Below are 144,179 nucleotides of genomic sequence, written 5' to 3' on the forward strand. Positions count from 1 at the left end.
TTGTAATGCCCGTCGGGTGTGTTGAAGGCCGTCTTCCACTCATCGCCCTCTCTGATCCGCACCAGGTTGTATGCACCCCGCAAATCCAGTTTAGAAAAGATCTTGGCATTAGTGACCTGAGTGAACAAATCGTCTATGAAGGGTAATGGATAGCGATTTTTAACTGTAATTTTATTCAGCGCCCGGTAATCAATGCATGGACGAAGGCCTCCGTCTTTTTTCTTAACAAAAAAGAAACCTGCTCCGGCAGGCGACCGGGAAGAGCGAATGAACCCTTTGGCTAAGTTTTCACGGATGTATTCCTGGATGCCCACTTTTTCTGGCCCAGACAAATTGTATAGGTGGCCTCTAGGGGGCATACAACCTGATTGGAGATCAATCGGACAGTCGAACGGGCGATGGGGCGGAAGCTTATCAGCAGCTTTGGGACAGAATACGTCTCAGAACTCAACTTAAGACTCTGGGACACCCTCCACCTGAATCCTGGTCTGGCCTAGTTTCACCCTCCCTAAACAATGCTGAACACAATGGGGGGACCAGCTCGTTAACTGACCAGTGGCCCAGTCTATCTGTGGCGAATGGATGTGTAGCCACGGCATACCAAGGATGATAGTGGAGGTTGTCATGTGTAAAACAAAAAACTGCAGCCTCACTTTATGTAATACCCCTATGGTGACTTCTACCTCAGGAGTCTGGGACAGTGGATGATTGTGCTGCAGAGGGGAGTCATCTACTGCCGTAACCTGCAGAGGTGGTTTAACCAGGGTGAGCGGAACACCTAATTTCTTAGCAAACTCGTAATCCATAAAATTTGCTGCTGAGCCCGAATCAACGAAAGCCTCAGAGACTTCAGATTTACCCTCCCATGTGACTATACAAGGGAGAAGTAATCGTTTATCTTCTAGGGGTGAAAGTCGTGTGCCTAGGGTGTTACCCCCTACAACTCCTAGGCGGTAGCGTTTCCCAACTTATTAGGACAATTGCGTACTCTATGACCCCCCTCTGCACAGTAAAGACACAGCTGCTCAGATATCCTACGTCTTCGCTCCACTTGGGATAGTTTTGACCGACCAATTTGCATAGGTTCAGGTGGAGGCGAGATGGAAGGTGGTGGAGTGACTGGAGGCGCAGCGTAGGACACCAATCTGACCTGACTACTACCCCGGGTCTGCTTCTGATAGCGTAGTCTGCGGTCAACTCGAATGGCTGATGAAATGGCCTCATCGACAGTTTTAGGTTTAGGGACTTAACATGAGATTTGATACCTCATCTGACAATCCTGATAAGAAGCAGTCTAGGAGGGCATAAGTGTCCCACCTGGCTGAGACTGACCACCTCCTAAACTCTGCTGCGTAATCCTCGACCGGACCCTTGCCTTGACGCAAAAGCTTGAGCTTCCACTCAGAAGTCGCAGCAAGGTCTGGGTCGTCGTAAATTACAGCCATAGCTTTAAAGAATTCCTCCACTGAGGTCAAGGCTAAATCTCCGGGAGCCAAACTGTACGCCCAGGTCTGAGAGTCGCCTGATAACAAGGTCTTAATAAATGTGACCCTTTGAGCCACAGTTCCCGAAGATTGGGGTCTCAACTCAAAGTAGGATAACACTCTACTCCTAAAATTTCGGAAGTCTGATCTGTGACCAGAAAATTTCTCAGGTACCGGCATACGTATGCCGGAACTAGGAGGGGATCGCACGTCCTCCACGGCCATCTGGAGGGTTTGCAAAGAGCCAGACAAGGCATCAATCATCGTCTTGTGGCTACCCAGCACTTGGTTGATGTGATCCACCGAAGTGGCAAGTGCGCCCAGACGGTCAGGATGTGCGTCCATAGTATTTTATGGTCTGCCGTTCTGTAACGATCGGTGTAACACAGAGAGGGTCTGATTACCGGTGAACTGCAGTATCACCGACAATGCAGAATATACCCGATTATAGATGATCTGCAGTATCACGATAATTAGTTATATACACTAACCTCTGGACACCTGAGTAACGAGTGAGTGTAATGCAACAGAAATACTTAGAGACCACACAGGGGAATGTTCCTTCCGTAGGCCTAGACTCTCCCGAGGGAGGAGCTCGGCTGAGAGTAGGAAGGACAGAGTGTGAGTGACACCAGAGAGTGTGTCACTAACAGGTCTGGGAACTGCCTCTAATAGCAAGGCCAGTGCTCGAGGTCGGGCAAGCCAGGTCGTTAACACACAGACAGATGAGGTACAGATTCAGGAGACAAATACGGAATCCAATGGACAGGCAGAGTTTGGAAACGGAATATCAGAAGTAGCAAGGTACAGAATCAGGAGGCAAATACAGAGTCCAGGAACGAGCAGAGTTTGGCAACAGGATATCAGAAGTAGCAAGGTACAGAATCAGAGTTCAGAGGAATAGTCAGGCAGGCAGAAGGTCATAACAAATAATACAGTTCAATATTCCTGACGCTAAGGTGTGAGATCCTTGGCCGTCAACACCTTTGGAAACTATGCTAGTACACAGATACAGACAAGGTCTGAGTGCTACCACGTAGTGATCGCAACGGCAGACAACCAGTGAATGACCAGCACCCAGTATATATACTTTAGTGCTCTCCAGCACCTCCCTTAATTGCTGGACCAATGAAAGATGCTGCAAATGTCAGCTAACCGGCCTGGTCAGCTGACCTTCCTCTGACTGCCATAAAAGCCCTGCCTCTCTGCGCGCGCACGCGTCCTCCTAAACCAGTGTGGACTATCAGTCCCAGCCACACCAGTCAGGTGTTGTAATGTAGTTGCTGTATGGGATGCGGAATCCGCCGCCACGCTGTCCGAGCGTGCGGCGTTTCCTCCGCGTCCCACCTTACTGAGCGAGGCAGGCCTATGCGTACAAACCGCCGCATCAGACGCGGCGGTTTCTCCGCGTTCCTCCATGCCAGACACGGAAACAGCCGCCTCATCTTGCGTCCATGCAGCGGCTTTTCCGCGTTTCCTCACACTGAGCTAGTAATCCTTGGAATGAAAAAATAAAAAGTGAACGCCTGCAAACTCCAAGTAGGCTTAGTACTATATGCACCCATGTTAATCTCATCATGTTACATGTCACTTCTGATATGCTTTAAATGTCATATACATTCTAAGAGTTTATGAGAAAACATCAGTCTTTCCATATTTTTATATCTGGAATATAACAAAAAAAACAGAACATAATTCTTGTATCTTGTAGACTGATCTTTTAGAAGGGAGGTAATTTTTGGAAAGCCTATGACAAACTTTCTGAGTCCTGAGGGAGGTAGGTTATGAGTTCTTGACTGTAACCCACTAAGATAATCTGGGGAATATATGGACTGCTTATACTTGCTGTCCCACACTCCATCCATCAGAGCTGACAGCCAGTTGGTCTATTGCAGGGTTTATACCTCCATAAAATACACTCCTACACGTCAGGAAAGAGCTGCAATAAGAATGATATAACCGGGTGCTGTATATATAATACAAAATACCATTGAACAAATAAAATACACAGAAAAATAAACACACGCCAGCAATTGAATATGTCAAAACGTAATATATTTTTTCAGAAAAACAGAACCAAATAACAAACACAATTATACAAGCATCGCAGAGTATGACTGGGGCAGAAATACATTCACAGCTAGTCCTGGTGTCGCTAAACAAAGAATGCCTAGCAAAGGTTATCAGCAATAGCATACAGATTGTATATATCACAGCAACACACATCACACAATCTTAGGTTAAAAAAATCGAATAACTTGGTCACCCATCTCGAAACCTTTGGAGCCAGAGCCGTTTGTGATGCTACACTTTGGAACTCCATGCCACACCCAATCAGGACATCTCCATCCCTGGAAGTGTTTAACCACTTTCCCTCCCCCGGGACCAGTATCTACGTCCCTGCTTTACCCCCCCTTCCCTTCCCCCGGCACGAGGAACTATGTCCCTTACTGCTGCACGCTCTCACTTGCCCCAACCCCCCTCCCCCACGTGCGATCCTGCTTGTTACCACCGCCGATCGCTAGGCGGGAGATCAATGAATGGGACACAGTTCCCATTCATTGATTTAAGTCCCCGGGTGAGTGACCGCGGCCATCAAAGGGGCGGCGCTGTCATTCACAAAAAATGATACTTACACGTCGACGTATCACTTCCTGTTTATGTAGTAATACTATGCATAGGGAAGTTATGTGCGAGGACATCTTGTGGCCAAATAGTAAAATTACATCTACAAATTTTTTATTTTTTTTTCTAATGAAAAGATATTTCATTACATTTAACATTAACCCCTTACTTCCCACACTGCCCAATAGTTACCCCCAAAAAATGTTTGTAAAAAATTAAAAAACAGCAAAAACCAATATCAGCAACACCGCTTAAGTGAAAAGTAGCTCTTTTATTTAAATATGCAATAAAATCACATATCAAGAATAAAAATATACAGTTAAAAAAATATATATAACTTTAAGGACTGAACTTTTTTAATATGTATGTCAAGAAGGTATATTACTGTACCTTTTTAAATTATGGGCTTGTAATTAGTGTTGGACGCAAAACTGAAAAATGCACCTTTATTTCCAAATAAAATATTGGTCGCCATACATAGTACTAGGGAAAAATTGTAAACGTTGCAATAACTGGGATAAATGGGTAAATAAATTGTGTGGGTTTTAATTACGGTAGCATGTATTATATTAAAACTATAATGGGCGAAAACTTAGAAATAATATATTTTTTTCATTTTTTTCCTTATTATTCCTGTTAAATTGCAGTTAGAATAAAATAACTCTTACCAAAAAGTACCCTCCCCCAAACCTAATTGGTGACAACCCCCCCCCCCCCCCCAAGATATAGATTGTTTTGTTGTGATAAGTAGTCATAAAGTTATAGGCAAATGAAGGGAAGGAGCGCTGACAGGTGAAAATTGCTCTGTTTTTTAAGGGGAAAACCCCTTGGAGGTGAAGTGGTTAAAGAGGAACTGTAACCAAGGATGGAACTTAATCCCAATTAGGAGCTGATACCCCATTTCCCACAAGAACTTGTAACCTTTTCTCGAATACCTAATCAGGGACGTCTGTATGGCTGATATTGTGGTGAAACCCCTCCCACAGTTTGATGTCATGATGACCATCTACAAATTGTATTGTATCATGCAACATATCCAATGCATTTTGTCATAGATTCATCAAGAGCCCCTGATGAGTCTATGATGAAATCCGTTGAGCAGAGCCTAGGTGGGACGGGACCAGTGTGATGTGCGGGGGGGGGGGGGGGGGGGGAACATCCTCTGATTTTATTAAGCACCTTTTTACTCTTTTACCCTCCCTGGTGGTACAATTATTTCCTGATTTTAGGGTCTAAAAGTGGCACAATATTTTCCTGTGCTTTTAGATCCTAGAAGCAGGATAAAAAATCATACCGCAGAGAGATGTGCAGCAGCCCCTGCATAGACTTACCTAACTGGAATACAGCACTGCAATTCTCCCTTTTGTCTTCCGAGTGACGCTCTACTCCTATAGTGAGGTTGCCATTAGCAGTCATGTGACAAACAGCGATCTCACCCGAGGGATTGGGAACCCCTGGGGACTGGAAGAAGATAAACTGTAAGCATTAAGATCCAAAGGAGGTGAGTTATAAACGCCACTATACTCACGCTGCATTCCTATACCTTCCGGCAGCTACCCCAAGCCAGGCTCGGGATTATCGCTCCCAGTATCTATTTTCCACCCCAAGCTGACTCTGGGGTCACAGCCAAGGAGGTTAAGTTTGTGAACAGCACTCTGCTTTTCTGTCAAATAAAAGGTTTTCACACTATTTGAGGCTAGCTAAAACTGGATACATTTGCTGCTGATAAAAAGTATGTTGGAGCCTAGCAGACGTTAAGCTGGAATTATCTGGAGAGGGGAGAGCTGTGGAGCTGATGTGTAGGTCTGTAGCGTGGTCGTGCAGTGGCATGCTGATTCAGGAAGTGCATAGCCAGGACGAGAGGGTAGTACGGAAGTGCTAGCGTGCATACAGCTGTTTGAAAGAGTGGACAGCAGCGTCTAAGGGTGACCAGAGGCACCTGTGTTTGATGGTGGCGGATGCTGCATGTGTGTAGTGCAGCTCTGGCATTGCCTGATATTTGTGTGTTGCGCAGTGATCTATGTGCAGGGGCGTAACAATAGACCCTGCAAGGGATGCAGCTGCAGGGGGGCCCAGAAGCCACAGAGGGCCCCGTCCTGAGAGACAGACAACTTATACTGGTTGAACTCGATGGACGTATGTCTTTTTTTAACCAAAATAACTATGTAATTATGTAAGGGCATAAAGAAAAAACGTTCTGTTCTCTACACAATTGTTCTAATTACTACATCTGCTCAGCCACTTATAAGGAATCATACAAAGTTTTGCAGACAAAGATTCATAGACAGTTCCTATTCATTGTGAAGCAGACTCTTCTGTACAGCGCCCAGCCCCCAAGATCTCTACCTCTCCCAAGTGCTGTGTACTGTAGTGATGCTGAAGAAGGCTGCAGAGCCAGTTCTGCTCCATCAGAGATGGACAGAGTGAGTGCAATCAGCTGAGGGTGGGAGCACACTCTTCTGTGGGTTTTCTGCACACCATGGCCCATATGCAATTCCACTTTTCTCCTGCGTTTTCTCCTAGGAGATAATTTTTCATCTTCTATTTAAAATAACTTTCCAGAACTTTTCAACTGAAAAAGTACTCAGAAGTAAGTACAAAGTACTATCAAAATTATTTTAAATATTTTCTTGCTTGCTGGTGGCTTAACAGGCATTTTATTGACACATTTAAAAATATCACCTAGGTGAAAACTCTGGTGAAATGCATATGGCCCCATGGCCTCAATTCACTAAGCTTTATCAAACATTTTATCAAACGTTTGATAATGGTAAAATCTAATTTTGAATTCACTAAGGTGTTATATATTTATTGAATGTTTTACCGATAAAACATTCAATAAATCTATAACACCTTAGTAAATTCAAAATTAGACTTTACCCATGAGGTAAATTATCAAACGTTATCAAACGGGCCTTTTCCTACGCAGCCACTACTCTATGGAACTCACTTCCACAATCAGTACGAGAGGCTCCCTCTCTGGACAGCTTTAAAAAAAAGGCTAAAAACTCACCTCTTTTCCCTAGGCTTTGAGACTGCATAATGCAGGGTCACAGCGCTTTGAGTCCCCAGGGAGAAAAGCGCTATATAAATATTATTGTTATTGTTATAAAATGTTTGATAAAGCTTAGTGAATTGAGGCCATGGGCCATATGCAATTCACTTTTTCACCTGGGTTTTCTCCTAGGAGATAATTTTTCATCTTCTATTTAAAATAATTTTTCAGCACTTTGCAATTGAAAAAGTACCAAAAAGTAGGTGAAAAGGTACTATTAAAATTATTTTGAGTATTGTGTTGCTTGCTGATGGTTTAAAAGTCATTTTATTGACACGTCTGAAAATATCACCTAGGAGAAAACTCAGGTGAAAAAAGGAATTGCATATGGGCCCATGGCGCATATGCAATTCACTTTTCCTCCTTCATTTTCTCCAAGTTGATATTTTTAAACTTGGCAATAAAATGCCTTGTAAACCACCAGAAAGCAACACAATACTCAAAATAATTCTGATAGTACCTTTCCAACTACTTTTTGGTACTTTTTTAGTTGAAAAGTGCTGGGAAGTTATTTTAAATTGCAAATGAAAAATTATCTCCTAGGAGAAAACTCAGGTGAAAACGTGAATTGCATATGGCCCTATGTGTGTTTGTATGTGTGAAAACTTGCACGTTTTATCAAAGAAGCTAATGCAATTGATAGAGAAAATGTGTGCAGTGCTTCACTGTCTGTTTTTATCTGCATGGGTGGGAGGTTTTTGGCAGGAGGGGCTCCATCCAAAGTTTCGCAGGGGGGCCCAGTGATTTCTAGTTATGCCCCTGTATGTCTGAATATGTCTGCCTTGAGGGTATTCACAGTGAACACGGAGCAGAAGGTAGCCGTGAGGAGAGTCCACGTGGTGATAGTATGCAGCTGGTGTCTGAGAGTAGGGGCAGCCACCATAAAGGGTAAATGTGCTAGCTGGTTTTGGAGAACATCTTGGGATACATGTGGGAGGTGAAATTGACCTGATAACAATCACTGGTGGTTATGCTGGGGAGTGGACCCCCTCTGCCACTGTTATAACAGCCTGAGTTTCTGGCGTCTATGCTTGTGGCCATATTTTAAAGGCACTTGTATTGACCTGAAGAAGTGGGCTGAGACCTGTGAAACGCGCTGTCCTTTTAATCATGCTGAATAAATAATTTAATCTTTTTACACGAACCCTGTGGTTTGGGTTCTTCCATCTGGAGTGGTAAAGACACCTCCCTCCACCGTATTTTTTTTTTTTGTCTCATTACATTGCCTATTTTGGGGCGCCTTCATCCCCCCCGTACTATACATTACATCTCCTTTGGAGGTGTTCACCTTCCGGGTGTGGTGTTATCTACAACCAAGAAAGACCTACCAGGAGTGTGACCGTCCAGTTCCAGTAGGGCCTGGAATACCAAGGGGGGATGGTTATTTCCCCGTTGGCAATGTACTGTGGTTGCAGGGACTGCAACCCACCTTTGTGAGTATAAATACTCATGTTCTACAATCTAACATCTAATACCCCAGTCCCCACAATACTGCACTATGTGGCTCCTGGTCTCTCCTTGTCATACAGATGACCATGGTATCCCCACAGTGACCACCTTTTCTATTATAACAGCCTGCACTCTGATGTGTGTTTTGCTTGATTTTGAGGAAAACCAGTTTCAAAGAAGACATATATGGTCTAAAGAGGATGTTTTCTATGCATGTTTTGGTATAATGTAACACTATTGGATGTGCAGCAAGCCAGTATTACTGTTTGAGGGATAGTTAGGAGTTAGGACCTATAACAAACAATTTTAGCTAAAGCTTGTTGAATTGTCCCCAAACATTAGCATGTCATCAGCAGTATTCAAATATTCTCCCATTTGGGTATTCCTGAAAATCTAGTAACTTACGGGATTCTCTTGTTCATGCATGGAACTCACCTCCCTCTACTTGCAAAGTGACTCAGATAATTGGCTCTCGGGTTTACCTGCATTTGTTCACTAGAGAATCAGAAGATATGGCTGAATGTCCAGCCAACTGATTCTTAAAGAGAACCAGAGCTAATGGAAGGAAAAGCTGTTATACATACCTGGGGCTTCCTCCAGTCCCATACGCGCTGATCGATCCCACGCCGCCATCCACCGCTGCCCACATCTAGGAGAACCGGGACCCCGCTCTCCCTCCAGTCGGAGCCAGTCTAAGCGTAGCAGAGGTGCGCTCTTTGCGTATCTCTGCAGCAGTGTATGGAGAGATACGTAGAATGAAATATATATAAATGAATCCGCACTCCTTAATGATTGTGGCATGCAAACCTCAGGATTAATAAAGCCATATAGTATTAAGAAAGAAATCCTGAAAGAAGAGGGGCTGCACCACCACTAACAGTATAACAAATCTTTATTGAACAATCTGTACAAAATTATAAAATCACTTAAAAAGAGCTGAACATCAGCAACTCACCACAATACAATTTTATGTGGAAAATGCATCAATCATGACCTGGGTTCAGTATTGAGCCCAGTGTACAATCCTAGACCCGGGTCTGATAAAGTGAAAGTGCTGTGCTATCATCAAAATAGGTTTTGAGGTATAGAAAACCAAGGTGCATGAGTAAAAGTGCAAGTACATTGAAATTATGCTCAAGGAACACATCCCCTGATAATCATGATGGACAGTACATATAAGGATCAAAGTAATGTAAGTGCAATTAGGGATCTATACATACGTGTACCAGGACCAGGTGTGTAGGCAGCTGCAAGTCGGGGCGGAGGGAGGCACACAAGACGCTCCACGCGTGGTGTGGTTCTACGGACCACTTCCTCAGGAGCGGTGCATTGTGGGTAAGCAGTTGCTTAAAAGCTGAGAGCCTCACTTCCTGTCTGGGGGCGTAGCGTCCTTGCTCCAGCGGCAGATTCATTTCCTCTATTGGAGCCCAGTATCCAATCAAAGCTCTCCATCCATGGAATTGTTTGCCCAATGGGCACATCCTATTCACGGAGGCCCCTTAGCTTTTAAGCAACTGCTTACCCACAATGCACAGCTCCTGAGGAAGTGGTCCTTAGAACCACACCACGCGTACAGATTGTTCAATAAAGATTTGTTATACTGTTAGTGGTGGTGCAGCCCCTCTTCTTTCAGGATTTATTTCTTAAAGAGGAGCTGTTAGGTATAAGGTCTCAGAGAAAATAAACACATATATCAGTAGCTAAAGATTGGCTGTACTTACATTACATATGCATTTCACTGTCCACGTTTGTACTTCACAGAATTTTTATATAGTATATGCAGAGATTGATGCTCCTGACAGCTCATGGCAGGTTCCATGTTTTTCTGTCAAATGTGTTGTCATGTCCTGCCTGCTTCCTGATCACAGAAAAGCTCGTACTGAATAACACAGTGTGCAGTGAATATTAATGAGCCATGTGGCTAGGAACAATAGCTGACTCCTGCAGTGTACTCTGCCCGGAGATTTATCAGTGCTACGCGCTGGACTGATTACAAGCTGCTGTAACGTCTCATTAGCAGCCGAGGGGAGGGCCCCAGAATGCTTTGCAGTATAGTATGCGGCTTGCGTCCTCTTAGGTCTAACAGCTTTTCTGATAAGCACACATCAAAGGTAAGAGAGATTTTTATCTTCACTAATGCCTTTTTGGCTTCCTTCTAAACTGTTTAACACAGGAGAATAGAGGTTTAAATTAGCTTCTGCAGCCTGACTTACTCTTTAATACTATATGAGAGATAAGTAGAGGGCGCACTTTTCCTGCGTAGCGCGGCTCCGATGACGTCACTGATGGGAGCCGGTCCTCCTAGATGCGGGCAGCGGAGGAAGGCGGCGTGGGATCAATCAGCACGGAGGGGGCTGGAGGAAGCCCCAGGTATGTATAACAGCTTTTCCTTCCATTAGCTCTGGTTCCCTTTAAAGGGAAACTTAAAAAAAAAAACTCCAATCAAGAATTGAATTTTTATCACAATCAGCTGATACCCCCTTTTACATGAGAAATCTATTCCTTTTCACAAACAGTCCACCGGGGGCGCTGTATGGCTGATATTGTGATGAAACCCCTCCCACAAGAAATGTACATACAGGATCTTCTCAAAAAACTAGCATACTGTGATAAAGTTCATTATTTTCTGTAATGTAGTGATAAACATTAGACTTTCATATATTTTAGATTCAAATACACATAACTGAAGTAGTTCAAGCCTTTTATTGTTTTAATATTGATGATTTTGGCATACAGCTCATGAAAACCCAAAATTCCTATCTCAAAAAATTAGCATATTTCATCCGACCAATAAAAGAAAAGTGTTTTTAAAACAAAAAAAAGTCAACTTTCAAATAATTATGTTCAGTTATGCACTCAATACTTGGTCGGGAATCCTTTTTCAGAAATGACTGCTTCAATGCGGCGTGGCATGGAGGCAATCAGCCTGTGGCACTGCTCAGGTGTTATGGAGGCCCAGGATGCTTCGATAGCAGCCTTAAGCTGGCCACTAACGGTCCAATTTCTAGCGAAAAATCGTTCGAGCAATCAGAAATTGTGATCGGACGAAAAATCGTTCACTACACCATCAACTAACCAATCATTGCTTCCGATCTATCACGACCACCAAGAAAATCCAAATTTTCGTTCGACGAAAATTCATTCGGGCGACATTTTTTTCACTCGTTCATAATCGATTGTGTCCACCAATGGAGATTATTTACAACCAATCCGATCAGAATTTCTGATCACTCGAACGATTTTTTGCTAGAAATTGGACCGTTAGTGGCCAGCTTTAAGCTCATCCAGAGTGTTGCGTCTCCCAACTCTCTCTTCACAATATCCCACAGATTCTCTATGGGGTTCAGGTCAGGAGAGTTGGCAGGCCAATCAAGCACAGTAATACCATGATCAGTAAACCATTTACCAGTGGTTTTAGCACTGTGAGCAGGTGCCAGGTCATGCTGAAAAATGAAATCTTCATCTCCATAAAGCTTTTCAACTGACCAATGCTTAAAAACAAGAGAATCAAGCCCAATATGGTGCAGTATTGTCAGGTAAAATGAAGAGTTCAATACAATTTTATGTGTATATAGCTACAAACACGGGTTACCCATAGGCAACCACTGTAAATGCAGGTGGGGAGCATTAGGACCTGACCCCACTCAGGTTAACAAGTCACTCTCTGTAGATAGTAGATGAGGATGCACCCCTCCACCCAAGGTGGGCTAGAAAATCAGCAAAACTCGGTATACAGAGGCGCCAGAGTAGAGTAAAATGTTTTTAAAACCGCTTAAAAGCAGAGGGGGATGTTAGGGTGGACTTACCTCCCTCTTACAAAAAAAGGAAAACTCACTTAAGTCTCGATAAAACAGAATTGACAAATAATTTAATCAACTCCACAAATGCTATGAGATTCACGGGCGTGACCCCGCCTCCTCAGGCAAAAATGGGAGCACAACTCAGTGGGTCAAGCAATAGGTTTGAGCTCCTCTGTCTTTACTCTGGTGCTTCTGTATACCGAGTTTTGCTGATCTCAGCTGACCAAGATAAAAACAAAACATTTTTTTTTTCATGAATACCTTTGATATTAAAATAAACAGAAGACGACTTGTGCCTGGTCCAGCTAAAGGCATGGTAATTATATAGCGAACGCAGAATTTCTATAAACACGTGCAAACATCCATAACTTCCTGTGCAATTGCATTCAGGAGAATACACCACGTCCAGACAGCAGTGGCGCAGACCGCCTGCTAGGGATACGCTGATGCTCAGGCGATAGACCACACCCCTCTATACGGCCCGCCCACTCCCCTACACAGCGCCACTACCTGCGACCAAAGCGCCTTTCCCCGCTCTGTGCTGTTTGTTTATAGGACGGCCTCCTCAGGACCCGCCCATTTATGGAATACACCATTCCAGCGAGGGGGAACCTTCCCTCTCAGAAACCCACTATTGCCCGTCTTTTTACAAGTAAAACTTTCTAGACGTCAGCACCGTACGAAGCAGCGACGAACTTTAGGCAGACTAGGGCAATAATACATCACGTTACGTGGAAGGGAGCTCGGAGCAGTCAGCTGTCAGCGCTCCGGCTCCCCCTGTCCCCTGGTGGTACGCTCCGTGGCGCGCTCTCTGCATGTCGGGGGGACGGTGTGGCGCCGGGCCTGACCTCTCATTGATTCCCGCGCAGAAGTGGCCTGTGTGGGGATGTGCTGGTGAGCGGTGACCCGGGGACAGGCAGCCGCCGCCGCCATGGCGGACACCGAGATGGAAGTTCCGGAAGACATGTTCAAGGACGTGAAGTTTTACCCGGTGGGGGATCTGGACCCTCAGGTGAGGCAGGAGGGACACCCGGAGCCCCAAACTACACGGGGTGCAGCAGTGCTCTGGCCGGGTGACCAGTTGCGGCCCTCCAGCCTGCCCATCAGAGGACGCCTGGGCCTGTGGTGGCTGCCCATGCTGGGGCATGTAGTTCTCCCGCGGCTGAAGGGCGAGAGCGTGTCCTGAGTGCTGGGCTGCTTTGAGTACATTGCTGGAAGATAATATGTCTCTGCTAAATACTGAGCCGATGAGAACAGCAAACACGGATGAGGCAGAGTGACACTTCCTGCCAAATAGTGATCCTCTCATGGGCGCCTTACTTCTGGATGAGCTGTGTACAAATGGTCTCTAGTATGACTCACTCCATCTCTTCTGATACTTACCCCTCCATCCACATCTTCATCTTGCTTCTGATCACCTGAGCTCACAGGACAGGTGAAAGCAGAAGAAAAATAAAAAAATCTACTTACCTTGGGCTTCCTCCAGCCCCTGGCAGCTGATCTGTCCCTCACCACAGCTCCAGTGTCCCGGGGTCCCCTCCGTTGCAGATGCCAACCTTGCCTGGTTTGCATCCTCTGCGTTAGCACATGCGCGCCCATGTGGTCTAAGGCGTTCTGCGCAGGCACAGTATGCTCCAAGCCACACAAGCTAAGTGCTCGTGCAGGCACAGAAAATGCCAACTTGGCAAGGTTGGCATCTGCAGTGGAGGGGATCCCGGAGCTGCAGCGAGGGACACATAGGCTTCCAGGGGCTGTAAGAAGCAACAGGTAAGTAGATTTTTTTTTTTTTTTACTGCCGCACCTGTTCTTTTAAAGAGACACGGAAGTGAACTTATTTTGCACGTTACCTTATAAGTCGCTTCAGTGCTCACATAACAAGTAATCCACCATGTCCCTGCCGCTAAACGAGGGCTGCAGAGCCCCCAAATCCCTCTGCAAATATCCACCACCAATTTGGTCTTGGATTTTGCTGCGCTGAGAGGCAGAGCTTCCAGCTGTAGCTCTGCCCCTCCTGACGTCAATCGCCGCGCGGCGGTGTGCCGCAATGGACATCAGGAGGGGCAGAACTGAAGCTGAAAGCTCTGCCCCTTCCAGGAAATGCCGGCTGGATTGCCCCCTGGGGGTTTGAGGGCTCTGCAGCCCTCGTTTAGCGGTGGGGACACGGCGGATTACTTGTTATGAGAGCACTGAAGCGACTTATAAGGTAACATGTGCTAAATAAGTTCGCTTCAGTGTCTATTTAAGGATACCTTAGCACAAATATACATTTAAAATGGTTGTGAGGGTCAGGGCGGACTGCACAGGTGCTGCCCGGCAATGCGCGGCTGGGAACGCTCTGTGCCTGCACGCTATGTCATAACTACGTAGTGCGCAGAGCACTCCTGGCCACGGGCTTGCTATCAAGGATTCGTGTCGCCAGCAGCACCTGTGCAGTCCACCTCCGACCAGGAGGTAAGTTTGGGGTACTGTCCTTTCTGGCCAGAGAGAAGTTTGGGGGGCTGTTACAGCAGGGCTGTGGAGTCGGGACAAAAATCTTCCGACTCCTCAGTTTATGAAACCACGACTCTGGGTACCCAAAATGGCTCTGACTCCTCGACTACGACTCCTTAGCCTAATACTTAAAAAGGCTATGGATTTTGTACAAAAATCATCAGACTCAGACTCCTCAGTTTATGAAATCAACGATTCTGACTCCGGGTGCCCAAAATTGCCCCGACTCCACAGCCCTGTGTTACAGAGTAGTGGAGGGGGACAGGGGGAGTGGCAGGCAAAAAAAAGCTGTTATTTCCAACAACGCAGACTCAGACAGAAAACTGTCAGGACCATACCCTGACATTACACTATGGGAGGTGTTTCACTACAATATCAACCAACCCCCCCCCCCCCCCCCCCCTTGGTTAACGTTCAATCCTTGGTTAAAGTTCTTCTTAAAAGTGAACCTTAACTGATGTTTTAAAAATACTTCAAAGGACCACTATCGCAAAAATGTAGGCAGGGCAGTTGAAATCTCACAGAACTGACAGGTTTTGGCCCAGTCCATTTCCTCATGGTGGATTCTCAGGCTTTTCTTTGTTTTCAACAGCATTTTCTGAACTGCAGTTGCAAAGTCTAACGGACAAAACAGTGTGCAAGTGAGTAGGGAGGCTGGCTGGGGTCTTACTATTTTGGGAGGTGAACTGCTGTTTAACTGCGTAATTTTTTTGCGATTATGATCCTTTTGAAGGTTTTTTCTTTTCTTAAACACCAGTTAAGGTTCCCTTTAGGAACACACTTGACAGTTTTCGTACGCGTTTTCTGCACAGAAAAACTGAGAACTCATGTTAATCAATGTGCTAGTACACACTTACTGTGTTGTTCGTGCGCAGGAAAAAAAACTGACATTCTGCATTATGACTCTGCACATTTTGGCAGTTTTCTCTATCAATTACATTAGCTACTGTGAAAAAACGCGCGCGTTTTCCTGCATGGAAACACACTTGGTGTGCAGAAAAAGTATGCAGAAAAACGCGCGCGGAAAACTTAGTCAAGTGTGTTCCCTGCCTTAAAGAAGAACTTTTAAAGAGAAACTCCGACCAAGAATTGAACTTTATCCCAATCAGTAGCTGATAACCCCTTTTACATGAGAAATCTATTCCTTTTCACATACAGACCATCAGGGGGCGCTGTATGGCTGATATTGTGGTGAAACCCCTCCCACAAGAAACAAGAAAAGTACATACTCTTGGCAGTTTCCTGTGTGTGAACCGTGCTGCATTGTGGGAAATAGCTGTTTACAGCTGTTTCCAACTGCCAATAAAAGCATGCAGCAGCTACATCACCTGCCCACAGTAAAAATGTCACCATGTAATAAATATCAAAATGTAAATCAGGGATTTAAAAGCTTTTACAATGGGCAAACACTGACGAAATCATTTATACATAATTATTGTAAAAATGAAGCACTTTTTTATTACATTATTTTCACTGGAGTTCCTCTTTAACCAAGGATTGAACTTAAAGAGGACCAGAGATGATTAAAAAAAGCTTTTATACATAGCTGGGGCTTCCTCCAGCCCCATACGCACGGATCGCTCCCACGCCGCCGTCCTCTGCTTCCTGGATCTGCCGGTACCGGGGCCCGTCATTGCCGCAAGTCGGCCGGCGGACGATTCTCCGCATCACACAGCACTCCCTCTATACAAGTATGCATGAGGCTGCCTACTGCGCAGCCGCATGCGTACGTGTATGGAGGGAGCCCCTGTGATGCGGACAATTGGCCACGTCCGCCAGAAGTGACGGGCCCGGAACTGGCAGTTCCAGGAAGCCGAGGATGGCGGTGTGGGAGCGATCCAGGCTTATGGGGCTGGAGGAAGCCCCAGGTATGTATAAAAGCCCTTTTCTATTTTTACATTGTATTCCTCTCTGGTTCCCTTTAATTCCAATCAGTAGCTGATGCTCCTTTTGCCACGAGAAATCTTTACTCTTTTTTTTTTTTTTTTACCTGGGGCTTCAACCAGCCCATTGTGCAGCGCTGCGTAATATGTTGGCGCTATATAAATACAATTAATAATAATAGCTGTGCTTAGTCCACAAAAAAATGAAATAAACCAATCAAAATTAGTTTCTTGAGCTGCTTGAATAAAGCAGTCCCCGTATTTTTAAGTCAGCTATACAGTGGTTTTCAAAAGTGTTCGGCCCCCTTGACGGTTTCCACATTTTGTCATATTACTGCCACAAAAATGAATCCATTTTATTGGAATTCCACGCCTTAATGGCTCCAGAGGCCCAAGCTATGTGGGAACTAACCAGCACTGCCCTGCATTTCCCCAGCATCACTTGCAATGTCACAGCCCCTTGGTAATTGTTACAATGTAGGAGAAATCTGTGTACAACAGTTAACGGCAAAGGTAGGGGACAAGTGGCACAAGCATCATGACCTCTCCTACTAGGGACTGTGGAATAATGAGCACCAACAGTGACACAGCATCCCCCTTCTAAAAGTTAACTTGACTTAATAGCTGGAGCTTTGTGAGTCAGGCGAGTATAATGGGGACTGTGCATGCGCAGGGCTCTTGTGGCTTCGGGACTGCATGCTGATGCAGGGGGGCAGCGGAGCAGGGAATCACGGTGAGGGAGCAGGAGGTTTTTAGGGGGGCAGGAAGAAGCCCCAGGTAAGTAACTGGCCAATTTGTGTTTCACTTACCGGTAAGCGGCCCTTTAAGAATAGGTTCACACTTGTTTTAAAAACGTATCCGTGGCTCGGTTTTTTTTTTTTTTTGTCCGGATCAAAAACGGAGCCATGGTTACCAATGTTCAAAATAGCCTCCATCTTCACTCAATTTAAAAAAGGATGCGTGTGCATTCAGGGGGATATGTGCTGAAAACCTGAATGGATGATCCGGATTTGCAGGTTTTTCACGGACCCCGGATACACGGAGGGGTAGTGAAAATCAATGCAAAAACGGATCCTCCTCTACACAGGCAGCTTTGGATACAGAAATGGCCCACCTCAGCCCTGTCTGTGGGTGGGGAGGGGGCTGCCATGCTGGAGGGGGTAGCAGGCAGGAAGCGGCATCTTGTGGATTATGCCCCCTATGTACCTCATGCCTTCATGCCTGCTACCCCCTCCAGCATGGCGCCCCCCACTCACGGCCAGGGCTGGGGATAGGTTTCCACGGACTGGAAACCTATGCTGCAAAAAGGACTAAAAACAGAAAAACGGAGAGACATTTTTATTTATTTATTTTTTTTACAAAAACTGATCCGATCTGCAACTGGACAAGTGTGGACCTACTCTAAGCCTCTCTTACACACGCTTAACTAAAGTCTTTTTAAATGTCTTACAAATTACATATTTCGCCATGTTGTACGACAATCAGGTGAAATTAACAAAATGATGACGAGCGACCTATATTGGGCATTAGGCCCGATCTGTTAGGCGGATCAACTTGCACAACTGTTGGGCAGATATCATGCGATAGGCCACTTGTGTGCAATGTCGTTCAAACAAACAAAATGCGGCGTGCTGTGCATACTGTTGTTTCCACTTGCGCCATCAGTATTTAAATGAGTTGGCTGTTTGCAATATCGGAGTGCAGAAAAGACTTGTCGAAACACATTCGGTTTGATCAGAAGAAAATTCTTTTACCAGTTGATTGGAATTGACTGAAAAATGACCAGTTTCTTGATTGTTAAACAGGTTGGATGTGGTGGTAAACAATGAACATGCTTCAACATAATGCCCGGTACACGCCATGCAATTCCCATCAATAGTTAATTTTCGTCAGGTCCAATCTGATTTCCGATCGTTTTTTTGTGAGCGATTTTGTATAGAGGTGATTTGGAAAATCGATCGGAAATCAGATCACATCTGTTGGAAATTTTTTATATGACCTGTCTATCTGACAGGAAATTGCATGGTGTGTACCCGGTATTACATGCCCTGTGCTTCTGGAAATGAGATTTAAAAATAACCAAAGTAAACAGACAGAACTTGCTGTAAACAAAAGATCAGGCAGGAGAGCTGATACCTATGTGTAGAGGCCCATACCTACCTTTCAACTTTCCCGACGACCAGTGATTTTTGTTTGAACGTCAAGCGGTCCTTTCCACGACCTTGTGTCGTGGGTACAGGTGCACAATCACGCAAGCATTGTTTAATTGGTGATAATGGCCATCACGGGGGGAATCGGATCTTTAGGATCCCCGACGTCTCCAGTACAAAGTACCATGATCGCGTCAGTGTGCCGTTGCGCATACCCGCTGGTGGGAAGATGGGTCAGGGAGCGCTTGTCGTCATGGGACATCGCTGTGATCCATCTTCCTTCGTCACGAGGTGAGGGTTCAGCTTTAGGTTGGCTTGTATTCCGTCCGATGAAAAAGATCAGTCATCGGACATGTTGGCTACAGATACCCTCTTATGCACAGGCCCAACACATACAGGGTTCTTTGTTGTGCTTAGAAGTTGCAGCTGGTTTGAGGTGACAGAAGTTGCATGTTTTTCATCTTGGGATATCAGTGATTCTGCTTCCTGTCATACTGTACTTTTATCACAGGTTGGCAGGAAATGTTTTGTCATAACAGCTGGTGACCCCAATTTGGTTTATCAAGCTGTAGGGGAGGATGAGCATAAGTATTGTTTCCCCAAGCATGTTCCTTATGCTAGGTACACAACATACAATTTTGTGTTAGATAGATGGTTCAACTAAGGAGTCGGAGTCGGGGGATTTTTGTACCAAATCCACACCCCTGGAAAGTATTAGACTGAGTCGAGGAGTCTGAGCCATTTTGGGTACCAGGAGTCGGTGGTTTCACAAACTGAGAAGTCTGGTGTTTTTTTTTTTTTTCACTGACTCTACAGCCCTGCATTTTTCTGGTTGATTTCTCATAGAAGTAAATGGAAGAAAAGATAAGAGAATTGATATGGAAATCAACTGAAAAATCGAATCAAATTGATCGGACGGAAAATCGACCGGAAAAAAGCATCGTGTGTACCTAGTATTAGTTCTATCAGTAACCCAGAGTTACAGATTGCCCAGCCTGCTCATGGTGAACCAGAACTCCTAGGAGTGTAAAAGGGTCTAAAAAGGACCAAAAAGCCCACTTACTAAAAACGCTAAGCAAAACAGAAATTTGCCTTCTTAAAACCGAAGGTATTGGGATTATTCAGGATTGAATGAGCATATGAGGTCCATGAGCTTGCTAGGCAATCTGTTACTCTTGTTTCAAGTCTTATTAGTGCCACATTAATCCATGCCATGTAATAATACAAGGGCTGTTGAGTTGGTACTCCGACTCAGTTTATGAAACCTCCGACTCCAGGTACCCCAAATATCTCCAACTCCTTAGTCTAATACATACCAAGGCTGTGGATTTGGTACAAAAATCATCCAACTCCGACTCCTCCGTTTATGAAACCCCCAACTCCAGGTAACCAAAATGACTCTGACTCCTCGACTCCAACTCTGACTCCGACCCCACAGCACTGTAATAATGAGGAACAACCAGTCCGAAGCAGTCAGTACACATATTGGATTATTGTGGCTCTGTGACGTTAACAAGCTGACACATAATTGGATTCCAGGGGTTCTGGAGGTGTGTTTAGCTTTTAGGGACAACAAAGGGACATGTTGCATATTCAGCAGTGATGCATCATGGGAGACATATGCTCACTCCAACCTGAATAATTCCAAATACCTTCTGTTTAAAGTAGGCAAAATTCTGTTTTGCATAGCAATTTTAGTGAGAGCTTTTTGGTCCTTTTTAGCACCTTACACTCTCCTATGAGTTCTGGTTCACCAAGAGCATGCTGGACAATCTGTACAGTTGTGCTCAGTTTACATACCCTGGCAGAATCAATGATTTCTTAACCATTTTTCATAGAATATGAATAACACAACTTTTCTTTCACTCATGGTTAGTGGTTGGCTGAAGCCATTTATTGTCAAACTGTGTTTACTGTTTTTAAATAATACAGTTAGGGCCCTTTTCCACTAGAGCGATTGCTGAATCGCAAATTCTTAAATCGCTAGTGATTTTTAAATCGCTAGGGTTGTTACTTTATCATAGAAATTGCGACGTATTTTCCACTACAGTGATTGGATTTGGAAATCGCAATCGCTTTCTGGAGCAATTTTTTTACAATGATAATGCAATGAAAATCGCAATCGCATAACAGAATTAATGAAAAATTGCAATCGCTGGTGTTTGTGATTTGTGATTGCGATTGCTAGTGGAAAAGGGCCCTAACCCCTGTTAGTCAGAACACAGTTAACCAGAAGTCTCCAGCAACCAGAAACAAAATCATAGCCTTGTCATAAATCTATTTTTACACTTCTTTATATAGTAATAGGCCTCTGATACATCAGTTTAAAGAGGAACTCCAGTGAAAATAATGTAATTTAAAAAATAGTGCTTGTTTTACAATAATTATGTATAAATGATTTAGTCACTGTTTGCTCATTGTAAAATCTTTCCTCTCCCTTAAAGGATACCACAACTGACATGTGGCATAATGAGATAGACATGTGTATGTACAGTGCCTAGCACACAAATAACTATGCTGTGTTCCTTTTTTTCTTTCTCTGCCTGAAAGAGGTAAATATCAGGTATGTAAGTGGCTGACTCAGTCCTGACTCAGACAGGAAGTGACTACAGTGTGACGCTCACTGATAAGAATTTCCCCCTTTTTTATCTCTTTCTTGCTCTCAGAAGCCATTTTCTTCTAGGAAAGTGTTTTATAGTTGGAACTTCTTATCAGTGAAGGTCACACTGTAGTCACTTCCTGTCTGAGTCAGGACTGAGTCAGCCACTTACATACCTGATATTTACCTCTTTCAGGCAGAGAAAGAAAAAAAGGAACACAGCATAGTTATTTGTGTGCTAGGCACTGTACATACCCATGTCTATCTCATTATGCCACATGTCAGTTGTGGTATCCTTTAACCACCTTAGCGGTATGGACGAGCTCAGCTCGTCCATTACCGCCAGAGGGTGCCGCTCAGGCCCTGCTGGGCCGATTTTGATCAAATAAAGTGCAGCACACGCAGCCGGCACTTTGCCAGCCGCGTGTGCCGCCTGATCGCCGCCGCTCTGTGGCGATCCGCCGCGAGCAGCGGCGAAAGAGGGTCCCCCCAGCCGCCTGAGCCCTGCGCAGCCGGAACAAATAGTTCCGGCCAGCGCTAAGGGCTGGATCGGAGGCGGCTGACGTCCATGACGTCACTCCGCTCGTCGCCATGGCGACGAAGTAAGCAAAACACGGAAGGCCGCTCATTGCGGCCTTCCGTGTTACTTTTGGCCGCCGGAGGCGATCAGAAGAACGCCTCCGGAGCGCCCTCTAGTGGGCTTTCATGCAGTCAACTTTCAGTTGGCTGCATGAAATAGTTTTTTTTAATTTAAAAAAAACCCTCCCGCAGCCGCCCTGGCGATCTTAATAGAACGCCAGGGTGGTTAATTAGTCAGACATTTATCACATGGTGACATTTTTTTACTGCTGACAGGTGATGCCACTGGAAGGAGATGCTGTTTGCTCTTTTGGCAGTTGGAAACAGCTGTTATTTCCCACAATGCAACAAGGCTCGCACAGCGTGATATCAGGACCTCAGAGCTGTAAGGCGATGACATCACACTGTGGGACGGGTTTCACCACAAAATCAGCCATACAGAGCCCCCTGATGATCCGTTTGAGGAAAGGAATAGATTTCTCATGGGAAAGGCGGGTATCCACTACTGATTGGGATAAAGTTAAATTGTTAGTTACGTTTTTTCTTTGTTTTTTGTCTTAATGATTTTAATTACTGTATTTCAACATTAACCTCCCCGGCGTTCTATTGAGATCGCCAGGGAGGCTGCGGGAGGGTTTTTTTTTAATAAAAAAAAATCTATTTCATGCAGCCAACTGAAAGTTGGCTGCATGAAAGCCCACTAGAGGGCGCTCAGGAGGCGTTCTTCTGATCGCCTCCGGCAAGCATAAGTAACAAGGAAGGCTGCAATGAGCAGCCTTCCTTGTTTGGCTTTCCTCGTCGCCATGGCGACGAGCGGAGTGACGTCATGGACGTCAGCCGCCTCCGATCCAGCCCTTAGCGCTGGCCGGAACTGATTTGGTCCGGCTGCGCAGGGCTCGGGCGGCTGGGGGGACCCTCTTTCGCCGCTGCTCGCGGCGGATCGCCGCAGAGCGGCGGCGATCAGGCAGCACACGCGGCTGGCAAAGTGCCGGCTGCGTGTGCTGCTTTTTATTTGAGGAAAATCGGCCCAGCAGGGCCTGAGCGGCAGCCTCCGGCGGTGATGGACGAGCTGAGCTCGTCCATACCGCTCAGGAGGTTAATACAGAGTTTATAAGTATACAGTGTGGGATATAGTACAGTGTCTTAGCTAGGCCTATCTTTAACATTGACTCTCAAACAATCAGAAAATACACTTATCTGTCATAAGCCAATCCCTGTTGGTGCCGGATATGGGGGTTTTTACTGTAAAAGCCAAATGACCCTGATCAAAAATGTACTCACCCCAGTTCTTAATACCTTTTATTGCCCCCTTTAACATCAATGACAGCTTGAAGTCTGTTGTGGATGAGGCTTTTTATCTTTTCAGATGGTAAAGCTGCCAATTCTTCCTGGCTAACGCCTGGTACGCATGATGAGATTTTCTGGCAGATCATATATTTCCAATTTGTCCAGTGTGATTTCTGATCGATTTCCGACCAATTTTCCTTTCACTTTTATGGAAAATCGACCATAAAATCATATCGGACATGTTGGAAATGCAATATTATCTCTTTATAGTAAACTCCAAGGGACCAGGAAATGTGGTCTCCTGTATTAGAAATTGTCCTAGAAATGACCCAGCATGCCCTGGTACATTCTCTGCTGCCAAGGATCAACTCTGTCTTCTCATTGGAGGTACAGTACAAGCGCTTGTACATTTGGACTACAAGGTTAAGTATACCTTAGGGCTGCATAGCTAGGCTAAAGAAGTTGCTAGTACAGTATCCAGGACTCCTTTAAAAATAGTAGCCATCACTAACTAGAGGCAGCCACTCTCTTCCTGAGTGGCTCCAATACCTCAGTGGGCCTGTGTCCTGCAAAACTTTCTGTTTATACTTGATCCAATCATGAAGTTTTTCTTCAAAATGCAGCTAATCATGATTAGATTATACTGTAATTGATCTGACAGTAAATCTGCCAGAAAATCTCATTGTGTGTACCTATTCTAAAAGCCTCCAGTTCCTGTATATTTTTGGGCTCTTTTGCATGAACTGCAAGTTGCTGTCTTCATGCAATGGTTCAATGATAGCGAAGTCGGGCTGAGATTGACGCTCCAGAACTTTAACTTTATTTTGCTGGATGTGTTTTAGATCGTTGTCATGTTGGAATGTCGAAGTACATACCATGCTCAGCTTCCTGGCTGAGTGCAAATTTTCCTCCATTATTTTTTCATAAATTCAATCATCGATTCTGACCATATGTGCCTTAGTAGCTAACACATCCCCAGAACATCAGCAATACACCACCATGTTTCACATTAGGAATGGTGTACCTTTCATCATAGGCCTTGCTGAAAAAGTTTAATTTTAGTCTCCTCAATCCAAATGACTGTGACAGAAGGTTTGAAGCTCGTCTCTGTGATGTTTGACATATTATTAGTGGGTTACTTTGTGGCATTTTGTGTAGATATGGCATTCTTCTGGAAACTCGACCATGCAGCCCATCTTGCTTCAAGTGCTTCATTTTTGTGCATTTTAGTGGATATATTAACCACGTCAGCCCGCAGGTGTTTTCACCTCTAGGACAGAAGCAATTTTCCCCTGTCAGCACTCCTCCCATTCATTCGCCAATAATTTTATCGCCTAAATGATTATCTTGTTTTCGCCACCAATTAGGCTTTCTTTAGGTGGTACATTTTGCTAAGAATCATTTTATTCTAAATGCATTTTAACAGTAATAATAAAAAACAATGGGAAAAATTCATTATTTCTGTTTTCGGCCATTATAGTTTTAAAATAAAGCGTTTTACTGTGGATAGAATCCACACATTTTATTTGCCCATTTGTCTCCGTTATTCCTATAGTACTATGTATGGCGCCATTATTTTATTTGGAAATAAAGGTGCATTTTTCAGTTTTATGTCCATCCCCAATTACAAGCCCAGCCCATATAGGCACAATGTAATAGTAATATACCTTCACAACATACATATTCAAAAGTTCAGTCCCCAAGGTAACTAGGTATTTAAAAAAAAAAAACCTTCTTGGGTTTTTTTTTTCAACCTTTTTTTTTTTTTTTTTTTTTACTGGGGGGGGGGGTCAATCAGGTTTTTATTCAATGTGTACACTTTTTTTTCCCCCCTATTGTTACTTGAATCTTACAGTTTGGCCACTAGGTGGTGCTAAGCGCACTCCTGGAAGATACCAGGTTAATTTTTTTGATTTCTTTTTATTTATTTATTCTTTACATTTTATGACGTGTATTCATGAATCAAGATGCCTCCCGAATGGAGGCATCTTGATTCATTCACAGGGGATCATTTGCCTCGGGGGGACACTTGTTCCCCTTCCGCAATCGATCCCCTGTAATAGCGGCGGGGAACGAGCTGCCTTCACATGGCTATTAGCACGCAACCACTGCTGGACGGATATATCTGTCCAGATTGCCTTTGAGTGGCGATTTTTGGATGAATATATCCTTAAGTGGTTAAACTCTGTCCTCGGGTCTCAGCAAACGTCTATATAAATATACAATGTATGACCAATTCTGGTACAGTAATCCCTTTATAGTAAACTCCAAGAGACCAGAAAAAGTAGTTTACTATATCAGAAGGTAACTATATCAGAATTGATCATGCATTGTATATTTATCTTGACGCATTTGCTGGGACCTGAGAGACTGAGCTTACTGTATCCAGAGGTTTACTATAACAAGATGCTTCTGTATAGTAAACTTCTTATATAGTAAGCTACTTTTACCGGTCCCTTGGAGTTTAGTATTAAGGGATTGTACTGTAGTTGCCAGAGGGAAGTGGAAGTAGTTTGGAAATCATCATTTAGTATTTATATAGCGCCGACATCTTCTGCAGCAATGTGCAGAGTATATAGGCGTGTTACTAACTGTCCCTCAGAGGGGCTCATAATCTAATCCCCCACCATAGTCAGATGTCCATCTTAAGGTGTGTACACACGTCGGATTTGCGCAAACGAGCCGTCGTTTGGACGTCCAAACGACCGGTCGTTTTGACGTCAAATTGGACGTGTGTAGTCTGCCGTTCAGCTGATAAGAGCGGGCTTGAGCGATCCGCCAAGCGGATCGCTGAAGTCCACTCTTATCAGCTGAACGACAGACTACACACGCCCGATTTGGCGTCCGAATGACCGGTCGTTTGGACGTCCAAACGATGTGGTGTTTGCGCAAATCCGATGTGTGTACACACCTTTAGTCTAGTGCCAATTTTAGGGGGAGCCAAGTTGCTTATTTGTATTTTTTTGGAATGTGTGAGAAAACCAGAGGGCCTGGAGAAAACCCACCCAGACATGGGGAGAAGATATAAACTCCATGCAGCTGTCTGGGATTCCAACCAGAGACCCAGTACTGCAAGGTGTTAGTGCTATCCATTGTGCCACCATGCTGCCCACTAAGGCTCCTTTTACACTTGATCTGCTGCGTTTGGCATGCGTACGCGTTGGTACGCGGTTCCCCCCCCCCCCCCCCCCCCCAAATGTAATAGAAAACATATCCCAACACGTTGCCATCCGCAAAAAAGAGTACAGTACTCCAGTCCAACATGCATATTCACTATCTGTCGGCAAGAGCTGTATCTGTCCATGTTTAGGGCTCTTTCACATCAGAGCTTGCGTTGAACGCTCAAAGCATACGTTTTGTTGTATGCGTTTTGATATGCGTTGCACTGCAGTGAGTGTGCGTTTTTAATCCGTTTTCAATGCGTTACAGCACATAGGAAAACGCAGGTAATTTTTTTTTTCTTTTAGTTTTCAACTTTCTACATTGTTCCTCTGTTGCATTCTGGGACTGATTGCCTGCGTTAACGGATTAAAAACGCGCATAGTGTGCGTTTAACATTGACATTGTAACGCATAAAGCTAGCGTCGGCCAAAAAACTATGCCTGGGTGCAGTGTAACGCAACGTACAAAAAGGCTGCGTTATATGTGAAAGCTAAAATGAAAGTCTATGGACTTTCATTTCACCTTGGGTAACGCAAACTTTACCCGTTGCGTTGAAACGCAGAAAATCTGCCCTAATGTGAAAGAGCCCTAAGCCTCCCTCATTTCTGCTGTGATTTGTCCAGCTCTGTAATAAGAGCATCATTAGTGCTAACCCAGTTGTGAGGAGCTACAGAGCATGCTGGGAGATGACTGTATCCCATCATTAGGCTGTTCTTTTTCTTCCATGAGCATTAGAGGAAGCTCTCTCTATTCTCTGTGCACAGCTTGCTCCATTTATGGCAGCAGAGGTCAGCAGGAGAAGGCTCAGGGACTGCTATTGTTATGATGGACACACTTCCTTTTTTTGCTACCATTTCTGTGGGCAAGTTTTGCCACCTGCTAGTGGTAGAAAGTTGTCAGAAGATTGCCTGACCGCTATTAATGTTTACACAGCCAAAGACAAATCTGTTAGGAGGAACTGCAGTGAAAATAACGTAATTTAAAAAGTGCTTAATTTTTACAATAATTATTTATAAATGATTTAGTCAATGTTTGCCTATAGTAAAGTCTTTCCTGTCCCCGATTTACATTCTGAAATGTATCACATGGCGATAACTTTACTTCTGGAAGGTGATGTTTGTGGAAAGAGATGATGCATTTTTGGCAGTTGGAAACAGCTGTTATTTCCCACAATGCAACAAGGCTCCCCACAGTGTGATGTCAGTACTTTGGGACTGACATCACACTGTGGGAGGGGTGTCAACACAATACCAGCCATACAGAGCCCCCTAATGATCCGTTTGAGAAAAGGAGAATATTTCTCATGGGAAAGTGGGTATCAGCTACTGATTGGGATGAAGGTCAATCCTTGGTTTACGGTTTCTCTTTAACTTAAAGAAAACCTGTAACATCAAAAAGTTCCCCGGGGGGTACTCGCCTCGGGAGGGGGAAGCCTCAGGGTCACAATGAGGCTTCCCATGCCGCCCTTCGGGGGTCTCGCTGCAGCCCTCCAAACAGCGGCGATGTAAATATTTACCTTCCCGGCTCCTGCGCAGGCGCTGTGGCGGCTCCCAGTTCCGAAATAAGCGGAAGTACTCGATCCCCGTCGGGTCTGCTCTACTGCGCAGTAGAGCAGACCAGACTGAGATCGGGTATTTCCGTCTACTTCGGAGCCGAAAGCAGCCACAGCGCCCCCCGCTGGAGCCTGGAAAGGTAAATATTGAACAAGCTGACGGATTTGTCGGGCCGCTGTTCGGAGGGCTGCAGCAAGACCCCCGTGGAACAGAGGACGGCGTGGGAACCCTCATCGGGACCCTGAGGCTTCCCCCTCCCGAGGTGAGTACCCCCCCAGGGGAACTTTTTGATTTAGTGTCTCTTTAAATTAAAAACTTATTTTTCTTCTAGAACTGTTGACTCTCAGTATGCTTTTGTATTTTGATGTCAAATATTAAAGCCTATCTGAACCTACTTATCACAAAGTTACTCCACTCTTGGCTTTTGATATATTACAGTAGAATCCTTTCATAATAAACTCAAGGGACTTGGCCAAGTAGTTTATTATATCAGCATTTGTCATACAGGTTTACAGGATCAGTTTGCTATAACGAGGTTCTGCTGTATTTAGCATATTATACAGGATCTTCTCAAAAAATTAGCATATTGTGATAAAGTTCATTATTTTCTGTAATGTACTGATAAACATTAGACTTTCATATATTTTAAATTCATTACACACAACTGAAGTAGTTCAAGCCTTTATTGTTTTAATATTGATGATTTTGGCATACAGCTCATGAGAACCCAAAATTCCTATCTCAAAAAATTAGCATATTTCATCCGACCAATAAAAGAAAAGTGTTTTTAAAACAAAAAAAAGTCAACCTTCAAATAATTATGTTCATTTATGCACTCAATACTTGGTCGGGAATCAGTTTGCAGAAATGACTGCTTCAATGCGGCGTGGCATAAAGGCATCAGCCTGTGGCACTGCTCAGGTGTTATGGAGGCCCAGGATGCTTCGATAGCGGCCTTAAGCTCATCCAGAGGGTTGGGTCTTGCGTCTCTCAACTTTCTCTTCACAATATCCCACAGATTCTCTATGGGGTTCAGGTCAGGAGAGTTGGCAGGCCAATTGAGCACAGTAATACCATGGTCAGTAAACCATTTACCAATGGTTTTGGCACTGTGAGCAGGTGCCAGGTCGTGCTGAAAAATGAAATCTTCATCTCCATAAAGCTTTTCAGCAGATGGAAGCATGAAGTGCTTCAAAATCTCCTGATAGCTAGCTGCATTGACTCTGCCCTTGATAAAACACAGTGGACCAACACCAGCAGCTGACATGGCACCCCAGACCATCACTGACTGTGAGTACTTGACACTGGACTTCAGGCATTTTGGCATTTCCCTCTCCCCAGTCTTCCTCCAGACTCTGGCACCTTGACTTCCGAATGACATGTAAAAGTTTGCTTTCATCCGAAAAAAGTACTTTGGACCACTGAGCAACAGTCCAGTGCTGCTTCTCTGTAGCCCAGGTCAGGCGCTTCTGCCGCTGTTTCTGGTTCAAAAGTGGGTTCATGCTTCCATCTGCTGAAAAGCTTTATGGAGATGAAGATTTCATTTTTCAGCATGACCTGGCACCTGCTCACAGTGCCAAAACCACTGATAAATGGTTTACTGACCATGGTATTTCTGTGCTCAATTGGCCTGCCAACTCTCCTGACCTGAACCCCATAGAGAATATGTGGGATATTGTGAAGAGAAAGTTGAGACGCAAGACCCAACCCTCTGGATGAGCTTAAAGAGAACCAGAGATGAAGCAACCTCATGTATTTTACCTTATAAATCAGTGGGAACATGACAGTAAACACCTAATCTGCTCTTTGTTACATTGTTCTCTGTTTAATTTGCCTGTTATCACCTCTAAGATAAGAATCCCGACTAAGCAGTCGGTCTGGCTTTGCTACAGAATAATTATAGCTGAGACTGTGTTCTTTGCTGTCTTCAAGTCCAAGCCTGCCCCCTGCTGGCTTTGCTCAGGAATCATTATAGCTGAGTCATTATAGCAAAGCCAGACTCAATGCTCAGTCCGGGATTCTTATCTCAGCTAGATAACAGACACTTTTAGCAGTGAGGATGGAACAGAGAGCATGGTAAATGTTTTCTCTAATGTTCCCACTGATTTCTATGGTAAAATACACAAGGGTGCTTCGTCTCTGGTTCACTTTAAGGCCGCTATCGAAGCATCCTGGGCCTCCATAGCACCTGAGCAGTGCCACAGGCTGATTGCCTCCATGCCACGCCGCATTGAAGCTGTCATTTCTGCAAAAGGATTCCCGACCAAGTATTGAGTGCATAACTGAACATAATTATTTGAAGGTTGACTTTTTTGTTTTAAAAACACTTTTTTCTTTTATTGGTCCGATGAAAAATGCTAATTTTTTGAGATAGGAATTTTGGGTTTTTATGAGCTGTATGCCAAAATCATCAATATTAAAAAAATAAAAGGCTTGAACTACTTCAGTTGTGTGTATTTGAATCTAAAATATATGAAAGTCTAATGTTTATCAGTACATTACAGAAAATGATGAACTTTATCACAATATGCTAATTTTTTGAGAAGATCCTGTAGTTATCCGTTTGGTCTGCGCGCTTTCCCTTGTTTATAATTGGATTGATGCTGTTTGAGAATTTGCCTTCAGCATAGGGTTATAACAATCCTTTAGAGCTGTTTCACACTGAAAATCACTAGAAAATCACTGTTGCGGTTTTTGTGGGATTTTGCTGTAATATTTCGCGATCGCTCACAAAGCACTGCATGCAGCTCTCTTGTGATGGCAAACATTGCAACATGAATGCTCCCATAGGGAGACGCTGCACTAGTGATTTGCTGATTGGCAGACACAGCGCAAATGCCGTAGAATCGCACGCGGTGTAAAATGGCCCTTTGTAACAAATTCAGTGTAGCCTTAGCCAATGTGCATGTGGCCCGTCGCAACATATGTCAGTATTGGTGTCTCCTGGCAATGCACAGTATCTTGTCATTCATTAGTAATGTGGGGATCGCATGTATGTTGTCTGTTAGCACACAGCTCTGCTTGCTTTTATTAAAGGAGACCTATAGTGAGGGGAATAAGGAGGCTGCCATATTTATTTCCTTTAAAACAAAACCAGTTACCTGGCAGTCCTGCAGATCTGTTTGGCTGCAGTAGTGTTTGAATCACACCAGGAACAAGCATGCAGCTAATCTTGCCAGATCTGACGGTGAGAAACACCTGATCTGCTCCATGCTTGTTCAGGGTCTATGGCTAAATGTATTAGAGGCAGAGGATCAACAGGATAGCCGGGCGACTGGTATTGCTTAAAAGGAAATAAATATGGCAGCCTCCATATCCCTCTCGCTACAGTTGTCCTTTAAGATCATACCTGACGCGATTATGTGAATGAACTCAATACAATACATATAGGGGTTGAGTCACTATAAAAATAGCATGCCTTATCAGAGTAGCATAGTGAGCGCTACGAACTTATGCGTGCTAATTGGCAATGACGAGAGCTACACTAGTCCTGCCCTGAGCCCTTGCGGGTCCAATCACTTTAAAGGACATTAACCCAACACTTTCGCCCAATAGGCGATGTCACTTGACAGGCAGCCTATTGGGCCACTCAAAGTGCACGAATAATGTCCTTTAAAGTGATTGGACCGCAAGGGCTCAGGGCAGGACGAGTGTAGCTCTCGTCATTGCCAATTAGCAGGCATACGTTCGTAGCGCTCACTATGCTACTCTGATAAGGCATGTTAACTCTGATAAGGCACGCCATTTGTCTTAGTGAATCAAGCACATAGTATGAACGCACCCAAAATGCTGCATCCCTTCTAGGAGTGACCTGGTGTTAACAGGCACGCTGCAAGGTTTGAAGATGGAGGCATAGGGATGGTCGTCATTATGCAAATCTGAGTTGATGCAGGATTATGTAAATTCTGTATGTAAATGTAAGCGGCTTTAAAGCATTCAATCAAATTCGACATTGGTCCATTTTTAAGCTGGACATATTTACATACAGAATTTTCATAATCCTGTATCAATACTAAACTATTCATCTCACTGACCATCCCTACTGCAACATTCCACCAGGGCTCATTTGCAGGCTGTCCATTGTTGGCTAACACACAGTCCCATAGAGCAGTGATGTGAGCAGGAAGTTTCCTTTAGCTGCCTCTTCCTGGTGGAACATGATGAATAAATGTAATTGCCACGTGCCATCTGGACTCCCTTGCTATCAGTGCTGTGATAAAAAATGTACTTGAATAGAGCTGTTTCATCAATTTTAAAAGAAACAAAACTAGCTATTCCCAACTATGGGCCTCAGGTGTTTTATTGCTGTAACGTTAGGAAGGAGTCATGTGAGTTTCAGAGGTGGAGCAGGAAGGATTGGGAATAACAATTGTGTAGATGGGCTAACTCTGTCGTACTCTACAGGTGGTGCAGATGCTGAAAGCAGGAAAAGCAAAAGAGGTGTCCTATAATGCTCTGGCTACTCACATCATTGCAGAAGATGGTGATAATCCTGAGGTCGGAGAAGCCAGGGAAGTGTTTGATCTCCCTATTGTGAAGGTGAGTTAATGGATGGTCACTATAATTCAAAAGTTACTGCTGCGCTCACCACACCTGAAAGTCATACTTTATATAGAACTCCACATAGAGTGATACCGTTCAAACTGTCAATATTCTCCAGCACACCACCTTAGTGCCTTTTGTGAGTTGTGAAATAAGTGCTGCTTTCCTATAGGCCCACGTCCCCTCTCCTTATATGCTCACCAGATATGAGCCACCTCAGCTTCCAGGTGGATCTTAAACATTAGTCATATACAGCTCCCTTAGAATCTTGATCCAGTAAATCATGAATGCAGGATCTGTGTGTCGCAGCTGCACGTGGAGCCCCTGTTCAGCCTAAGCGAGTATCACATGCTGGCAGCTGGCTTCACGTCTCTACGCAGACCAGAGACGCTGCAATGTGCAGGGCAGAACGGCCGGTGCACAGAGCACCAGGGCTGACAGGAACAAGTGCGAGCAAGTTGTCCAGCTCCCCCAGCCCCACTTTGCCGGAACTGAACTTCTGTTAGCTGTAATTTTAACACTATACAAAAATAAACTCATTTTTAAGTTTTGTTTGTTTTAATAAATTCTTGACTGTCTAGATTTAGATGATGGCCTCAATTCACTAAGATCATGCCGGAGATAAAAAGGCAAGGCCTCAATTCACTAAGCTTATCTCCTGTCTTTTGTAACGTTTCTAGAGTTATCACCATGGTGATGAGGCATGTAGTATTCAGTAAACATTTTACCTCAGGCAAACTTAGAGAATCTGTATTGTTAAAATCGCTCAAAAGTAAACATACCAGTGCGTTAGGGGACATCTCCTATTACCCTCTGTCACAATTTCGCCGCTCCTCGCCGCATTAAAAGTGGTTAAAAACAGTTTTAAAAAATTTGTTTGTAAACAAACAAAATGGCCACCAAAACAGGAAGTGGGTTGATGTACAGTATGTCCACACATAGAAAATACATCCATACACAAGCAGGCTGTATACAGCATTCTTTTTGAATCTCAAGAGATCATTTGTGTGTTTCTTTTCCCCATGCACTGAAGTTTCAGGCTGCTCTTTTCTTCCTGCAAACAGCTTTGCCCTTGTTTGTAATTCCTCAGTATGTGAAAGCCCAGCCAGCTCAGAGGACGATTTATCCAGCTTGTAAAAGAGAAGAGAGAAGCTGCTCTAATCTAAATAACACACAGGCAGTGTGCAGAGAGGGGCCTGGAAGGGTGAGTTCATAGCAGAACCACAACACTGAAGAACTTGGCAGCCTTCCAGACACAGGCCGACAAGTCTGACAAGGGAAAGATACATTGATTTATTACAGAGACAGTGATAGTATAAAGTGCTGCAGTAAGCCAGAACACATTAGAATAGCTTTTGGAACTTGTAGGATGATAAAAAACAGGATGCAATTTTTGTTACGGAGTCTCTTTAAGGTGCATACACATGTCGGATTTGCGCAAACGACCCGTCGTTTGGAATTCAAATCGGGCTTGTGTACAGGCTGTCGTTCAGCTGATAAGACCGGGCTTGAGCGGTCCAAGTTTTGTATAGTGTTTAAATTACTGTGAATGACCATACATTATAGCACAGCTGACAGAAGTTCGGTTCCGGCAAAGTGGGGGAGCTGGGAGCTGGACAACTTGCTCGCACTTGTTCCTCGCTCGCACTTGTTCGGACGTCAAATCGGGCGTGTGTACAGTCTGTCGTTCAGCCAACCGGATCACTCAAGCCCGGTCTTATCAGCTAAATGATGTACTGTACACACGCCCGATTTAACGTCCGAACGACCGGTCGTTTGGACGTCCAAACGACGGCGTGACAGTACGGCGCAGTACTGTCACGCCGGCCGGCTTGGTGATGACTGACGTCATCTTTCCGGAAGAGGGAGCCCGACACTCGGTCCCAGTGTCGCCGGGAGCCATTTCTGGCCAGGCCCTGGGAGAGGAGCCAGAGGGATGCTGGGTTACCCTCCTGACCTATGATTGGGTGGAGAAAGCCCCAGGTAAGTTCAGATTGTATTTATTTACTGCTCGGAGTCCCTTTAAAGACAGAAGAGTTAACTTTAGGTTTGCCTGAGGTAAAATGTTTCCTGAATACTACATGCCTCGTCACCATGGTGATAACTCTAGAAAGGTTATAAAAGACGGGAGATAAGCTTAGTGAATTGAGGCCAATTGTCACAAAAGGGTGTTACTGAAAGTCATACAGGCTGCAGTATTGTGTGTTTATTTAATTTAAAGACGTATTCCCTCCCAAGAACGGTCAGCTGACCAAACTAATCTTTTAAGGTGGAAGTAGAGTGCTACTAGAAGGAAAAATAACTAAGTATAATGGATTAAAGCGGACCTGAACTCCGAATGTCCTCTCTGCTCTGAAAGATACGCAACAGCATTATATCCTTTAAACAAAAAACATTTTTGTTAAGCTGATACAAATCCTAAAATAAATCTGCACTGTTTCTACTTCCTGAATCATGGAAGCAGACCTATTGTTGACAGCCTGTGCTTTCCAATGACTTTATCTGACGTGGCAGTCATGTGACACAGGGGAGGGATCAAATTACAACTTGTGATTAGTCACAGATGAGGGAGAATGAAACAGGCTAAACTCTCTAAATACATACAGGGTGCATTTCTCTCTGTTTTCCTTCTAGTCCTGTGCAAGACTTCAGGTCCACTTTAAAGGGAACTGAACACATTCTCTTTCAATGGAATCTCTCCTGGCATAGAAGCTGCCATGTTCCCCCCCCCCCCCCTTCCCCTTCTCACATTCCTTATTTACAGAAGTCAGAGATGCTATCTTGACACATTGACACAAACTAGGTCTTTGAAGAAACAGTCCTAATTACTAACCCCCTTTGTTGTCTAATAGCATTGTTTACCTCTTGGTAATTAGCCCAATAAAACAATTAGGAACCTGAAAGCTCTGCGGCCTGAAACAAGGTAATTAATCTACTTTGAATGTAAAATACAAGGTAAAATGAAAGTTTATTTTAATAATGAAACAGATTGTCGGCATGCATTTTTCATGTGCTATAGAAATGTCCTGAATGATAAAAAAGGTGCTCGGTTCACTTTAAGGTGGTCTATGTTTAGACCAAAAGTTGGATTGTGGGCTTATCAGCATTTGATATAACTTTTTTAGTGTCTTTAGGAAATGACTGTTTCAGGTTTTATGGTGTGGCCAAACTTTCGGAAGTTCCACTTTAAAAAAAAAAATAAAAACATTTTTACTACACAAACATGAATGCTACTGCAGTCTGCTAATTCCTAAACCTTTCAGCAACACTTACATTCTTATCTGACCAAGCTGAGGGTTACAACAGACTTATCAACCAGTAGTCATTTTTTTTAAGCGTGAAATCAAGGTTTGCTGGAACTCTTTTTTTGTTCTCTCACTCCGAAGAGCCTAAATCTTTCCTCAAGGCTGTTCCAGACACTCTACTGAGAAGTCTGTAAAACCACCCAACTGTGCAGCCTCTCCTTGATGTATTTTACTTCAGTTGTCAGTTAAACAGCATTGTGCTGCCTTCAAGTACAATTCTTGTACTTGGGAGGGGGGGGGGGGGGGGGGAGTTTTTGTCTGTAACCACTTTCCATTGTACTTTTACAGGAGTACATTGTGTTTTATGATCAGGTTTTACTTAGGTGTAAAACATTATGATGGCCAGCCTGGTACTTGAAAACTATCTAATGGAAAGCCTTGTGTTCTTTTTATGAGGAATTGAACAGTTGGAGATACACAGAAACACCAAGGGCATGTTAAAAAAAAAAATATATATATATATATATATATATATATATATATATATATATATATATATATATATATATATATATATATATATATATATATATATATATATATATATATATATATATATATATATATATATATTGACTTTAATGCGGCGGTGTTAAATTCTGAAGGTTATTCAGTCTTGTTCTCACAGAGAAAGGTAGAATCAGACCTCTGCAAGCAATGTATAAAAACGCAAAATAGCTTTTCTCAAAATTAAATTTCAACTCTTGCTGAACCATCTACCGTCTGTTGTTTTTTTTACATTCTGTCATTACGGTGCTCGCCAATGTTTGACCTGATATTCTGATATCGGCTGTTAGTTGAAAGTGAGGAATTTAAAGTGGACCCGAACTCTTGCACAGGACACAAGGAAAACCATAACCGAAATGCACCGTGTATGCAGTGTTCTCCCCAGGCTCTTTTAGCCGGGTGCTCCACCCGGCTAGTTTTGGTGAGCACCCGGCTGTCAATGGCTCACCTCCTCCTATGCTGTAAGCAGAGTTGTGCAGAGCAGCGCTGGCCCTGCATTCTCTCATCTCACCCCACCCGGCTACATTTTCATGCCACCCGGCTGGAGGAGAACACTGGTATGTATTTAACCACTTCGCCCTATCTGGACGGATATATCCGTCCAGATGGGCACTGCTGCTGCAGCCGTGTGGTGCGCGCGATCGGGCGTGCTCCCGCTGCCCCCCCCCGATCAGTGAATGGGAATATAATTCCCATTCACCGATCTAAGTCTCCGGCAGAAATGCCGACGCTTTCTCATCAGAGAGCGCGGTATTTCTGCCCCCAGGAAACATCACCTTCTTCTTATAGTTCCTAGATGCGAGATCGTTTGCATCTAGGAATTTTTTGAATGTGGCCATCTTGTGGCCAAACAGTAAACTGCACCCACATACCTAAATTAAATAAAAAAATACATTATATTACATCTAAAATTAGCTATTTACCTCCCAAACTAAAATTACCCAAATACATTTTTGTATTTAAAAAAAAAAAAAAAAATTACAATTAAAAAAAAAAAACCACATAAATAGTTACCTAAGGGTCTGAACTTTTTAAATATACATGTCAAGAGAGTATCTTATTCATTTTTTTAAAATTATAAGCTTATAAATAGTGATGGACGCAAATTGAAAAAATGCACCTTTATTTCTAAATAAAATATCGGCGCCATAAATTGTGATAGGGACGTAATTTTAACGGTGTAATAAGCGGGACAAATGGGCACATAAAATGCATGGGTTTTAATTACTGTAGCATGTATTAATTTTAAACTATAATGGCCAAAAACTGAGGAATAATGATTTTTTTCCATTTCTATCTTAATCTTCCTGTTAAAATGCATTTACAGTAAAGTGGCTCTTAGCAAAATGTACTACCCAAAGAAAGCCTAATTAGTGGCGGAAAAAACAAGCTATAAATCAATTAATTGTGATAAGTAACAATAGTTATTGGTGAATGAATGGGAGGTGAACATTGCTCGGATGCTTAATATTTTCGACGCTGTAGGCTGAAGTGGTTAAAGAGTTTAGCCTGTGTAATTCCCCCTCATTTGTGTCTAATCGCTAGTTGTAATTTGATTTCCCCCCTGTGTCACATGACTGCCTATGGCAGATAAACAGTAAGGAGTTAAAGGCAAGACTCCCTAACACTGCAGGGTGGCCTCTTGAGCGCCCCCCAGAGGCCGCAGCTCTTGAGCGCTTTGAGTCCGACAGGAGAAAAGCGCTATACAAATATTCAGATTTTTAGATAAGCCCATTTGAAAGTACAGGCTGTAAACTATATGTCTGCTTCCATGAATCAGGAAGTAAAATTGTGCAGATTTATTTAGGATTTGTATCAGCTGTAACAACATTTTTTGTTTAAAGGCTATTATGCTGTTGTGTATCTGTTTAGAGGAGAGGGGAGTTCTGAGTTCAGGTCCACTTTAATACTGCATTTATTCAGCTTTGCTCTTGGAAGCAGCAAGCTGCTGTTACTGATCATGTAGGGTTTGTCACTAAACTAGGTGTTTTCCTGTAACTGGAATGATGCCGGTGCCAATCAGTCCTCTGTAAGGCTAGTTTCACATTGGGGGATTGAAGTGCGTTGTGATGTAACGTACACCTAATGCATCCAAAACGTGCGGCATGCAGAGTAACGCATGCAATAAAGCAGCTGACCGATGTGCATCTTGATTTACAAATGTGCACCAGTGTGTGCTTCTCACAATGCACTGCATGAAGTGCATTGTAACAGCTGTATGGGTTGCATCACAGGACAACTGCTATGCCGTGAACTGTGCACAAACTTTGAATTACACTGCATCAGTGTTCAAAACAGAGTCCTTTACAACGCAACACACTTGTGTGAAAGTACCCTAAAGTATGGCGGCCACCTGCAGCTAAGCAACTAACATTAGGATCTCACATATTTTCTTCCTTTTGAAATGAGGCAATTCTCGGGAGCCAATCACTTCAAAATAAGCTGCGATCAGTGAATTTGAACTATCTGTGAGGCTTTATTTGCATATTTTGTTTTAAATGAGGTGTACATTTTCACTGGGTCTTGTTCGATTTCGCCTTGAAGTGCTACGTCAGTCACCATGTACAATGGGAATGCGAAAGTTTGGGCAACCTTGTTAATTGTCATGATTTTCCTGTATAAATCGTTGGTTATGATAAAAAAAAATGTCAGTTAAATAGATTATATAGGGGTCGCACACAGTGATATTTTAGAAGTGAATGAAGTTTATTGGATTTACAGAAAGTGCACAATAATTGTTTAAATACAATTAGGCAGGTGCATAAATTTGGGCACTGATATCATTTTATTGATTCCAAAACTTTTAGAACTAATTATTGGAACTCAAATTGGCTTGGTAAGCTCAGTGACCCCTGACCTACATACTCCATTTATGAGAAAGAGTATTTAAGGCGGTCAATTGTAAGTTTACCCCTTTTTTAATTTTCTCTGAAGAGTAGTAACATAGTGGTCTCAAAACAACTCTCAAATGACCTGAAGATAAAGATTGTTCACCATCATGGTTTAGGGGAAGGATGCAGAAAGCTGTCTCAGAGATTTCAGCTGTCTGTTTCCACAGTTAGGAACATATTGAGGAAATGGAAGACCACAAGTTCAGTTCAAGTTAAGTCTCAAAGTGGCAGACCAAGAACATTTTTGGATAAACAGAAGCGACGAATGGTGAGAACAGTCAGTCAACCCACAGACAAGCACCAAAGACTTACAACATCATCTTGCTACAGATAGTCACTGTGCATCGTTTAACCATTTGGCACATTTTACACAAAAGATGCTGTATGCAAGAGTGATGCAGAGGAAGCCTTTTCTCCGCCCACTGCACAAACAGAGCCGCTTGAGTTATGCTAAAGTACATTTGGACAAGCCAGCTTCATTTTGGAATAAGGTGCTGTGGACTGATTAAACTAAAATTGAGTTATTTGGGCATAACAAGGGGTGTTATGCATGAAAGAAAAGCATCACAGCATTCCAAGAAAAACACCTGCTACCTACAGTAAAATATGGTGGTGGTTCCATCATGCTGCGGGGCTTTGTGGCCAGTGCAGCGACTGGGAATCTTGTCAAAGATGAGGGACGCATGGATTCCACTCAGTATCAGCAGATTCTGGAGACTAATGTCCAGGAATCGGTGATAAAGCTGAAGCTGCGCTGGGGCTGGATCTTTCAACAAGGCAACGACCCTAAACACTGCTCAAAATCCATTAAGGCATTCATGCAGAGGAACAAGTACACCGTTCTGGAATGGCCATCTCAGTCCCCAGACCTGGATCATCCAGAGGCTGCCCACTACTGAATTAATTATCCACTTCTCAACCCCTTCTCCACTTAGGGTCCGTTCTCACTTGAGCGGGAATCACGCGATTCCCGTTCAAGGCAAACCGATAGCAGTTTTTAAAAAACGCTAGCACATGTAACACTATGGCAGTGTTCTCACTGGCGCATTTGCGGTTAGCGTTAACCGCAAACGTGTTACATGCAGCGGTTTGTCTGCGATTAGAGATCGCAATTAGCATGCATAGCACCGCTAATCGTGATCGCTCTGAAAACGCTGCAGTGTCCAGTGTTTTTTCTGTGTTAATCGCGGAAAAATCACTCCCGCAAACCCTGGCATTTTGCGGTTTTAGATGTGAACGGACCCTTAAGGTTTGCTTTAACTCTACATGTGAGATTTTGACTTGTTGTGCGGTTACCAGCAATGAGTCCAGCTACGCTCACATGTGACCGAATTAAGTGACTTGTCTGTCCTTTGCCTGTTCCAATTCATGGGAGCAGCTGCCAGCTGGTGAATTCACCGCCTCCTGCCTCCCATGTGAAAGAGGCCTAACATTGCTGTTTTCTTTTCCTCCTAGATGTTTTTACACCTTGTCAATAAAATGCAATTTAAAGGAAACAAGAGAGAGGGGGGGGCTTACTTACCCGAGGCTTCCTCCCAGGGCTGTGGAGTCGGAGCAATTTTGGGTGCCTGGAGTCAGTCGGGAAAAAATGCACCGACTCAGACTCCGACTCCTAATGAATTTGTAACTGTAATTAAAATAGAAAATATGATAAAATGTTCTATATCTCAGATAATAGTCATTAAAAATAATGTGTATATACAGTAATAGCTGTGCTCAGTCCTCAAAAATGAAATAAACCAATCAAAATGAGTTACTTGTGCTGCTTCAATAAAGCAGTCCCCGTATTTTTAAAGTCAGATATACACATCTGATTGTGACTGTACAGTATATATGATTTGTACACAGGAATCTCTTATATATACCGTATATTCCAGCATATAAGACAACTGGGTGTATAAGACGACCCTCCAACTTTTTCAGTTAAAATACAGAGTTTGTGATATACTCACCGTATAAGACTACCCCTCTTCCAACGTACACCAAATAAAAAAAAAAATCATATACTGGTGTTGTACTGTATGTGGTACCCAGTATATAACAGGATACAGGTGATTGACTGGTTGGATTGGTGAACTCTCCCTAAGTGGATTGGTCAGCTCTTCCTGTCTCCCTGTTTACCAGAGCAGTATGGAAGAATAGATAGCGCTGTGCCCATAAAATACGCCTATTTCACCCCTCTGGCCCACCCTTGTATCCTATTTACCTCCCTCTCTGCCTCTCAGAACTCACACATATGCGCCTGCGCCGCTTTACTACAGTCCTCATCAGCAAGATCTGAGAGACGGTAACAGGATATCACCCAGCATCAATGATACCCGGCGTATAAGAAGACCCCCAACTTTTCAGAAGATTTTCAAGGGTTAAAAAGTAGTCTTATACACAGGAATATACAGTACTAAATAACGTCTATGCTGTAAGAATAAAGCCTGATGTGTAGCCGTGTCACTAATAGAGATGGTCAATAAGATGGAAATAATTCTGCATTGATGCTGGTTTATGCAAATGTATGCACTCTCTTTGTTCATGAAATCAAATAATTTGATATGATGTTAAAATTTGGTTTGGTGACTACAAATTAAAGGGTACCTGAGACGGATGAAAAGAAGAGTTATACATACCTGGGGCTTCTTCCAACCCCCTTCGGGCTAATCAGTCACTCGCTGTCCTCCTTCACCACCTGGAACTTCTGCTATGAGTCCCGGTAATTCAGCCAGTCAGAGCAGTCTGGCTACGTGCCGCTTCCACAGCCAGGAGCATTCTGCACCTGCGCAATAGTGCTGCGCAGGTGTAGTACGCCCCCGGCGGCGGAGTGTGTGCATGCGCACTACACCAGACTGGCTCAAGTACCTGGACTCATAGAAGAAGATCCAGGTGGCGAAGGAGGACAGCGAGGGACTGATTAGCCTGAAGGGGGCTGGAGGAAGCCCCAGGTATGTATAAAACTTTAATTTCATCTGTCTCAGGTTTACTTTGGTACATAGTAGTACTATACTCTTCATACGCACTCCCCACAGAGCTGCAGGGAATCCACTGAGAATGTTGTGCACATTGAACAGAGAGGTGTTGTCTGTCACCCATAAATCTTGTTCCGATTGTGCATGAAGAATGTGTAATAGAGGAAGAATCTCCTCATTCCCCTGCAGAGTACCTGCACATCACTCTTACATGTACCCACAGTTACATTGCCTAGGGCCTGATAGATGTTCTTTGTTCCGGTCTGTACCTTTTACAAGTACTCTTACCAAGGACTAGTTTTAGTCCAAAGGGAATAAATATAGTAGTCTACATATCCTTCTCACTTCAGCTGTCTTGTAAAATTCCTAAGCGTTGGCAGTTAGGAGACGAATTTCACGTTACATACTGTTAATCAACAAAATTGTAATATGCAAATTAGAGGAGTCTGAGTCGGTGGAATCCTAAACTGAGGAGTCGGAGGATTTTTGGACCGACTCCACAGCCCTGCTTCCTCCATCCCCATAAGTCCCTCGCTGTCCTCCATTCAATGGCAATCGGCCGCAGTAACTGGCCCAGGCGTGTCAGTCGGAGTCTCCTGCATATGCATGGGGGGGGGGGGGGGGGGGGTCTGCGGAGGAGACCCTGACTGAGCCAGTTACTGGGGCTGAACGGAGGGCTTATGGGGCTGGAGGAGGACCAGTGTAAGTAAAAAAAAACAAAAAAATCTTTGTTCCACTCCGTCTCTGGTGCACGTTTAACCACCAGCAACTGAAAAGTTAGTTATTTTAAACAGAAAATGATCTAGGAGAAAACTCTCAGAAGAGGTTGAATAATGCTGGGTACACACGTTGAGATTTCCCGCTCGATTCGCGGATCAATTTGATTATTTGAAACATGCTTGATTGGATTTCGATCGTTCCTGCCGTCGATTTTGCATACTTAACCACCTTAGCGGTATGGACGAGCTCAGCTCGTCCATTACCGCCAGAGGGTGCCGCTCAGGCCCTGCTGGGCCGATTTTAATGAAATAAAGTGCAGCACACGCAGCCGGCACTTTGCCAGCCGCGTGTGCTGCCTGATCGCCGCCGCCGCTGCATGAAATAGTTTTTTTTTATTTAAAAAAAAACCTCCTGCAGCCACCCTGGCGATCTTAATAGAACGCCAGGGTGGTTAACATGAAAAAAACGATCGCAATCCAATCGAGCATGTTTGAAATAATCGAATCGATCCGTTCAATCACGCGAATCGAGCGGGAAATCTCAACATGTGTACCCAGCATAAGGGCCAGTATGTGTGGTGACTGTTGTTCTCCAATTAGTGGTCACAATGTATTCCTGTTGGAAGATGTCCAGTATTGGTACATGCCGGCTTATATAAACAAGTGTTGGATTTAATGATGTGGAATAAGCCTCTCCGGTCTTTATACTGTATCCCTACCTTTTCATTTTCTTGGTTATGTCCCGTATATAGGTTAACTGCTAAGTTTTTGCATTGCCTTTAATGAAGCTTGCGCTCAGAAAATCTAATTAAACATTTTTCTTTTCTCACAGCCCTCCTGGGTCATATTATCCGTTCGATGTGGAGTTCGTCTTCCGTATCCTTTGAATTGCTTTTCTCAGTTTTTAATGGCTTTTTTTTCCCCTTCAGTTCTTAGTTTCTGCTTCATTTTTAGTCACAAATGTTGGCCATTTAGATGTCCTCTCACTCCGCTAAGCACCCCGAGATGAAGATGTAGGGCATTTTTGTTGTAAATTGAAGGGTAGAAGAGTTGCTCTTAAGCAGCCAAAAAGTTTTGTGTTTTTTTTTGCTGCTATTAGCTGTGATTGGATATTGGGCATAATTGCCAACAGTAAATGTTAATGATTCCCATGTCTGCTATTCTGTGAACGTAGTGCACATTTTATACTGTATCGTAATAATGTGGCCCTTCATAATCCTGTAAATGAAACAGATCTTGCATGTCCAGTAGTTGTGTTGTAACTGGGCCAGGATCCATAACAAACCTTAGACTAGTTGCTTTACGTTAAAGCAAACCTGAACTGAAGAATACAATTCTAAATAAACATACATGTCATACTTTAACGATGACCCCTTAACAGCTTTTAGAACAGCGTTTATAACTTTGCAGGCAGCTTGCGTCTGTGTTGTAGAGCGGACCCAATCAATCTATTTCCCACCGGAGCCCAAACGGTAAGCTGCTAGTGCTCCTGCGTGAGGCGCATCACAGGCTTGCTCTGATTCAGGAGCCCAAGCCTGCGCCAACAAGCACTTGTCAGAGTACTTCTATGGGGGCCCAGCGTAGGAACAGGGCAGGACGAGAGGAGCCTCTTTAGAATCCATAGGCTTCTTCCTCCCCAAGCTAAGTACCCAAAGTAAGGAGAGCTATTTTTCACTACAGGTTCACAAGGTTTTCAATTCTGACACTTCTCGAACGTTTGATAATTTTACCTCATGAGTAAAATCTAATTTTGAATTCAGTAAGGTGTTACAGATTTATTAAACATTTTGTCGATAAAACCTTCGATAAATCTATAACACCTTAGTGAATTCAAAATTAGATTTTACTCATGAGGTAAATTATCAAACATTCGATAGTGTTTGGTAAAGCTTAGTGAATTGAGGACATTGAGTTTATTTTTATGACTTTTACTTGGTTCATTTTCACTTTAAGCACTGCAAAGGGATTCAGAAGTTTTTGTTCATGTTCTATTTTCACCACTGGGTGTACATTTTATGTTAGAATTGAACATAGAACACACATTAATATTGCCATCTTCACAGATGATGCAAAATGATGTAGAATCATCAACACTAAGGGCCTGTTCTCACTGGGGTTATTAGCTGGCAATTCCCGCGAAGCGCTAGCGCTCTTGAGAGCGCTAGCGCAATAACAACTTAAGTGCATTGAGCTCACTGCCACGATTGCTGCCAATGACAGGCGATTTGCGATTATCAGCGATCACAAAATGCGGTGCATATTTTACTGCAATTCTGGAGCGATCACAGTAGTGTTTTAAAAAGCGCTGATCGTGATAGCTCAGGAGTGTACAGTGATTTTACCGTGCTTATCGTGGTACAATCACCTGCGCAAAACTTGAATGGGCCCTCAGGAGAATGACAACAGAATCTTGATATTATGGCTAGTATGGATGAACAATGGGATGCAAATAATTTTGAGTTGATACAGGAGTATACAAATTTTTATGCAGTTAAATATTGACTTATCGAATTGGCACTTGGGATCAGAGTGGTCTATTTTAAAGCTGCATACATTTGCATAATTCAGCATGAACTATTTGCATCCATTAACCATCCTCTGTTGGCTCTACAAGGGCAGGCAGATGGCATTCAATGTCCTCCTTCTCGAAGTGTCCAGTGTCTGTTCAGTACGGCCAAATCTGTATCTCCTCCCCCCCCCCCCTTTTTTTTTTTTGTGTGTGCAGGTATGCTTTATGCTGCCCTCTACCCCCTAATTATTACGTCTGACATGCTTTAAGATACTACCCCAAGGGTGCCAGCCTCTCTTATCATCCCCATACATTAGGTAATGCAGAGGAAGTTTCTGCAGAAGCCGCAGCACTGGGTACTCTCTATTCTTCCTTGCCCCTTCCTGACATGCGCCAGCAGCTGTCAGGAAGCTAATGCACGCTGACCAGTGTGAGTGAGCAAGAGTTGAGACTCAAGTAAAAGTTAACCCTTACAAATTCAGAACTGAGCTTCTCTACTATTGGACAAGGATGTACTATAACTGTATTTAAAGAGACACTGAAGTTTTAAAAAAAAATCATTTTATTTAGCAAATGTGTTTAACATATTAGCCCTAAGTAAACCGCCGTATTCCCGACGCTGTAAACTATTTCAATTCCCCCCCTAAACTCGCCCTCCCTCTCCCCTGCAAAAACCACAACTTTTCTTGGTCGTGGATTTTGCTGCCCTAAGCTCTTTCGTGTGAGGCAGGGCTGTGAGCTGCAGCCCTGCCTCACACACATCTGTCAGCGGCGGATCTCCGCCTCTCCCCCGCCCCTCTCAGTGAATTAAGACTGATAGGGGCAGGGGAGAGGCGGCGATCCGGGCTGACAGATGGGCTGAGAGGCATAGCTGCGGCTCATAGCTCTGCCTCTCACAGAAGCGCTGCCCGAATTTCCCCCCGGGGAGTTTGGGGGGATTTAGATAGTGTACAGCGTCGGGAATGCAGCGTTTTAGTTAGGGCTAATATGTTATAAACATATTTGTAAAATAAAAATACTTTTCTTTTGAGACTTCAGAGTCTCTTTAATGCTAACTAGGGATGATCAAAGATGTGCAGATTCTTCCGAGTTGATGTATAATTTTTATGCTAATATATGCAGCTTGAAAATGGACCAATCAATTTAACCTGGATTTAAATTGATTGGTCTGTTTTCAAACTGCATACATTTGCATAAAAATTTGCATAATTTCAGAAGCATTTGCATCTTCTCGATCATCCCTAATGCTAAGCAACAGCAGTTAAAAGAAATAACATACTGGGATGCATAAAGTGGGAAATAAAATCATGAGAGGCCTGTATATTGGTCCCTCAGTGATGGCACCACACTAGGACGCTTTAGAGCAGTTATAAAGACAATATTGGCCTCAATTCACTAAGCTTAACTCCTGTCTTTAATAACTTTTCAGAGCTGTTTTACAGTTATCACAATTATGTCACCATGGTGATAACTGTAAAACAGCTCAGAAGATTTATTAAAGACAGGAGTTAAGCTTAGTGAATTGAGGCCAATGGTCTTCTTGACTTTGACTTGTTTGAGTTTTAAGTTCAAATGGGAATTTGCATGTGGGACAGATGTGAATTTGAGATGTGTAAACCTTATGTTTAGGTTGGAGATACATACAGAGCTACGAGCTTGCACCGTTACATTCTTTGACTTAAATACTCAGTGAAAATGGGTTTTCTCCAGAATCCGGTCAGATATTTTTTGGTGTAACTGCTTGCCTTTCACAAGTAAGTATGCGCCATGCAGCTGTAATATCAATGAGTTATCTTCCTTGTTGTAAATAAGTTAAAGGAGCACTATCACGAAAAAAGTAGGCAGTTAAAATCTGACAGAACCGATAGGTTTTGGGCCAGTCCATCTCCTCATAGGAGATTCTCAGGGTTTTCCTTTTTTTCTTTTTTTTTTTTTTTCTCCAACGGCATTTTCTGAATAGCAGTTTAACTGCCAAAATAGTAAGATACCAGCCAGCCTTCCAACTCACTTGCACACTATTTTGTCAGTTTGCAGCTGCTGTTCAGGAAATGCTGTTGAAAACAAAACCCTGAGAATCCCCCATGAGGAGATGGACTGGCCTAAAACCTGTTGGTGCTGTCAGATTTTAACTGACTACTTTTTTTCATGATAATGGTCCTTTAAAGAGAACCCAAGGTGTGTTTAAAGAAGGTTATCTGCATACAGAGGCTGGATCTGCCTATACAGCCCAGCCTCTGTTGCTATCCCAAACCCCCCTAAGGTCCCCCTGCACTCTGCAATCCCTCATAAATCACAGCCGTGCTGTGAGGCTGTGTTTACATCTGTAGTGTCAGACTCAGCTGCTCCCCCGCCTCCTGCATAGCGCCGGTCCCTGCACCTGTCCCTTCCCTCCAATCAGCAGGGAGGGAAGGGATTCAGGTGGGGACTGGAGTTCTGCAGGAGGCGGGGAGAGCAGCAGACTGACACTATAGAGATAAACACAGCCAGCTCTGACAAGCTGTTTGTCAGCAGCGTGGCTATGATTTATGAGGGATTGCAGAGTGCAGGGGGGACCTTAGGGGGTTTGGGATAGCAACAGAGGCTGGGCTGTATAGGCAGATCCAGCCTCTGTATGCAGATAATATTCTTCAAACCCACCTCGGGTTCTCTTTAACCACCTTAGCGGTATGGACGAGCTCAGCTCGTCCATTACCGCCAGAGGGTGCCGCTCAGGCTCGCTGGGCCGATTCTTACCAAATAAAAAGCAGCACACGCAGCCGGCACTTTGCCAGCCGCGTGTGCTGCCTGATCGCCGCCGCTCTGCGGCGATCCGCCGCGAGCAGCGGCGAAAGAGGGTCCCCCCAGCCGCCTGAGCCCTGCGCAGCCGGAACAAATAGTTCCGGCCAGCGCTAAGGGCTGGATCGGAGGCGGCAGACGTCCATGACGTCACTCCGCTCGTCGCCATGGCGACGAAGTAAGCAAAACACGGCCGCTCATTGCGGCCTTCCGTGTTACTTTTGGCCGCCGGAGGCGATCAGAAGAACGCCTCCGGAGCGCCATCTAGTGGGCTTTCATTCAACCAACTTTCAGTTGGCTGCATGAAATAGTTTTTTTTTAATTTAAAAAAAACCCTCCCGCAGCCGCCCTGGCGATCTTAATAGAACGCCAGGGTGGTTAAAGTCAGTCTAAACCCTGGCGACCGCATTGCTGTTGCTGGGGGTTCCCTGTGATATACGTACTCTAAGCAAGTCTCGCCTGCTAAAAGAGAGCCAAAAGCTCAAAAACTGGCATTGTTTAAAATGGACAGATTACCAAGCATCGTGAACCAGAACTCTTAGGAGTGTGTGAGGGGCTAAAAAAAAGGGCCAAAAAGCCTCCTTACTAAAAATATGTAGAACAGAATATTTCCTTTTTAAAACAGAAGGTATTTGAGACAATTCAGATTGAAGTGAGCATAGGACGTTTACAGACCTCTGTATTCCTCTCGCTTCAGGATCCCTTCAAAAACAACCACATTGATCCTGTTTGTACGTAGACAACCACTTGTATATATGTGTACACACACACACACACACACTCACTCACTCACTCACTCACTCACTCACACTCTCTCTCTCTCTCTCTCTCTCTCTCTCTCTGCAGACTAACAATGCACAGTAAATGATCTATTTCATATGTACCATATTACTTGACGCACTTTTTCTCTCAAAAATGGAGAGAAAAAAAGTCTCTGCACATTATATGATTAAAAATACGGCGGGAGCCACAGGGGGAGCGCAGGACAAATGGGAGGGGGGGGGGAGCCCAGGACACATGGGACAGAGGACGACATGTGGGATATACTAGGTACACATGGGGCACAGAAGGGGGAAGAATAATTGGGCGAGAGCATGTACAAAGATTCTCCTGGACCATGGACGCACCAGGTTTAGTATATTTTTTTTTTTTTCCTATGTTTTTTGCCCTCTAAACCTAGGTGTGTCTTATATTCCAGATCGTCTTATGGTGGCTACTTATGATCCAATTTCTAGCGAAAAATTGCTCGAGCGATCAAAATCGTTCACTACACCATAGGGCTGAACGATTTTCGGTTTTAAACCGAGAATCGTGATCAGGCCCAAGTGGTGGTTTTTGCAGCCGCTGTTGCCTACTTTGCTCCTGGATCTTCCCCTCCGCTCCCGGCCCCCTCCTCCGGTAAAATTTAAATCCCAATCGGCCGCACCGCATTGCATAGCCGCAGGGTGAGCCGCGGCAAACGTTGCCTAGTAACGCTGGCCGCCAGGAAGTGATGTCACACTTCCTGGTACAGGCCCCGCATTGCTATGCGAGCACTCGTTCACGCTTCACTGCGGCTCCCCCTGTGGCTATGCAATGCGGTGCGGCTGATTGGGATTGAAATTTTACCAGAGGAGTGGACCTGGAGCGGAGGGGAAGATCCAGGAGCAAAGTAGGTTGGGGGGATCTGACTATATACAGGAGGGGGATCTGTTTCTATACATGAGGGGGATATATACCTATATACACAAAGGGAAGAGGGATTTGGATGACTAACCTGTACTACGGCACCTATACACTGGATAACCCATACTGCTGCACCTATACTTGCTAATCTCTAGTGCGGCACCTTGACTGGCTAACCTATACTGCGGCACCTATAGCTGGCTTACCTATACTGGTGCACCTATAGCTAGCTAACCTTTCCTAGGGCACCTATAGTTGGCTAAACTATCCTGGCAGCACCTATATGTTGCTACCTATACTGGGGGAACTCCTACTCACCATCAGTGTGCTGATCCATCGTTGTGTATTGAAAATCGTGAATCTAATCGAAATTGCAATTTCTCACAAAAATCGTACAATTCAATATTTTCCTAAAATCATTCAGGCCTACTACACCATCAACGAACCAATTTTTGCTTCCTATCTACCGCAACCAATAAGAAGATCCACATTTTGGTTTGACCAAAATCCAATTGGATGACAATTTTTATAATCGTTTGTAATAGATTGTGCCCACCAATGGAGATTTACAACCAATTGGATCAGACTTTCTGATTGCTAGAACACTTTTTTGCTAGAAATTGGACAGTTAGTGGCCACCTTTACACGCCTTACAGAAGGTATGAATCTCTTACCAACAGGTTTTGGACAGTTACATCTTACTGGAGAGTCACAAGATTTATTTTTTTGAAGAGCAGTCTCTGGCAAACAAAGATTCTGTCTGGCCTGCCTACTTGTGCACACGCTGGCAGTTACTGTGCCACCGCTGTTATGGAATGCTTTGAATAGAATCAAGGAAACCTTGAGAATCCCACATGAGTAGATTCTGAACCTCTTACCGATGGTTCAGCTGCTTCTTGCCTACTGTAAGTGGCAGCTACATAGGAATAAAGGGAGTTACAGTTAAAATTGTCTAGGACAAACGTACAATGTATTTTAGATTTTTACAGATTTTTTTTGCCATAGTGGTCCTTTAAAGGGAACCTTAACTGAGGGGGGGCAAGAGTTACTTACCTAGGGCTTCTACCGGCCACCTGCAGATGTCCTTAGCCCACGCTGGGACAAACCGGTCCTCCAGTCCCCTGCAGCAAACTAGTTTTGTTTCTGGCCAGTTGGTGGCCAGTGCGCCTGCGTCCTCGTTCACGCTCCCGCCGCCAACCTGTGCATGCGCAGTACGAGAAATCTAGTACTGCGCAGGACGGCAACAGGAACGTGAACAAGTTTAGAGCTGCGCAGGTGCAGTGGCCAGCCAACTGGCCAGTAACCTGAATCGAAACTGGCTCACTGCGGGGTTCCAGTGGATCGGTTTGTCCTGGTGCCAGCACAGGACATCTGTAGGGGGCCAGTAGAAGCCCCAGGTAAGTGTAAGTCTTCCTTCCCTCCCCAGTTAAGGTTCCCTTTACTGCAGAGGATAGCGCTGTGTATGTGTCCAGAGCCCAGGAGTCTCATGCCTGGTACACATGATGCAATTTTTCTTCAGATTGATGGTTGAATCGATTATTTCAAACAGGTCCAATCTGATTTCTGATAGTTTTTCAGATCGATTATGTATAGAAGTGATCAGAAAATCCTGTCGGAAATATTCGATTCGACCATCCAACCGACGCAAGAATTGCATCGTGTGTGCTAGGCATTATGGTGACAGTTGCTTCCTCCCAGCTTGTTTGCAGTCCTGTCACCCTTTCACTTGGATAGAAAACACTCATTCCATGTTTCCTATGTCCAAAACATAAAAAAAAAGCCTTGTCTTCAGCTTGTGTTTTCCGCTCTTTGGGCTTTCCTTCGTCATAGCCTATGCGAATTATCACGCTAACCTTCCTGTTTGATCTTTTTTTCACTTAGATCTCATCAGAGGACAGAAATGCTCTTTGGGCACTTATAACTTTTTACGGCGGTGACTGTCAACTGAGTCTCAATAAGAAGTGTACTCACTTAATTGTCCCTGAGCCAAAAGGGGTAAGTGCACAGTTCCTGAATTAAACTAATAACACTCTGAATCTGACCTAGAGGAGGATAAGATACTTTAAGAGTGGGTTCACACGAGCGTCTGCCCCGTGTTTACTGCCGGCGTTCAGGACTTGGAGTTAAACGCTCCCATTCAAGTGAATGGGAGCATTTGTTCCAGGCCTCTACCGGTGTTTACGCAAACGTAGTGTACGGATCCTGATTTTTTTTTTTCCTTGGCGTTCGAGGCAACCGCGGTTAGGTCCCACCTATGGGGAAGAAAGACGCAGACCGCAACCGAAAGCCGCTGAAGGCCTGAATGTGTCGCCGCCGCAGCACTGCCAAACGCAACGTCGCCGAAAGCTGGGCAGACGCCCGTGTGAACCAGCCCTAAAGCATAGTTCCCCAACCCTGTCCTCAAGGCCCACCAACAGTACAGGTTTTGCAGGAAACCACAAACATTCACAGGTGGGGTAATTAGTGTCTCAGCAGAGCTGATTAACTACCTCTGTGGATTTCCACAAAACATGCACTGTTGGTGGGCCTTGAGGGCAAGGTTGGCCGATGATTTTTTTTTTTTTTTTTTTTTTTAACAACTAATTCTTAACACTTCACTATCCCTTCTACTAGCATTCTTTCCAGTAGAAATCTTTTTTAGCTTTATTTTCTAGAAATTTCACGACAGTCGTCTTTTAAATTTTAAAGGACGACTGTCGTGAAATTTCTAGAAAATAAAACTAAAAAAAGATTTCTACTGCAAAGAATGCTAGTAGAAGGGATAGTGAAGTGTTAAGAATTAGTTAAAAAAAAATCATCACTCTGCTGTTTACACATTCACGACAGCGTGAATGTGAGAGCTCTTTACCAATTTTCCTATCTGCCTGGCTAAGATTATTAGACTACTGCCGGCTGCTAACGGCATTTCAAGCAGTAATACTGTCTCCTCCTGTGATCTTAGCCAATCGGATAGGAGCTGTCTGTCAGTAAAAAGCTCTCACATTCACGCTGCCCTGAATGTGTAAACAGCAGGGTGATTTATTTTTTAACTCATTCTTAACCCTTCACTATCCCTTCTTCTAGCATTCTTTCCAGTAGAAATTTTTTTTTGTTTATAGATTTTTCAAGATAGCGGTCCTTTAAAATATAACTTTGATCAATTAAAATAGATTGTAGCCACTGATAACCCTATAGAGAAATCATTTTCAAGGATTAGGGGCACAAATAAGTATATTCAAACCTCTAAAGCTGACAAGGCATATATGGTCAGCCCCTCAACTGCTTGCTGACAGTACTAATTGGAATTAGAAATAAGATAATTGCCCACCACCAACACCCAACATGGTTCACTCCCCCGATGGGGGGGCTTTGTCAGGGGAATTAAAGTGCCTAGTGATGAGGTGCCAGTGCTAATTGCAACAAGTAAATTACAAACAGCCTTTCTGCTCAAAATCTGCAGCGTGGTGGGTTCGTACAGGTAGGGTACTGGTGGTGTTTCACATGAGGCCGCTGTAGCCGTGTACTCCCGACGCTGGAAGCGGCGATTAGGTGCGTTAACCCTGTCGCTTAAGCCCACTCGCAATTCTGCAATGAGGGAGGAGATGAATCCGTCCGCCATCACAGTGAATGCAGGCAGGATATGGCCTGTGGACTGAAGTTTGCCCAGTGCTGGGATAGGCTCTGGTCAGTTGGTCTGTTTTGTTAGGTGAGTGCTAGTACTAACTCGATCCCAAATTGCCCATTGATCAGTTATTAATTTGATTGAAAACAGTCAGTTGGAAGAAAGAATAGTACCACTATATTTTACAATGATTCTGGAATGGAGGTCTGTGCCATGTGGTTCAAAGACAAACTGCTTACTTAAAAGTTGAATTTTTAATAAAACCGAAATCTTAGCTTTTATCTAATGTGTATTTTACTTGTATTTGTAGACCAAATATGAATATGCTTATCAAAGAGAGAACATAAAAATTGTTGCACCAGACTGGGTGTTGGATTCAATAGCTGAGAAAACCAGAAAAGATGAAACTCCTTATCATCCTCGTCTCATCATCTATGAGGATGATGAAGATGAAGAGGAGGAGGAAGAAGATGAAGAGCTAGAAAACGAAGATCAGGACTCTCTAAATAATAGTGCTGATGAGGATCGGTATTCTTCTAAATCCAGTCCGGTCTCTTCACGGGAGCAGTCTCCCACGCGCCACCAGGACCTGTCACCAAAACGCAGCCTTAAGGACAAGGTTAAGGAGGAGCTGATGTTTGATGACTCGGACGATTCCTCCCCTGAAAAGCAGGACAGAAATCTGAATTGGACTCCTGCTGAGGTTCCTCAGGTGTCTACTGCCAAGAGAAGACTCCCGCAAGGCAAAGATTCTGGACTTATTAATTTGTGTGCAAATGTACCCCCTGTTCCAGGGAATATTTTGCCTCCTGAAGCCCGAAGTAATTTGCTCACATCAGTCACTGGAGCAGCAGGTACTGAGAGACAAGATATGATGGCTTTTCGGACTTCTGCAGTGAGAACCCTTAGGAACATTACCAATAATGCGGAAATACCAATCAGTAGACCTACAAATGTAGCACATGTAAGTTTTTATGTTCATTTATATTTTTCTGTTCACTGGAGTTAAATGTTTTGATTACTTATTGACCAGCATGGCTAGTATATGTTATATAGTGAGAGGTCCTGAACTGTTAACCACCTCGAATCATCTTTTTGGGGGTTAAGGGGTTTTGCAGAAGCTGTCAGGCAAAACCTATTGCTGGCAGGGGTCTGGGCTTATGTTAAAGTAAGTTTGAAGCCCTCCCCCCCCCCCCCCCCCCCAAAAAAAAAACAGTTACTTACCAATAGGCTGGGGAAGGCTCTGGGTCCTATAGAGACTTCCTGTTCCTCTGCTCGTCCTGTCATTCCTGTGCCGACTCGCCCATTAGCAGTCTCCGATTGGTCGAGATTGCGCTTTTCCTCTGCGGGTGGGCTTCTGAAGTCTTCGGTAGTATTCAGACTCCCGAAGACAGGCTGCTCAATACTGCATAAGCTTGCTCTATCGCGCATGCGAAGTACAGAGCCACCTTTCTTCGGGAGCACTCAAGCTCCTGAAGATTTCTAAAACCTCCCGTGACTGTAGATTTGAACGAGAGGCTGAGGAGAGGAATGGGAAAGCTCTATACTGCAGTGTTCCCCCAACCCTGTCCTCAAGGCCCACCAACAGTGCATGTTTTGTGGAAATCCACAGAGGTAGTTAATCAGCTCTGCTGAGACACTAATTACCCCACCTGTGAATGTTTGTGGTTTCCTGCAAAACATGCACTGTTGGTGGGTCTTGAGGACAGGGTTGGGGAACTCTGCTCTATAGGATGTAAAGGCTCATACACACATCAGACTATAGTCTTTGGAAAATGAAAGATCACAGACCAATCTTACCACCCTTCATGTAGTATGAGAGCCATGCCTACAAAGTCTTTTCTATGGAGCTGAACTCTCCATCAGAAAAAAATCTTTGCAAGATGCTGCACACAAACATGCTGCACACACTCAAAAGATCTGTAGCTGCAAAAGATCTGTTCCTGCCAAAAATCCATTCCTTCAAATTGCAATGATAGTCTATGAGATCTGCAGATCATCATACACACACGATTTAACTGACATTCATCTGCAGATCAGATCCACCAGGATGGATTTTCAGATCTGCAGAGGATTGCTTGATCTGCAGATGAATGTCAGTTAAATCATGTGTGTATGATGATCTGCAGATCTCATAGACTATCATTGCAATTTGCAGGAATGGATTTTTGGCAGGAACAGATCTTTTGCAGATACTGATCTTTTGTGTCTGTACAGCATCTGTGTGTGCAGCATCTTGCAAAGATTTTTTTCTGATGTGGAGTTCAGCTCCATAGAATAGACTGTGTAGGCATGGCTCTCATACTAAATGAAGGGTGGTAAGATTGGTCTGTGATCTTTCATTTTCCAAAGACTATAGTCTGATGTGTGTATGCACCTTAAGTATCTGTGTTTTTGCTTTTTTGTTTTGGCTTCAGATTCACTTTAACTAATTAACCTAATTAACCACTTTAACTAATTAGGCCATGTGCGCTCCCGCAGAGGAACAGGAAGTCTCTATAGGACCCAGAGCCTTCCCCAGCCTATTGGTAAGTATCTGGTTTTTTTTTTTTGGGGGGGGGGGGCTTCAAACTCACTTTAACATAAGCCCAGACCCCTGCCAGCAATAGGTTTTGGCAGATCAACCAAGAGACGGATCTCTCTGATCGGAGAGAGATCTGTTGGCTACCCATACGCCGCAGACCGACTACCAATCAATTTCAGCATGAAATCTTTTGGTAATCAGCACTGTAACGCCGCCTCTGCTGCTGAGTCCCACCACCCAAATGTTACTGTGCTCATGCATTCACACCAGTTCCCGCTGCCACTACTTTCCAGCTGCTTTCCGTTTAAGTCCCATGTGGCTGCCTCGTGTAGCACGTGAATGGGGAAGCAGGAGTAGCTAGACATTTGCGACAGTCGGAACAGGTGAGATTTGAATGCGCGGGCACCGGAGGGGGCACACTAACATTTAGGGAGACAGCGGCCAGGGGGTTCCATCATGTTTTTAAGTTGTTGTGATATCGCACGCTGTTGCTTGGCACACCCACTCAACCATGTCGGCAAGATATTTCTTAGCATGATAGATCAATACTTTTTACTGAAACCGGTTGTATTGTCGACCAGGGATGCTTGTTAAGGCACTTATTTCCATTCACAGTATTGAAGCAGATGGCCGATGAGGCCGTAAAATTAATAGATGTGTGGCCTAGAGTACCAACTTTCAACATTGGCATAAATAACGGTGTTGTCATTTTCAACCCCCCCCCCCAAAAAAAAAAACGCATAGGAAGGAGGAGGGGATTAAATAGCAACAAGATTGTATGGCAGAGAAAGATTCTTGCTGGCAAATTAGCCAGCGATAACCAATCTTGTACTGCTCTCTGCAGTAAAAGTAAAAAATGTGTGTACACAGTGAATACTTGGGAATGCTTTCAAACGGTCTTCTGTGTATCTAAGAGTACTTATTGGGTTATTAGTTTTGGGAGTGTAACCCTATTTGAAAGAAGGGTACATTAACAAAACCAAAAGTCCCCTTCTTTATTTCCATTCCCCACTTTTTCGCAGAGCGGTCCTACAAAGGATTGTGGCACTTCCAGCTGTTTTTAAGGTATCTGGTGTGAGGCCAATTTCTTGGTTGCTGCGTTATCTAGATCAAGATATTATGTGATAGGCAAGAAAACTGATGGCGGATGTCTTTTTTTTATTCTGTGAGATAAGCCCTTTGAAAAATCTGCAGGAAAACATTTTTGCTGCTTCAGTATGAAGTTACTTTAAGATGGAACTGGTGTTGACCTGATATGGTCTTTGTGACGACAGCTGGAAAGCCCATGGCCTTTGTGATTGACCTTGTGCCACTGCTGTGACTGTGATTAGTTTTGTCACCGAGTTGTTATACATATACGGAGAGGTCACACCTAGGAAGCAAGCGGTAGCCAAATTTGTGCAGGAATGAAAAGTTAGCTGCTGTGTTTTACTTGAGTTCTGGGAAACCTTACATTTTCCATTGATTTATTTAATGAACCAAACTGTGTGCAAGCACATCATAACTATACACAACAGGAAAGCTAGATCACATATCACCTAGCCTTGTGCAACATCTCCAGTCCCCATGAATGCCGTCATCCAGAGAGCTCAATATTAAGTCCAAGAGAAGGTGGCAACAAATGACTTAGGCAGGGAACACATTGCAGGGGCATTGGTCCCTGCAATTTCCAGGTCTCCATCGCAGTTTGCAATCACACTTTTCATGTTCGTTCTGCGATTCCTTGGATGCAGTGGATTACATTGTAATTGTGAACGCGTACATCATACAGGAAGAAGCAGAAAGCTGGGCAATTTAAGAATGTATGAGTAAAAGTGAACGAGTGCTAACAACGTGCGTTTCCTGAGTGGGGCCATTGACTTCAATGGCCTACGCACATTGGGCCGTCCACAGCAAAACGTGCATGATTCCAGCAAGTGTTTTTCTGCCTTACCATATTTTTCTCTATGTAATATGCACCTGACTGTACGATGCACCTAGGTTTAGAAGGGGAAACCAAATGAAAAATTAGAGGGGGGGGGAACCAAAACCAATTAAAAATATTCTAAACCAGGTGCGTCTGGAGCATTAAAGTGTACTTGAGATGGGGCTACAATAAAAAAGGTAGGAACGCTGTCACCACCGCAGCATAACCCAAGGGAGCAGGGATCATAGATCTCCAGACATGTAGGCAAAACAAGGATGTCCAGCTACACCGAGGGTGGGTATAAAATATATCTTCAATTTTATTAGCACATCAGTAGATACACAAAAGGCTACCTGGGGCTTTCTCCATACCCCTCCCCTGGCCTTGATCGCTCAGAGGACGTCCTCTTCTGACTCCCTGTTCACCCACAGCTGGCCCTGGAAAATCCTCCAGCAGGCACAGTCCAGCCAGGTGCACTCCTGCACAGGCACTGAATGATCCCAGCAACGTAAATGCAGCGGGAGCGCGCAGCAAAGCCGAACATGGGCAGTTGGCCCCGGGCCTGAGGACTTTCCGTGGCCAATTGCGGATGAACAGGGAGTCAGAAGAGGATGGCTTTTGAGTGATCAGGAGGAAGCCCCAGGTATGTATGTTTTATTTTTTGTTGTCGTGGCTTTATTTCAGGTTTCCTTTAAGGCTACATCAGGTCTCCCCCTTCCAAAGCTCTCTGTGCCCCAGCATAATAAACAGTGAGTGGGCGGGTCTACATACCAATATTCAGCATTATATAGCTATAGTCAGTGTCTCTGATGCTGAAAAGAGGATATTTAACGTAAAAGACAGTATACTGAATAATTAACTACATTCTACTATGTCGTTAAGGTTCCTCTTTAATTGCCTGTTTGCTTTCTGCATTTTATTGGTTTGTTGATTTCAGATTTTGTACCAGTGACTTTTTTTTTTCTTTCTAGATTTTACAGACACTTTCTGCCCCTGCAAAAAATTTAGAACAAGGTAACCACCCCCAGCAGAGTCATCCGAACACTATGCTGTTCAGCCAAGTGAAGTCTTTAACACCAGATGCTCAACATTTGTTGCAGCAGCAGCAGCAATCTCATCAGACACAACAACAGCACCATCCTCTGGTGCAACTTCAGCCTCAACAGCTGATGCAGCTGCAGCAACAACAGCAGCATCAGCAGTTAACACAGCAAGGGTTCCCACAGCACCAATTTTCCCAAGTGAACCAACAACATCACTTTACTCAGCTGCAGTTCCCTCAGCAACAGCTACATCGCCCACAGCAGCAAACAATGCAGCACTTCCAGCAGCAGCACGTTCTGCAGCAGCAGATTCAGCAGTTGCAACAGCAGCAGCAGCAGCAACAACAACAACAACAACATATTCAGCAGCAGAATCTACAGCAAACCTTGCAACAACAGAATATACAGCAAATCCTTCAACGTCAGCAGACTCCACAACAACAGCAGTCGCTTCAACCAGCTATTCAGCAACAGGTGCTTCAGCAGAACATGCAACAGCCAACACTACAACAGCAACAACAGCAGAGCATACAGCAGGCTCTTCAACCGGGTGTCCAACCACAACAGAACCAGGTCTTGCAGCAGAATATTCAACAAAGCATCCAGATTCAGCAGCAGCAGCTACAGCATCTGACTCTTCAGCAGAAGCAACAGTTGCAGCAACACGCCCTTCAGCAGCAGATTCAGCCTCATGCTCTACAGCAACAACTTTCCTCGCATGCCCTACAACAGCAGCAGCAAATTCAAACTCAAGCTTTACAGCAGCAGCAGATACAGTCTCAAGCGCTGCAGCAGCAAGTGCAGCCACAGAATCTTCAGCAACAGCACCAGATGCAGGCACAGTCTTTGCAGCAACAGCAAATACAGGCACAGTCTCAGCAACAGCATCAGATACAGACACAGACATTATCGCAGCAACACCATGTACAACCGCAAACACTTCAACAGCAACATCCGTTGCAAACACAGACACTTCAACAACATCAGCTCCAAACGCATAATATCCAACTTCAACACCAAATTCAGGCACAAGGCCACCAGCAGCACCAGCTTCCATCACAAATGCTGCAGCAGCAGCAGACTCTTGCTCAGCAGCAACAGCTTCAACAACAACAAACTCTACAGCTTCAGCAACAGCAGCAAATAAAACAACAAATGCAGCAGCAGTCATTATTGCAGCAACAAATTCAGCAACAAACACTGCAGCAGCAGCAACAAATTCAGCAGGCAACCTTGCAGCAACAGCAAATGCAGCAGTCGCAAACGCCGCAAGGACAGCAGGCAACACTCCAACCTCAGCAGACTCAGACCGTTACGTTACCACAGATTCAGCAGACATCACTGCAGCAGCCTCCGCTCCAGAACCAACAGGTTCAACAACAAAAGCCTACCCTCCAGCAGATTCAGCAGCAGATCCAACAACAGCAGCTGCAACGGTTACAGCAGCGGCAGATGCAAAATCAAGCGCAGCAGCTAGGTCAGATGTCTCAGCAGGTGCAGGCTATTAATCAACAGCCTGCTCAGTCTCAGCAGCTGCATGGACATGACCCATCTCAGGAAAGTAAGTTGGCTTCATATGGCTGGGAATCCTCTCTGTTGATGAAGCAAGATTAATTGTTAATGTAACAGTGTGCTTAACCACTTCAGTACTAGCAGTCTCTGGTCCCTTAGTAGTTCACGCTGGGGATAGCAAAATGCTAGCGATTATCACTAGCATTTTGCGGCTGCAGTTTTTCACCATTTTTACTGTGTATTTTTATGGGTTTTGAGCGATCGTGATTAGCACTTCAACATTGCATTCGCTCAAAAATCGATGAAAGGTGCTGCGTGCGGTGTTTGCATTTACTGCAAATTGCCGGCAATCGTTCCAGTGAGATCACTGCCATATACATTACAGTAGTGCATTTAAAAGCACTACTGATCGCCAGTGATTAGCAGTAAACGGTCGCTAACTGCTCCGATTTGATGAGACTCAGAGATGATTTAACATAATAGATTTATACATGCCTGGGGCTGCCTCCAGCCCCATCCACATGGATCGCTCCGGTGCTGCCGTCCTCAGCCTTCTCTATCGCTGGTACCGGGTCCTGTAACTTTGGCCAGTTGACGCAGGCGCAGTGCACTCCCTTTGTACTGCGTATGCCTAAGGCAGGCGTCGGAGAGACGGAGGGAGTCGCTGCGCATGCGTAAAACTGGCCGAAGTTACAAGACTGGGTACCGGCGATAGAGAAGGCTGAAGACGGCGGCGTGGAAGCCATCCATGCAACTGGGGCTGGAGGAAGCCCCAGGTATGTATACATTTATTATATGAAGTCATCTATGACCTAGGTTCTCAACGTGTGGTACGCGTACCCCAGGGGGTACTTCTGATAGTTTCAAGGGGTACTCGGGCTTTATATACTTAACCAAGAATAACAAATTTAGAGTTGTAGAAAATGATAAATCCTATTTAAACACCAAATTAGTGTTTTAGCTATTTAAAAGCAATAGTAAAGGCTTGGAAATAGTTTAGAACCAATTATCATGTACTAGCTTTAAATATATATTTGTCAAGGGGTACTTGTGCTAATGTTTACTATGCTAAGGGGTACTTGGTGAGTACAGGGTTTTAAAAGGGGTACATACCAATAAAATGTTGAGAAACACTGATCTATGAGTCTCTTTAAGGACCAGAGACTGCTGGAACAAAAACTGGGTTCCTCAATTTCGCCCTGCACGGACCTCACCAGTCGCTAAAGCCCACTCACTCTGCCGTCGCTATGACAGCATTGGCCTCTGACACGGGAGCGTGCGGTGCGTAAATGAAAATCCACGCCCTGGCAGGGATAAAAGGTCACAAATAAGGTGTAGATTTCAATTAGTGCGGTCCGAAAGCGGTGTGCTTGTGTTACTTTTCTTACATGCTTTTAGTGCCTATATTCTATCCTTATATTGCAGTAAGCCGATGATTTGGTTTGGTTGTCGAAGTGACTATATTCTGGATGTCTTGTTTTCACTGCTGTGCTGAATAAGTCTGCATAAAGGTCTTATACCTACCGCTCATCAATTTTCTGTTTATTAGATCAGCACAAATATGTGCAACACATACGATGTAAAAAATACTACCTTCAGTTTCATGTGTTTTGAAGTGTGATACACGGTTTGACTAATGGCTTGTCCCTTTGCTTCTTTCACATTAGTTCCTGAAGACTACTTCTTGGCTGGCTGTGTGTTCGCTATAGCTGACTACCCAGAACAGATGTCTGATAAGCAGCTTCTTGCAACATGGAAGCGAGTAAGTTGCTTTTTGTTTTCAGAAGAGCTCGCAATCTTATCCCTACTATAGTCATAGACTAGTATTCCTGTCCTGGTCTGAAGGTGCCCATTAACTGCACAATCCCGGGGCCGATCGATCATGATGGTCGGTTGCGCCCATTAATGCCCCGAATTTCCACTAACTAATGTGACCAGATTGGCGGGATCGATCCAAATAACTGATCGATTGCATTAGGCTCCCTGCACACTGCAAATCCGTTTTCCGATTCCGTTTCCGATTTTCCTTGAATACATTCAACAGAAAAACGGATCAAAAAACGCAGCATGCAGTTAAGATTAAAAATCGGAATCGGATGTAAAAACAGATTAAAAAGCGGAATCGGAATCTGAAATGCATGCAGTGTGCAAGAGGCCAAAATCTGATTGAATTGGCTAGCGGGTATTTGACAGTTAATGGGCAGGTCCGATCGTTTCCTACCAATGACCGGTCGGCCACGGAATGGTATTGTTAATGTCTAACTTTAAAGAGAAACCGTGACCAAAAACTGAACTTCATCCGAATCAGTCGCTGATACCCCCTTTTACATCAGAAAGTTCTGTATAGCTGATATTGTAATGAAACCCCTCCCACAGGAAACACTGAGGACCGTGGTCCTGGCAGTTTCCTGTCTGTGAACCTTGTTGCATTGTGGGAAATAACAGCTGTTTTACTATTTACAGCTGTTTTCAACTGCCAAAAAAGCCAGCAGCATCCCCTTCCACTGACATCCCCTGCCAGCAGTAAAAATGTCACCATTTGATAAATGTCAGAATGTAAATCAGGGAGAGTAAAGATTTTACAATGGGCATACACTGACTAAATTTTTATTTTTTTTTAACATTTTCACTGGAGTTCCTCTTTAAAGGATACCACAACTGACATGTGGCATAATGAGATAGACATGGGTATGTACAGTGCCTAGCACACAAATAACTATGCTGTGTTCCTTTTTTTCTTTCTCTGCCTGAAAGAGGTAAATATCAGGTATGTAAGTGGCTGACTCAGTCCTGACTCAGACAGGAAGTGACTACAGTGTGACCTTCACTGATAAGAAATTCCAACTATAAAAAACTTTCCTAGCAGAAAATGGCTTCTGAGAGCAAGAAAGAGATAAAAAAGGGGGAATTTCTTATCAGTGAGGGTCACACTGTAGTCACTTCCTGTCTGAGTCAGGACTGAGTCAGCCACTTACATACCTGATATTTACCTATTTTAGGCAGAGAAAGAAAAAAAGGAACACAGCATAGTTATTTGTGTGCTAGGCACTGTACATACCCATGTCTATCTCATTATGCCACATGTCAGTTGTGGTATCCTTTAAAGGGAAGGTTCAGGGAGGGTGGCTAAAAAATTAAAATCAATTTCCACTTACCTGGGGCTTCCTCCAGCCCGTGGCAGGCAGGAGGTGCCCTCGCTGCCGCTCCGCAGGCTCCCGGTGGCCGACCCGACCTGGCCAGGTCGGCTGCCAGGTCGGGCTCTTCTGCGCTCCAAGGCCCGGCACTTATGCGTCCCACGCCGGCGCGCTGACGTAATCGGACGTCCGCCGGGCTGTCCTGCGCAGGCGCAGAACTACTGTGCCTGCGCAGGCGCAGAACTACTGTGCCTGCGCAGTACAGCCCGGAGGACGTCCGATGATGTCAGCGCGCCGGTGTGGGACGCAGAAGTGCCGGGCCTTGGAGCGCAGAAGAGCCCGATCTGGCAGCTGGCCAGGTCGGGGAGACCACCGGGAGCCTGCGGAGCGGCGGCGAGGGCACCTCCTGCCTGCCACGTGCTGGAGGAAGCCCCAGGTAAGTGGAAATTGATTTTTATTTTTTAACCACCCTCCCTAAACCTTTCCTTTAAGGCCATGTATAAAGTGAGGTATGGTTGTGGTGTGGGTGTGGCTCTGCTCATCTTGTGTCTTGCTTTGCCTCTCTTCTCTATTTTTTTATGAATGTGGCATATTTTTAAATCTGAATCTTAAATCATTTTGGGGGATTATCAGTAGCTTGAAGATCCATAGACTATGCTTTTAATAACCTTTGTATGTGTTCTTCCAACATGCGCACACCTCACTCTGTCCATGACACTGTGTCTGCCTGCCCTGCACACGCCCCCTCCTTGCCCTTCCCACTAATTGGTCACAGTGCCACCAGCTAGTTATAAAGTACAGTTATCTAGTTGTTAATCAGTTAAAACAATTCAACCAGGTTTCATATTTAGACACAAACTGGTAATACTGTATTTTTCATACGGCAACGCACTTGCATCACTGCTTCTAAAAATTGAGAATTAAAAACAAAAAAAAGTAGTTTTATATCCCAGAGCAAACATAAAAGAAATGATTTCCTATTGCTAACTTGGATTTGTCTGTTTTTTTACAGCGACTGAACAGAACATCTTGAAACTGAAATTTTAAGTGCTATCAAATGAGTTGATAAAATTACATATTAGCATACATAGTAGCATATTCTATGTGCCAGCTATTAAGTTTGATAGTTGATTTTGTTTCATCTGAGATCTAGATGAGCCACTAGGGGGATTTGTTTCTGTTCTAGTTCCTTCTGTATTTTAATAGTTTGTTGTTGTTTTCTCCTGAAGATCATTCAGACACACGGAGGCACAGTCGATCCTACCCTTTCTAGTCGTTGCACCCATCTTTTGTGTGAAAGCCAAGTCAGTAGCATGTATGCCCAGGTGAGTCTTAGCCTGACTATCTCCTAACATAATCCTAACATTTGTATAGCCCTGTTGGTCTCAAAGCGCTCAAGAGCTGAAGTCACTAAGGGAGCACTCAAGGGGCCACCCTTCAATGTTAGGAAGTCTTGCCCAAGGACTTCTTACTGTTGGTTGGTATGTCTTTTATCAACCCAAATAACTATGTAACTATAAATGGGTACTGACCCTAGCCAGGATTCCAACCCTGGTTTCCCATGTCAAAGGCAGAGCCACATAGAACATCTTCAGGCCTTCCTCTCCATTTTGTTCCTGCTGAAGGAAGGGAATTATGCTTGTTAAGTCTCATCTTGTAAACCTTTTAATGCCTCCCATTTAAATGCCGTAACCTTTTGTTAATTTGACTCCAGCACTAGCGTTGTTTTTATTGCCTGTGTGGAGCGATCTGATTTACTTTTATTATCCGAAGTAAAATAAAATGCATCTCTGTTAGAAGTTGTGTAATTACCACCTTCCCAACAAGCAATTCTTACATGGCTCTATACCACTTGTTTTATAAAGCGGTGTTTTATGCTTCTCTAATGAATAGGCAATGAAGGAGCGAAAACGTTGCATCACTGCTCACTGGCTGAACACGGTGCTGAAGAAGAAAAAGATGGTGCCTCCTCATCGAGCTCTCCATTTTCCTGTAGCCTTCCCACCAGGAGGGAAGCCGTGCTCTCAACACGTAAGAAGTCAATATCCTGTTGCCTCCAAAATACTTTGTTCACTCTGCAGTGTTTTATATTCTCATTGCTATTCTGCCAGGGCACTTAAAGACAACCCTAAGCCCTAAACTGTTGCGCAGCAGACAAGGAAAACGCATGCCGTATTTTTCAGACTATAAGACACACCTAGGTTTTGAGGACAAAAATCAGGAAAAAAAATATAACTAAACCTAGGTGTGTCTACGGTGCAGGGGCATTTTATGGACCTTTTACCCCCCCTCAAAACTGTCTTTAAGCTACACTAATCCCTGCTGCATCCTACCACCTGCACTACACTAATCTAGACACTAGACTATACACTACACTAACCACCTCCTGCCCTCCTAACTAAGCTACGTTACACTAACAGAACCTAACAGTTATCCTGCTGCTGTGCTCCTCTCACTTCGCTCCAGCTGTCTATGCATCCATCTTCTTCTTGGTCATCTTCTTAGGCGTCCCTCTTCTCCTCCAGTGGGGTTGGAATAGCTGGGCATAGTGGCCACCTGCCGCTGTACAGCTCCAGTTCCCTCATCCCGCGTGGTCTCCATCTCCTTCCATTGCCATCTCCTGTATAGCTGGGCACAGCGGTCTCCTGCTGCTGAACAGCTCTGAGTCCCCCGACTGCGTGGCGTCGATCTCATTCCATTGCCATCTCCTGCATTGCTGTGCACAGCCAAAGTAGGTGAAGTGAGAAGCACCTCAGCATGTAGAGGTGTGCCTCAATCCCGTCCCAGTGTCTCTTGGGACCACTGTAGTCAAGAAGATAAATGGATCGGCACCACCAAGATACGTTCAAGGCTCTTTTATTGAGCACAGCAGTAACAGACGCTGTTTCGGGCTAGCAAGCCCTTTCTCAAACTCACTGGGTGAGCAGTTTGAGAAAGGGCTTGCTAGCCCGAAACAGCGTCTGTTACTGCTGTGCTCAATAAAAGAGCCTTGAACGTATCTTGGTGGTGCCGATCCATTTATCTTCTTGCTGTGCACAGCAACCTCCTGCCGCTGTACAGCTCCGTGCCCTCTTCCACGTGTCCTCCGTCTTCTTCCGCATTGGTCCAGCGGGTATTGTTACACGTGCTGGTTGGTGCAACAATAGATATTTGTTACAGATCCCAGACTTAGCTGTAATGGGGAGCTTGCAGCACACACAATCGTAATAAACTATGCTGTTAGAATGCAAGCACTGTAGGGTGCGTGTGTGGCGTAGCTCAGATAACCATGTTGGCTGCACTTCTCCTATAGTGTTTCTTGTGTATTTGGCTCAGTGCGTTTTCTGTTTTCAAAGGTGCCTCCTGCTGTTCTATCATCCAGTAGGACATCTCAGTTGTCAGCCTTTGATACAGGATGATAATGGAGTTGAAAGTAGGGGAATCTGGCCCTGATTTTATGAACTTTTCTGAGTACTGACAGAGCTCTATTATTGTGACGACAGAGCGAAGGGCCTGCGGTGATGGATGAGAAAATAGAAATCACAAATCGGATTTGCAGTGTGCAGGGAGCCTTAGGAAGGGAATTTTCAGTCAGAAAAGTTTAGCTGATCAACAGGCGCATGCACAGCCTTATGTACCGCGCAGACGCGGCGGCCATTGCAATGTACTGCTTCCGGGTCAATGTTGCTGACCCAGGGGAGGGTTGTGGCCGGGGGCGGGCCAGTTTCTGGATGATTGTGGGGTGGGGGGGATACGCAGTCCATGTCCCAGCCGCTGTACAGACAAAAGTATGTGAATATGTTTATTAAGAAACATTGCCGGGGATATCGGTTAAGTATTTTAGCAAGCTAACTTACACCGACATATATGAGATTTAATGGTTTTAAAAATCCCCTTTCTACTTCTCATATGCTTTACAGTGAGACATTGGGATATGTGCCCTGCATGGCTTTGTGGTTACTGAGATGTAATTGCTTTATTTCGACTGCATAAATCTCTCCATCCTCCATACGTATGTGAGGATCCCCCTGTCCTATGAAATGATTGTGTCACTGCAGTAAATGAAGCAAGTTTCCAAGCGGTAGAGGAAGCTACACAGTTAACTTCCTGCTTTTTTGCTGACTTAGAACCAGTGAAACTAGCGGAAGAATGTTTGGTCTCTTTAGCACCAGGACATGTACTGGGGTTGTGGTTTCCAGAAAGCTTTATTAAAAAAAATGGAACATTCTAGAAGCTGCTTACGGAGTCGGAAAAATATAAAATGACTTGTATAGGCATGGTTTGTTTATGTAGGCTTATTTGTTGTTGTTGTGTTTTTGTTTTTGTATCAAAGTGGAGTGACCCTTTATTATTATCTTGGAAAACACAGCTTTAACAAGGTGTTCGTTTTACCATATCGACCATCCTTCTATAAATATGAATCTGCTTTGTGTCACTACATGAGCTTTATGATAGATGTTCTGTTTCTCTTCTCAGATCGTTTCAGTGACTGGGTTTGTTGATAGCGATAGGGATGACCTGAAGCTAATGGCCTACTTGGCAGGCTCCAAGTACACTGGGTATCTGTGCCGCAGCAACACCGTCCTCATCTGTAAGGAGTAAGTGACAGCTTTTCATCTATTCCCCCTCCTTATCTGGGAATTTCATATCCACATTTTTTTAGAGCCGGCTTTTAAATCACCCTGCTTGTGAGTACACTGGCAGGTTTATGGTTATGGCCTGTGCTTGCTATAATGTGTGCAGTGGCCTAGTGCTGACAAATGTTACACCATCCAAATGACACAAGCAAATTGCAGGTGATTTGAAAGGTCACATTAATTAATTCAGAGCAGATTTTGTAACCACCTTGCATCCAGACCATGTTTTCCCCTTATGGACCAGAGCAGTTTTGGCGCTTTAGCTGTGTCCCTATTTAATCAGCAATAGCTTCATCCCTACTCAACACTTAAATGAGCTATTTAATCAGCAATAGCTTCATCCCTACTCAACACTTAAATGAGCTATATATCATTTTTTCAAGACAAACTAAGCTTTCATTGGGGGATATTTGATCCCAAGAAAAATGTTCTTTTCTATGCATTTTAATGGGGAAAAGCAGGGAGAAAAAATAAAAAGTGCTACTGTGATAAAAAACATGCCACCAGTTTTATGCCCCCAGTATAGATAAATGGCTATATATTTTCCCCAAGATTCCCCCCCCCCCTTTTAAATATACTCTCCCCCCCAAATCAATTGTAAGATGCCCCCCCTCCCCCCAATTCAGCAGCCTCCTCCATGCACAAATCATTAAAGGAAATTAGCAAGCAGCTTCTCTCACCTTGCCTCGTACTAGCGACCAGCCTGCAGCCCGATCTGCACTCAGCCCTGTAATGCCATCATCAAGCCGTGACCCGGATATTCAGCATTATGCGGCTGAGTGCAGAGCGGGGATCGGAGGCTTGGGCTGCAGGCTGATCGCTAGAACAAGGTAAGGTGAGAGAGGGTGCTTATTATTATATAGTTTTTAGGTGATCTGGCCATGGAGGGGGAGAGAGGAAGGACCACCGCTGTTGGCTACAGCGGTGATTGTTCATCTCTGGGGGGTGGTCTCTAATTGGCTTAAAGGGAACATGTTCCCTTTTGCCAATAGTACTGCAGCTGACAATAACAGGGGGTGTGCTCAGGAGCGCTCCCAATCGGGCACAGCAGGGCTGCAATGTTAAATTGTATATATCTACGTCCTCTTGGCTTTGATGAGGTCACAGAGGACGTAGAAATACTGTATTTGTGGAATAAGTGGTTAAACAAAGTGCCTAGAAGACCGTTAATGTTTTTTTAAGTATTTTGCTGGTGTAACTGGGGCCCAGCTAACCTGAGCATGGAGCACTCACTCTCAGTGGACAAAAATAAAAAAATATAAAATATATATATTTATGTATGTATGTATGTGTGTATATCTCTATCTATCTAGGGCTTTCTCCAGCCTCCTTCAGGCCAATCGGTCCTTAGCTGTCGTCCTCTGCTACCTGGATCCTTCACTAGACAGCCCAGTAATTCCGCTATTTGGGGCCAGTTAGTGCAGTCCGGACGCAAGTGTTCTGCACCTGCGCTGTAGTACTGTGCAGAGGAAATATGCTCCTGGCAATGGGGCATGCGCAGTACGCACAGATCCGCAAACTTAACGGGGCATCTAGCTATAGGCTATAGGTGGAGAAGGACAGTGAGGGACCAATTACCTGAAGGCGGCTGGCGGAAACCCCAGTTATGTGTTTTGTTTTTTTTTTGTCATCTCAGGTTTACTTTAAGGTTCTGATTAACGGTACAATGCCGCAGTTGATAGATTACCTTGATTGGAATGAATCAATCAGAAACGATCAGTTGTGCCTATTAATGGGCAAATTGCCGCTTACCGTTTATCAAATCAGTGGAATCGATCTGGAAAAAATTGATGGATTCCATTAATCTGATCAAATCTGTTAGTAGAAATTCGGCCATTCATTTATTCAAATACGAGTTGTTTATGTGGTTTGAACCAGCAGCCGGGTGACTAGTAATACAGTACTGTATCTCTGTGATCAGGTATGACCCAGGGGTACTGGTATCCTGAACACTTAGGCCCGGTTCACACTTGTATTTTGTGTGAAACCGGGCCGTACGTCCGGGTCCTGTACTGGGGCCATACGGATCCCTCAGGTTGCGGACAAAAAGTATCAGTTCGGCATCCGGAAAGTTACACTTCCGGATTGCTGATACTGTACTTTTAAACAGGTGCGGCAGCACAGACAGGCATGGGGGAGTGGGGGGCGGGCAGCGCACACAGTACAACAGCCCACAGTACATTAATAAACATACCTGGGCTGTTGTCCTGTCAGCGCTGCTGTCTCCCCCCACCCCCCCATCTGCCCATGCCTGGACCCCCCCATGTGGCAAAGGACGGGGCCGTAAGCACCCGTTCCTATTTCCAGCGTGATGAGAAACTTCCGTTTCTCATCACTTCCTATGGTGCAGGGAAAATGGTCAGGTTCCTGGTCAGGTGCGGCGACTGGAGCCTGCGTTCCGGAAAAATGCTGCATGTCGGAAAAATCCTGAAAGCAGCTCGATCCAGATCTGGACAGACGGACGGGTGTGAATGGATACATTGAATAACAATGTAACCATTCACATCCGGGTCCGTTTGTACAGTATACGGTGCGTTCCAGGTCCGGGGAAACCGGACCTGGAACGCAAGTGTGAACCGGGCCTTAAAAGAATCTGAAGTGAGAGTGATATGGAGGCCATTTTTAATTCCTTTTAAACAATCCCAGTTGCCTGGCGTTTTGCTGATCTTTCATGCATCAATTTTGCCTAAATCGCCAACCTGAAACTAGCATGAGGAAAATCCAGTCAGATGTCAGTCAGAGCACCTGATTTGCATACAGTATTTGTTCAGGGTCCTTGGTTAAAAGTATTAGAGGCACAGGATGAGCAGGGCAGCCAGGCAATTTGCATTGTTTAGCAGGAAATTAATATGGCAGCCTCCATATCCCTCTCGCTCAGGTGTTATTTAATCTTATACGATCCCCACTGAACATGCTTCAAGATTGCTGGATATGCCTTGGCAAATCGGCCCATACACTCTATCATTTGATTCCTTGCAGATTTTATTCATCTGCTGGGAATCTATTTCCCAAAATGTGTATGCGATCAATTTTTTTAATTCATTTTTGACTGAAAATTGATCAAAAGTATTGATCGGACAGGATGGAAAATGGAAAATAATCGAGGGTGGAGCAAGAGCAATGGTAGATTGGTGGCCTATACCTTTGCGCCAGGGCTGTGGAGTCGGTCCAAAGATCCACCGACTCCGACTCCTCAGTTTAGGATTCCTCCGACTCCACGACTCCGACTCCTCTAATTTGCATATTACAATTTTGTTGATTAAAAGTATGTAACATGAAATTCGTCTCTTAACTGCCAACGCTTAGGAATTTTACAAGACAACTGAAGTGAGAAGGATATGTAGACTACTATATTTATTCCCTTTAGACTAAAACTAGTCCTTGGTAAGAGTACTTGTAAAAGGTACAAACCGGAACAAAGAACATCTATCAGGCCCTAGGCAATGTAAGTGTGGGTACATGTAAGAATGATGTGCAGGTACTCTGCAGGGGAATGAGGAGATTCTTCCTCTATTACACATTCTTCATGCACAATCTGAACAAGGTTTATGGGTGACAGACAACACCTCTGTGTTTAATGTGCACAGCATTCTCAGTGGATTCCCTGCAGCTCTGTGGGGAGTGCATATGTAGAGTATAGTACTACTTTGTAACAAAGTAAACCTGAGACAGATGAAATTAAAGTTTTATACATACCTGGGGCTTCCTCCAGCCGCCTTCAGGATAATCAGTCCTCGTTGTCCTCCTCCGCCACCTGGATCTTCTGCTATGAGTCCAGGTACTTGAGCCAGTCAGGCGTAGTGCGCATGCACACACTCCGCCGCCAGGAGCATACTACACCTGTGCAGCACTATTGCGCAGGTGCAGAATGTTCCTGGCTGTGGGAGCGGCATGCGGCCGGACAGCGCTGACTGGCTGAATTACCAGGACTCATAGCAGAAGATCCGGGTGGTGGAGGACAGCGAGGGACTGATTAGCCTGAAGGGGGCTGGAGGAAGCTCCAGGTATGTATAAAACTTTACTTTTCATCTGTCTCAGTTACCCTTTAATTTGTAGTCACCAAACCAAATTTTAACAACATATCAAATTATTTGATTTCATCAGCAAAGGGAGTGCATACATTTGCATAAATCAGCATCAATGCAGAATTATTTCCATCTCGTTGACCATCTCTATTAGTGACACAGCTACACATCAGGCTTTATTCTTACAGCATAGATGTTATTTAGTATATATAAGAGATTCCTGTGTACACATCATATATACAGTCACAATCAGATATGTATATCTGACCTTAAAAAAATTCTCCTCTGTATGTCAGTGTATATAAGCTGTGTTTTTCAGTTTTGGTCAGGAACCAGTCCGACGAAGGCTTTTTATAAGTCGAAAGCTCACTGTTTATCCATCTCTAAGTTAGCCAATAAATGGTATCATCCTGATTCAAAACTTCTTGCTTAAAAATACGGGGACTGCTTTATTGAAGCAGCACAAGTAACTAATTTTGATTGGTTTATTTCATTTTTGTGGACTAAGCACAGCTATTACTGTATATATACTGTATAAATACATTATTTTTAATGACTATTATCTGAGAAATAGAACATTTTATCATATTTTCTATTTTAATTACAGTTACAAATTCATTAGGAGTTGGAGTCGGTGCATTTTTTCCCGACTCCGACTCCAGGCACCCAAAATTGCCCGACTCCGACTCCACAGCCCTGCTTTGCGCTGCATTGAACAGCGCAACGCTGCAGTCTGATCGATTTTCAATAGATTCTCTGTGTGGAATGAACTGATTCCATCCATTTTTTGAACATTGGGTGGAAAGCTGTAAGTGAATGGCCAGCTTCAGCAGTCAGATTTATATTGTTTTGTCACTGCATCTAGGGCTAGTGGCATGAAGTATGAGAAGGCTAAAGAGTGGAGGATACCGTGCGTCAATGCTTCATGGCTGTGCGATATTCTTCTGGGAAACTTCGAAGCTTTACGGCAAATTCAAAACAGCCGCTACACAGCGTTCAACATTCAAGATCCACTAACTCCTTCATCACACTTGGTGTCGAATCTTCTCGGTATGTTTATTTATTTAAGTTTATATAGCGCCGACGTATTACGCAGAGCTGTACACAGAATATATTGTCTTGTCACTATACTTTTAAAGTATTTTCACTACTGGTTGGTGTTGCATCCCAAAAAACAGTGGGCGTTGTGTGCCTCTGCTAAAGCTGATTGTATCTGTCATGGTCTTCTCAAGATTTCAAATAGAAAGTTGCCATTTTATCATGTTCTATATTTATTCTTTACTGTTTCCTGTTCAGATGCCTGGAGAATACCACTGAAAGTGTCAACCGAAGTGTTAATGGTGAGTTTGTATGTAATTTTTTTTTTAGGTAATTCACCTGCTATAAAGTAACAAAACATTTTTTTAAAGTCTTTACCCTTACAGGAAGCCAGACATGGCAGTTACTGTAGTATTTATACTGGAGGGGCTTCCTCCAGTCCCATGTGGTCTGTGGGCTTCCTCCCGGGCGCTCCGCACTTGCGTAATCACCTCCACTTATTCGGCAAGTAGAAATGGCGGAGATGACCACTGGAGAACAGAGCGGCCAGGGAGGAGGGTGAGAGAGCCCACAGACCCCATGGGGCTGGAGGAAGACCCAGGTAACTATAAATAAATACTGCACTCCCTGCCATCTCAGGTACACTTTAAACTGTCGAGTTATCGCACATACCGTATTTTTCGGACCATAAGACGCACTTTTTCTCCCCCAAAAGTAGGGGGGAAAACTCAGTGCGTCTTATGGTCCGAATAGTACTTTTAGGCTAGCACCCGGCATTGCCCCCTCCCATTAATAATGTTTGCGGTGTTCTCCTGCACTGGGAAATTGTGTGAAAGAGGTGGCGGCAGAGAGATCCCATACTGCAGGGTGGGCGGGTAGCCTCCCATACTTTCATCTACCTCTAACATTTGTTCCGCCCTCCTGGCAGCTAAGTGGCTCCCCCGCAAAGCCTCCTATGTCATCCGGCACCAAAGCGGCTCACCACCAAGTCCCCCGGCACCTCCAACACATGGGCGCCCACCCCGCTAAGTTTACTGTCACCCCCAACACATGAGCGGCCCCTCGCTAAGTCCCCCGGCACCTCCAACACATGGGCGCCCACCCCGCTAAGTTTACCGTCACCCCCAACACATGAGCGGCCCCTCGCTAAGTTTACCGTCACCCCCGGCAGCTCTCGGAGTAAACTCTTATTGGATCTGGCTGTTCTTTGGTCCTCAGTCCGCTCTTGCTTGCATTCTCTCTGGCGCTTCCAATCCCGGCTGCTCGCATCCCCGCTGGCATCCTCTCTCTGTGTGACCCATAATGTGATCATCATGTGACCTATCATGTGGTCTCGCTGAGAGAGGACGCCACCCGGGATGCGAGCAGCCGGGATTGGAAGCGCCAGACAGAATACAAGCAAGAGCGGACTAACACAGAAACGGCCGGATCAGATGAGAGTTTCCTCCGAGAGCTGACAGAGGTGACGGTAAACTTAGCGGGGGAGCTGCTTAGGTGCCGGGAGACTTAGCTGGGGGCCGGGCTGCTCAGGTGTTGGGGGTGCTGGGAGACTTAGCTGGGGGCCGGGCTGCTCAGGTGTTGGGGGGCCAGGAGACTTAGCTGGGGGCCGGGCTGCTCAGGTGTTGGGGGTGCCAGGAGACTTAGCTGGGGGCTGTGCTGCTCAGGTGTTGGGGGGCTGGTAGACTTAGCTGGGGGCCGGGCTGCTCAGGTGTTGGGGGTCCGGGAGACTTAGCTGGGGGCTGGGCTGCTCAGGTGTTGGGGGACCAGGAGACTTAGCTGGGGGCTGGGCTGCTCAGGTGTTGGGGGTGCCGGGAGACTTAGCTGGGGGCTGGGCTGCTCAGGTGTTGGGGGGCCAGGAGACTTAGCTGGGGGCTGGGCTGCTCAGGTGTTGGGGGTGTCGGGAGACTTAGGTGGGGGCTGGGCTGCTCAGGTGTTGGGGGGCCGTGAGACTTAGCTGGGGGCTGGGCTGCACAGGTGTTGGGGGTGTCGGGAGAGTTAGCTGGGGGCTGGGCTGCACAGGTGTTGGGGGTGTCGGGAGAGTTAGCGGGGTGCATCACAGGTGTCTGATTCACAAGAGACTTAGGTTGGAGCCGCTTAGCTGTCGGGGGTCACTTAGCTGGGGAGCTGCTTAGCTGCCAGGGTCATGGATGCTTAGCGGGAGAGGGGACAAGTGTCAAAGGTAGATCAAAGTATGGGAGGCCACCCACCCTGCAGTTCATGATCTTCCTGCCTCCCTCAGGTGCCCCCTTTTTCACACAGATCACACTGCCAGGGCTGCAGGAGGCTTAGTGGGCCTGGGGGGAAGTTGGGGCTTCTTAAGCTGGGCAGTGCAGCTTAGACACAGCTAGGGGGAAGCTCCACAAGATGCCCCTGCAACATAGACGCACCAGGTTTAATTTATATTTTTTCCCTGGTTTTTGTCCCCCAAACCTAGGTGCGTCTTATGGTCAGGAGCGTCTTATGGTGCGAAAAATACGGTACCTGTTACACGGATGGACCAATAGTAAGATACAGCCGGGATCTCTGTTCATTCGTGTTTCGCGTTCATATTTTTCCACTCCTTTTTAAATCGCACAGCTTTTTGCGTTTCTCTTCACAACGTACGCGTTCATAATCACAATATAAACGTGTTCATAATCAGAATATATTCCGATGCAGCCGAAAAATCGAAGTTTGAATATGTGACCACACTACAACGGGGACCTGGGAATCACCAGGGAAATAAAAATGCTTCGGCAAGTGAGTTCCCTGCCTTGGGGCCGGTTTCCACTATGTCCAGATGTGGGGCACATCTGCTGTTTCCCTGCATGTGTGTGGGGCGGGAAATGCTGCTTATCCATGTAATGGCTTGCTGTCCAGATCCCACTGCACTGCACTTCTGGATGGCATGCTGCAATTTTCTGCAACATGCACCCAAATCCTCTGGACTGCAGCTTCATGGCAGTACGGGAGCCAAGGCCGAATGGGAAACAGCCAGTCCATGTGGAAATAGACAAATTGTAAATGGTATAGCTGCACTCAACTTTCTATCCTTCCTATTAGTCCTTTGTGGAGTGCTCTGTCCTCAGATCACCTGCATCCGCTTCATCAAAATTATTCCTTCATCTAGAAGCGTTATCTTTTCACCAATTATGGTTAGTCCAGTGTTCCCCATCAGGCCCTCATCATGATGATATACACCTTAAAAACTAAACACACTGATAGTGCAGCCTGCAATTCCAACAATCGCCCTCCATGATCATTTCAATCACATTCAGTCCCAGTGTGCAGAGGGGAAAACACACACACACACACACACACACACACACACACACACACACACACACACACACACACACACACACACACACACACACACACACACACACACACACACACACACACACACACACACACACACACACACACACACACACACACACACACACACACACACACACACACACACACACACACACACACCCTCCCCACCTTTCTCCTGCTTACCAAATGCTAGTTACAACACAGGCTTCAAGCACTGCCACCACGGCTTACAACCTCGTATCTAAAATCTCAAATAGAAGTGTTCAAATGAGTAAAACCCAGTTTAATATCCACAGAAGAGGTAGTAATGCCTGTACATTAAAAAGAAATGAAAACCGCATGGTATATCACCGCATCCTTAGGTGTGTGGATTGCCATCTCTTGCTAATCCTACTTGAGCCGTGTGCTTCAACTTGTGCGACCCTGGCTCTGCCCTACCAGTTCATCATATAATGATTCTAGTGATGGTCAATTAGATGCAAATAACTTTGAGTTGAAAATGAACCAATCAAATCCTGCTGAGGTAAACTCCAATTGATTCATTTTTAAGCTGCATAAATTTGCATCAACTCAGTTATTTGCATCTACTTAACCATCACCAAATGATTCCACAGGGGCTGAAGAGCGCATCAAGGAGGTATGGGGGACAAAAGTAGGGAAACGACAGGAGAGGTTGAGGGGAGACAAAAAACGGGGACACAGGATGACACAATGGGGTCTCAAGAAGTAAACTGGGTACAAAAGAGGTACACAATAAAGGGGGGGGGGGGCACGCGCGTCTTCAAAACACCCCTGCACTATAGACGCACAAGGTTTAGTAGTTTTTGTTTTTCACTCCTGGTTCTTGTCATCTAAGCCTTGGTGCGTCTTATAGTCCAGAGCATTTTATATTCTGAAAAATTTGGTAAGCTGTCCTGCTGACTATAGAGAGAGAGAGAGAGAGAGAGAGAGTGTGTTCCGTTCTTCTGCAGCAGATACCATATGAAGGATAACATTTTTTTTTGAAAGGTATGAAATAAGAATATTGTTCCTGCTCAATGCCATATCCAGTGACCCTCCACAGAGGCCTCCCTTCACATTTTTATTAAATGTTTCTTTGTATTTGGATTATGAAAGTGAAAAGCAGTATGGAGGATTATGCAGTCTCATTTTACCCTGGCTGCTCAGATCTCCCTTTTCAAATAAAACTGTATGTTATTGCTTTACAGAGTATTAGAATTCCTCTCAAGCCCAAGCAAAACGAGCCAGTTATTCAGCCAAAGCGACCGAGGTAAGGAAATATTTAGTATTCGTAACGGGTAGGTCATTTCTGGCGTCTGCAGAGAGTAAGATGAGTTGCGGCTGCTGTTTTGATACTAGTGGTGAGCGCAGTTTTTAGCTGGACATAAAGTAAACTTGAGATGGCGGAAATATAGCTACTGCATTTCTTGAAGGCATTACATGAATAATCCAGTGGCTGCCGCAGCAAACAAGCAGCTTGGAGAGACGCGTTGCCATCCATTAAAGGACACCCGAAGTGAAAAGAAACTAATGAAATAAACGATTGTATCTATCTTCCTTCTCCTAAAAATGACTTTTTAAAGATATTCCAGTTTTCTTTTATGTTTAAATCTACTTTTTAAGTTTTAACTGTTTTATTATTTTCGCTCAATGACACATTTATTGAAGTATGCCAGAGCTAAAATCGATGACCCATTTTATCTCTTTCCTGCTCTCAGAAGCCATTTTCTGCTAGGAAAGTGTTTTATAGTTGGAATTTCTTATCAGTGAGGGTCACAATGTAGTCCCTTCCTGTCTGAGTCAGCCACTACGCTAGGAGAGCATCTAAGCCCCCTTAAACGCAGTTATATGATTTGCCATAACTACTTCCTGCGTTAATACATTCCACCTTTTAATCACTTTTATTGTAAAGAACCATCTTTTTGGCTACAGAAGCAGCCGAATCGCACACCTAAAACAAGCCTGTGGCTAATCCAGTCATACTTTAGTCAAAAACCTCTGCTCTGCATATTTGTTCAGGGTCTATGGCTAAAAGTATTAGAGGCAGATGATCAGCAGGACAGCCATGTGCATTGTGTGAGGAAATAAATATGCTTCCATATTCCTCTTGCTTCTGGTGTGCTTTAAAGAACCGCTGTCACACACAACTAACATTTTAAAGGTGTAAGCATACCTGCAAGACACAATTTGTCCTAGAGTAAAATGTGCTAAAAATTACCAAATTCCTATGCTGCAATGACTTACAGAATGTGGTAAAAATCCAACAACTTTTGGACTAATCAATCTCCTCATGAGGATTCTCTGAACTGAAGGATTAGTTTCTCAGTTCAACTGCTAGAATAGTGTGCAAATGAGGTCAACTGGCATCTTTAGATAAGGCTCATACACCTGTTGGATTTTTTCAAACATCTGGTCGTTTGGACGTCAAAATCGGGCGTGTGTACAGTCAGTCATTCAGCTGATAACGCTGGTTTTGGCGGATCTGCTTGGACGCCCAAACGACCGGTCGTTTGGAAAAATCAGACGCGTGTATGAGCCTATAGATCCTTTCTAGGGAGTGCTTTAAATCCTGTTTATTTTTTTTACTACCTAATGTAATGAAAGTGATATGTGAAAAAGTATTTTAAAGTGCATTTTACTTTGGGACAGGACATGGGGGTAGCTTGCAACTCATATTGGAAGCTTGATAGTGAGGCAGGGTTAAAATTTATAAAATTCTCATGCAAATTTCCAGTGTGCGAAAACTAGTAGCCGCACTTCTAATGAAGAGCAATGGAGAATCGTACTTCTGCTAAAATTCACAAAATTGCATTTGCAACTTTGCATGCATAAAAAAAGAAACTTGCACATCTCATGCATATGACTTTAATTAGCTGTGGTTTAAAAAAAAATCACATGCAAAAAGGTTTGCATGCAATGCAAATTTGAATGTAAAAGAGGATGTGAATGTTTTTTTAATTTTTTTTTTCAGTGGTCAGCGTGAGGCCTCTTGCACACTGCAAGCAAATCAGATTCAGATTCAGATTTTTAATCTGTTTTTACATCCGATTCCGATTCAGATTTTTAATCTTAACTGCATGCTGCGTTTTTTGATCCGTTTTTCTGTTGAATGTATTCAAGGAAAATCGGAAACGGAATCGGAATCGGAAAACGGATTTGCAGTGTGCAGGGAGCCTGAACCCTGCCTTATGCTGGGAATACACAGCTTGATTTTGAGCCATTAAGATGGCTCGATAATTTTCCGACATGTCCGATCTCCCGTCCGTAAGATTCTCCACTAGATGGTGAATGGAAAAAGATAATAAAAACGAGCGGAAGATAAGAGAATTGACTGCAGATTCGAGCGGTTAAACGATTGAGCGGGAGAATCGAGGCAAAATCGTGCTGTGGGACATTTTTGTAAACCCACGTCTTTTTTTCAGGGTTTCAGGGTTGTTCCAAAATTCATAGGTCTTTAAAGGCACCTTCTTGTACCATCTTGTACTTTGTGGGTAGAAAAATAACGAGGCTGTGATTTCTGCCTCAGAATTGGACAGAAACATTTTCTGAGCGTCACAGGACATGCTTGTATTTTTCAGAATTGAAGACCTTCCTCCTCCAACTAAAAAGCTGTCTCCGGACTTGACTCCCCATGTAATGTTTACCGGCTTTGATCCAGCACAGGTTCAGCAGTATGTTAAGGTAAAGATTATTTCTATACAGAAAGCTTTGTGCAATGAGCTGTATGTAGTCTGATAACTCAGACATTTGTCACCTCATTAAGGTAACACACCTGACCTGAAAGTTTTGTAAGTGGATGTGGTGTTGGGGGTGTCATAGTGCTGTGCTGCTTCCTGATGATGATTTCTGTAGTATGGCGCCCAGACAGTGCACTTTATGGATAGTGCCTGCAGTGGGCAGCACAGTGACAGTGGTCGGCTGCCTCGCATTGCAGCACTGGGTCCATCAAATCCCAGCCTGCATGGAGTTTGTATGTTCTCCCTGTGTCTGTGTGGGTTTCCTGTGGGAACTCCGATTTCTTCCAAAATTCCCCAAAAAACACAATTTAATTGGCTCTAAATTGGTGGTGAGTTAACCTCCTCGGCTCGGGGTAAGCCGCGCAGGAGGTTTTCTCAGGCCCTGCTGGGCTGATTTGCGTAATTTTTGTTTTGCTGGACGCAGCTAGCACTTTGCTAGCTGCGCCAGCACACCGATCGCCGCTATCCGCGCCGCCGTAGAGCCCCCCGAAGACCCCTGCGCTGCCTGGCCTATCAGCGCCAGGCAGCGCTAAGGGTTGGATCGGGACTCCCTTAGACGTCATGACGTCGGTTTCCTGGAAGCCCTCCAGGAAATCCCGTCCTTTGAACGGAATTTCCTGATCGCCTATCGCCGGAGGCGATCGGAGGGGCTGGGGGGATGCCGCTGAGCAGCGGCTATCATGTAGCGAGCCCTAGGCTCGCTACATGATTTAAAAAAAAAAAAAAAAATTGCAAAAAAAGGCAGCGCTGCCCCCTGGCAGTTTTTAATATACCGCCAGGGAGGTTAATTAATATTGTATTTAGGCATTTGTATTGGGCGAACTTCCAGTTTGTTGACCTTTTGGTCTGTGACGAAGCAAGGGCACCCGTGAAATGGCTGTCAGGCCGTCCTGTCATCACCTTTTGTGTTGTAACTGAATTGTACCTAAAAAAAAAAAAAAAAAAACCTGTGCCCAGCTTTGTACTCTTGGATAGTTTCTAAACCATTGTTCTGCCGCTGTGAGCACAGTGTATCCCCAGCATCCATTTTTGAACCTAGCCAGTCTGCATTGAGTGCTAGCCACTCCCATCTCTTTTCCAAAAGGATTTAAAAGTACCCTGTTTCACTTGTGTATGTAAACTTTCCTTTTCAGAGACTCTATATTCTTGGAGGAGAAGTGGTGGACTCTGCACAGAGATGTACCCATTTAATTGCTAGCAAAGTGACCAGAACTGTCAAGTTCCTGACTGCAATATCTGTGGCAAAACACATAGTGACCCCAGAGTGGCTGGATGAAAGCTTCAAGTGCCAAAAGTTTGTTGGTAAGCAAAAGTCGTGTTCTCCTAATGAGGGGAGGATGTGTAGTAAGCTGCCCACACAGAGATGGCAGTGCCCAGCAGGCTAAACAAAACGTGGTACATAAAGTGCTCATATGTCATCCTGCAATCACTGCTGCTCTCCGCTTACTGATACAAGTAGCAATCATAAAGCGTAGATAGATCGTAGGCAGTAGTCAGTCCCTGAGGATCTATAAATACACACACATAGAATTATAGCATTGTCCTAATTTTGGCAGCCAGATAAGGCCAATCGAGTATTGTCAAACTTGCACTTACATATACAGATAGTCCCTACTCATGTTACAATTTTACATACATACAAAGTTGTCTTCATGTACATTTATATTATACAGAGCCTGACTAGACTGACTGTGTATTACTGCCTGTAAGAAGAGCCATGCCAGTGGAAGTGCTGGTTATTGTACGCCAGCCTTTAGGAACACTGCTGTGGTAGCCACTGAACCTTCTTCCTCAGGAATGAAGAATTGCTATGGACACGCCGCTCTCACGTGAGCCAAGCATCTCTGTAGGTCCTAGCATTGAAGAGATGCATTGCAGATGTCCTCTATCCATTGTTCCTAGGTAAATGTCTCTCTGGCCTACATCACATAGGAGGCTTTGTATTCCATCAGTGACAGAAGCGCGCACAGCATAGCAGAGTCATCATGCAGCAAGTCCAGGAAGAGAGACAATATGGCTGCCTCAGGAGTGCATATTATTGCAAAACTACAATACAAGCAAGGAGTTTAACTTCCACACACAAGTAAAAGTAAAGAAACATATTCTGGTGTTTTTAAAAACTTAAAACTAATATTACCATATTTTTTGGACCACAAGATGCACCTGACCATAAGATGCACTTAGGTTTAGAGGGCAAGAACCAGGGGGAAAAAAACATACTTAACCTAGTGTGTCTTTGGTGCAGGGGTGTCTTGTGGACCTCCTTCCCCCAAAACACTTAAACATTGTGTCACTACTGTGGAGCACTCGCACATCCACCTATTCAAGAGGTGCTTTAACAAATAATACAGGGTCATTGGTGGGTAATTTAGGAACAATCCAGGGTGGTAGGTGAGATTAGGCTTAATCTCACCTGTACCCAGTGACTGCATGCCGTGAGTCATCATGTTCGTGTAAATGATTGCAGCCACAGGATATTACTTTATGTGGAACCATTTTCCAAGCCCAGCACTTTATCACCAAGTATGCCTCCCTATCCCCTGCCATGTCCTCCTCCCAGCTTGGCTAACTCTCATGGGACACTGAGTGGAGAGGAGCGCAGCGTGTGCTTCCCCCTCCCTGCATGCTGTGAGGACGCCCCAGCTAAGGCACACTACTCCAGCCCTTGACTCCCACAGTGTACCTGTCATCAGCTGTGATCAGCCTTGCGGGACTCCAAGCTCTCACAAGCTGCTACACATTTCTCCATGCACCGCTGCGAGTCTCTGGCTGCTGCTGAGTACGATCCACTTGTTTGGCTTGCAAGTGTCTATGGGGAACCGCGTGCACTGAAGCCCGAAGTGTTGAGAGCTGGTGTGCATGGCTGTCTATAGAGGGGAGTCAGCTATTGGCTCACAATCCGGGACCACCAGACACTGCACCGGCATTTCCAGATCTTATAACTTCCTGGTCTCCCATTTTTCACGCCGGGCTACAAAGCCCCCTCCTGGATTGGCTGCCAACCCTGCATTAGATGGTGATTGGCTGAGCAGGACTTCTAGGTTCTGCCTCCGGAGGTATCGCGGCCAATAGTAATGGAAAACATTGTGTGTTTTGTGCATTCGCGGGGACTGCCACGGGGCTTTGTGATGTGCGGGGGAGATGGGGGAATATTGGAACAGGCAGCATGTAGCATTAGACGCACTCGCTTTTTCTCCCCACTTAAACCAGTATGTAAAAAGTAGGGGAGTATTCGGGCAAGGCTCCCTAATGATCCTGGTTGCCTGTGGAGCACGCCTTGAGTGGCTGCAGCCCTGAAGCTATGAGTCCGCCAAGAGAAAAGCATGATATAAATGTTCTGTGTGTTTGGCACTGACCCAAAACTTTGTAATAAACTCTTTTTAGATGCCGGTGGCAAGGGAACATTAAGAAGCACATGTAGATGTCTGCTGTAAGCAAAAGTAGTTTTGCACTAAAATGCATTTACTTGTCAGTGGCGTATGGATGCCAAAACACACAACACCTATAGATGGCCGTGGTAGGCTAAGGGTTAAGTAATGACCATGCATTTAGGTTGCATCTTATGCACATGTAATGAAAGGCATAGCCAGCATCTAATGCCGATGTAATCCTTGTAACTAAGAAAAAAACAGAAATGCTTAATTTAAAGTTTCATTTTTCTCCCCTCAGATGAGCAAAGCTACATTCTTCGGGATGCTGAAGCTGAGGTTCTGTTTTGCTTTAGCCTCGAAGAGTCCCTGAAAAGAGCCCGGGTGACTCCACTTTTCAAGGTGAGCTTTCTTACTAATGGATCAAACTGTACCTAGTCCATTCTGTCTCTGACCTAATAGCAGCAAGTTGATGCTTAGCATCAGGGCTGTGGAGTCTGAACAAAAATCATCCGTCAGTTTATGAAACCTCCGAATCCAAGCACTCAAAATTGCTCGGACTCCACAGCCCTGCTTAGCACTACATGTAGATCTAAAGCTGTCACTAGATGCTTAGTAGAACGGACACTACAGTACTTTTTTTATTTTTAATAAATCAAGGCCATTTAAAGATTAATCACATGACCAAAGCTAGAATGAGCTGAATTAGTGAGAGTGGCTGCCCCTTGACTTGTAATTCTTGCACAAATAGTTGGAAGGAATGATTCTCAATAGCCAGCTGAATTGGTTTAGGAAAGACTGTTTGGAAAAATGTGTGCAGTAAAGGTATATTAACTTTTTGATGCTTATGGACATATACTTTTTTTTCTGTAGGGGAAATATTTCTACATAACTCCAGGAATCTGCCCCAGCTTGTCAACAATGAAGTCCATTGTAGAGTGCGCTGGTGGCAAAATCTTAACCAAACCACCCTCTTTCCGTAAAATTATGGAACACAAGCAAAATAAAGTAAGTGAGATTCAGGATGGAACCCTTTTTTATTTTATTCAAGAATTTTCCCTTATGTAATGTTCTTTATATGCGGCCAACTGACCATAAATTTTTTTAAAGGAACACGATCGATTAACATGATTTTTTCAATTGAGATATTATTTGGGAAGTGCTGTAAGGGTGTATACATTTGACTGCTAATCTCTTTTACTGCTATCAAATTCCTTTCACACTTCCATGACGCTGATTCTGACTGCCCAGTGAACCATGAGGAGGGGGATTCCCTCACAGTACATCTTTTAGCTCTGTGTGTGAGAGAGAGCTCTCTGCAGAAAGTAAAGGAAATGTATCTTATGTGCAACATAAATATTTGTAATAGTATGTGAAACCTGACACCAGAGGCATTATAACTATGCTTCAATATTACACTGTTCTTAGCATGTCAGACTGCAGAGAAATTCCAAATGAAGCTAAAATCTATACACAATGAATTACAGCATTTTCCTCTGATATTGAACATGAAAAGTAGGAAAATGTTTACACAGCTACTTAGACATTTGTACATTGCCCTTTAAGAACACTTGGTTTGATAGTGTTCCTTAGTCTGGTTTTGCCTGCATCTTCAAAACAAATTACAGACAAGGGGATACTTCATTCACTTTTAGAACCACTTTTGTAAAATTCATATTAAACCTGTATATAACCACTTGCAAAATATTTATAAATGTCCTTTTTGTGCACTGTTAGTGCAAATTGGGAATTAATAAAAGTACAGCTATTCCGCCAAAGTGCATGCGTGCCGTAGGAGTGCACCCACATGCACGTTTGAAAGCATTCCCTGGGTGTTTTCCACTGCAGTGAGCAGCAGACTCTTATCTCTAGTCTTCGCAAATGTATTCATTGCTGGCTGAGTGGTGAGGAAGAGTATTTTTACTCTGCCTCCCACTGCTAAATAGACACATCTCCATGGCAGCAACTGAGTCACTTCAGCAGAGGGAGGGGTCAGAGTGAAGATACGAGCACTGTGACATTCATGCCTTTGCCCGATGACCAGAGATGAGCAAGCTTTTCCTACTCTCTGCAGTGAAAATTAAATGATTTCACACACAGGGAATACTTGGGAATGCTTTCAAATGTTATATAACTATGAGTAGTTACTGAATTGTTAGTTTTGGGAGTATAAACCCACTTTGTCTCATAATATGCAGGTCAGGTCACCTGACTTCAATGTGCCTTTGCACTGCTTGTTGCATGATTTAGTAACTTCCTTTTATGTCTTATTTGTGTATTTTAAAAATAAGCAATCCAGCCTACTTTGATTTAAGACTTGTTGTGGGGGGCCTGCATGATAATCATATGAGAGAGGTCACATGTAGGCATCATCAATGAAATGCAAATAATTGACAGGTTATTCTGATTGGTCTAATTCCAAGCTGCTTATAATTTAAATAAAATATGAATGCAGGGAAAAATTTTCATATCATTAAGCATCCTAATGGTACGTACACACTTGCGACTATGGTCGTTTGAAACAGCAGCTTAACTATCTGTCTGCCGACAATCGGGTAAAGAACTTTACCTAACGATCATTAAGTGCAACGTCGAACGAACGATATCGGCACGATGAGAAAATCCAACAGGACGGATCATATTGAACGACAATCGTTATAAAACTATAGTGTGTATAGTTATCTGCCGAGCACGATTGTTACAAGGGCCAATTCGCCTGCGTTTGGTTGTGCCCAGCTTCCGTACTTCCTGTGTAGCAAGGCCCTTAAAGATTTACATTTATAAATTTAAAAACACACTTTGTTTTCAAGTTAACTATCATATATTCTTATCCATTGTAACCCCATGTTTGTTTGTTTTTTTTTTATTTAAATATGTATGCAACATTTCCCCCTGATCGTTCTTTTCTGGGAGAACGATCGTTAAAATGTGTATGATTGCTGCATCCCATCGCTGCATTCCAATCGTTCCAATATTGTTTGTCTGGTAATTATCGTTCCTTGTAAACGATCGTTATCGCGAGTGTATACATACCATTAGTCACATGACAAATAATGCAGACCTGCATTTCCAGCGCTACATACTGTAATCGCCCACGCAAAGCCACAGTGAGGTCTGGTGGAATGGTGGCTCTTTTATATTACAGTTGAAACCTGGTATTAGCTTTACCTTGATCCACTGTTGATGTCTATTTTATCATCCTGTTCCTTGTTGTATTTTTTTGTAGAGTTTGGCGGAGATTATCCTGATATCATGTGAAAACGATCTCCATCTGTGCAGAGAGTATTTTGCAGGCAGTATAGGTAATTATCCTCGTACTGCATTCCCTTCATTTTTTTCATATGAGATTTCAAGAATTGGTGATCTTTGTGCTTATGTGTATGTTTGTTCTTTTATTTTTATTTCAGATGTCCATAATGCAGAGTTTGTCCTGACTGGCGTCCTCACACAAACCTTGGATTACGAATCATATCCTTTTGTAACGGCAAAACGTGCATTTTTGGGGCAGTCCTCATCAGGTGGTCCAGATAAGGGTATGCTTAGGGCTGGATAGACCTTCCAGGTGGCAGAACATTATATAGAACGTTTCTCAACTAGCATGCAAATTGCCCCCCCCCCCCCCCCCCCGAAAGTTTTAAAGGATATGTTTGCATCAGTCTAAGGGTTAAATATTGACCGTGCATTTGGTTTGCATCTTATGCACATGTAATAAAAGGCATAGCCAGCATCTATTGCTGATGTAATACAAGTAACTGAGAAAAACACAGAAATGTTAATGAGAGAGGAAATCTCACTTGGAGGCTGGGCTGTGGAGAAGGTAACCCAGCCTCCAGAAAAGGGGGTGTGGCCTTCACCTTATATGGTGTAGCCTGGCCAGAGGGGTGAATGACTACAATTGCAGCTATCATAATGTATTCTAACACAAAGAGTTAGTGTCCCTGACCTGGTCATCTGTAAACAATAAATCACAACTTGGTTAGCATTTGTGTCGGGCATAAAGCACAGCAGATCCTGGTGCAGGAGTACATTATTCTAGAAGGCGGGACTGTCTTAAGTATACAGAGCACCCAGATAACACATAGCCACTGTGTATCATGGGGGAATCGTACTTGCTCACATAAAGCTGAATTGCAATAAATTGTAAATAAAGCTAAATAGGGCCTATGACATTACTCACACTATTTACATGGATTATACATCCATTGCATAGAAATTCCCTTTGGTGTAGTCAGTCATGTGACCCATAGATCCCTCTTTCAATCATGGAACTGGTAGCAGAGTAAGAGTTCTCAGCCAGAGAGTAGCAGTTACTGTCCATCCACGCTTCTATGCTCCGGAGGGATTAGCACTTTGTAGCCAACACTGCAGAAACACATTTTTATTTTATTATGAGATGCTGTAAAACTGGCCACAAAGAGTTCATCTCTTACAGGCCCAGGAAGGTGGTGGGAAGGGTCAAGTGATCGTGTTTGTTTGTGATGAGGGGGGAGAGTAGCTTGAAGAGCTTCCTGTCATCTCAACAGAGACTAGGACTACAGGAGTCAGCCAGCCAGGTGATTTTCAATACATTGCAAAAAGTACAGACCTGCAGTGCACAAAGTGTGTACAGTATTGTTAAGAAATACAAATGTACTATTGTATGCATTTTTATGTGGAAGGTGGACTAATTTAGGAAACAAACCTGGGACCACTAGCTGTTAAGTCACCATGTTGCCACATGTATTAAAATCCCGGCGCAGATCTATATGGAACATCTAATAGCTCAGTAATCAGTGTTCAAGTTATTAATGTGTATTTATATAGTGCTGACAGAGCAAAGCACTCTACATAGTCATGTGACTGTCCCCTCAGAGGAGCTTACAATCTAATTCTTACCTTAGTCGTATGTCCCTATCATAGTCTAAGGCTAATTAGGGGGGGGGGGGGGGGGGGATATGGATGCTGACATATTTATTTCCTTTTAAGCAATACCAATTGACTAGCTATCCTGCTGATCATGTGCCTCTAATACTTCTAGCCAGACCCTGAACAAGCATGCAGCAGATCAGGTGTTTCTGACATTGTCAGATCTGGCAAGATTAGCTGCATGTTTTAGTGGTGTGATTCAGACACCACTGCAGCCAAACAGATCAGCAGAACTTCCAAGCAACTTTTATTATTTAAAAGTAATTAAATATGGCAGCTTCCATATTCTTCCCACTTCAGTTGTTCTATAACATGTTTTTTGGCATGTTTGAGTAAACTAGATCACCCAGGGGAAACTCACACAAGTGTTGGTAGAGCATACAAACTCCAAGCAAGTGGTCTCCTGGCCCAGATTTAAACGAGGGACTCAAGCTCAGCAAGAGTGCTGTCTACTACACACACTCCTTTGCTTGTAAAATTCTGTAGTTAAAAATCCTGTATTTATACTTTTTACCACATAATCAGGTGCAGCTATGTGCAGGTAGTTCATTTTAGGCACGGTGGGGCTGCTGCTTGGATTGCATCATTCTTCTGATGGCAAGCAAGAGGGAAGGCAAAAATATAGTCTCTCGGGGCCTTTATTTTTTTTAATTTTTTTTTTTACACTAGCCAACATTTGCACAAACTTGATTTCATGCACGCATTATGAATCATGGCATGAAGCTGGGAAGTTGCGGCGCTAGTTCTAATTCACCTGACAGGGAAACGCTTGTGCCGGACAGTACAAATCTTAGAGAGGTGTTACAACGTATCGCTCTGGAACACTTTGTCTAATGTGAAAGGTCAATAGACTTTCATGTTACCTTTCTTACCGCATCCTAGGAGCGATTCGTCAAAACCAGGGGCCTCAAACTCAATTTACCTGGGGGCCGCAGGAGGCAAAGTCAGGATGAGGCTGGGCCGCATAAGGAATTTCGCAATCGCAGCACATCGCCGCCTCTGCCCGCCCCTCTCACGCTTTCTTCACAGAGAGGGGCGGGGAGAGGAGGCGATTGACGTCAGGAGGGGCAGAGCTGAAGCTGAAAGCTCTGCCCCTTCCAGGAAATGGCAGCGGATTGCCCCCCGGGCGATTTTGGGGCTCTGCAGCCCTCGTTTAGCGGCGGGGATGCGGCGGATTACTTGGGAGTACTGAAGCGAACTATAAGGAAGCTTTTGCCAGCGAGGGCCACAAAATATTGTATCGAGGGCCGCAAATGGCCCTCGGGCCGCGAGTTTGAGACCCCTGGTCAAAACGGACAGAACAGCTTGTAGTGTGAAAGAGCCCTCTGAGAATTTCACCCAGGGATAAGAAAACCTTTGTACTTAGAGTGGGACTTTAAGGACACTCAAGGTGAAAATAAACTAATGAAATAAACAATTGTATCTATCCTCCCAAAAATGACTTTTTAAGATATTTCAGTTTTATTTTATATTTAAATCTACTTTTTAAGTTTTTACTGTTTCATTGTTTTTGCTCAATTACACATTCATTGAACTAAAATCTATGAACTATTGACCCTTTTTATCTCTTTCCTGCTCTCAGGAGCCATTTTCTGCTAGGAAAGTGTTTTAGGGTAAGAGCACACTAGGCAGAATTGCATATGCGTTTTCCATAGTATATAGTGGAAAACACACATATGCGATTCTGCCTAGTGTGTTCCTACCCTTATAGTTTTAATTTTTTATCAGTAAGGGTCACACTGTAGTCTGACAGACAGGAACTGCCACTTACATACATAATGTTTAACTCTGTCAGGCAGAGAAAGATGAGAAGGAACACAGCATAGTTATTTGTGTACTAGGCATGTGTGTTTTTCTTTTTCTCTTTTTTTCTCCACAATTTCCTTAACTGTCACACATATAAGTTTACATGAAGGCTTCCGTGACTCCCAAGGCCCTCTACCCTGATTGGCTGGCAGTCTTGGTGGTCGCTGTGACTGTTGCGAGCTATGCCTGTTGGTCCTGTGTATTTTCATGTACAGATTTTTGGACAAATGTTCAGCCGTGAACGAGGAAGAAATACATTTATGTGCATCATTTCTTCGGATGTGTATTTTGTTAACATAAATGATTGTTTGTACCATAGTGTGCTTTTACAAGCTGTTTTGATGTCTAATAAATGCTTTCACTTTTTTTTGTTTGTAATGTAAAATAATGAAGGTACCTAAACTATTTTTGTCAAACAAAGAGGTTAAGTTTGTTAAATAACTGGGAAAATAAACCTTTTGTACTATTTTATATTTCTAAACCAGAGTTCATTTTTATATTGATATTTTCCAAAGTTTCGAATAAATGTACTTTGGTCGTATGTTATGTGCGTGTAAAGTGTATATTTTTTTTACCTTGAGGCAAGCCCAGGTAGTAAGAGATTGTGTTTAAATATTCTATACAGCCTGTAGTTTTGGGAAAAGAGCACAGCGATCATAGCCGAAATCTGGAAAATTAAAGGCTTTAGCCCTTAAAGTGAACCCGATGTGAGAGTGATATACAGGCTGCCATGTTTTTTTTTCCTTGATAACAATACCAGTTGCCTGACAGCCCTGCTGATTTGTTTGGCTGCAGCATGGAGCTAATCCTGTCAGATGTGACATTGTCAGAAACGCCTGATCTGCTGCATGCTTGTTCAGGGGCTATGGCTAAACGTATTAGAGGCAGAGGATTAGCAGGACAGCCAGGCAACTGGTATTGCTTTAAAGGAAATAAATATGGCAGCCTCCATATATCTCTTGCTTTAGCTTTCCTTTAAAGTAAACCTGAGGTGAATGGGGGTAACAGATTTTTACTTCGGGCTTCCTCCAGCCCGCCTGCTTCCTCAATGTACTTTCATTCCGCCGCTGTGAAGTCCGTGATCCAGCTGGGTTGCGGGCCACTGCATATGCTGTGGAGTTTACGTGGCTGACAGTTGCACAACGGAGGGGACCAGGAGAACATCAAGGGATCAGACTGACTACAGGGGGCTGGAAGAGGCTTCCGGTAAGTATAAAATAATTTTGTCCATTTCTCAGGTACCGAGGCATCCCAAAAAGGTGAATTAACTTGAAATACTTGGGTTTGTTTATACCTGATGTAATCTTTAGGATTGAAAAGTTCAAATCCCCCCCCCCCCCCAAGCCCAGCGTAAGTACTCCCTGGGGTATGCTTACCACATGTTGTGTAGTATAGAACATCCCTGCAAGGACGACAACTAATTATCTGCCTTTGCCACATAACTGATGCTTTTAAAAGCATAATTATGCACACTAATGCAGTTTGAAGATAAACCATTAAAACTGATGTAGGATTCCATTGGTCCATTTTCAAGCTACATAAATTTGCATAATTCTACAATGTATCTTTGAATCGAGTGCCATTCATCATTCTCACTGGTTACCCATAAAACAAAGATGTTTTTGTTTTGTTTGTTTTTTTGCCATTAGTCTATGAAAATTGAAATCTTTGCATAATTTATCTGCCTGGAGCCTTGTTGCAGTGGCATAGTTCCTACCACTTGCTCATCCCTGGAGTCTCCCCTCAAATTGCCTTTTGTCATGGTATTCCTATCCAACTTGGAGGAGTTTACATCTGGATTGAAAACCTCATCACCTGTCGGGTGTCAGTCGGGTGCATGAGGCCTCATTGCACAACCCCATGCTTAAAGCGGGCCTGAACCTAGAACTTCCCCTCTGCTACAGATGATACAAATCCTCCAATACCTCTGCAGTGTCTACTTCCTGCTTACATGGAAGCAGACATAAGGTTAACATCCTGTGTTTACAAATTAGCTGCTCTGCTGAGGCAGGAACGATGGTGCATGCTTACACTGCAGAGTGAAAAGGAAGGTGTGGAGACAGTGATTATTATTATTTAGTATTTATATAGCGCCGACATATTACGCAGCGCTGTACAACGTATATATATATATATATATATATATATATATATCTTGTCACTAACTGTCCCTCAAAGGAGCTCACAATCTAATCCCTACCATTACCGGTGATGAATGTGTATGTTCTGCATAAAAGGTAGAGTGAGTGGCGGGTCGCCCTCCCATCTGCAGTCCCCTATTGGACGCCCATGACCTCTGATTAGTTATGTATTTGCAGGCAGGAAGCTCTTCCTTCCCTCATGCTGCAGTACATCATTGAACTGAGGGACACGCTATGTATTTTGATCCAGTGGGTACAGCATACAGACAGGTAGTGAAAAGGTCGGCCTAACAGCCGTTTCGCAGGTCTCCCTGCTTCTTCAGAGGCACATAGATAGGGCACGTAAAAAGGCTCCCCCATATATATACATAGTGTACTATAAACCTACCTCCCCTTCTGATTCCATAGCGCTAGTGGGAGACGCCTGCCGCGGCCGTTCGGGTCCGTCCCTTCCGGGAACGCCCCTCTGATGTCATACAGCCTATTAGGCGGCAGTTTCCTCACCAATCAGCGCTACACAAAGGCCGGTATCAGCCGGCCAATAGACGCACAGCGGGGGACGGCAAGCCACAGAGGACAAAAAACTGTTGTAACCATAGTGATGACCACGCTGGGCGCATTTCCAAACAGCGTGGTGTCAGATCATTCCTCCGACTACACTAATACGGAAAAGCACAGTTATTTAAATGAAAAAACATTTCCTCTGTTTTATTACACCACAGTTACCATGAGTTCTATAATTTGCAAGAATAGCACATGATTTTACATGTATCAGGACCTATCTGGAACACCCAGTCCGGTATGTCCCATTATCCCATAAAGAACAGGTTATGTCCATAAGCTTTCGCTTAATCTCAGACTCAGCAAACTACAGTTCTCAGAGCAAGGCATAGAATTGATGCTGGTAGGTCAGCTTACCGACCAGAGTCCATTCAGATATCTTCATGCCCAATTACAGGGGAGCCTTCTGGTACCCTAAAGACAGGGACAAAAAACACAACAATAAATAATTATTATAAATATGAAAATTACAAACAATCAAGGTAAATTAAAAACATTACAGTGAGGCATTCCTAAAAGGATTTTGGCAAGACACTTTCGTTTAGGAAAAAAGTTGGGATAAACATCCCATACAGTAGCATCAGAGACACGACAAAATGCTCAATATTTTTCAAGAAAACAGTAAAGCTCATTCCTTTCATTAAGGCCCAGACGTCCGCAGGCCTTTGTTCTAGATATCCACTTAGCTTCTTCCTGTCTAAGTAGTTTTTCCCAGTCCCCCCCTCTCCTCGGTTGGTCCACCGCCTTTATACAAGTAAACCTTAAAGGGGAATTCACATTTTCATGGGCCTCTAGAACATACCGGCCTTTGTGTAGCGCTGATTGGTGAGGAAACTGCCGCCTAATAGGCTGTATGACATCAGAGGGGCGTTCCCGGAAGGGACGGACCCGAACGGCCGCAGCAGGCGTCTCCCACTAGCGCTATGGAATCAGAAGGGGAGGTAGGTTTATAGTAACTATGTATATATATGGGGGAGCCTTTTTACGTGCCCTATCTATGTGCCTCTGAAGAAGCAGGGAGACCTGCGAAACGGCTGTTAGGCCGACCTTTTCACTACCTGTCTGTATGCTGTACCCACTGGATTAAAGGAAATTGGTTAACTGCAGCCGGTGCCAGATCTGCTTTCATTCTCCTTCTTAAGTATTACCTTGGTTTATGGATGTGAGCACGGTGATATTAGTGACCAGAATCCAGTGCTGCTTCCAGTCCCTATTTTTGAGTGCCGGTCATACTGCTTTTTCTCTTTAACAAAGCTATGTATTTTGAATCTCAATGCAGCGTAACCGTACACGTCCTGCGATATTTTGTTCGGAGCACAAAGTAAACAAATTCCAGTGATGCACAGCCCAGCGAACACGCTGGAGACTTGGGCGCAGCCGGCGCCACCATAGGAACTACAGCTATAGCAGGCACAGGGAGTAAGTTCAGCGCCGTCAGAAGAGGGAGCTGAAGTTGCTTTTAAAACAATAATTCGGCTTCCAGCAATAGCGGGGATACCGGCCACCTGTATTAGCCAGCCTAATGCTAGCTGAAGCTTTTACAGGCATGGGATCAGTTAAAATTATACTGGGGGACTCTAGGCTCCAAAACCTCCTGAGCGGCGTCCATCACGTCCATTGCGTTGCAAGGCAATACTGTATTCCTATGTGGCTTTCACATTGATAGCGGTGTAAGGGAGTATCAGGTAATGCTTACGTTTACAGCGGCAGTGAGGCATAATTCCATTCCATTGTACTGCATGGTCACAATGCTACTGCGTGATGTGACTTCTCAGCTACGTTGCACTGTGGTGTCATCTAAACACAACTTGCTCAGCATGAAAGAACTCTAATACTTAAAGTAATGCTTTTGCTAATAATGTGTTTATCCTGGATTGCCTGTCAAACATGCATAGAAGCATTTAGCTTTCTTTAGTTGCTCATTTTTACTTTGTGAATGCGTTCCTCCCCCTTTTCCTCGATCTGCAAGACTAAATTTCACATCTTTTTAATCCGCACTGCTGTTACCCATGAGCTGTTATTTCTCCTCATCTAATCATTAGAGCTCTGTGTGTACTCTTATGAGATTTCTCTTAGTGAGCGTCTTTATTCCTGGAACTTATTCAGCCTCATTCTCATGAAGAGCCACTTTTGGGAACCTGTCTTTGAAATTGCCAATTCCAACTCTGAAATTGATTGTAGGTTGTGCAGTGAGAAGTGTTTTCGTATTCTGCACGATGGGGAATTTAACTATTCCTGCTCTTTAGTATTTGACATCACTTATATAGATGTTGTCGATTTTTTTAGAACTACTTAATGAGCAATGTTGACACTTGCGGACTGGAGAAAATATGCTTCTGTGTGATAGAAGCGGAAGAGGTGTCCCCAGTGCTGGTCCTAGGAACTCTGCGCTCAAGGCTAGTCTATGTCAAAGAAACCGCCAAAGGCAATGTTAGTGCTTCTGCTTGCTTACAAGGTTGTATGAATATTGCCTGTATGGCCAGTCAGAAAACAGTATGAAAATGTATCAGAGCCAAAGCTAGGGTACAAAATGATGTACTTAAAGAGAATCTGTGACTGAAAAAAAAAAGAAAAAACCCTCTGGGGGAAACTTACCTTAGGAGATCCTAATGAGGATTTCCCCATCAAGTTCAAGCGCTGGGACCCCCTGAAGTGCGGCGAGGTAAATATTTACGTACCACGATCCTGTGCAGGCGCACTAGTGGCTCTTCGTTCGGGTAAGGCAGAAATAGCTGAACCTGATCGTATCCGCTTTGCACCTGTGCAGTAGAGCGGATAAGATGTGGTTCAGCTATTTCCGCCTAGCCTGAGCGAAGAGCCACTAATGCACCTGTGCAGGATCGCGGTAGGTAAATATATCACCGCTTATTGGGGGAGTTAGTGCTGGATTCCTCCAAGCTTCAGAGGTCCCAATGAGGCTTCCCCCTCCCAAGTTAAGTATCCCCCAAGTTTTTTTTTTTTTTGTGTTACAGGTTCTCCTTAAAGGATAACTGTAGTGAGAGGTATGTGAAGGCTGCACAATATTTTCTTTAAAAGGTAATATTTATTTCCTTTTAAAGGGAACCAGAGGCCCCAGAAAAAAGATTTTATACATACCTGGGGCTTCTTCCAGCCCCATACGCATGGATCGCGCCGTCCTCCGCTTCCTGTATCCGGCGGTACCGAGTCCTGTAGTTTCGGCCAGTCGGCATCAGCACACGGCCAATAGTCCGCATCACAGGGGCTCCCGGCATACCCTTACGCGTGCGGCTGCATACTGAGCAGCCGCACGCATAAGGGTATGGAGGGAGCTCATGCGGACGCGTCCGCCGGAAGTGATGGGACCCGGTACTGGCGGATCCAGGAAGCAGAAGATGGCGGCGTGGGAGCGATGCAGGCTTATGGGGCTGGAAGAAGCCCCAGGTATGTATAAAATCTTTTTTTTCTTTTTATTAGTATGGCGTCTCTGGTTCCCTTTAAAGAGAGTCTGAAGCCATTATAAAATCTTTTTTACCTTCTATTCATCTTTAACTACCTAACGACCGCCCCACGCCAATGGGCGTGGCCACGGCAGCAGCCCCAGGACCGCCTAACGCCAATTGGCGTCAAGTCCTGGGGCTCTAATTTGCATGCGATCGCGCGCACCTCATGCTCGGGGGGGCGGGGCTCCTCCCCCTCTTCAGTCTCGCTCAGGAGACTGTTAGACGGCGAGATCGCTGTCTATTTACACAGTGCAGCGCTGCTTAACACGGCTGTCCCCCTGGGGGATAAGAGAGCGATCGGCTGGCTGGGGGAGGGAGGGAGAAAGGCTGGCTGGGGGGGGGGGGGGGGGGCAGAGCAAAAAAAAGCGAACATAAATATTTATAAAAAAAACAACTGGGGGGCGATCAGATACCACTAACAGAGAGCTCTGTTGGGGGGGGGGGGGGGGGGGGGGTAAAATCACTTGTGTTCTGTGTTGTGCGGCCCTGCAGCTGTGCCTTAAAGCTGCAGTGGCCATTTTAGCTAAAATGTGCCTGGTCTTTAGGGGGGTTTTACCACTGTGGTCCTCAAGTGGTTAAAGGAATTGTCCAAGCTAGATGAAAAAAAAAAAAGATCCATTTACCAGACAAATTTGACTGGAGTATTGCGGCTACCCATTCTGGTAAAAGCAGCAGATTTCTGATATCACTACAGGAAAGTTACCTGACTCAAATGGTAACGGAACCAACTAGGGGAAATGCGTTACTAGATTTGATCATTTCAAATAGACCAGATAATGTGTCAAATTTGCAGGTTCAAGAACATTTGGGAAATAGTGATCACAACATAACGTTTGATCTGGTGACTGATAGGCTGCAGGGCAGTGAGTCCACTAAAACTATGAATTTTAGAAAAGCAAAGTTCAATCAACTCAGGCACTAAGTTTGGTGAACTGGGATAATGTACTACAAGGGGAGAACACTGAAGGGAAATGGCAAGCATTTAAACGCAGTACCATCCTGATGACGTTGGAGGGACTATGTGACCCGCGATATGGAGCGCAAAGGAAGCCGACCCAGAACCCGACCTGGCGAGGTCGGCTGAACCAGCGGAGAAGACCTGGAGCCATCGGAGCTGCGGCGAGGGCACAGGACGGCTGCCACGGGCTGGAGGAAGCCCCAGGTAAATGGATCTTTTTTTTTTTAATCTAGCTTGGACAATCACTTTAAGCAGTATAGGTAGTGCTGAAACGCCGCATTTATGCCGCAGAGTAAGGGCTTTATACCCCCCAAATCCCGGGGCAGACATCCACGACTTTCAAAGTCGTGGGTTTTGCTGCACAGGCCTCTACTTTTGCTCCTCTGCCTCTACTAAAGTCAATCTGCGCACGGATCTCCACCTCTCTCCGCCCCTCTCTGTGAAGGAAGACAGAGGGGTGGGGAGAGGTGGCGATTGACAACAGTAGAGGCAGAGGTACAGCGCAAAGCTCTGCCTCTTTCAGGAAGCGCTGCCTGCATTTTGCCCCGGGGATTTGGGGGGTAATTTAACCTTGTTCTGCAGGGGCGGCGCCAGGGGGGTGCAAGGGGGTGCTCGAACACCCCCTAGAATTGTCCAAGCACCCCCAAAGCACCCCCTGGAGTGAACTGACTTCAGGCGTCTAAAAGACGCCAAGTCAGTTCACACAGCGGCAGCACGGAGCAGCAGGCAGGGCTACGGTAAGATGGCCGCCCGGAGCCCTGTTCTGCAGACTTCGAGTCTGCAGTGCATGGGTTCGGGCGGCCATTTTCCCGTAGCCCTGCTCTCTGCATGCAGGCAGGAAGTCTCGTCGTGACGTCGGGAAGGAAGAGGATCGTGGGCGCGCGGGCGCTGCGCGCCACAATGAGGTCGGGACTCGGGACAGGAGGTCGGGAAAGAAGGTCTTCTGGCTGTAGGTGAGTAAATGGGTTTTTCTTTTCTTTTTCAGGTGATGCTGATTGTGCATATTGGGGTCATATCTGCTACGGATTGTGCATATTGGGGTCATATCTGCTACGGATTGTGCATATTGGGGTCATATCTGCTACGGATTGTGCATATTGGGGTCATATCTGCTACGGATTGTGCATATTGGGGTCATATCTGCTACGGATTGTGCATATTGGGGTCATATCTGCTACGGATTGTGCATATTGGGGTCATATCTGCTACGGATTGTGCATATTGGGGTCATATCTGCTACGGATTGTGCATATTGGGGTCATATCTGCTACGGATTGTGCATATTGGGGTCATTTCTGCTACCGATTGTGCATATTGGGGTCATTTCTGCTACCGATTGTGCATATTGGGGTCATTTCTGCTACCGATTGTGCATATTGGGGTCATTTCTGCTACCGATTTTGCATATTGGGGTCATATCTGCTACGGATTGTGCATATTGGAGTCATATCTGCTACCGATTGTGCATATTGGGGTCATATCTGCTACCGATTGTGCATATTGGGGTCATATCTGCTACCGATTGTGCATATTGGGGTCATATCTGCTACCGATTGTGCATATTGGGGTCATATCTGCTACCGATTGTGCATATTGGGGTCATATCTGCTACCGATTGTGCATATTGGGGCCATATCTGATAACGATTGTGCATATTGGGACCATATCTGCCACCGATTGTGCATATTGGGACCATATCTGCCACCGATTGTGCATATTGGGACCATATCTGCTACCGATTGTGCATATTGGGACCATATCTGCCACCGATTGTGCATATTGGGACCATATCTGCTACCGATTGTGCATATTGGGACCATATCTGCTACCGATTGTGCATATTGGGACCATATCTGCTACCGATTGTGCATATTGGGACCATATCTGCTACCGATTGTGCATATTGGGACCATATCTGCTACCGATTGTGCATATTGGGACCATATCTGCTACCGATTGTGCATATTGGGACCATATCTGCTACCGATTGTGCATATTGGGACCATTGGACGTGTTTTTTGTTAAAATCTGCTCACATTACGTGTATTTTCTTGAGAAAACCTGCACAATTATGTGAATTTTCTGGGAAAAGGGTCACCAAAACTTGGGCCCTCTGTCTTTGCGTTGCACTTTTAAAGGGAACCCGAGGTGAGAATAATATTGAGGCTGCCATATTTATCTCCCTTTAAGCAATACCAGTTGCCTGGCTGCCGTGCTGGTCCTCTGCCTATTCTTTCAACCATAGACCCTGAACAAGCATGCAGCAGGTCAGGGGTTTCTGACAATATTGTCAGAACTGACAAGATTAGCTGCATGGCTTGTTTCTGGTGTAATTCAGTTCACTACTACAGCCAAATAGATCAGCAGGGCTGCCAGGCAACTAGTATTGTTTAAAAGGAAATAAATATGGCAGCCACCATATCACTCTCACCCTGGGTTCACTTTAAATTACAGTTAGCCCCGCCCTCATCCGGCCATGACCACGCCCATTTTTTCGCCGCGCCGCGCTACGCGCGCCGCAGGTTGTAGCCACACCCATTTTTTGCCGCCGCAGGTCGTCAGCTCCCCCGGAAATTGGTCCAGCACCTGCATAGCACCCCCTAAAAAAATTTCCTGGAGCCGCCACTGTTGTTCTGCCATGGGAATGCAGCGTTTCTGCTCTATCTATACTGCTTAAAGTGGACCCAAACTAAAAATACAAGATTTCAGAAATAAAATCTATTTTCTAAATTATAATAATAAAATAGCACCCTTTTTTCAGCTGCATGATGACAAATATAAAATATTTTACATTTATTGGAGAAACCCCTTCCTCCCTTCCTTTCATATTGCCGGCAAATAATCCGGCAAACTGGTTTGGTAGATGGTCTCCAGCAAAGGAGGAATTGCTAATGGCTGCCAACTGTATGACCCTAATTATGCAAAGAGAGGGGTGAAAAGCATGCACTGAAATGCTCATAGGCTCGAAGGAGTGTTTATTTATATTTGTATGTGTCAGAGTGGTGCAACTAAATATTTAGAATTAAAAAAATGTTTGGTTTGGGTCCGCTTTAAGACAATTAGAAGGTAAAAAGAATATTTTATTTTGGCTTTAACATCTCTTTAAAGGGGAACTGAAGTAAGAGGCATACGGAGGCTGCCATATTTATTTCCTTTTAATCAATACCAGTTGCCTGGCAGCCCTGCTGGTCTATTTCTCTGCAGTAGTATCTGAATAACACCAGAAACAAGCATGCAGCTAGTCTTGTCAGATCTGACTTTAAAGTCTGAAACAGCTGATCTGCTGCATGCTTGTTCAGGGGCTATGGCTAATAGTATTCGAGGCAGAGGATCAGCATGGCTGCCAGTCAACTGGTATTGCTTAAAAGGAAATAAACATGGCAGCCTCCATATACCTCTCTCTTCAGTTCCCCTTTGAGCAATACCGGCTGTCCTGCTGATGCTCTGCCTTTAATACTTTTAGCCATAGACCCTGGCTAGAAAGTATTAGAGGCAAGGTTCTGGAAAGATGCATGTAGAGTTGTCCCGAACGGTTCGGCTGCGAACATCGGTGGTTCCCGTTCGCATCGAAACGCGAACTTTATGGTGAGTTCGACCCATAAAAAGCACCACAAAAAGAGCTCTTTTCAGAGCTAATGTTCTTGTGAAGTCTTTTTTTCTTTTTTTTTATTGTGTGTGTGTCCCACTGACACTGCATTATACAGCCCTGTGTGTCGCAGCTGGCCCTTGCTAATTGCTATACTTTCAAGGCCCAGCAATTTCATTGCCTACCTTTTCAATGCACCTGTGTGTGACAGCTGCACATTTGTAATACCAGTCCGACCATGCATACCTGTTCATGTTAACTGCACCTGCGTGACAGCACGCAGTGTTATATACCAGCAGTCACTGCATAACTGTTCACTGCACTTGTGTGACAGCTGCACATTTTTAATACCAGACCGACCGTGCATACCTGTTCATGTTCACTGTCAACTGCTGTTGGTGCAGTTTTGGAGGTGTCTGATACAAGCGAAGCTTTGGAGGATGATTATGATGATGATGATACTGCCATGGATGCCACGTGAGATCCTAAGAGACCTGATGACCAAGGGGACAGTTCAGAGGGGGAGTTAGAGAGGAGTAAGAGGAGATGAGTTGCTGAAAGAAGCAGGGGGAGCTCGTTGTCAGAAACAGCTGGTCGCAGTGTCTGGCGCCATGTATCGCCACCTATTGACAGCCAGCCAACTTGCCCTTCAACGTCAGCTGCTGACGCCACCATAGTGCCCACACCCCAGGGTGGCTCAGCGGTGTGGAAATTTTTTTAGTGTGTATGCCAAAGATCAGAGCAATGCCATCTGTACTCTCTGCCACCAATAATTGAGCCGTGGAAAGGCCAACACCCACATAGGGACAACTGCCTTACGAAGGCACATGCAGAAAAGGCACAAACTGCAATGGGAAGACCACCTGAGGAAAAGCAGCACACAAAAAGCAAAGCCACCCGCCTTCTCCTCTTCCTCCTTCAGGTGCATCGCTTTCTCCCTTGCACCCTCACAATCACAGCCTCCCTCCACTCCGCCTCTCACCTTGAGCGGTTCCTGCTCCTCTGCCCACAGCAGCAGCCAGGTGTCCGTGAGGGCAATCTTTGAGCGGAAGAAGCCAATGTCTGCCAGTCACCCCCTTGTCCGGCGTCTCACAGCTGGCTTGGCGGAACTGTTATCCCGCCAGCTGTTACAATACTAGCTAGTGGACTCTGAGGCATTCTGAAAATTTGTGGCCATTGGGACACCGCAGTGGAAGATACCATGCCGCAATTATTTCTCCAAAAAGGCGATACCCAAACTGTACCATGAAGTTGAGAGGCAAGTGGTGTCATCTCTGGCACACAGCGTTGGGTCAAGGGTCCATCTGACCACGGATGCCTGGTCTGCCAAGCACGGTCAGGGCAGGTACATTACTTACACAGCCCATTGGGTCAACCTGGTGACCGCTGGCAAGCAGGGAGTACGTGGCTGTGCAGCGGACCTAGTGACTCCTCCACGGCTTGCAGGCAGGCCTGCTGCCACCTCTACTCCTGCTACATCCTCTTCTCTGTCGTCCTCCTCCTCCTTGGCTGAGTGGCATTTCAACTCTACTGCGATCTCCTCTCCAGCTACACAGCCCCAGCTCCCCAGGGCCTATGCTGCATGCCAGGTACAACGGTGTCACGCCATCTTAGACATGTCTTGCCTCAAAGCGGAGTCACACTGTAGCAGCTCTCCTGGCTGCTCTGAACAAACAGGAAGATCAGTGGCTGACCCCGCACCAACTGGAGATCGGCAACGTGGTGTGTGATAATGACAGTAATCTCATTTCGGCTTTGAATTTAGGAAAGTTGACACATGTACCCTGCATGGCACATGTGCTGAATCTCGTAAATCAGAGATTTGTGTCTTAAGTACCCAGGTTTACAGGACGTCCTAAAGCAGTCCAGGAAGGCGTGTGGGCATTTCAGGCGCTCTTACACGGCCATGGCACACTTTGCTGATATTCAGCGGAGAAACAACATGCCGGTGAGACGCTTGATTTGCGATAGCCCGACTCACTGGAATTTTACCCTCCTGATGTTCGACCGCCTGCTACAACAGGAAAAAGCCGTCAAACAGTATCTCTACAACTACAGTCAAACGACACATTCTGGGGAGTTGGGGATGTTCTGGCCGAAGTACTGGACACTCATGCGAAATGCCTGCAGGCTCATGCGGCCGTTGAGGAGGTGACAAACATGGTGAGTCGCAGTGAAGGCGCCATCAGCGACTTGATCCCATATGCCTTCTTCCTGGAACGTGCCGTGCATAGAGTGGTGGATCAAGCTGTGGAGGAGCGTGAACAGGAACAGGAGGAAGAGTTGTAGGATCAATCCTCAGCAGAAGCAGATGATTCCTCAACTCCTGCAGCAGCACAGAGGGGGGAGGAAGAGGAGGAGGAGGAGTCGTGTGAGGAAGAGAAGTCAGTTGATGAAGAAGGTGTTGTTTTGGAGGAGGAGGATGAGGCGGAAGAACAACCGCAGCAGGTGTCGCAGGGGACTTGTGTTGCTCAACCTTCCTGTGGTATTGTTCGTGGCTGGGGGGAGGAGGAGTACTTAGCTGACATCACTGAGGAAGAGCAAGAGGAGATGGATAGTACGTCTGCATCCAACTTTATGCAGATGGCGTCTTTCATGCTGTCCAGCCTGTTGAGGGACCCCCGTATAAAAAAACTCAAGGGGAATGAGCTGTACTGGGTGGCCACGCTACTAGACCCTCAGTATAGGCACAAAGTGGCGGAGATGTTTCCAAATCACCATAACAAGCTGGCAACTATGCTACAGTGCATTTAAGGGTGATGTCACAGCACAACGGAATAAAGGTACCATTGCCAGTAATCCTTCTCCCATGTCCACGCAGGCAAGGACCGGACGCTCCAGCGATCTCATGGTGATGTAGGACATGCGGACATTCTTTAGTCCAATGCCTCGCCTTAGCGCTTCCGGATCCACTCTCCACCAACGCGTCGACCAGCAGGTAGCCGACTACCTGGCCTTAAGTGTGGATGTAGACACTGTGAGCAGCGACGAACCCTTGGACTACTGGGTGCGCAGGCTTGACCTGTGGCCAGAGCTGTCACAATTTGCCATCCAACTTCTGTCTTGCCCTGCCTCAAGCGTCCTGTCAGAAAGGACCTTCAGCACAGCTGGAGGCATTGTCACTGAGAAGAGAAGTCACCTAAGTCAAAAAAGTGTTCAGTACCTCACCTTTATCAAAATGAATGAGGCATGGATCCCGGAGGCTACTGCCCGCCCGAAGACTAAGTCAGTCCCCGCACACAGCATCTTTGCCTGCATGCCGTGTGACTGCCTGCCCCAAGACTAACTCGCTCCCCACACAGCATCTCTGCCTGCAGGCCGCTTGACTGCCTTCTCCGCCACCACCAACAGGGTCCAGGACTCCAGGCGGATTCCTGAATTTTTAAGGCCGCTGCTAGCAGCGGCCACTATAATAATTTTTCTGGTGCGTGTACATGCCTGCCTAATTGTTCTGGCTGCACTGCAGCTGCAACAACAAAACAAAAGGCATATACATGTGTCAATTCTCCTTCGTGATCGTTACTTTGCCACGGTGAAGGGGCTTGCGTATCACAATGCAGCAATGACCGACGGCTATATGAATGTCTCAGGGGGTGGCACACCAAAGATAATAAGGTCATTGCTTCATTGTGGAAAGATCAAATTCGATCAGCTGGACAGTCACTGTTGTTCTGTCATTGAGCTGCCTCAGCCCGGCGACCATATGGGCTTGAAAACCGCCACGGCCTGCACTCTGGCCATGGTGCGCACCAGTCCAGCACGGCTGTCACTACACAAACAGCTGTGTGCGGTGCGTTACACAGTGAGTTTGGTCTGTCAGTGTGAAGCAGTACTCTACACTACCTGATTGATGTATACACATGCAAGATGTTTTAAAGCACTTTAGGCCTGCAATTTAGCATGCAATGCGATTTCTGCCCTTAAAACGCTGCTTTGCGTCAAATCCAGATTTTCCCCTGGGATTTTGGTGTCTATCCCACTCCGCCATGCAAAAACTGAGATGTTAGACCCATTGAAACATCTTTTCCATCACTTTTGTAGCCAGCATAAAGGTTTCTAGTTTTCAAAGTTCGCCTCCCCATTGAAGTCTATTGCTGTTCGCAAAAGTTTGCATGTTCGCGAACTTTTGCGGAGGTTCATGAATGCGGTTTGCGAAACGAAAATCGGAGGTTCGGGCCATCTCTACCCTACAGGTGTTAGACCCTTTGAAACATATTTTCCATCACTTTAGTGGCCACAATTAATGTTTGTAGTTTTGAAAGTTCGCCTGCCTATTGAAGTCTATGGCGGTTCGAAAAGTTTGCATGTTCGTGAACTTTTTTCGCATGTTCGAGTTCGAGGTTCGCGAACCAAAATCAGAGGTTCACAACAACTCTACGTGCATGTAATCCAAGGCTCTTATATCAAAGCAAATTTTGCCAAAATAATTAATGCAAACTCAGATGATTCATTCCACAATCCAAAAACATTTATAGAAAAATATTTAATACAAATTACAATACTGTACTGTATAAAGTAAAGAGCATACAGCAAAAAATATTAACTTAAATTTTGAAAACAATTGTGACCAGTGGAAAGGAGTGGATGAGGGTTATTGTGTAAGCAGAATTCTGCTATTGGCCCTGATAATCCGCCGCCATTCGGGCTCTTTTGCTCATGCGCATCCTGGCCGAGCGTGCCCTGTTCACGTTACCGGGAGCGTTCTGCGCCTGCACAGGTAGCACTATGCAAGTGCAGCACACTCAAAGGCACCCCTAATAAAGAGTAATGACCATCTGGTTAGTAAAGCTGTCCCTGTCTGCTATTCAGTAGTTGACTCTATACAGTACTTTTTGTTCCATCGAATGAGTGAATGAGACTGCATTTCATAAACGTGTTCTTTTGCTGCCATCTTGTGGCTAAAATAAATAACCACATGCATTCCTTTTATTTTGATTGCAGTGAAAGAGCAGATTGATTACCATAATTTTTGCTTTTGTAGGCTGTGCATGTGACACAGTATTCAGTAACGTATAAATATTTTAGACCCTTGTGAATAGAAAGCTGTAATTTTAGAACACTTTCACATGTCAACATCATGCAAATAGTAATCAACAAAGTTCATTAACCCTCATGGCGGTAATCCTGAACGTAGTCGTAAGCCACGCAGGAGGAATTCTCAGGCCCTGCTGCGCCGATTTGCATAATTTTTTTTTTTTGCTACACGCAGCTAGCACTTTGCTAGCTGCGTGTGCACACCGATCGCCGCCACTACCCCCCGATTCGCCGCTACCCGCCGCGCCCCCCCCCGCCAGACCCCATGCGCTGCCTGGCCAATCAGTGCCAGGCAGCACGGAGGGGTGGCTCGGGACTCCCTTTGACGTCATGACGTCAATGATGTTGGTGGTGTCATCCCGCCCGTCGCCATGGCGACGGAGGAAGCCCTAATGGAAATCCCGTACAAAACGTGCTTTCCGGACGGGCTTGATCGCCGGAGGCGATGGAAGAGGGTGGGGGGATGCCGCTGCACAGCGGCTATCATGTAGCGAGCCCTAGGCTCGCTACATGATTAAAAAGAAAAAAAAAACTGCTGCGCTGCCCCCTGGCGGTTATTAATAGACCGCCAGGAGGGTTAACTAGTAGTAATTGAATTAAACCGATGTGCAAACAAAGTAATATCACTCCAAGTTCAGGAAAACAGAGTCTACATGCTTTGTATATTATCAGTACCGGATTTCTGGAAAGGCCACAAAGGCCATGGCCTTGGGTGCTGAAAAAGCAGAAGGGTAGCAGGACTTTGGGAGAGATAAGAGGCCGCATATCAAAATGAATCTTCTCTCCTGCTCCAGAGCCATCCTGCTTTGCTGCACACACAGCCTGAATTCCAGAGCTCCATGCATCCAGTGCTATCTCCAGGAACATACAAGCTTCAGTTTAATGCCAGGGTTGTAGAGAAACCTGGTTCACCATGAACTGGCTGCAGGGCTGGATTTACCATAACGCATGTGCCTACAGGCCCCTGATGATGGAAAGGCGGCTCACTCCCCTCTCCTAGTGCCAGGGGCGTAGCAATAGGGGGTGCAGAGGTAGCGACCGCATCGGGGCCCTTGGACCAGAGGGGCCCCGAAGGGTCCACCCTCTATCACAGTATTAGCTCTCTATTGGTCCTGTGCTGGTAATAAACACTTCTATAGATGCTTTGAATAGTAGTGATCACTAACAAATAGTTCCCAATACCCTTCTTGCAACTCTGACACTGGAGTTGTCCTTGGCAGGTTTTGGTGCGCCATATCAATTGTTATGTATAGAGTGCTTGGGGGGCCCCATGTAAAACTTGCACCAGGACCCACAGCTCCTTAGCTACGCCACTGCCTAGTGCCTCTCTTCCTCTTTCCCTATGCAGAGTTCTGAGCAGAGCATAAATGAGAGGTTACTCATCTGGTTCTCAGCATTCCACTGACGAGATCTTACTTCAGTCGGGGGCACCACTAGCTACTTAATACTGAGGGTAATTCTGGTTACCTAATGCTAAGGGACATGCTACTACCTATGACAGACAAGGGAAGTAAGGGCCAGCCAGCACACTTGCAGTGCAGTGTGGGGGAGGTTTGAAGATTTATAAAGGGTGAAGTCTTAAGCCCCATCTACACGATACGATTCTTTATACGATTCGATTACGATTCTATTTACGATCCGATTAAATCCAACATGTCCGATCGGGATTCGATTCGATTCAATTCGATTTGCCATTGTTTTGCAATGGCAAATCGAATTGAATCGAATCGAATCCCGATCGGACATGTCGGATTTAATCGGATCTTAAATAGAATCGTAATCGAATCGTATAAAGAATCGTATCGTGTAGATGGGGCTTAAGATGCCTATAGGCTCTTGTGATGTAAATCCAAGCCTGGCTGGCTGGGCAATCTGTAACTCTGGTTGTAGAGAAGAATTTACGGTCCAGTAAGGTTTACATTGGTAAAGTACAAATCCGGTCCTGTATATTTTTGTGATTTTTATAATTCTGTATAGTCAGTCTTGTGATTAGACATTCCTGCCTGGTTAAAGTGACACTGAAGCAAAAACAAAAAACCAACAAAAAAAACGCATGATATAATGAATTGGTTGTGGAATACGGTTAATTAATGTAATATTAGTTGCAAAAAAAATAGTGTCATGTTTTTATTTTCAGGTATATAGCTTTTTTTTTTATAACATTGCATCATTCTCTTATAATTGCAGTTTCCACAATACAATCAGTATTTTAAATGATTTCACAGAGCAGGCTAATGAACTTTTAAACTTTTCTCTGCAGAAAAACCATAAACAAAGAATAAACAATGAGAGACAGTTGAGATAAGTGCTTCAAAAGACAGTGCTGTCCATGAAAATAAAGTCACAGAGCTCAAAAAAGCTCTTTTGCATAAATAACAAATAAAGTTTCTTAACTGTTCCTGTACTGGAAACAATATTAGACTCATATATGTGCTAATAATGTTTTATTTCTTAGCAGTACTACACCTACACATCATTATATCATAAGTTTATTTTCACTTCAGATTCCCTTTAACGACACTCTGTAACAAAAATGTCAGCCTTATTTCTTCTATCCTATAAGTTCCTGTACCTGTTCTAATGTGGTCTGGATTACTGCAGCCTTTTCTAGTTGCACTGTCTCTGTAATAGATCTAATCTTCTTTTCTCGTCAAGCCTTGTCGAGACAAAGAGGAATGCACTTTCTCTGCTGTGATAGGGAGAAGTTATACACACACCCTGCACGCCCCCTGCAGGCTCTCCTGTGTGTGTATGAGTCACAGCCAGAGTCTCTCTCGTGGAGCTGAGACATTTCAAACAGCTGTAAGTGCAGAGAGATCAGTGCAGAGCTTAGACAAGCAGCTAAGGCAACAGAGGGAGTAACATTACAGCAATCAACTCACATTTGAGAGGAGCTTCTACAAACAGGCACCTGCTCTGATGATGTATTTCCTGTTTGGCGGCCATCTTCATTGTTTACAAAAACAATGAATAAAACAGTTATTTTATCACCAGGAAAGCAGTGGGCGCGGCGAAAATGTCACAGAGGGGGCTAGGAGAAGACAACACACAGGCTGGTACATTTATTTACGTAAGATTTTCACAGTACAGATTCTCTTTAAGAAAGTGACAAGTCTTTCCTGTTTCACCTTTGATGATCCCTGCGTCAGCTATATGTGTTCCAGACTAGGATTAAGAAATATAATGATGCTGATTGTACATGTAGTTTTGCTGCTGGTTGATTTGGCACTAGTGCCAAGTATCAGCTTCACTACCAGTTTAAACCTGCTCTCATTGTTACCTAACCCCACTCCAACCACCACCCCCCTTCAAGGCATAATCCTCACCACCCCCTTAATTGATAACAATCTCTCCACTCTAACCCTAAAGGTGGCCACTTGCGTACATTTTTTTTTTATTCAAGTCAACCAATGCAATACAATTTTTCAGTTGACTGTTAGTTTTGAAGAAATTGTTAGATTTAACAAACATGTGTGTTTGAGATTGCCGTAATTTTGGTGAGAAAAAGATCATAAATGTCAAAAAATTTGTTTGCTTAGAAAACCCTTTCGCAGGCAAGGTATATAGCTTTTTTTTTTTTATAACATTGCATCATTCTCACTCAACTTTTGATCATTTTGCATTTTCATAGCTCTACATCTTCGACTGTGACTTTTATCATCATTTTCCATCTCTGTAGATCTATCCGTATCTCATGCCATCACCCTTTACTGTTTAGCATTACAGTTACCACTGGGCACCACATTGCTACATTTATTTTGCTACAAACACTCAATGATTTCTTTTTACTTCCGTACCAGTCGTCTCTGGCCCCTGAAGGACCAAAGACTGCTGGTACCGCAAAATGGCATTTATCGATGATTCGCCGCACTGATCCGCCACTCTCGCCGGTCACGCCGCTCTCCCATTGTCACAGGTCCCTCTCTCTGCTATCTCTATGACGGCAGAGCGATGTGTGTGGTCAACATGTCCAATGGAGTTCATTGGCTTACAGTGATGACAGGGTCAGGAGCGTATGAAATCGGCTCCTGACCGGCTCACAGAGCTCTGGCATCAAACTGACGGCAGGGCGAGTGGGTTGCGGCAAAGTGGTGCAAGCTGTGGGAGAGCACAGCGACAATTCTTGAAATCTATGTCCCGTCAGAGCCATGCAGCCACAAGCAGGATGTAGATTTAAACCGTGCTTGTCCGGATATAATTATATCCAGATAATTACATAAATAAACCAAGTACAATACAGTTACATAATCTAATTCTACAAAAACATTGAAAAAAAAACACAATTCCATATATATTTTTACACTACAAGTGTAGCACGCTTTTCATCTTTTCATTACACACGCACTCTCTTTCATAACTCTACACACACAGAGACTCTATTTCATAACTCCTCTCTCTCTCTCTCTCTCTCTCTCTCTCTCTCTCTCTCTCTCTCTCTCTCTCTCTCTTTCTCTCTCTCTCTCTTTCTCTCTCTCTTTCTCCTCTCTCTCTCTCTCTCTCTCTCTTTCTCTCTCTCTCTCTTTCTCTCTCTCTCTCTCTCTCTTCTCTCTCTCTCTCTTTCTCTCTCTCTCTCTCTTCTCTCTCTCTCTCTCTCTCTCTCTCTCTCTCTCTCTCTCTCTCTCTCTCTCTCTCTCTCTCTCTCTCTCTCCTATAGGTACAGATGCCCTGGCAACCTAGACTTCACCTCCATGAACCTACAAACACCCACTGAACTGCACTGCAAGTGTGTTGGCTGGCCCAGCTGTCACTTCTCCCTTACTTCTTCCCTCGCCTGTCATAGGTACAGTGGGATGTGAAAGTTTGGGCAACCTTGTTAATCGTCATGATTTTCCTGTATAAATCGTTGGTTGTTACGATAAAAAAATGCCAGTTAAATATATCATATAGGAGACACACACAGTGATATTTGAGAAGTGAAATGAAGTTTATCGGATTTACAGAAAGTGCACAATAATTGTTTAAATAAAATTAGGCAGATGCATACATTTGGGCACCACAAAAATAAATTAAATCAATATTTAGTAGATCCTCCTTTTGCATTTTAGTGATTCCAAATCCTTTAGAACTAATTATTGGAACTCAAATTGGCTTGGTATGCTCAGTGACCCCTGACCTACATAAACAAGTGAATTCAATTATGAGAAAGAGTATTTAAGGGGGTCAATTGTAAGTTTTCCTCCTCTTTTAATTTTCTCTGAAGAGTAGCAACATGGGGGTCTCAAACGACTCTCAAATGACCTGAAGAGTGGACAAAGCTTGTTCACCATCATGGTTTAGCGGAAGGATACAGAAATCTGTCTCAGAGATTTCAGCTGTCTGTTTCCACAGTTAGGAACATATTGAGAAAATGGAAGACCACAGGCTCAGTTCAAGTTAAGGCTCAAAGTGGCAGACCAAGAACAATCTCAGATAAACAGAAGCAACGAATGGTGAGAACAGTCAGAGTCAACCCACAGACCAGCACCAAAGACCTACAACATAATTTTGCTGCAGATGGAGTCACTGTGCATCGTTCAACCATTCGGCACACTTTACACAAAGAGATGCTGTATGCGAGAGTGATGCAGAGGAAGCCTTTTCTGCACCCACAGCACAAACAGAGCCGCTTGAGGTATGCTAAAGCACATTCGGACAAGCCAGCTTCATTTTGGAATAAGGTGCTGTGGACTCATGAAACTAAAATTGAGTTATTTGGGCATAACAAGGGGCATTACACATGGAGGGAAAAGAACACAGCATTCCAAGAAAAACCTACAGTAAAATATGGTGGTGGTTCCATCATGCTGTGGGGCTGTGTGGCCAGTGCAGGGACTGGGAATCTTGTCAAAGTTGAGATGGATTCCATTCAGTATCAGCAGATTCTGGAGACCAATGTCCAGGAATCAGTGACAAAGCTGAAACTGCGCCGGGGCTGGATCTTTAAACAAGACAACGACCCTAAACACTGCTCAAAATCCACTAAGGCATTCATGCAGAGGAACAAGTACCAGAATGGCCATCTCAATCCCCAGACCTGAATATAATTGAATATCTATGGTGTGAGTTAAAGAGAGCTGTCCATGCTCGGAAACCATAAAACCTGAATGAATTAGAGATGTTTTGTAAAGAGGAATGGTCCAAAATACCTTCCACCAGAATCCATACTTGTAACGATTGTGGGATATCTCCGTGGTAAGCGCACAAGATGTGCGCTGACACTGCGGAAGTCCTCCACAAGCGTGTCAAGATACTAGAACCCAGCTTTTGGTGCAAGCACCAGCAGAGGGGAATTCCCACCGGCAGATGGAGCTGTGGAGTGCAGAGGAATAAACCCTCTGCGCTGCCACAAATGCCAGATGGAAATTGTACGAAGAGAAGCAACACAAGGCAAGATAGCCCCCAAAGAGAGAGAGCATAGAGACAGAATCAATGTGTGTCCACCAAACTAGTCGCCACCCAGCGACGGTGAACACACAACGGTGGAAACAAAGTGGGAACGCAATCGCAAGAATGGCGATTGCCAAATAGTGACACCAGACTGAGCAGGACAGAGCACGAGCGTAGCAAGGGCACAGCAAACAACAATAAAAGAAAAGGAAAATAACAAACGCTAGCTAAACGCGAACACCGCACTCATTCGCAACAGCGAACGCGTTTACATCGTGGTCTCCGCACGAAAATGCAACAGAGACAAGCACGCCACCCTAACTAGCCACACGTAACACAAATGAGCACAAACAGACAAGACAGACAAATGAGGTAGCCAGTAGCAACCGCTGCTCCAGCTTACACTCCAGGAGCTCAGATCAGAAGGATCCACAGCCGCTACCGCTAGAGGCTAGTGCAATCCAAACAAGACAGACAGATGAGGTAGCCAGTAGCAACCGCTGCTCCAGCTTACATGGTGGTGGTGTGGGGATCCTTCTGTCTCAACACAGAACATTTAGCCTCCTCCTGCCTTCTCATTTTCATTTTTAGATGTAGTCCAACTCATCGAGATCTACTGTCTTACATGCCCAGCCAGCCTCCCTTTTTTTCTGGACCACTTTTAGAATGGTTCATGTTCTTCCTGTCCATCCACATACCCTTAGTTATTATTGGTGATTTCAACATCCCCATTGACGCTAACAACTCTTCCGCATCCACGTTTCTCTCTCTCACCACCTCCCTTGGCCTCACACAATGGCCTCTGCTCATACTAATGGCCACACACTGGATGTAGTTTTCCCACACTGCACTTCCCTCTCCAACTTTATAAATTCCCCATTACCCCTCTCTGATCACAACTTACTTAGATTCACTTTTCTTCTATGTAACCAATCTCATCTGCAATACCTAACCCAACTACCTAACCTCCAGACTCTCTTAATCCTTTCTTACTTTACCTTCCTTCTGTGATCCTGATCTATCAGCTGAACACTATGACAATGTACTAGCTTCTGCCTTCACATCTGCTGACACTGCTGACTATTACAGTTCACCACCGCAGGGCCTACCGTCAACCATAACTCACTAAATATATGAAACTATTGAAGTGCTACTCTCGAGTAGCCAAACAGCACTGGTGTAAAAATGATTTTCTTGAGCACTACCTAAGCTATAAAGAAGGCCTTCAGACAGGCCCTCTCAGCTGCTAAGCATTCCTACTTCTCTCTTATTTGCTCTTTGTCTCACAATCCCAAACTGCTTTTCTCTACCTTCAATTTCCTTCTTTGGCCTCCACCCCCACTCTCTCCATTTCGGGTGAAGACCCTGTCTCAGAGCTGGGACAAGAACCTCCAGCACCCAAGGCTGAGATACCCTTTTCTTACTTCTATTTGCTTCAAACACAATAGGGGATAGCTGAGTAAGTTGTGCGCCCCTTTGCACACTGCGCCCTGAGGCTGGAGCCTCTCTCGCCTCTGCTTCGGCCCGGCACTGCCCTGTCTTATTCTTCAATGACAAAATCAGCAACATTAGAAATGGCTTCATTCAGCAGCCTACCCAGCGTTTCTAGAACCATAACTGGACCACCTCTCTGTTAATCATCCCAAACTAACTAAACTTACCCTCTCCTCTCTCTCTCATCATTAAATCCCCTCCCACCAGTGGTGCTCGGATAATTTCGTGATCATGGAATAGCCGTGATTCACTAGCATTTTTCCACTATTCGACTGCTGAATCCGCATTCGTGATCGATTCTGGATCACGGAAACCGGCCACGGAAATTCCGTGATTGCAAGTATTCGAAATTCAGTTACAGCCATGATTGCGGTGGAAATCCGAGATTAGGTCGTGATTGGCATAAATGGGCAGAATTGACATCCCTGGGCCAATCAGAGGCCCCCAGCCAGGCCCTAGCAACCACTCATAGGAGGGGAAGCTCTGCCCTCCCCTCCTGTATCTAAAATGGGGGCCATTTCCAGAGCTCCGTCCTTGCTAGACTCTGGCACTGAGAGGATCATCTCCAGGCTATATTGTACATCACAAGAGCGTTTTCAGTCCTTACATTGCCCTTTTACTGTATCTGATACTTGTATTCAGCAAGCTAGCCAGTGAGTGATTACTTAAGTCAGCCCCACGCTTGCTGTGACATTCACCCACAGACATCCACCCGCCAGGTGCCATTGGGACTCATCTTCACCTCTGTGATTGCTTAAAGTGCATTTCCCTGTTTAAAACCACTTATTACCAATTACCATTTAAAGTGTTGATTTAACTTTAAAATCCATTTTCTCAAAAACTAAAAGTTCTTTTTGAAATTTTAAGTTGTAGCCCCTTATCACCTTTATAATCCATGCAATTTGGGCATCAAATTCGTAAGTCCGTTTAAAATCCGGAAATTAACCACTTGCCGACCGCACGCTTATACCGTGCGTCGGCAAAGTGGCAGCTGCAGGACCAGCGACGCAGTACTGCGTCGCCAGCTGCAGGCTGATTAATTAGGAAGCAGCCGCTCGCGCGAGCGGCTGCTTCCTGTCAAATCACGGCGGGGGGCTCCGTAAATAGCCTGCGGGTCGCCGATGGCGGCTCGCAGGCTAAATGTAAACACAAGCGGAAATAATCCGCTTTGTTTACATTGTACGGCGCTGCTGCGCAGCAGCGCCGTAAGGCAGATCGGCGATCCCCGGCCAATCAGCGGCCGGGGATCGCCTCCATGTGACAGGGGACGTCCTGTCACTGGCTGCACAGGACGGATAGCGTCCTGTGCAGCCCGGATCACCGGGAGGGAGAGGTAGGAGAGGGAGGGGGGTGAATGTCGCCGCGGAGGGGGGCTTTGAGGTGCCCCCCCCCGCAACTAGCCTGCACGCAGGAGCGATCAGACCCCCCCTGCACATCATCCCCATAGGGGGGAAAAAAGGGGGGCGATCTGATCGCTCTGCGTGCCCTCTGATCTGTGCTGGGGGCTGCAGAGCCCACCCAGCACAGATCCCTTCAAACAGCGCTGGTCCTTAGGGGGGGTAAAGGGTGGGTCCTCAAGTGGTTAATCACGGAATTTCCGGATTTTTTTTCAACCACGGCCGAATAGTCGAATCCGTGATCCGAGAAGCACTGCCTCCCACTACCTGCTCTCCTCTGACCTTTTAACCCCTCATCTTCCATCTTACCTTCCCTAACCCCTTTCTTCAACCTCACCTTTTCTCTGGTACTTTCCTATCCACATTCAAGCAAGCCCACATAATACTTATACTCAAAAAAAATTTGATGGAGCCCATCACCCTCCCTAACTACAAGCCTATCTCTCTCCTTCCCTTCTCCTCCAAACTACTGGAGGGACATGTCCACTCATAGTTAGTATGTCTCCTCACTGCCAACTCACTGTTTGATCAGCTCCAGTCTGGCTTCCACTCCAGTCACTCCACAGAAAAAGCTCTTGTTAAAGTAACCAATGACTTATCCAACACTAAAGCCAAAGGTTCCTACTCAGTTCTTATTTTTCTGGATCTCTCCTCAGCTTTTGATACAGTGGACCATGCTCTGCATCCCTAAATCCCCTATTCTCTGGGCATCCAGCGCCTTGCTCTCTCCTGGCTTTCCTCTTATCTCTCAGGAAGTCCAGAGTCGCACATCTAAACACCACTCCCTCCTTCCATGCTCTCTCTGTCAGCATTACCCAAGCCTCAGTCCTGGTACCCCTCTTTTTCTCCATCTCCGCACTTGGTCTTGGACAACTTTTTAGCTCCCTTGACTTTCATTATCATTTATATGCCAATGACACACAGATCTCAGCTCCTGATCTAGCTATGTTAACAGTCCTCATCCCTGACTGGCTCAACGCCATCTCCTCCTTCGTATTCCGCTTTCTGAAACTTAACATGGGCAAAACTGAAATTGTTATTTTTCCACCACATGATTCAATTCTCCTGCCTGGCATAACTATCATTGTTAACAACACTCAAATAATACTTGTTACCCTTGGTGTACTAATTGACAGGACCGGAGTTAGGCCATGGCCTAGTGCACCACAGGAGGAAGGGCACCAAAGCAGCAGGCTAAAGTGTTGCAGCATTTGCAAGCTTGCAAATACTGCAAGGCAGGGAGATGAGGCGAGCGCCTGACCGCGGTACTCTGCTGCTACCTTGCTCTCTGTGCACGTTTGCATTGTGGCCGCCGGCGGCTATGGACTTGGGCAGCGTTGGAGATGGAAAGGAAGAGGAAGCTTCTGCACTGGAGACCAGTGGAGAAATGAGTGACACTGATGGCTGCTGCGGTGTGAAGGCGAGCAGGCTACCTATACTGAAAGGGGGGGGGGGGGGGGAGGGATTAAGGGAGTCATCTGGCTACCTAAACTGGAGGGAAGGGGGGAGGGGTCATCTGGCTACTTATACTAGAGGGAAGGGGGAGGAGTCATCTGGCTACCTATACTGGGGGGGAGTCATCATACTAGAGGGAAGGGGGGAGGGCTCATCTTGCTACCTATACTGAAGGGGGCGGCTGGTGACAGTGGCCTAGGGTGGTAGGCCACTGGAGTACAAATCCGGCCCTGCTAATTGAATAGACTTTGTTGTTCTAACCACACAACTCAGCTCGACTAACTATCTACCTCCTGTCATATCCATCTAAATATAATTTCCTGTATTTTCCCATTTCTCTCCCAGGATGCCTCAAAACTTTTTGTGCAAGCCATGATTATATCACGTCTCTTGCAACTCTCTTCTCTGCAGCACGACTCATCCACTTCTCTTTGCAAGTTTACAGTGTCCAGTAGAGGGAGGCATTGCACATTGGAGTGTTGCTTTTTTAAACTACTATCTGCTCTTATAGGAGCAGTGATGATTAATGAGATGCTGATTTTTAGAGATTGTAGCAAATGTGTTACAAATTGTATCCAGGATGGAAATGAGTCAAACAAAATCAGCAACTGCCGCACATGATTGGATAATTTACAAGCTACATAAACTCTGCAAAACTTGCATGTGATTGATCATAAAATGTATTAACATTTGCATAGCGTTTTTCCCTGCAGGACTGCAGGCTTATGGACAGCTGAAGCCACCTGGTGACCCACCCTGGTTGCGTGCATTGCTCAGCCATCATCTGTTACCTCTGCCATAGTCTAGCCTCAGTCTCTCTAGGAGGAAGCCAATTAACCTTCTAGTTTGTACATTAAGATTTTTTTTATAAAGCACCAACATCTTCCGCAGCGCTGTACAGAGTATATTGTCTTGTCACTTAACTGTCCCTCGGAGGTGCTGACAATCTAATCCCTACCATAGTCTTATGTCTATGTATTTATTGTGTAGTGTATGTATCATAGTTTAGGGATGATTTAGGGGAAAACCAATTAACTTATCTGTATGCTTTTGGGATGCGGGAAGAAACTGGAGTGCCCAGAGGAAACCCACACAGACAAAGGGGAGAACATACAAACTCCATGCAAATAGTGCCCTGGCTGTGATTTAAACCAGGTACCCAGTGCTGTAAGGTGAGAGTGACTCCTTCCATACAGGTAGCCAGTGAGCCCCCCTCCCCTCTGTATAGGCAGAAATAGAACTCCCTCCCCTCCCACAGTATCGATAGCCATTGAGCCCTCCTCCCCTATGTATAGGTAGTCAATGAGCCTCCCATCCCCACCTCTGTATAGAGAGCCAGGGACACCCACCCCCAGAGCCGGATTAAGGCTAAATGGGGCCCTAAGCAAAGTAACAGATTTGGGCCCTCCCCCCCCCATCATGTCGTAATAGAATCAGAAGATGCAGCTGCACAGCAACATGCCGCACACACCGGGGCAGCCGAGCTACTGGTTGCTATGGGCAACAGCCCGCTTTCCTCTGTGGGTGCTCAATGCAGGGAATAGCAGCGGCAAAATGCAGAGTGAGAGATGAATGGTTGGGACATTTGCACTCCGAGGCTGGGGCACCCCTGTGAAGAGGGCGCCAGATATCACAGCAGCTGAACTTTCCCCCTGCATCTCCAGCCTGGCAATAGCAGAAAGCTCTGGACACTGCCAAACCGAAAGCCGTTCCCCAGACAGAATTACATAAACACCCCCACCACCGAACAACCGATTTACTCCCAAACTAGACAGCCACCATGCAGCCTCCATCCCAGTGAATACGATATTCCAGCAGAGAAGGCAGCCGCAGTGGGGGAAAATGACAGCACCAGATGACTCACATTCACCTATTGCGATCCAAGCAATAGAGGTCCCGTCATCCGGAGACCATCTGTCTCCTCTAGAGTGCTGCCGCTCTGTTACTACTATTATTACTACTTCCTACTTCCTGTCTGTTTTGAGAATCCAGAAGTGCAGAGCGAGCGGCTGCACTGTTGAAAAGACAGATGGGTTTCAGATGACAGGATCTCTATCGCTTGGATCATGGATAGGTGAGTGAGCGTTTGCTATCTGCTGCTATCATTCTTGCTGCAGCTGTGGTTCTCTGTGGAAGGGGGTGAGGAGTGGGCAGCAGCAGAGCGCACAGTAGCAGGAGGGGGACCTAGGAGGAGAGCCTGGCTCTGAAGACAATCAAGACAAGACAAGACAAATAACATTTATATTGCGCTTTTCTCCTGGCTGACTCAAAGCGCCAGAGCTGCAATCACTAGGGCGCGGTCTATAGGCAGTAGCAGTGTTAGAGAGACTTGCCTAAGGTCTCCTACTGAATAGGTGCTGGCTTACTGAACACGCAGAGCCGAGATTCGAACCCTGGTCTCCTGTGTCAGAGGCAGAGCTCCGAGCAGTGCCTGCGGGTATGCCTTTAAGCATACCCTCAACTAATTAATTACATCCTCACACCTACCAGCATGATGTTTGTAATTATATCCCCCTGGGTTCCTTATATTTCATTGCATTGTGCTGAATCGAGCTGCCGACTTTGGAGAAAAGTCGTCCTGTGTAATACAATGTAACTATGGAAAGATGCATATCATTTTGAAGCTCTCTTTCTCCTCTTTCCAATGATATATAAACTGCCACCCTATGCCTTTTAGTTTTCGCTATTTTCGCGATCAAAATTGCAGTGGCAGCGATTTCGATCGCAAAAATAGCGAAAACTAAAAGGCATAGGGCGGCGGCGTTTTATATATCATTGGAAAGAGGAGAAAGAGAGCTTTAAAATGATATACCGTATTTTTCGGACTATAAGACGCACTTTTTGTCCCCCAAATGTGGGGGGAAAAAGTGGTTGCGTCTTATAGTCCGAATGTGCCCTACAGGTCCCCTGTCGCATGCATAATTGAGCAGCTCCGACAACCCACAGGCCGTCACAGCACGAGGAGCCACTTACCAGTTCTCAGCAAACACCTAAGGCCACCGGTATTCCGCTGTTATATGCCGGTATCCGCATTGTCTTGAGATCCGGTAAGCATGTGACATCAGATTGTCCTGTCCCCTGCACCAGTATTAGCAGCGCTGAGGCCGTCGCAGCAAAGGGCTTAAATCACCAGTCCCTCTCCAAGCTCTCCCTAGACAGCCACGATCCCATGTCCAGATGCCGCTGCCCGCGTTGCTAAGAGATCGGGGACATCGGGGAAACACGTGCTGTCAGATTTTGCTGCCATCCCCGTGCAGTACTCGGATGACGCTGTACTTCCTGCTTCCTGTAGGGGGCCTCAGTAGGCAGGAAGTAGTGTCCTCCGAGTCCTAGTGCAGGGGATGGCAGCAAAATCTGACAGCACGTGTTTCCCCGATGTCCCCGATCTCTTAGCAATGCGGGCAGCGGCATCTGGACATGGGATCGTGGCTGTCTAGGGAGAGCTTGCAGAGGGACTGGTGATTTAAGCCCTTTGCTGCGACGGCCTCAGCGCTGCTAATACTGGTGCAGGGGACAGGACAATCTGATGTCAGATGCTTACCGGATCTCAAGACAATGCGGATACCGGCATATAACAGCGGAATACCGGTGGCCTGAGGTGTTTTCTAACAACTGGTGAGTGGCTCCTCATGCTGTGAGTAGTATTGTATTGTAGTGTATTGTAGCTGGGGGAGGGTGCAGCAGGGATTAGTGTAGTGAAGTGTATTGTAGCTGGGGGAGGGTGCAGCAGGGATTAGTGCAGTGAAGTGTACTGTAGCTGGGGGAGGGTGCAGCAGGGATTAGTGTAGTGAAGTGTATTGTAGCTGGGGGAGGGTGCAGCAGGGATTAGTGTAGTGAAGTGAAGTGTAATGTAGCTCGGAGGATGCAGTAGGGGTTAGTGTAGTGTAATGTAGCTGGAGGGGGCAGCAGGTTGGCTTAAACAGAGTAGCTTTGTGAAGGCTTGAGGGGGAAAGGTCTACAAGATGTCCCTGACCCATAGACACACCAGGTTTAGTTTATTTTTTTTCCCCTTGGTTTTTGTCCTCTAAACCTGGGTGCGTCTTATAGTCCGGAGCGTCTTATAGTCCGAAAAATACGGTTCATCTTTCCATAGTTACTGCACTGCTCAGAGTCCCTTTAACCATTTTTTCATCCAGCCACCGCTGACAGGATAGTGAGGGCTGGTTTATGTGCTGATGGGGCTCCTTTGACTCTGAATAGGGGCCCTAAGCGACTGCTTTTGTTGCCTGGTCAGTAATCCGGCTCTGCCCACCCCTCCCCTCTGCTCCAAATGATTTTACACACTATTATAACTTGTAAAGAATGTCTTTTTAAAAAGTGCCTGAAGTAGTTAATAAGATTTACTCTTACTTTTTCCCTGGAGCCTGCAAATGCTCATATTTCCTGGTTGTAGAAGAGATTAGGCTTGATTCAGTAAACGGTGCTAACCCAGTTAGCACGCCTAAAGACTTTGGGCATGATAACTAGGGTGCTAACTGGGTTAGCACCGTTTACTAAATTCACATCGCACCCAATGCGACCATATAGGCGCATCGGGTGCGCCGTTATCGTTGCACTGCGATGCGACGTTTCGTGCGCACCGCACTGTGTGCGAGCAAAGTTTTGCACGCTGGTCTTTGCGCGCGATGTGAATTTATCAACTTTAGGCGTGATATAGGGCTTTTCACATGCGTGCTAACACTTAGCACGGTTTACTGAATCGAGCCCATTGTTACAGCAGCATGTAACATTGTTTACACAACAAACAATGCACAGATCTTATTTGGTTCACCATGTTTATGGCTATGCTGATTGCTTCATTACTATTTCTTCTCATTTCCAGCAGAGAAGGATAAGAATGGCAGCTTCCCACTTGGCACAGGGGCATGTCCTTCTGGCCCTGTCAGGCTACAGGTTTCCTCTTCAAGCTTAAAGGGGAGAATCAGTTCACTTCTCAACTCATATGAACAATTTTTTCTTCAGGCAAAACCAGTAAATAAGCTGATATCTAAATGCTACTTATTTTTGAACACTTCTCTCAGACCCTCAACTCCTAACTTCTGCAGCAAATAAGAAAGGAATTTGATAGTTATATTCTTAATTGGACAGAAGTATCTCAAAAATTAAGCCTTCCTGGAAAACCTAACTACCAATTAACAAGTTACAAGCTGGTGTCTAGATGATACCCTACTTCTCAGTAGATTCGGGAAAAGGTCCTCCAGCACCCGAGGTTGAGTGATAAGTGAGTGAGTTGTGCATCGAGGGCTACACTGCGACACTCTCTCGCCTCTGCCTCGTCCTGGCCCTGCTCCTCAGAGTTTGGCCACCCAGTTCATTTCTCCACATGTACTGAAAGAAATGCAGACCTTTTGTAAAACACACTAAAATGTAGAATGCAATTTTTCTGAGATGATGATTCTCTTTGGTTTTCATCCACAGAGGTTACTCGCGCTGCTCTCGGCATTCCACTGACAGACTCCTGTGAGGTAAATCCAGGCCTGGTATGAGCTAGGCCTATTGTTAACATTGAGTCTCAAGAAACCAGAAAGCACACTTATATCCAGCATCAGCTGATCCCATCAGATCCCAACCTAGACACTACTGTATCCTGAGAGGGTAATAGGGTTCTACCCACAATAAGCCTTACACTCTCATGGGAACCTTGGATTTTGACCCTCATTGAAGGAGTGACTTGAAGGACTCGGTGTACTCTGTAAAGTTCTGTGGAACAATGTACCAGTGCTATGCATGCACATAATACTAATAATAATAAAGACAAGAACTTGAGCGTAAGCTGAATCAGTAGCAGTTGAGCTATGAAGAGGAACTACAGCAAATAACACATGGAACAATTTAAAAATATACCAATTATTTTTCAGTTAATATATCAGTGGACCAAATGTTGTTGTTCCTTGTAGGCATTTTATAACCTTTCTGTGCATTTCTTACTAGATTGTCATGGAGTTGCTTTTATGTTTATTTCCTCTTTATCCCTTTGTTCTTAGTAACACTCTACTTGTTTAGCTCATTGTGCAAAATTCTAATTAAGATGACACAAGACAACATTAATAAACACCGCTTATAAAAAGAATACATTTTAATTGCAAGAAGACAGTCTCATTTACTTAGCGCTAATTATGTAGTTGCCGCGTACAAAGCGGTCCTCTAAACAGCGCTCTATCCTGTGATCTTAATCCGGCTATATTTTAGAGGAATTAGAGGACTTTGCATATGAATGTGTGTTTCTTTTGTTCCCTCCTAGTGGCCATTGACAGTGCAGCCTCTGGATTACCCAGGAGGGTCTATTGCTGCAGACACATGGAGTGTGTTGTTATCTGCGAGAGCCTAGCAGTGGCCAGACAAAAAGCACCTTTGTGTTTGGGTTATATACTTTCATATCACTGCGCTGCTGATGAGTGGCTTCTCGTGGATGTTAATAGTGTGGTGGTTTTTAATTACATGACTGAGGTTCTATCTGGACTTCATCTGTATTAACGCTGTTAGAAGACTAGTTCAAAGAAGAGTGGTGTTTTGTTTTTCTTGTAGATAAAAACGGATGAATTAGATCACCCACTACTTAAAGAGGAGCTTTCAGCCACACTATCTCAGAAAAAAACAAAACACATATATAAGTAAATAAATACTAAGGGCCCGTTTCCACTAGTGCGGAAACCGGGCCGAATCCGCAGAGTTTCAGGCAAATCACTCGGGGAAACTCTGCCATAGGAAGTAATGGCGCCGCCAGACGAATCGCTTGCCCTAGCGATTCGGCCGGCATTGCCCACAGTTTTCGCACGGGAGACAGCGAATCCCATAGCCGTGCATGGCACGGCTTCTGGGATATGTCTGTGTTCCCGCAGACCCGGAAGTGACGCCGCGCGTCTTGCAGCCGTGCCCGGTGGCCAGTAGAAACAGGCCCTTACTCTGCTTACATAACGTGTATTGCACTGTCCGTGTTTTGATCTTAGTAATTTTTCTACAGTAAAAAAGAGTAAATCCTTCTTAGCATTTCCCATTTTAAGTGTGGCTATTTTGAAGCCAATCCTGATGTAATTTTCTGCCATACTCTCCTCTGCCTGATTTGCCCACCCTAGAAAGTCCATTGTCTCAGCATGTGAAATATTGGCCAATCAGAGAGGTACATATGTGTGGGAGGGGAAAACAGGAGGGAAAGAAGCTTCAGCCAACTAGGCTGCATTAGTTAAATCTGAGGGGCAATAGAGAATCAAAAAAGGACAACCCAGCATGCCCTGCAACTTCCTTTTTGTGTACCAAATTTTGTGTGTACCAAATAAGAGTCAGGTAAACTGGGGAATGATAATTTACCAACAAGAAAAGTAATAGTGATTTTAACTTTTGGATTGCCTGGTTAGCATCCTTATTACTTGTTTACCAAATACAAAATAAAGAACTGATTTTTCATTTTATGCCCGACAGTTACACTTTAAAATACCACTATCGTAAAAATTATAAAATGTAAAGTATGTGTAAACATATACAAATAAGAAGTAAATTTCTACCAAAGTAAAATGGGCTATAAATTACTTTTCTCTTATGTTTTTGTCACTCACAGTAGGTTGTAGAAATCTGACAGAACCGACAGTTTTTGGACCAGCTCATTTACTCATGGGGGTTTCTCAGTGTTTTAATTATTTTCAAAAGCCCTTAGTAAATAACAGTTGCTCCTTCCAACCACCAATAAAAGTGTGCAGCAAGCAGAGAACAGAGAGGTTTGCTGGCATATTTGTAGAAAATCCTTTGCAGGGAGTGTCTTTATAAAGAATAAAGACCAAGAATCTGAGAATGCTGAGAATCCCTGAGAATCCCCCATGAGGAGATGAGCTAGTCCAAAACATGCCAGTTCTTTCAATTTCAGCAACATAGGAAAAAACTAATTTATGGCTCATTTTACTCTGGAAGAAAAATACTTCTTATTGGTATTTGTATACATGTATTTTAAATTTTACTTTTCTTTCCGTGATAGTGGTCCTTTAAAGCAAAACTGAAGTGAAAATAAACATATAATATGGTATATGTAGTACAGCCAAGAAATAGAACTTTATTAGCGAAGAAAAGAGTCTCATATTGGTTTTGTACAGGAAGAGTTAAAAAAAAGTTTAGTTGTTATCTATGCAAAAGAGCTTCTCTGAGCTATTCCACTCACTGGGTCGAATACAGTGCTGTTTTCACTTGAAGCAGCAGGGTCAGCCATACTATGCCAGGTAAAAAAAACATATATAAATAGATAAATACTTTTTCTACTTACATAAAAGATGTATTGTACTATCCACGTTCTGATTTCAGTGAATTGAATATATTGTAAATAAAGAGAATTCTGTTTCTGGCATTTGCCATTTTGATTCCCTCTGACTGAAACCAATCCTTATGTCATTTCCTCCCTTACTTTTTTTTCTCCTAGAATCTGCTATGTCATAGCTAGCTTGCTACACATAAGAGCACAGGCATAGATCGTAATTCAGCTTCACACTGAACTGCACTCAGCCAATCAATGAGGAGCAGGAATGTGGGAGGGTAGATGACAAGCTTCCCTCTCTCCTTCTCATCAGCAATGGTGAGAATAGAGCCAGGCTGATGGAGGATAAGATGTATTACAGCAGAAACATTTCTGAATAGATTGGTTTGATTAGCTTGCAAGGTTCCAGGCAAGGCTCCAGGCTACACAATAAACACAGCAAAGTGGGTAAATGACATTTGATTTTGTGGTTTACAATACCTCTTTAAACAGCCAAGGAACAGTGAGACACAGCTTGAGATAAGGTTTTACTGTAGGTAAGTTCTAAGGTTCATTATTTATGCTTTGTTTTATAGCTTAAAAGACAGACTGTGGTTATTTAACTGCAAATATAACAGAATGATGCTTTATAACTGAAAAAAATATGAGACTCTTTTCTTTGCTACTAATGTTCTACTCATTATCCGTACTACACATAGAATCATTATCATAAGGAATTTTTTTGCTTCAGGTTTCCTAGTACTGCCTCTCTTCATTTTGAAATGCAAACTTACATTTTTGTTCTAAAACATTAAACAGTAAAAAAATGAATATGGAAGTGTGCAAGACTGGTCTAATGTCTTTTAAAGGCATATTTGCACTGCACTGAAGCTAACTGATGAAGACACATTTTCAGATTGACTTGTGATTACGTACTTACTGAACAAATAAAGGAAATAAAGCCAACAACCCTAATAGCTCCAGCACAATCCAGCAGAGATGACAGCCACACATCTGGAGACTGTTCCCTCCTGGTTCCTCAATCTCAGACCTCAGCTCCCAGGGTAGCCCCATCAAGGCTGTCCTCTGCAACGTCAGATCAATAAACAACAAAACAGCAATCATACATGATCTAATAGAGTCTTCTGATCTGGCCTGCCTGACTGAAACCTGGCTTTCTGAACCTGTTGGCCCCACCCTGGAGGCAGCTGTGCCAACAAACTATTCCGTGATATACTGCAACAGGAAAGAACGCAGGGGAGGAGGGGTTGCACTTTGCTTTAGATCAGCTTTGAAAATCAGACTACTTACTGTAGGTCCTACCAACTCGTTTGAATGCTTGGGGGTGCAACTTTCAGCTGAGGAAAACATTAACATATTGCTGATCTACCGCCCACCAGAAAAATACTCAGACTTCCTTGAGGAACTTGTAGACCTCCTACGCAACCTAACACTGGAACACCCCAGATGGATTGTTCTTGGAGATTTCAATACATGGGTGGACGACTCCTCCTCACAATTTGGAAAAGAGCTACCTTGTGCCTTACATGAATTGGGCTTCTTCCAATCAATCAGCTCTGCTACTCACAGGAAAGGTCACACTCTGGACCTTATATTCCATACTGGGCTGTCAATAGCCAATGTGGAAATTAATCCTGTTGCCTGGTCAGACCATCACACTATCCACTTCTCCCTCTCAATACCAGCCGTCAAACACCACGTCAAGAATCAAATAAAATATCGCCGCTTAAAAGGGCTAACACCTCAACATATCCGAGATAACCTTAGCTTTGATGAATTGACTGACTCCAGCTTGGACCCTGATACTCTGGTGTTTAAATACAACAAATGTGTGTCCTCCACCTTTGAGACCATTGCTCCTCTGCGCACCAAATATCTTACTCCACACCATCATGCACAGTGGTTTGATAACGCTATAAAAGAGCTGAAAAGACTAGGCCGAAAACTTGAGAGGCTGTGGCGCAAATCTCAGTCCCCAGAAGACAAACATGCCTTAATCTTCCACTTGAAGAGCTACCAAAAGGTAATCACGGGAAAAAAATCATCCTTTCTATCACAAGAGATTGCAAATGCAGTTAACAAACCAGCCCAACTGTTCCGCACAGTGGAAAAACTCTGCAACCCAGCATGTCAAAAACTTAATATCGAGTCTTCAAAGGACCTCTGTGACCAATTTGCCCATTTCTTCACAGACAAAGTCTCCGCTATAAGGTCCGCCATCCAACTTACAGCATCTGAGCCTAATATAGCGCCGAAGACCATTAGCAGAGACAACGTAACACCTTGGTCAAACTTCAAAGAAATTGATGAAGAAGTCACATCAAGCATCCTCCTTCACGTCCGCCTAACTACCTGTGACCTGGATCCTGGCCCAACACAGTTCATGTTGAACTGCCCCGACCTGTTCGTACCGGTATTCCTCAAAATTGTTAACTGTTCCTTACAATCAGGGATATTTCCTGCTTTACTGAAGGAAGCAATCATCAGGCCTCTCCTCAAAAAACCCTCCCTGGACCCAGATGCAATGACCAGCTACAGACCTGTCTCTAACCTCCCCTTTCTGGGAAAGCTAATTGAAAAAGCTGTATACCTCCAGCTAGAAGCCAGAATCCTACAAAATAACAGTTATGACCCATTCCAGTCTGGCTTCAGGAAACACCACAGCACTGAAACTGCCCTCATCCAAATATGCAACCACCTGCTCATGGCAAGAGACAGAGGAGAGTGCTCGATCCTCATACTGCTAGACCTTTCTGCAGCCTTTGACACAGTTGACCATGACATCTTGATAAATAATAATGGCAGTATTTGTATAGCGCCTTTCTCCTGTCGGACTCAAAGCGCTTATGAGGCAGCCACTAGAGCGCACTCAGTAGGCAGTAGCAGTGTTAGGGAGTCTTGCCCAAAGAACTCCTTACTGAATTACTGGCTTACTGAACAGGCAGAGCTGAGATTCGAACCCAGGTCTCCTGTGTCAGAGGCAGAGCCCTTAACCAGTACACCATCCAGCCAACAGGCTACAGGAATACTGCGGCATTGATGGCATAGTACTTCAGTGGTTCCAATCCTTCTTGAGTGGCAGAACCCACAAAGTGTCTATGGGGCCCTTCCTGTCCACCCCTGTAACACTTAAGTATGGGGTGCCCCAGGGCTCAATCCTCTCTCCCCTGCTTTTCACGATTTACATGCTACCATTGGGAAAACTAATCCAAAAACATGGCCTGACATACCACTGCTATGCAGACGACACCCAACTATATCTTTCCTTCAAGCCTGGTGTGACAGACCCAACTCTAACTATAAACGCCTGCTTACGTGAACTACAGCAATGGATGAATGACAACTGGCTGAAACTAAATGCAGACAAAACTGAAGTCCTTCTGATTGGAGGGCAGAGCATGATAACAAAACAACTTAACTTGCAGTCTTCACCACTGGGAATAGGAGGCACGGATCTACGCAGCTCTGATCATGTGTGTAGCCTGGGAGTTCTAATTGATGGGGATTTAAACTTCAGAACTCAAATCTCTGCTGTGGTGAAATCATCCTATTTTCACCTGAAGAACATTGCAAAAATCAAGCACCTCATACCCCCAGAAGATCTGCCAACCTTAGTCCACGCCTTCATCACATCCCGACTGGACTACTGCAATGCTCTCTACACTGGCCTTCCATTTCCTTCACTGGCTACCTATAGAATGGAGGGTCCTATTCAAGATCGGCCTACTGACATTTAAATCCCTGAATAATCTAGGCCCTGGATACATGAAAGATATGTTACAGCTGCGTAGCAATCCCCGCATTCTCAGATCCACAGGTTCTAATAATCTAGTCATACCCAGAGTCCACTTAGAAACTTTTGGTCCCAGAGCCTTCTGTCATGCTGCCCCTACGTTTTGGAACTCCTTACCTCAACAGATCAGGACAGCCCCATCCATGGACGTGTTTAAATCCAGACTGAAAACCCACCTGTTCAGTCTGGCATTTGCAGAAATATAACTTTTGTCGTGTGAATACTTCATCCTACTAATTACTGAATCTGAGAGAGCCTAAGCGCTTTGAGTCCTATGGGAGAAAAGCGCTATAGAAATGTTATTGTATTGTATATTGTATTGTATCCCTGCTTCGTCCCTGGATACAGCAGAAACGTTTCTGCATTGCTTACACAGCTCAAGTAAATCTGATAATTCTGATAAAGCAATGGCAATATTTTTCGGACCATAAGATGCGCCTAGGTTTTGTAGACAAAAAAACAGGAAAACAAAATACTAATCCTGGTGCATCCATGGTGCAGGAGGCAGGTGCGTATTATGGACCTTTTTCCCTAATCCTACCAAATTATTATATTCTCCCTTGTAGCCCTTGGGTCCTCCTTATACGTTCTGTTTCCCCCATGTCCTCCTTTGTCTTTCCTGTGTCCCCTCTCAGTCCGTCCTGAGTCCCTCTCTGTCCTTCCTGTGTCATGCTATGTCCGTCCTGTGTCCCCCTCTATCTATCTTGTGTCCTGCTCGGTCTATCCTGTGCCCTGCTCTCTCCGTCCTGTGTTCCCCTCTGTCTATATTGTGTCCTCCTCTCTCCGTCCTGGGTTCCTATCTGTCCATTACGTGCCCTCCAGTGGCTTACTCACCCTCTGTCCCAGGAGTGGCAGCATGTCAGGAAGTACCGGTAGTGTAAGCACCCCGTTCAGATGCCTTAAGGCCAATCAGGTGGGGGCACTGTCAATCATGGCTGCTGCTCTGCTCTGTGACTGGAGATGATGGTCTTGAGAGCAGGACCACGGCTCCGTCATTCTGGCAAATCACTGCACTTGCTGAGTCTCACAAACAGACAATCAGATTTGTTTGAATCATTTAAATGGGACAACTTCAACTGCTTACATTCTAACAATATTGATGCCAAGGACCCCAAAGCTCACACACTTGGTCATTGACAGATTGTGTGTCAAGGCTAGAAAAAGTGGCCAGGCCCCCAAACAACAACCAAATACACACTGAGGCAAAGCTGGGTCATATATATATATACAAACAGTATATTGACACCAAATACCAACAAAGTTTTGATAAAATAATGATTTATTTCATGGATGACAAACACTACCATGCCACATCCTAACTTTCTTTCTACAAAAATTTTGGACAAAAGAAAAAGATTTTACATATTGAGGTACACCTTGCCACCCAATGAGATAACACAAAAAAATGAAAATCCTTAGTCTTCATTTTTTTCTCTTTTTATACATATTCTTTATGACCATTAAACTTAGTTCTTGGTAATGTACCGGAAAATATCAACTGTAATCAAACTGTCATACAAGTAGTCATTTGTCCAATGTGACATAAAAAACTTCACTTAAGATTCAGAACTCCAAGATTAAAGCAAAAGAGAGAATGAATAAGAAAATATAAAACAAAATAACAGGAGAACAACATTAATACATTATTTTCCAGACAGGATATGAGTTTGCTAACAATAGGATGTCCAAAAATGTATACAATTTTTAGAAACCATCTGTAACATTCAAAATGTCAAAACAAAAAAAGACAAAAAAAAAAAGAATAATATTAGTTGTCTTTAAACTAAAGTTTTTGGCAGTTAAGCAAATGGTTATGTAGCCTTGCCGGCATGCAGAACACAATACTATTAAGCGGTTGGATTTGTCACAGATAAATGACTTAACATTCCGTATTTACAACTCATATATACATTATTTATACCGGCTGTACTTTTGGTTGGAACATTAACGCTAGATAATGCCAGCATATTAAAATATTACAATTGTCCATCTGGATTTCAGTGTATTTCCATGTTATTGAAAGAGGAGCACAACAGTCATAATATTGTCATATAATCATGAGTCGTAGAGCCATTTTTATTCTCCAACTGCAACAGACATTGGCCTCGATTCATCATTGTCTTTGAGATAACTTTTTCCAGTTTGTTAAATTACCGAATTCGAAGTTTAGCGATTTCTAGTTGTATTCATCAAGGTTTTTCGGCATTCGGTGTGAATTCGATAACAATTCGGTAACCATTCGGTAACGTGTCGATACTTCCATTTTACAGCGGTAATTTAACACAAGGCCATAAGAATCCCATGGAATCGTGGGTAAAAGGCAGTCCTTTGAGCACTACGTAGCAACATTCTGAATAGGGCTTAACACCTGGACCAGGATTCTGGAAGTGGTTGGGACAATCCCACAATTTGATAGGAGCCTTTTCTAAAAAATTATAGTGCAGCTAGCAAAATTAGTTAACCCTGGCACTGCCTGTGTTCTCTTACAAGATGATTCAAGAGAAATGCAGATGTCGTGTTATAGCAAATAAATATATTCTCTTACAAATTTATATGGTTGCAGACCTTATTCTTGCCCTTCTGCGCCTTTGAATCACTCTCAGCTGATACATAACCACTTCAAATGGCTCCATCTTCTCTGTCAGCAATGATCTGACAGGAATAACGACAGAGCAGTGAAGGAGATAACTAATCCTAAATGTAACGCTAAACCACGCCCACTTTCTTTTTCATGAATTGCACTTTCTTCCGTTTTAGCGAATGTTCGCTAACAGCTGTAGATAACTTTGATGAATCCTGAAATGAAGTTAACAAATTCGGTATTTTACCAAACTGTTGTTAACAAATTTGCTAAGTGTTGATGAATCGAGGCCATTATTCCCCCAAAAATTAGCAGCTATCATTATGTGCAGGTGGTATTCTGACCCAGGACATGCCTCTTTGTCGAGGACAAGGAAAAACCCAGCTGTGTCCATTTTTAGAAATTAGGTTAGTAAGAACAAAATAATAAAAAAAAGAAATATAGGCAGTATAAAACTTTTTTTTTGTTTGTTTTTAAAGTGAACACGAGATGAAAATGAATTGATGAGATAAACAAACTGATCTGTCATCCTACTCCTAAAAATGACTTTTTTAGGTATCTCAAGGCTTTATTTTATGTATAAACATTTACAAAGCAGGTTTCATGTTTTTTTAGTCTTTTGCTCAATTGCAGTGTCTCAAGAGGCCCATATGCAATTAACTTCTTCTCCTTACTTTTCTCCTAGGTGATATTTCCAAAATTGACAATAAAATGCCTTTTAAACCCCCCCAGAAAGCAAGAAAATACTAAAAATAATTTTGATAGTACTTTTCACCTACTTTTTGATACTTTTTCAGTTGCACAGTGCTGAAAAGTTATTGTAAATAGATTAAGAAAAAATATCTCCTAGGAGAAAACGAAGGTGCATATGGGCCCCAGACTAAACATACGTGAACTATTGATCTTGTTTATTACCCTTGCAGTCAGAAGCCCAGTTACTTGCTTAGGAAAGTGTTTTATAGCTGTAATTTATTATCAGTGAGGGATAGCCAGACTGAGTCCCAACTGGAGAAAAACTGTCACTTCCATAGCTGAATATTAACTCTTTCAGTCAGGGAAACAAGAAAAGGAGCACAGCATAAGTGTCTGTATGCTTGCCACTGTAGATACACATGTCTATCTCATCATGTGACTTGACATCTGGGGTACACTTTAACTTATTCCATTTCATTTGCAGTCATTTTGAATGTGTCAGTTTTTTAATTAGTGCAGACACACATATTTTTCTATCCATCCTTCAGTATTGCACGACTTGTCCCTTATAGTGCCTGTGTACAAAAGAAATGAACAGATGTGGGTGTTTTTGCTTTGCCAACATTTCTATGAAAATATGTCAATAGAACATAGGAAAGTACATTTTTTATGAAATGTCACATTCTTGGGACAGTTCATCTTTTGTAAATTCAATGTATCAATTATTATTAAAATGTCTTTTGAGATGAAAACAAGTTCATGCATTTTGCAGGCACATCCCTAGCGGGTGTACTATGATTGTCACCTCGTCTGCCTTTATGTTGAGTTCAGGAAAGCATTTCTTTGCATCTCCATATGTCCTCTGGCTGACCAGTCCCACTGAAGCCATGATTAGCAATATTGGATTGTTCCCCTGTGTTGGCATGCTTTTAAATCCTTTTTACACCCTTCAATCACCCACTGCATTCAATCTCTAGACCAGCACTGGGCAAACTGTGGGCCAGATCCAGCCCGCGTGCGCTGTACATGCGGCTCGCTGATAGGCGACCGGATTCCTCTCTTTCCCCCCTCCTTCCCTACAGAATTGCGAGCGGGCGATTAGAGGGAGTTAAAACTCACCTATTAACTGCTTCCTGCATCGTGTCTCCATGGCAACAGGGCGTCCCATGACAGGCCGTCGGGACTTGCCAGCGTATTACATGCTGGCTGCCAGCATGTGATACACTGGCATGTCATATGACGCGTGTCCCCTGATGGCCTGTTACCATGGAGATGTGACACAGGAAGCGGTGAGTTAACCCCTGCTAATCGCCTGCTTGCGACTCTGCGGGGGAAGGAGGGGGGAAAGAGAAAGGAGGAGGGCAGGAATGTTAGGAATGCGGCCCGCAGAATGTAGCAAAGTTTGCCTAGGCCTGCTCTAGACAGACTATTTACATACAGTATATCTAAGGTTTTAAAATTTGCTATAAATACTTGCATATTAAGTGTAAGCAGCAGGTTAATGGGGAGGATGGCTCCAACAGTGGCAGACAAGAAGGGTATGTCAGAGGGCTCCTACCAGTTTTAAAGGAACAACAAGGCACTGTAGCAGTCACTTAATCCCCTTGTGTAAACTTAAAATACAAGCATTTACTACATGTTTTTAAATTAGGCATATGTTAATTGTTTTGGGCAAGAGCAGAAAAATCAAGGTTGAAAAGGGCTGTAGGATTTATCTTCCTTCTTTCTTCTCTATGGGCATAAACACGAATGCTCAGTCAATCCATGCATGTCTTTTCATGAAAAATACCTTTTGCAAGAAAGACCCTTTGTTGAGCAAACTATGCCCATGCATTGGACCCCCCTCTGTTTCCCATGTCTGTTGACCTTGTTTTATTGTCAGTGGTCAAGCCAGGGGTGTTGCTAGGATCCTAAAAGATCTAGGGCACTCCAGCCAGAAAATGGGTGTCACCATGCACCAGACTGTAGGTGTGGTCATGGGTGGGGCCACATTTATATGAACTTAACAGCAGTCTAAGTAGGCCTGCCCAGCAACATGTTGGATGAAGCTCCCTCTCCATTAATACAGAAAAAAAAACACAAAATGCAGCATATCATATAAATAGGCAGTATCACTTAAACCCCCCATAGCATTCCCTGACCTTCTAGTGGACCCCCTCCTATGCTCCCACAGGCCTCCAATTAAGGCACCACAGCTGACTCTGCCTGGGGGACATTTGGAGCAAACCAGAATAGATCCGGGGCAAGTGCCACTGATCTTTGGGGCTAGGAACGCCCCTGGGTCAAGCACATGTCTGACAGTTACAAAGGAAATATTAATATTGCCAGTCTTTTTAGCTTTGGATAGAGTATGGGGAGTTTGAAGTCTCAGAAGTTATTGCTGTATGTCTCCCATTTGGGAAATTCTACCTCCTTTCTGTCCCAGAGATATCTAGCTTGAGACAGAAAGTGAGTTACATCTCTTGAATAGAGATCCATATAATAATAGCAATGCAATTCATCACAGAGGTTATAATCCTTTCCCACACTGTGACAATATTTCTTCTTCTTGTCTCCGTTTGTCCTGGTTTCATATGTTGATGCCACTTCTCATTTTTACAGAAGATACAGAAAATCTAACAACGAAAAGCTAAAAAAAGATTCAAGTGCTTCCCTGCACTTAAAAAAGCTAAACATTTTGCATGGTGATCGGCTCTACATTTCTATAGAGTTAGCAGCATAGTCATGTAAGGACAAATAGGTGGATGGCTACAATAATGTTGTTTGGCAGCAGGGTGGTGGAACAGTGGGAAAAAATGGTGGTTGGATGGAATAAACTATCTCCACTCAAAACACACACACCTATTTTATTACCTTTTTAGGCCTCATTCCTGCAAGCAGCTGAAGGTGGTGAATTCACCATTTGTTGCTTGCTGGTGGCTGAAAGGACATGTTATTGAAAGGGGGTAAAAATATCACTTAAGGCTCATACATAAGCTCAACAAAAGTCTTTTGAATGCACAATTATCAAACAACTTGAAGAAGTTGGACAACTTTTGTCAAGGCGTTATCACTGATGATAAGAGGCGACCAACAACTGATAAGACGCAGCTCAAGTCAATCCAACTGTTGGATTGACTTAACGAACAATTGAGAGAAGTTGTGTCCAACATGGCAATGTGTACAGAAGTCTGCTATGACGTTTCAATGATTTCCATTACTAACTAGAACATATTAGTCCTTCACCAGTGGAGTGACAAATTTGCAGTTGTTTGTCAAGTTGTCCGTCAAGTCGTTCTGTGTGTATAATAGTTGCACGCCAAGACGTATCTTTCCAACTTTTTTAATCCTAGTTGTTTATAGTAAGACTTTTGTTGAGCGTGTGTATGAATAGGGCTTTAGGAGAAAAGGGCCCTTATTCAATTCCCCTTTTCTCTTACATTTTATCCACAGAGAAAGTGTTTCATCTGTTTAAAACTATATATAGATATATCTATCTATCGACTGAAAACATGCCAAAAAGGTAAGTGCAAAAGTACTTTCAAAACTATTCTGATTATTTTCTTGCACGCTGGTGGTTTAAACATCATTTTATTTATAAGGTGTGAAAATATCACCTAGGAGAAAACTAAGGCAAAAAAGTGACTTGAATTAGGGCCAAGGGCAGTCTGTACCTTCGAGTGAGTGGAGTAACACTGGTGTGACACTGGGCGCTGAGTGTGAAATCATCGCCTGAAGGACTTCTATGGACACTGTCCGTGGCCCATATGCAATTAAGTTTTTCTACTGAGTTTCCTCCAAATTGATATTTTCAAACTTGTTAATAAAATGCCTTTTTAATTACCAGCAAGCAAGAAAATACTTCTCTGGATAGTACTTTTTCACCTACCTTTTAGTACTTTATCAATTGCAAAGTTCTGAAAAGTTATTCTAAATAGAAGATGAAAAATCATCTCCATGGAGAAATTTCAAGAGAAAAAGTTAATTGCATATGAGCCAGTGTTTTTAATTTTAATTTTTTTTTAAAGTTTTTAAAATTCTTAAAGTGACCCTGAGCAGTGGAAAATAAATGGAATCAGGACTTACCTGGAGCCTCCGCCAGCCCCGGGTAAGTCATCTTCATCCTTCCGTGGTCCCGCTGGTGGCTTCAGTAATCCAGCAGCTTTGGCTGAAATCGCGCGGCGTGATGGCGCACTCGCGACTCCAGCCAAAGCCACCAGATTACCGGAACCACCAGTGGGACCACGGAAGGACGAAGATAATGCCGTTGGACCTTGCGGGCTACGGGGCTTGCAGAAGCCCCCGAGTAAGTCCTGATTACATTTATTTTCCACTGCTTAGGGTCCCTTTAGGTATTTTCATTACATCATAACTCAGAGCTTGATGCTTGAAATGAATTAGTGCATTGTTTCATCGATTTTACCTCTACATATGCAGTAACCATAGTTTATCTTGATTTTGATGTGATGTTATTGATAGCATGACACTCTTATTAGGCTGGAGGTAGGAGGATATAAAAATTGGAGTACTAAGATGACTTTACTAGAGTCTCCTATAGGTATTAGATTGCAGTAGGTCAGTGCTGTCCAACTTCGTGGAAATGGAGGGCCCCGCTTCCAGGAGTCTTGGCCTGGAGGGGGCAGAGCCCGCGAACACTCTGTAGTCAGAGATGGGACAAAGCAGACCACTGAACCATGCAGCAATGTCCTGGCTTCAGGGGGTGGACCGAGCAAAGAGAAAGAGGTGGGCCTGGAAGAAGGAGTGAGGGGAGAGAGGAGAGGGAGTGACACTACAAATAGACTGGATGTGGCCCATGGCCCGCGAGTTGGACAGCACTGCAGTAGGTGATTTAACCTACCAGCAATTCTGGATGCAATAAGCCTTTGATTTGTTTTTCTGCAAAGTTTAGAAAGGGAAGCATAAGAATTCCCCCCAGTGAAAAATCACATCTAAAGGCAGGAATATGGGAGCCCAGTTCTTGTTACTGGATTATGTGACAGAAAAATAATTTAGCTTGCACCAAGCCACAACTGAAGTATCAGCCTGTATTGGACTTTACTTATTTTTATGTTAAAATAAAAGTTACAACATTTCCATGACCCAAAATGATTGTTTTTTGTCGAATATAAGTGTCAATGTAAGGTAGGCATTGCCCTTCTATTGGAAAGGTGTTGATAAATGCACTTGATGATGGACAGATGTATCCCTGTAATAATAGGTCCCATTCTTGTTGGAAATTGAGCAGTGATTGTCCAAAAAAAAAAAAAACATCAAGAACAGGACACAGATAATTAGGCCCTGCACACGACTGTGACAGTTGACACCTAAAATGATCCTTTGTGATTGTTTTGGGTGACAGATCACCATATAAACATGTCCCTGACTCATCTCTTCCAGACAGCCTACTCTGCCAGGTGGAGGGGTGGAGGCAGGATGAGCGGAAGACAGATGCTACAGGTAGTAAGAAATTGTTGTTGTGGAGTAAGAATAAATCATGTCGTTTTGAACGATTGCAAATTGTCTTCATTGGGGAGGTAAGTCATCCAGTACCCCCCATTTTAGAATTTTAAGTTGTAGTGATTTTAATCTTCGGGCGCCACTGTAACAACTTCAAATAAGGTAGTAAGAAATGGTCAGACAAGGTTTTCCAGAACCACGAACAACCAGTTGACAGACATTGTGGGACTCCTATACAACCTCTGGATGGTCACCCAAATTGACCAAAGGTATTCTTTAACCTGCTGAGCGTTCTGGACGAGCTGAGCTCGTCCAGAGACGCCGGAGGGTGCCGCTCAGGCCCTGCTGGGCCGATTTTAATGAAATAAAAAGCAGCACACGCAGCCGGCACTTTGCCAGCCGCGTGTGCTACCTGATCGCCGCCGCAGCGCGGCGATCCGCCACGTGCAGCGGCGAAAGAGGGTCCCCCCAGCCGCCCGAGCCCAGCGTAGCCGGAACAAACAGTTCCGGCCAGCGCTAAGGGCTGGATCGGAGGCGGCTGACGTCAGGACGTCGGCTGACGTCCATGACGTCACTCCGCTCGTCGCTATGGCGACGAGGTAAGCAAAACAAGGAAGGCCTTCCTTGTTAATTCTGATCGCCGGAGGCGATCAGAGTTACGCTTTCGGTGCGCCCTCTAGTGGGCTTTCATGCAGCCAACTTTCAGTTGGCTGCATGGAATAGTTTTTTTTTAATTTAAAAAAACCCTCCCGCAGCCGCCCTGGCGATCTTAATAGAACGCCAGGGTGGTTAATGATGCTGAAATGCCAAGCTGTGTATGAACACTACTAGTATATATGATTTTTATTCAGTATTTATACAGTGGTGGAATCTTCCACAGAGCTTAACATAGTACATAGTCATGTCACTGATTGTCCCCAGAAGGGCTCAAAATGTAATCCCTACCATAGTTTTATGTACATTATATGGTGAATTCCTTTAAAGGACAGTTATGAACGTGCAAAATAAATAACCAACTTTGACCCAGAACAAAATACATCACTATTGCTGGCATCAGCTAAGTTACAGTGACTTCATAATGCAAAGGCTCCATGTAAATCTGTTTGTTAAAACAATGTCCAGTTAACTCTTCCCTTCTCTGGTTTGTTTTATTTAATGACTAAGACAGAATACTTACAAGCAGGGCTGTTACGATCAGTACTAGAGGTTGGGAAGTGGAGTTGGTCCCCTCCACCCTAACCATCACGTATGCTGAGACTGAGAGGAACCCCCCCCCCAGTGATCCCCATCATCCCATCTATTGCTGTCTGCCAGGGCCGTTTCTTGGGCAGTGCGACCGCCCTGGGCGCAGACCGGCAAGTAGAAGAAGGGGGGCGCAGGCAGAAGGACATAATCACTAGGGAGCTGGTGACGGGCGGTGCAGCCAAATGGAAGAAGAAAGAAGATTACCATCTCGATCACCTTCCTTGACTCCTCCTGGGCTGCCTGCATCAGACGTCAAGTCATCATCACGTCACCACCGCATGATGACACCTGATGTCCTGTAGTGGTACTGCAGGCTGTCAGTGCGCGGCACCCATGGAGGAGTCGGCTTTCCGGGCTCTCTTCGGCTATGTGTTCTCCTGGTCCCTGCTTCCTCCTGGATGAGCGGCTGATCACTAGTAAGTAGACAGATCTACTTGTGACCTGTGGTTGTGTAACTGTACCTAAAGAGTAAGGGTTCCCGAGTCTATGGGGGTGGGGGGAAGGGGGCACAACTTTTACACTCTCTCCTGGGTGCAGTTTAGCCTAGAAACTGCCCTGCTGTCTGCAGAGGTGTTCCTCATTCACCTCACCTCCTCCGCCCTGTTAAATCCTGCTGATGTGAAGCAGCAGTGTCTCCTGTGGATACTTTACTTTTGTCCAGTCTGCCCTGTCGGCTCTGCCTCAGCCTCTACAGGACTCTACTTCTTTGCATCCGTGTAGCATGCTATGTGTAACAGTGGTAACAGAACGACATTGCATGTGTTCCTGATTTTGCAGTCTGAAACAGCAGTGTTTACAGATTTCTCCTCCATAATAAAACAATTGATTCCTCTCTGGGAAAGTTGAGGTGAGTTATCCACCTCCACAACCTCTCCTCTCGCTGCACCCTGAGGCTGGAGCACCTTTCACTTCTGCCTATGCCTAGCAATTCTTTAAAGTAAACATACATATTTCTTTCTTTCTTGTCATTCTTAGGTTTCATACAGGGTGCAGTCTTCTTACATAGGCCCATATGCAATTCAGTTTTTCACCTGAGCTTTCACCTAGATGATATTTTCAAACTTGTCAATAACATGCCTTTTAAACCACCAGCAAGCAAACAATACTCAAAATAATTTTTGTAGTACCTTTTTACTTACTTTTTGGTACTTTTTCCATTATAAAGTGCTGAAAAGTTATTCTAAAGCGAAGAAGAAAAATTATCTCCTAGGAGAAAACTCAGAAGAAAAATTGAGTTTTGCATATGGGCCACAGTCTCTAAATCTTGGTAGAAATGGTCAATAAGATTCTAATTTGCCAAATTATTTTATTTTTGGGGAAACTGCATACACTGCGGTTGCAATATGGGGTCAACCAAGTGCAGTTGCTGTTGATTTGTATAGGCCCATTTCCAAGTTGCTTGCAATTTGCAACAAAATTAGTTTCAACATGGGAACTTAACATCTCACTGATCATCTCTGGCTAGTATTTCTCACAAAGAAGCCTGCTGGTGTCCAGCAAAAGTGTCCTCCACAGAAGAAGCCCGCATGTATGAATATTCCATCATTAAAGTGAACATAAAGCTTAAAGAAAATCATACCTAAGTCAGAATGGGGGAGCCTCAAGATGCTCCAGAGACTTCCTAGATTCTTCAGGACCCCTCGGCCACTAGCCGCAACCCTCTTTGTGGCAGCCCTCCTGTCCATGTAGGAGCATGGCCACACTGTCCAGGTGCACAGACAGCTGTGCCTGTGCAGTAGCTAGCATGGAGACACTCGTACACAAGTGGCTCAGTGCTACTGTGCAGGCAAGGGCCACATTATGTGCCTGCGCAGTGTAGCCATGGTCATACCAGAAAGGGAGTGTGGCCACGAGCAATCTTCAGCTTTATTGGTTTAGGGTAGGGAATGGCTGGAAATAATTTGCAAGCAATCCTCCTGTGCCAAATCCAGACACATGCCAGAGGTTGTAAACCTGGTAGACAGAAAGGGAATCTGTATAGTATCTGCCCGCCTCTGGGATGAAAATGGTATATATGTTGGGGGGTCCTATCCGGGTTAGAGGTCCATCACTCCTCAGCTTCAATCATCCAGAAAAATGATGCTGTTGTAATGCTGATGTACAGCTGCCATTGATATGCAATAAAGCACCTATATGCGCTTTGGAGGGTTGAGTTCTGCTGAGACAGAAAGGCACACAGGACCTAGGCAGAGGCCTCAAGAAGTGCTTCTTACCCAATCATAAAGACAATGGATGTAGAGAAAGGCAGAGCAGCAGTGCACAGCCATATAAAAAGGCAATCTTTAATAGTACTTTATTAACACAGTATAAAAACCTTGACAATATCAACTGTGGAGAAATAGGTAGATGCAAGGTGCACACGGATCGACAGCTGTTTTGCACTCACACAGGGTGTTCTCCTGATGTCCTGACAAAGCACCCCCTGTGTGGCTGCGAAACAGGTGTCGACCCGTGTTCCCTCTCCACAGGGGATATTGTCAAGTTTTTGATATTGTTTTAATGAAGTACTATGAAAGATTGGCTTTTTTATATGGAAGTGTGCTGCTGCCGCTCTGCCTTTTTCTACATCCTTATGCCAAAGGGTGACTTCAGTTTTACTTCCACCTGTCAAACTTGTTGTGCGATTCATTTTCACATGGGCAGTCATCTCCTGCAGATCACAAAGCCTGGAGTTTTGCTGCATTGTTCTATAATGGTCAGATAAAATAAAGGAATTTTAGAGGAGCAAGAGCCCCACATAATAATAACACTTTTCTTTCAGGATCAATATACACTCATAGCCACTGGTAAAGATGCTCTAAAGAACTTCAAGAGTTCTTCTGTCACCAGCAGGATGAAGTTCAGTGCCTTGTAAGAACTTCTCAGTTTAGATTCAGTAGGCTTTTATGGAAAGTGATGGTGTTAGAATGCAAAGTGGGTTCTAACTTCCACATCCATCCACAGAGGGTGGTGGGACTTTCTTTCTAAGAAGGGTGCAGTATACCTCTGAACACAACACTTGTGGGACAGAACTCTGAGTAACTGAAGCTGTTGAAAAGGCAAAGGTCTTGTAAGATATCCTGAAAGATATTTGTTATCTTGTCAAACATCTGTTCTTCACAAGGAAGACCTGCACACAAATCAAATATTCTTGCTTTTGTTTTGACAGAAAATATCATAAAAATGTGTTATTCAACTAAGTTGTGACGTAAAAGTGCTGTATTTTTATGTCAACTGCTTGAAAAACTATTAATGCTGTTTGTATTTGTTGTTATTAAGGTTTTATTTCTGAATCTATTTAATTTTTAAAGGTATTCATTGCTGTAACAAGTTAATGTAACCTATCCAATGGTCAGCGGTAAAATGGTCAATGAGAAAAAGTATGGCCACGGACATCCGTTCTATAGTTCCAATGATTGTCGTCTGCCGATGCTACATTTGTGGATATGCCATTGCAAAAGAATTTCCAGAGATAGCTATAAAGAGAAGGCCTTATGATTGTTATGATAAAGTTTGTGGTTTCATGAGTATAACTATCAAAGGATAAGCCTTTCTTCAACCAATGAAGGGTTTATCCCAAAACACGTGTGTTTCATTATAATTGACCTACAAGTTTTGTAACTATTGTCAGAGTGCCTCCTAACTTTACATGTTTATATCCAATTACCATCCTAGAATATGGACATATTTATTTCCTTTTAAATAATACCAGTTGACCGGATGTCCGCTGGTCAACTGCCTCTAATACCTCTAGTCATAGACCCTGAACATGCAGGTCAGATGTTCTGAGATGGAAGTCTGACTGGATTAGCTGCATGCTTGTTTCAGGTGTGGAATTCATAAACTTCTGTAGCCAAAGAGATCAGCAGGCAACTTGTTTTGTTTTATAAGGAAATTAATATGGCAGCCTCCATGTGCTTCTCTCTCAGGTGTACTATAAGCTTGCAAAAATGTGTAGCTAGTCAATTGGTAATGATTACCTTCTGCGTGCAACAACGGCTGTTTAAGAATTGGGAAAACTGTTAACTTCAGCCTATATGATAAGCCCATTTTCCATGGGCAGCTGAAGGTGATAAATTCACCGCCTGTCAACTGCTCCCATCCACCGGGTGGCCTCTCCAAGTAGTTGCATCTGACACGCAACAAGAGTTTTTTGCTGCTCGGTAACGCCACCGTGTGTTAAACGTGCCACATGCGGTGTTACTAAATGCTGCCATTCAGTTGCATGTAAATACAGCTGAACGGCACTTGTGGCTGGCAGATGGGCAACTGAACTGCTCTACAGACAAGCAGTTCAGCCATACATGGAAAAAAGACCTTAAAGGGAAGGTCCAAGCAAAAAAAAAAAATGAGTTTCACTTACCTGGGGCTTCTACCAGCTCCATGCAGCCATCCTGTGCCCTCGTAGTCACTCACTGCTGCTCCAGTCCCCCGCTGGGAGCTTTCTGACCTCGGAGGTCAGGGCCGAATTGCGTACATTTTTACACATTCCCGCTAGTGCAGGAACATTAACGCATGAATTTTTACGCGTTAGTGGTGCAACGCGTAAATTTTTGTTCCTGCACTAGCTGGAATGCGTAAAAATGTATGCAATGTGGCCCTGACCTCCGAGGTCAGAAAGCTGCCAGCGGGGGACTGGAGCAGCAGTGAGTGACTACAAGGGCACAGGATGGCTACATGGGGCTGGTAGAAGCCCCAGGTAAGTAAAACTCATTTTTTTTTTTTTGCTTGAACCTTCCCTTTAAGAATGCAATGCAAGAATGCAAATTATACTCCACGTTGCTGTAGGAGGGCTTTTCGATCAATTATACTTTCCTAGTGGTTCTGGGTCACCCTGAGCTACATGGGTATTCTATAATTTTGACATAATAGATGTTTTTGTTTATCCATGAGGGAGTGAAAACTTATATTTGCACTGTACAAAGACCAAAAGTATGGTTTATTACTGGCGGGAGCACAACACACTTAGAGATTATTGCCTATAATAATGGGTCCATGTGGCAGACATACCTTATCCCAACTTTACATAACACTTCCCATCTCAGTGAGACTTATAATTATACGGACAAATACATTCCATTCTATTTTTTATTTTTTTTTAGGTATTTATTTTATACTTGAAAGAACTCAGAGGCCAATTTTGGTAAATCATCATCATCAATACACATTCACTAACAGTCACAAATTTCCACATCCAAAAATGATCTATGACCTTGGCCTTATCTGGGTAAATCAAGACCATGTATTCAGCATTACCAATGG

General features: G+C 44.5%; 2 protein-coding genes across 7 annotated transcripts in view; one reads left to right on the forward strand and one right to left on the reverse strand.

Annotated features, from left to right (window-relative positions):
• The first annotated feature begins 13,011 nt into the window (after nucleotides 1-13,011).
• Nucleotides 13,012-90,822, forward strand: PAXIP1 (PAX interacting protein 1). Its single transcript, XM_068235886.1, has 21 exons — nucleotides 13,012-13,425; nucleotides 32,521-32,655; nucleotides 43,870-43,913; nucleotides 47,237-47,300; nucleotides 51,868-51,981; nucleotides 53,898-54,551; nucleotides 58,989-60,621; nucleotides 62,240-62,334; nucleotides 64,936-65,031; nucleotides 65,600-65,737; nucleotides 68,162-68,283; nucleotides 73,213-73,397; nucleotides 73,644-73,687; nucleotides 77,897-77,958; nucleotides 80,267-80,369; nucleotides 81,559-81,727; nucleotides 84,095-84,195; nucleotides 84,667-84,801; nucleotides 87,020-87,095; nucleotides 87,201-87,260; nucleotides 90,595-90,822. The coding sequence occupies exons 1-21, from the start codon at nucleotides 13,345-13,347 to the stop codon at nucleotides 90,609-90,611; spliced, it is 4,128 nt and encodes a 1,375-aa protein (XP_068091987.1). The 5' UTR covers nucleotides 13,012-13,344; the 3' UTR covers nucleotides 90,612-90,822.
• Nucleotides 90,823-143,954: 53,132 nt separating this feature from the next.
• The window catches only part of DPP6 (dipeptidyl peptidase like 6), a 1,780,442-nt gene continuing 1,780,217 nt past the window's right edge, over nucleotides 143,955-144,179 (reverse strand). For 4 of the 6 annotated variants that reach the window (XM_068235888.1, XM_068235891.1, XM_068235890.1 and 1 more), the window contains exon 26: nucleotides 143,957-144,179. This exon is cut by the window's right edge and continues 3,727 nt beyond it. The gene's annotated coding sequence lies outside the window, so the exon portion shown is untranslated. The other 2 variants (XM_068235887.1, XM_068235889.1) reach the window with 2 other exon arrangements.

Source organism: Hyperolius riggenbachi, chromosome 5 (assembly GCF_040937935.1).
Source record: "Hyperolius riggenbachi isolate aHypRig1 chromosome 5, aHypRig1.pri, whole genome shotgun sequence".
NCBI classification, from domain to species: domain Eukaryota; kingdom Metazoa; phylum Chordata; class Amphibia; order Anura; family Hyperoliidae; genus Hyperolius; species Hyperolius riggenbachi.

What these genes read in the sequence shown, in the direction of transcription:
- PAXIP1 (XM_068235886.1), top strand. Translation starts at nt 13,345, where the DNA reads ATGGCGGACACCGAGATGGAAGTTCCGGAAGACATGTTCAAGGACGTG. An exon ending in TGGGGGATCTGGACCCTCAG is followed by an intron (nt 13,426 to 32,520) that starts GTGAGGCAGGAG and finishes CGTACTCTACAG; the next exon opens with GTGGTGCAGATGCTGAAAGC. An exon ending in GGGTGACTCCACTTTTCAAG is followed by an intron (nt 84,196 to 84,666) that starts GTGAGCTTTCTT and finishes TTTTTTCTGTAG; the next exon opens with GGGAAATATTTCTACATAAC.